This window comes from Echiichthys vipera, assembly GCF_963691815.1.
Source record: "Echiichthys vipera genome assembly, chromosome: 19".
Taxonomy (NCBI): domain Eukaryota; kingdom Metazoa; phylum Chordata; class Actinopteri; order Perciformes; family Trachinidae; genus Echiichthys; species Echiichthys vipera.
In genome coordinates, this window is record NC_139844.1 from 7293509 (window position 1) to 7416503 (window position 122995).

General features: G+C 40.9%; 5 protein-coding genes across 7 annotated transcripts in view; 1 reads left to right on the forward strand and 4 right to left on the reverse strand.

Annotated features, from left to right (window-relative positions):
• LOC310962285 (serine/threonine-protein kinase D3-like) overlaps positions 1 to 19381 on the reverse strand; it is a 42253-nt gene extending 22872 nt beyond the window's left edge. Inside the window, exons 1-4 of the mRNA XM_083934697.1 lie at positions 19211 to 19381; positions 16801 to 17447; positions 5045 to 5183; positions 1711 to 1842 (exon numbers count right to left, since the gene is read on the reverse strand). Of these exons, the coding sequence (XP_083790823.1) occupies positions 1711 to 1842; positions 5045 to 5183; positions 16801 to 17100 (571 nt within the window). The 5' untranslated portion in view covers positions 17101 to 17447; positions 19211 to 19381. The remainder of the gene's footprint in view (positions 1 to 1710; positions 1843 to 5044; positions 5184 to 16800; positions 17448 to 19210) is intronic.
• A 2832-nt stretch (positions 19382 to 22213) lies between these two features.
• ipcef1 (interaction protein for cytohesin exchange factors 1) lies at positions 22214 to 31003 on the reverse strand (the record flags this gene model as incomplete). The annotated part of the gene is made up of 9 exons (XM_083934540.1): positions 22214 to 22360; positions 23047 to 23240; positions 24563 to 24655; positions 25634 to 25784; positions 25868 to 25962; positions 26926 to 26981; positions 27186 to 27257; positions 28031 to 28104; positions 30845 to 31003. 9 exons carry the CDS (start codon positions 31001 to 31003, stop codon positions 22214 to 22216), a joined length of 1041 nt encoding a protein of 346 aa, XP_083790666.1.
• Positions 31004 to 34482: 3479 nt separating this feature from the next.
• Positions 34483 to 74134, reverse strand: cnksr3 (cnksr family member 3). Of its 2 annotated transcripts, none has more exons than XM_083934494.1 (13): positions 73959 to 74134; positions 56842 to 57005; positions 50511 to 50713; positions 48880 to 48967; positions 46153 to 46194; positions 44342 to 44461; positions 43997 to 44056; positions 43835 to 43903; positions 42769 to 42918; positions 41124 to 41254; positions 40115 to 40275; positions 39950 to 40030; positions 34483 to 38864 (listed from the first exon to the last, which is right to left on the reverse strand). In XM_083934494.1, the coding sequence occupies exons 1-13, from the start codon at positions 74008 to 74010 to the stop codon at positions 38554 to 38556; spliced, it is 1632 nt and encodes a 543-aa protein (XP_083790620.1). In that variant the 5' UTR covers positions 74011 to 74134; the 3' UTR covers positions 34483 to 38553. The 2 variants fall into 2 exon arrangements, with proteins under 2 accessions (XP_083790620.1, XP_083790621.1); XM_083934495.1 differs by lacking the exon at positions 34483 to 38864 and adding an exon at positions 39061 to 39190.
• A 3887-nt stretch (positions 74135 to 78021) lies between these two features.
• On the reverse strand, positions 78022 to 84998 carry rps7 (ribosomal protein S7). The gene is made up of 7 exons (XM_083934264.1): positions 84961 to 84998; positions 84338 to 84423; positions 83807 to 83878; positions 83160 to 83303; positions 81916 to 81980; positions 79245 to 79395; positions 78022 to 78132 (listed from the first exon to the last, which is right to left on the reverse strand). The coding sequence occupies exons 2-7, from the start codon at positions 84410 to 84412 to the stop codon at positions 78055 to 78057; spliced, it is 585 nt and encodes a 194-aa protein (XP_083790390.1). The 5' UTR covers positions 84413 to 84423; positions 84961 to 84998; the 3' UTR covers positions 78022 to 78054.
• Positions 84999 to 89007: 4009 nt separating this feature from the next.
• On the forward strand, positions 89008 to 94016 carry rnaseh1 (ribonuclease H1). 2 transcript variants are annotated; one of them, XM_083934687.1, is made up of 8 exons: positions 89008 to 89306; positions 90400 to 90524; positions 90837 to 91016; positions 91198 to 91297; positions 91404 to 91458; positions 91549 to 91633; positions 91735 to 91859; positions 93756 to 94016. In XM_083934687.1, the coding sequence occupies exons 1-8, from the start codon at positions 89170 to 89172 to the stop codon at positions 93846 to 93848; spliced, it is 900 nt and encodes a 299-aa protein (XP_083790813.1). In that variant the 5' UTR covers positions 89008 to 89169; the 3' UTR covers positions 93849 to 94016. The 2 variants fall into 2 exon arrangements, with proteins under 2 accessions (XP_083790813.1, XP_083790814.1); XM_083934688.1 differs by having other exon boundaries at positions 90840 to 91016.
• The last annotated feature ends 28979 nt before the right edge of the window (positions 94017 to 122995 follow it).

Consider the following 122995-nt stretch of genomic DNA (forward strand, 5'->3'; position numbering starts at 1 on the left):
CAGGGGGAGACTCCACTTAGAGCTGCATTCTCTCTAATGTCCAGCAGGGGGAGACGCCACTTAAAGCTGCATTTTCTCTAATGTCCAGCAGGGGGAGACTCCACTTAAAGCTGCATTTACTCTAATGTCCAGCAGGAGGAGACTCCACTTAAAGCTGCATTCTCTCTAATGTCCAGCAGGGGGAGACTCCACTTAAAGCTGCATTCTCTCTCATGTCCAGCAGGGGGAGACTCCACTTAAAGCTGCATTCTTTTTTTCATTTAGTAAATGATGGTCCCATTTAGAGTCAAATAGACCATAAAGCAGGGGATGCTTTAGGGCGGGGCTACCTTGTGAATGACAGGTCACTGTGCTAGCTGCAGGATAGAGGTTTATTGATACATATACACGGCACTGTGGACATTATAATAGCCGTGAACTTGCATCAACATACACTCAGCAGTCTCAAGAAATAGTTCCATCACGTAGCTAAAACCGCAACTATACTTATGGATTAAACAAACCTGACACAGTGTGTTAATTAGAGAGCTTCAGAGGAATGAACCTTTGGACAGAGTCAGTGGAGATGCATTTTAAAGAGCCCAGGATGCAGTAAGTTAAGTTAATTCCATTTAAAACTTTAATTTGAACCAATGACAAAAGTCTTCTTGTCCTTCACTCCCATCAGAGTCAGAGTGAGCGGGCAGTCTGAGGCCTTTTAACCCTTTCAACCTCCGAACAAGTCGCACAAGTGGGGGGCCGACATCAGCATCAAGTGTCTCTTTTCGCTCTGAGGTTTCTGAGCGCTGAGATCAGGAATTGAAAGAGGTGAGAAATAGTCGCAAGAAGTCACATTCAGTCCAGTGAAGGCACCCTGCTGTACCGCCGCTGCAGCTTCCAGGCTTGAAAACCAGTGAAGATGTGTGTGTTGGACGTGAGCCTGAGGCCTTGTGATGACTCGGTGAGTTTGGGGCGCGGCAGGAATCAAACCCTGAGAAGTTGCGCTGCTCACAGGGAAAATTGAATTAAATGTGGTAAAACAATAATGACTTAAAGCTGAATTAGTTCAGGAAGCTGAAATTTCTACAGTTCAGAACGTCAAGTTTTATACGTTTAAAGCTCAATTTTCAGTTAATCCATCTTCGACAGTCACTCAGAGGGAACGACGCTCCTTTTTCTCTGTTGTGCTCATTAGAAGTCAGATTTCTCTTCACTGTGCATCACCATAGAAACACTGGCAGCACATGCCGCTTCCTCTCGTAAAAGTTTTATTGACGGGAAGCTCGTCTGAATTTTTAAAAATATCCTGACGATCCATTCCTGATCTGCCTGACCTCACCTGTTTATTTATATATTTACGGATGTTTCTGTAGCTGCGACACAGCTCTCAGGTGATGTTGAAGTCAGGTGAAGTCCATATCCTCAGCTCCGTTTTCTCTCATTCATTTTGCCTTTGTGTGTTGTTTTGTGTTTAAATTGTTTTCATTTTACCAGTAGAAAAAAACAACGCTAATTACCAAATAACGCACGCCCAGGTTCAACCACGACAACCTGATTTGTAGCATTTGTAACAAAACTAACTTTATCTCCACATCTCTGATTTGATCTTCCTCCCACATTTCAGTCTGCTCATTCAGGATGCAGGTGTGAACCACAGCAGCACACAGTCATCAAAACATGACCTTAAATAACCCAGCAGCCAGTAAAACCTCCTTGTTACCATATTCTTACCTTCGCACTTGAGGCCCTGTCGGACAAGCCCCCAAAGCATCTCCCCACAGTCATCGCAGAAGGCCGGCGCCTTGTAGGAGTGGACGTACAGCGCGTGGGGTCGGATCTGGAAGTCCTCGGCTGTGGCGAGAGCTGAAATTGACGAATACAGAGCACAGCTGATGAATAATTATTCAATTAATCGGCAACCATTTTGATTAGCGAGTGATCGTTTTGAGGTTTTTTTCAAGAGCAAAAGTCAAATTTTCAGCGTCTAAAAATGTGAATATTTTCCTTTGTTCTTTCCTTTTCTATGACAATGAACAATGAACTGAATATATTTGATTTGTAGACAAAACAAGCCATTTGAGGACGTCACTCTTTAAGCATTTTTTGACATCTGTGAGAAATCTACTTCCTGATAATTCTTCTTCTGTCTGTAACTTGGCCAACTTGGTCACAGACAAATACATTGCAATTAGAAGGTTTTGGTGTTGCCATTTAATTAAAAAACAGGTGTCATGTTACCATACGTATCTCTCAGTAAAGCATTTTTAATTTCTTGCTTTGAAATAGGAACTTCTTAAGGGACATTTTAACACTGTTGTAGGCTGTTATATAGGCTTCATCCTCACTGAGTCAGCCTCTGTCAGATCTTAACGAGATTCTTCTTGCTGGAGATTTCAACTGGAGCTGGTTATCCTTTTAACAGCCTGGGATTCATTTAATTTTACACAACTTATCAATTAGAAAAGGTCTTTTATAAACCTATAAATCTGTCCTTGGGTTGGTTCCTTCTCATTTCTGTACATACATCTGTAAAAACCAGAAAAACAGTACGGCCTGCAGTCTCGTAAAACTATGCAGATGTTGGTCCCCGATGTTAAAAAGAGCTGTTAAATATGCAGAAATCATGTCCAGGAGGACCTGAAATCGTCAGAGCTGATTACAATTTAAGTCCATGTTTAAAGATGTAATTGCTCCTGTTTTTCCTGCTGAAATCATCTAAAAACAGGAATCTAATTCATGCATTAGAACTGTTTTATATTGCTTTTTAACTGGATAATGTGCTCACTGACTTTGATGCGCAGCTGTTGCATTTATCTGTTTCTGTACTTTGTTTATTTTTGAGAATTTTCCTTCATGAGACTTTAACATGGTTAAAAAAATGATATATATATATATTGACAAACAACTAATCGATTGATCGAGAAAATAATCAACATGAAAAAAATCGTTAATGCTGCCCTCTAATTCGATTTTTGCACCACTCATCTAGTACTTTCACTTCACCTTGTAAATTCTGTAGTTTTCTATTTTATTTCTGATTACCTCGTATTACTCATTTATTGTACTCTCTCTTTGTCTGTACAATTCCTGTCTCTGTGCTGCTGCAAACAAACTCATTTCCCTGGCTGGTGATCAATAAATCTATCTTATCTAATCTTGAACTGCCATTTTAGTGTTTAATACAACATTTGTATTTGCAGCATTCGAGAGGTTCTGATTAAAGGTTTAAGTGGTCTTAATTGTAAGTCGTGAGAAAAAACACGACTCAATGACAAAAGACTTTATCTAAAAACTGCAGCAGCAGCAGCAGCAGCAGCAGCAGCAGGAGGAGGATGAGGAGGATGAGGAGGAGGAGGAGGAAGTGGTCGTGGGTTTGAACCCGGTGCAGTTCAGGCTGCGACTTTGCTTTCTTCCTCCTGTGTAATTCAAACCTGCCGCTGCTCTGCGTCTGGGTGTTCAGCAGTTGAGGTGTCAGTTTGAGTTTTTACAACCCAACCTGTAAACACGGCTCAGGAAATGACAATAGCTCCACACAATATTATGGTTAGAGCATGCAGGGGGGTGACCCGAGGCGCCGCCGCAGTGAAGGAAACAAGATCTGAGGCGCCCTCGGCATTCGCACAGGGAGGGGGATTAACAAGAGAGCTGGAGGAGGAGAGGAAGCCGAGACAAACCCAACTCTAAAATATGAATATGAGGCGTTTTTACTGCTGGAGAGACTCACAGCGTCCAACCTGTACTGTGCAAACACATAATAACAGTACTACTAATTATACGGGCAACAACGTGTGATCTGTGTTTTAGATTCTAAATTCACACGTTTGACATGAAACCAGATAAAGATTATGTATTTTAACAGTTGATTTGTGTTTCTCATTTTTATCACAACACTCTGGTCCTGACTGAAATATTATTTAACTATTGCATGGATTAACACACATTCTGCCTCACATTGCCCGTCTGCGTGGGAAACTTCGCTGACCTTTTTCCCTCACCCAATATGCGTCGAGTTTTCTGTTTTTTGCTTCACACAGGAGCGCAGTGTGGGGAGTGCTCTCATTTTATCCCCCAACCCTCATGTGATGTACCCCCTTCATACCCTCTTTTGTAAAAGGATTTCCCCTCGGGGATGAATAAAGTATAATTGATTGATTGACATTCATGATTCCCAGAGGATGAACCCTACTGACTTTGATGACTTTTTCCTTTAGCGCCAACATGAGGTTCACATCTGTGCTTTTGAGTGAAATACCTCAACAACTTTTTGAATTTTGATTGTCGTGAAATTGGTTCCGACGTTCATGTTCATAATAACGTTGGTGAGACCATGATACGTTAACGTACCCATTTTAATCACACCTGGGTTGCAAAAAACTTTCCATGGGAATTAACAGACTTTTTTAAGGAATAAACGTGAATAAACCTGGAATTTAGAAAAATGAAGTTTGGCCCTTAACTTGGATTTTAAATATAGTTGGGGAAAATATCGTTTAGCATTATCTTGACTCAAACAAGTTCACTTGTTGTGTTTATTGTTCAATCGATTGTTTAATAAAATAATTGAAACTTGATAAAGTTCTACTTACAAGAAAATCTGTTGAAATGTTTTTAATTGTGATATTTCACATGGATGTCTGCTTATGACAAAACAAAATATTTATATTTATGTTTGCTTATGATACAGTTTGTTTAAATGACCCCATATCTCCAGTTATTCCTATAAATTCCAATAAAATTCCATAGAAAGTTTCCACTTTGGAATATTTCCAAAGTTCCCTGGCCAAATTTCCCATGTAACACAAAGTTTCTGGGAATTTGCAACCCTACACAGACCTGGAATAAAATGGGTAAAACATCTCTTTAACTTCTTTAACTAGCGCCATCATCGACTCAACTTTTCATTTTTTCACTTCTTAAAGCTTCCTAATGATATTTCCCTCAGCCTCAGCAGAGACAGCTGTTTTCAAACTCCTGACATCAGCGTCTGATTGGACTAAAGAGGATTGCAGGTTTACAAGCAAAGCTTAAACAATAGATGAATTGATAGAAAAAGTATGTTTGTTACCGGAAAGCACCACCTCGACCAGGTCGCCCTCGTGGATCTCCTCCGCTGACGTCAGACGCTGCAGGATGTTGTCCGAGTTCAGGTCGTGGCGGAAGAGCAGGATCTTGTCGTACATCCCGAAAAATCCACATTCAGGGAACTGAGGAGGTGGAGAAGAGGAGGAGGACGTCAGGGATTCATGTGGAGAAATAACGGAGAAAAACAACAACTGAGTGGGCGATATTAATAAAATCAGTGCGTGTTCATACTGCAGAATATAGACCATTTATTTTCTTAGACAGCCATTTTTCTGGTAAATCAATTGAAAGGGATCATAGATAAAACTTCCATTGATGCAAAATGATCTAGTTATTTCCATAAAACCTTTCCTACAATGGAGCAATAAACGTAGGGTTGCAACAGAGATTTTCACACTATGATAACCGCTCAGAATATATATCACAATTATAATAATAAAAACATTGTATATTATATGTAAACTATTTTGTTTTCATTTTCCTGACTTCCATCCCAAAGTGAACCATTAACTAACCCGTTTCACAAGAGGAGCACATGATGCGTGACGAAACACCGCGCTGTGAAACTACTGAATCAGTTTCCACGGCAGGAAACCGACCGACCGCCGACGTTTACAGCCTCGGATTTTCTGGGTAAAAACAAAAACACGGCGGTTTCCCAGCAGCGACAGTAGATCCTCTTCATACTGAATCTCAAACACCACGTGCTGATGGTACAGTGGGTGCAGACCTGGGTCAGATCTAATGCCCTCTTGTCTCTTTCTGTTCAAACTTTATTTTCATCCATAAAGTAAAAAAATCCTCAGTCATTCTATTTGACATTTGTGTGAAAGTGACATTTCTGACCGCACTGGAAGGCAGCTTCATGTCATGGAGAAAGGGAGAAAGAATAAAAGAAAAAAGAAAGGGAAGGGAAGGAATTAAGAAAGAAAGAAAAAGAAAGAAAGAAAAGAAACAAACAGACAAAGAGAAGAAAGAAAGAAGGAAAGAAATAAACAAAGGAAATGAATTAAGAAAGAAAAAAGAAACAAAAGAAACATCAAACAAACAAACAATAAGGTAATAAATTAAGAAACAAAGAGAAAAAGAGAAGAAAGAAAGAAATTCACAAAAAAAGAAACAAATAAAAGAGACGTGGGACATCAGCTGTTAAATGAACTCTGTGATTCGTTCCTTTCTAAAAACGTTCTGGCGTCAGTGATGAAGCGGTGATGTTCACCGTTGACCGTACGGGACTCTCAGCCCGCCTCCAAACAAGGTACGGTGACATCGGTCACATGATCACATGATTGGCCGCCGCAGTGGGATGTCGGGTCGCTGAATCTGTGTCAACATTTCACCGAGGCCCGCTGTGTATTTCTTTAGTCGTCTGACTGAATGCAACGCTGAATCTCAAATGAAACGATACTGTCACTATAAAGATTTATAGTTCATTTCATTTTCAATCTCATAAAATGTTGATTCAAACTAAATAGTTTCAGTTTTTCAGTGAATCTACACCAAAGTTACAGTCTAAAAGCTCTTAACTGTTGGACGTGTGTGCATTTATGGCGGGGTGAAGTGTGTGTGTTGTTACGGTAAAGTGTGTGTGTGTGTTCAGGGTTCAGGCGTCTGTGCAGCCTGCAGACAGGTGAAGCAGCTTCCTGCCCTGAGCCTCTCTCTGTGTTAGCAGGATGTTAGCAGCGTGCAGCGCAACAAACACAGAGAGCAGGAAACCCGACCGACAGGTGAGGAGGCAGAAGACGTCACACACACACACACACACACACACACACACACACACACACACACACACACACACACACACACACACACACACACACACACACACACACACACACACACACACACACACACACACACACACACACACACACACACACACACACACACACACACACACACACACACACACACACACACACACACACACACACACACACACACACACACACACACATCCATCATTAATTATGGCTGAGGTCCTGTCACTGACACTCCGCAGTCATTAGCCGTGTGGCCACACACCACCGCTCACACACAAAGACAGTGACAGACGGAGACGCAGGGAACTGTCTGACTGTTATTACATTTGTGTCTCTGTGAAGTTGTTTTGTGTCTCTTTGAAGTTGTTTTGTGTCTCTTCAAAGTTGTTTTGTGTCTCTTCAAAGTTGTTTTGTGTCTCTTCGAGGTTGTTTTGTGTCTCTTCAAAGTTGTTTTGTGTCACTTCGAGGTTGTTTTGTGTCTCTTCAAAGTTGTTTTGTGTCTCTTCGAGGTTGTTTTGTGTCTCTTCCAAGTTGTTTTGTGTCTCTTCGAGGTTGTTTTGTGTCTCTTCCAAGTTGTTTTGTGTCTCTTCCAAGTTGTTTTGTGTCTCTTTGAGGTTGTTCTGTCTCTTAGAAGTTGTTTTGTTTCTCTTCGAAGTTGTTTTGTGTCTCTTTGAAGTTGTTTGTGTCTCTTTGAGGTTGTTTTGTGTCTCTTTGAAGTTGTTTGTGTCTCTTTGTGGTCATTTTGCATCTTTCTGTGTTTATTCTGTGTCTTTGTAGTTATTTCCCTTAAGCCAGAACCCTAACCATTCCTACTATTTATCTTATGAATAACACTTTAAAAAAAATAGTTTCTGCATTTTACTGGTATGGATGCATTCAATTCAATTGGCTTTATTGGCATGAATGTTATATTAACAATATTGCCAAAGTATAATGCAAAAAAAAAAATTCATTGATATTACATCTATTTTGTCTCATTAAAATATAATTTACACAAGTAAAGAAAAAGCTCATTCTGCAGGGGCTATGAATCCAGAACTAAGCAGGAAGCTGAAAAAAAAATTATCCTCGACAAGGACCGGGTGAGGTCTGAACCAGAAGCATGTGCGCTCCAATCAGGTGAGAGCCGGTCGTCAGCTGAGCTGCATTCTGTGAGGTGAGCGGAGAAACAAGAGTTCTGTTAATGGACAAGAGTGTGTGTTTAATACACACTGATCCCCTCTTTATGGTTAATCCTCCATTAACCAGGCTTAACCGACACACACACACACACACACACACACACACACACACACACACACACACACACACACACACACACACACACACACACACACACACACACACACACACACACACACACACACACACACACACACACACACACACACACACACACACACACACACACACACACACACACACACACACAATCCCTTTCACATTCTCGACCTCTGTCTCTAACTGAAGCCATATTTCTGACGACCCCACAGTCTCGTTCTGGTTGTCAGGGGTCGCAGAGGTCAAAACCTCCAGGCCCTGTCGTGACCTTTAACCCCACTGCAGGAGCAGGGGGTGCCCAAGAGGTCTTCAGGCCATGTTTCTATCAAGCCTGTGTGTGTGTGTGGAGGAATTTGTCACCTCGTAATCTGTGCAGCATTCATGCCACTGGAGAGACTAAGTGTTCATGGAGAAAAATAATCCTGGTTCTAAAAAGGGAGGACAGCAACATCAGCAGACACACAGAACACAACTGCTTTAAAGAGTAAAACCGCTGCAAAATCATCCCACGGAGAAATACCTGAGAGTCGCTAACAGCCGGAAGTGGCTAACACTGACATAAAACGAAGCATCAACAACGTAGTTAGTGAACCCAGAGTTTATTAAAAGAGTGTTTTAAAGACGTACCTACTGGCCCCTGTACCAGCTCCTCTCATAGTAAAGTCCATTCAAGTGGATTACCAAAGTCAATCCCAAAGGAAGGAGCCCATTGGTGCTTTGTTTTATGCGTAGGGACGTTTTAATGCCTTCACTGTACTGCCCTGAGCTAATCACTGTTAGCCATGTCCGGCTTTTAGTGATTCTCCTGGATTTCTCCGTTTTTAGTAATTTGATGCATGTAAGTGCCAAAAAAGATCATGGGATAATTTTGCACCAGAATTACACTTTATGAAGCCTGTTCACATAAACAATTGGTGCGCATAAATGTTGTGAGAATAATAATGTAATATTTAAAAAACAAACCTGTAGCTTTAAAGTGGACCTATTGTGCTTTTTATTAGTTTCTGTCATATAGATCTTGTTATAATGGGGGATGTTGATGCTAAACATGACCAAAACTGCAAATATTAAGGGAAATGTGTTTACGGGTAACCAGTCTAACCCCCCATGAGCAGATCTGCTTAGTCTTTTCTACTATCTCAGCGGTCTGATATCATCAAGCCTTCTCGGTTTTTTAAATAAGGTCACCTGCTCCAGGAAAAGCAAGCCGGGCACGCTCTCGAAATACAGCTACGTGCGCTACGGTAGATCATGCCGATGTTTACTACATGTAGCTACATGTTTTGTGTTTGGTTTATAAAGCGTTCTTTGTGATTTCTGACCATAGACTATATAACCTCTTTCATTTTACCTCTTCCCTATCTATGAAAAGGTGTCTCACTAAAGAAAGAAGTGATCATTATTGTTCACAGGTAGTTGTTTGTTTTGTACGATTGGGGATTTTGGAGCATAGACTGTATAAAGAATTAGGCGTAGCCTCTCCGTCGGGGCCTATTCTCTCACATTGATCCAATCGTCCTATAGGAGTCTCCATCTTGTCAAACTTTGACTCCGCCTCATTTTCTCTTACCAAAAAAAGGCATGTATGTGACATTGGGGGGAGGGAGATACGCCCATCTGGCTGATGTTTACCTCTGAGGAGAAGTCAGAGCCAGCGGCTAGCTGTCACTCAAGAGGCCACGCCCCTAATTATTCATACACTTTAACCTCCAATGAAATAAAAACTAGCCTGGTACAAAAAAATTCACCCCCCTCAGTGTTGTCATGGAGATATGACCTAAACATAAAGACTAGAATGTTTTTTTGTCCCAGGCCTTAAACAGGTTTAATGATGCTGTGAAAACAGCCTGTTTAACATGGGGGTCAATGAGAAACTGCTCTATTATGAACCCTGCCCCTAGTGGACACTCAGAGAGCTGCAGTTTTTGGCACTTCCTCAGTGGATCAACCAGGAAGTCGTTGTGGTTGGTTCTTGTGTCTGATGGTAGAAATCGCTGCTTTACTACGACTGTACTGTTTACTACATGAAGCTACATGCTAACGACAGACAAAGCTGTGATATATTTGTCACTTGCGCCGTTCATTTCTTCCTTAACTGAGAGCACACGCTTGCTACAGCATGTCCGGTTGTGCTGTGTTTGGTTTATAAAGCCTTATTTGTGATTTCTAGAAGAAATCGCTGATTTATTGCCCCAAAGTCCACTATTTACTACATGTAGCTACATGCAAGCCGCAGTAATATAAGGAACAGTGGGGAGGAGACCAGGAAGTGCCTGACCAATCAGAGCAGACACGGGGGGTGAACAATGAGCAGTATGAGAGAAGTATTGTGTTTTTTGAACATTAAAGCATGTAGACACAAATCTGAGAAAGAGTATACTAGGTCCCCTTTAAAGAGTAGATATCTTACTATAATCACACATACAGCTGTCTCTCCTGCAGTATAGATGTTCATACCGTAAATATTTTAGTGTACTCTTATCAACCCTTTGCTGTTTATTCTATTGATTATACATTCAATACTTCGTTTTGCACTTGTGGTGAACTGCATTCCTTATTTCAGTTCTTAAAGTACAGTTTATTCTAATAGATTATTATTAAAAAAACATCAGTTTATCCACATTTCCTTTAACACGGACTGATAAACAGGATCTTATCATTTCATATTTCCTCACAGCGGTTTATAAATAACATGTGAACCTGCAGCGATGAGAAGAAAACAAACAGATAAAACAGCTGCCGTCTTCCGCTAAGAGCCTTTCAGCGCCAATAAAACTCTTCAACTCTTTAACGCGTGCGTACGATCGGGCTGGAGGGACGACGCTGAGAGGGACTGATGGGAAATATGAAGGTAAACAGCAGCAGCATCCGCTCCGCCACCTCCATCAGGAAACAACAGGAAGCAGCGCTGAGTGGGTCAAGGTTGTCAGCAAGAGGAGAGTTTGTGTGATTGAAATGTGAATATCTTCTGGTTTCTTTGCTCCTCTGTGACAGTAAACTAAATATCCTAGAGATATTTGAGAATGATATCTTGAGCTTTGACCAAACAACTGATTAACCGAGAAATTTAAGTCTAAGTCTGATAAAAAATGGACCCCTGGTCTTTTTCAGCATGAAAATCCACCAAATAAGCCATGGAGAGAGTTTTTTTGGTTGATCAACCATGTGTAGAGAATGCCTGGAGAGATGCTAACAGCCCCAAAGGGCTAACACTGATTAGCTCGGGGCGGTGCGCTGAACGCATCCAAAACAGACTTTTTCTAACCACTAATACTTCTCAAAATAACACAAACCTCTGCATTAGCATGATTAGAGACCTTACACAGAAAACAAAACAGCAACAACGTAGTTATTAAACCCAGAGTTTATTAAAAGAGTGTTTTACAAGTCTGTGCCTTACCAGTAGGTCCATGTTGACAGGTCGTCAATGACATTCAAATAAAACTAGTGATTTTTGGAGTTTCAGCCTGTGAGAATGTTTTTAAAAGCCTCTAGGCTCTAGTTTCATAAATAAATACATATTTTATATATTAATATCACTTTGAGGAGTGAGGGCAGATATCAGGAGGGTATTAGTGCTGATTTAAAATAAATACAAGCAACAGGAGAAAAATAACCTATTTTTTTTCTCAACCATTTCATGAAGTTGACACGTCGGAATTATTATATTAAAAAACCTGAAAACTGAAGTCTGTTAAATCAGGGCGGTTTCTTGATTTATTTAGGGCTCCAAAGTTCAATTCAAGCACATTTCAAGGTGCATCTTCAAGCTTTTCCAGCATCTTACAGCTGTGATAAATTACAAAATTATATAAATACAATATACTGATTATTGCACTTCTGCATCACATTAAAATGAAAGGGCTTTCAAGGATTTCCGGCAACCGTAACAACCCTTTATATGGGGACTCTGTGGTTGCAAAGGGCCCCTGAAGCTGAAGGGGATTTTTAGAAGTTAAATGTGTGCACCCGGACCTCCTAAGTGGGTTTAGAGTCTCTACACCAGTTTTGCGAAATATGAGGGCCCCCCCCCCCAAACAAGACTTTGAAATGCAGCCCTGTGTATAGTATAACTGTGTCCGCCCCACTTGTGAAATCACATTTGCACTCCCCACCGGCTGCAACCGTCACTTGAACCAGAGCTTGGAGGTAAAAACAGGGAACCAAAACTACAAACTCATCCGCAGCACGAAAGAGAAAAAAGAAACCACAGACGAAGAAGAGCACGACGGCGCTCTGCAAACTCAACTCCACCTCCGATCCACCCATCCCTTCATCTGAGGAGATTAATAATAAATATTCTCCCAGCAGGTGTGACTGTGACTCAGGAGGTCGGACTGAACTGTTGAATGTGACCTCAAAGGGTCCCGTGGTCGACCACAGGAAGACCGCCGCTTAAACCACACACACGCATGCACACGCACACACATATGCGCGCACATGCACACACATAAGCGCACACACGCACACACCTTTTTAAATGATGTGACCCGACCTGATTGTCTGGATGCAAAAGAGCGTTCTGATGTCCCGGTGAGATTTGGACGCCGTCAAAGTAAATATCAAACTAACTGATCTATTTCCTGTTCCACACCAGATGACATCATCAGGGAGACGGGAAACCAACCCACTGTTTTCTTATCAGATCCACAGGTACAGTAGAGTCAGAGCAGGAGCTCATTTATAGTTTGACCGTCAGCGTCTCAGTTGATTTTAATAACAATGATTGTGACAAAAATATGAATTTAGATGGATCCAAACGGGGTTAATCTGGTCGTTTCATTTCTCTTTTATGTAAGCTGTTGAATTAACCTCCATTAACGGCGTTAATGTCTGACTGTCTCTTTGAATTTCACCGGCTTAACTTTTCCATTATGAAGGAGAAATCCACAGTTAGAAAATCACTTTTCATCCTGTTGCTTTTGAGGTTTTGTCACCAAAATGTTGTGATTATTGTGTGTATTTTTAACGTGCAATTAAACAGCAACCTATGCGCTTAATAGTTATTTTAACTGGTTTGTCCTCTCAACATTCACTCTGCAGTCTCTGTAGAAGCTTTTAAATGGGCCTTTGTTTCATCTTAATATGTCTCTTTTTAAAAAGTATTTTATTTACTTTCTTGCTCTTTTTTTGTCTGTTATGACCACGTTTTTGTAAAGCACTTTGTGAATTTTATTTCTGTGAAAGGTGCTTTATTAGATAAACTTATTATTATATACACAATTCTTAACATAAAAACGACCAAGAAGAGATGCTAAATGACTGAAAAAAGACACAAAACGACCACACAGAGACAAAAAGTGACAACAAAGACACACAAAATGCCTAAAAACAGATGCAAAACCCCCAGGAAAAGATGCAAAATGCCTAAAAATAGATGCAAAACCCCTTTATACAAAACTCCTCACACAGTTTAGGGTTCTTAAGAACATTCCTTCATGTTTTAAAGCACACCGGCCTTTGTAACTATTTAGTTAATCGAGCAGAGAGAAGGATGAGAGTGGAAGAGAGAAACATGGAGAGGGAAAGCTGCGTCTTCTTTCAGATGAAAAACACATCAAAGCAACAAGTTGAGCCTGAATAATGTTTAGAATATTTCCTCTTTATGCATTTATTTACACAAGCTAATATTTCACCTTGATTTCCTGTTTACAAAAGCAATATTTGCCTCTTAAACATAAAAATGTAATCAATATTTTTAAAAAGCTGGAGTTTTTCATATACAGTAACACTGTCATCTGTCTCTCTCTGCCTCTGTCATTCACGTCTCTACCTGCACCGCCACCTGGCCTTGGTAGCCTTGGTAACCGTGGAAACCAGCAGAGCCGAGGCGACGGAGTGGGACGAGACGCTGCTGTATTTTTTATGGTTTAACTGATGTTTCAGGAGCTTTTATCTGCAGATTGATTTAGTGTTTCAGATTGTTTATCTTTGTTTTATTGATCTCAAGATGTTTTAAACTTTAAAGCATCTTTGTACATTTTTAGACCTTATTGTTCATTTATTTATCTCAAAAAGTCATTTAGATTCATATTGATTGAAATAAATGATATATTTTTTTCCTAATAATCATCATCGTGATTAAATAAACTGTATTATTTCCAGTTTGAGACAGTTTTTAGGACAATGAAATGTGACCAGAGTTAGTTGTCTCTTGTTTTCCATGACTGGAAACTGTTCTCCAGGTTTTCCAGGAGCCTGTTCATCAGTCTGTTCATCAGTCTCTCTCTTTTAGCTCGTTTTTCTGTAACGCCTGAGGGAAATACCTGTCCCTTTAGCTGCTAAATGATCCACTGTCTTCACTTTAAGTCAATACAAGAGTGGCATATGTGTGTGTGTGTGTGTGTGTGGTCAGCGGGGCGACTTACTTACAGGGGAGGGGAACTTCCCTACTTCCTCCCCCACCACCACCTTCTTACTACACAAACACAGAAACAGTAACAGCAGTAAATCAGAGCTGAAGACAAACCTCACAGCTCCGTGATGTGCACACAAAAGCAGGAAAAAGAAAATTCCAATGGTGATGTCACTCTGTAGGCTAAAACAAACTGGAAACCAGCTCAACCGTGACGTCCTACTAGAGGTTCACATGGTCAAATAACAATAGGGTATATTCTGTGTTGGACCGGAATATTCAACTGGATATGTGTTGGGTAGAAATTTGGTTTTCAGTCTTGGCATTCGGTAGGGTTGTAACGGTACACTAAAGTCAAAGGTTCTGTACGTACCTCGGTTCTGAAGTCACGGTAAGGTTCATAGTTAAGGGGGAAAATGAAACTGCTTGGTTGTCAGAACGAACATTTAATTAATAAGCAATTAAGTACAAACATCAAACAGTTTTAGCTGTCAGAAACATACTAATAAAATATACTGCGGCAGACCAAACAGGTTTCAATCATTTTTCAATATGAGAAGATTATTCAGTGTGTTGTTCTCGCCCCAGTCAACAGTACAACCTGAAGTTATTCTAAGCCTTGACGCTGAGAAGGCGTTTGATAGAATTGAATGGACCTATCGTTTCGCAACCTTGGAAAAAATTGGAATGGGGCCTACTTTTTGTAAATGGATCAAAGTTCTATACTCAACGCCTATGGCTGCAGTCAGGACAAATATCCTGAACTCGGGATGTTTCTCGCTCCACAGGGCTACGAGGCAGGGTCGCTGCCTGTCGCCCTTCCTGTTTGACATCGCAATCGAACCACTGGCAATTGCTATTAGATCAGATGGAAGGATAAAGGGTATATCCAGGCGTGAAATAAGCCATAAAACCTTGCTTTATGCTGATGACCTGCTTCTGCAAATATCCGATCCAATTGGAAGCATGCCGCACCTTCTCCACTGGTCGCAAAGGTTCAGTAGCATATCAGGGTATAAAATGTATTTGTCAAAGTCTTTATTATTTCCATTGAATGATCTGGCAAAACAGATAACCTACGAAAATATCCCTTTCAAAATTGAAAATGTTAAATTCACTTACCTGGGAATAGAAATAGCAGGATCGATTAAGGCCATTTTTCAGAACAACTACAGGTGCATTTTAGACCGTACCAAGGCTGACTTGGATAGGCGGTCCAAGCTGCCATTCTCACTGGCAGGACGTATGAATGCAGTGAAGGTGACTGTAATGCCCAGGTTTCTTTATTTGTTTCAAATGATTCCCATTTTTCTCCCCAAATCCTATTTTGCCCGGCTGGATCGCTTCATTTCTTCGGTCATATGGAATAAAAACCTGCACGTATAAAGAAGGCAAGCTTGGAGAGAGCTAAGCCGATGGTGGTTTGGGTTTTCATTATCTTTAATGGTGACTTTTAACGTTTGAAACTGCTGCTATAACGTTACTCCAGTGTGCTAACTGCATATACTGTAGCTACTGATAATCTTGGTTGATGTTGGAAATTTCTCCCCATTTTGAGATCACATTCCTGCTGGAGAATGTTAGATTGTGTACTTTTTGGATTAGAAGTCTCTATTTGTAGTTACTTGCTGTAAAAAAGTGAAAGTCATACTCCGTTATAGTCAGTCTGAAACAGTCCGCTGCATGTTGCTGAAGCCTAAGTTTTGTTAAGTTTTAACGTTAAAGGTTTAAAGTGTGTGCTTTAAAGGATTAAAGTGCGTGCATGCAGGCTGAAATTCACCACGGTGTTCTGAACAGAGTAAATCCGCTATAGGAACGCTGCAACGCTGTGACGTTCATCTCAGCCGGGAACGGAGAAATGTCCGGTCGAGTCACATTAAAACGGAGCGCTTTGAAGCTTGTAGAGGTCTGTGTGGTTACACTGGAGTTCACATGAGAGCCTCATCAGGTTTTCCTCTCTCTGTCATCACACCCTGCAAAGCTGCTGAACCCATTTGGTTTGCAGCAAAGAGTGTGTGTGTGTGTGTGTGTGTGTGTGTGTGTGTGTGTGTGTGTGTGTGTGTGTGTGTGTGTGTGTGTGTGTGTGTGTGTGCGTGCGTGCGTGCGTGTGCGTGTGCGTGTGCGTGTGCTTGTGTGTGTGTGTGTGTGTGTATGTGTGTGTATGTGTGTGTGTGTGTGTGCGTGTGTGCGTGTGTTGGTGTGCATTAAACACAGGTGGCGTATTCAGTGCAAACGGTAAAAACCAAGAGATGGCAAGAGACAGTTTTTGTGGCAATGAAGAAGAAAACCCCGTACAGTGAGAGATCAGAAGCCAGAATAAAAGTGTGAAAAACGTACCTTCTGATCCACAATGGAGCAGACCAGCTCCCGGACTGCCGTCAGCGAGTGGTCTCCGTGGTCGAGGGTGACCGTCTCCCTGGTGAGTCCGATCTGAAGCAGGAAGGAGACCCCCTGGATGGATCCCCCCTGCGAGTTGGTGGGGCTGGGGGCCGTTGTCTGGCTCCCGTTGGACAGCCGGCTGCAGAGAGTGGCAGGCGGGCTCGGGGACGGCGACGGGGTGGGCGGGGCGGCATGATGAGGCAGGGCTGGGAAAGGCCGCGGCGAGGCCAGCGGCGGCGGGCTGTTGTCGGCCGACATCGGCTCTGCTATCTGTGACGTCGTCCAGGCGGGAGAAAGGCGTCGCAGGTGAACGACATCCACAAAAAAAAAAAAGGAAAATGCGTTTGTCAGCCGAGCGTTTCCTGTTCACGTTCGCTTTCCTCGCCGCTAAAACCCTGCAGGAAAGGTTTCCTCTCACTGACGGACATCTCTGATGTAGAAACAAACTAAAACATCGATGAAGGAAGGTTCAACTTTTAAGAGTTTGATGCAGAAACAAACTAAAACATCGATGAAGGAAGGTTCAACTTTTAAGAGTTTGATGCTTTAAATCCTCCGGCGTCCTGCTGGGCGACTGTGGCGTTTGATCTGAGCAGGTTCAGCTCCTGTGGGAATAAAATAAGCACGATAAAGAATTATTCCCTCTACGAAATACTTTAAATGTCAAATACGGAGAATGAGCAGAACACCGCCATCTAGTGTCTAAAGATTGACGTCGCAACCACAGAAAATAATTCCACCACTCAGGTTGCCAGGTTGATCAGACCCTGCCCAGTAGCCTACAAGAGACCGGAGTCTGTTTGAGCCTGTTTGAACCTGTCCCCTCCAGAAAATCACACCATAAAAACAAGGATTATAGGAGTTTGACTGACAGTTAGCGTTAGCCGTTAGCGTTAGCCGTTACAGTTAAGGCTCGGCTCTACCGATCAAGGAGAAACGTAGCTATTTGGGCGTACGTTTAAACTCCTTTCTCTCAGTCCATGGAGTGAATCTTTGGCCTATATTGACTCGCTTTTTGCCCGTCTCCGCTCACTCAGCTGCTGGGACAAATAACCATTTTACCCAGTGCCAGCCTACAGTAGCTGCACCCAACAACACACAACCTGGCAACCCTCTTTTTTATGGAAAAGCAATACTTTCATTCTGTACCCCTCAAAAGCCTTGTGGTTTGTGACCTTATAATGTTGATGTTTATGAATGAATTGGAGTCAGACTGATGTATCACTTGGACAATGTTATTGGTCGACACTTTAAAAAGTCTCATATTCGAGCCAAAGTCTGTCAAGATTTAAAGGAAAATATTTTATTTTACTTTTGAAAAAACACATTAAAATCTGTTTATCATTTGGTAACAAAAAATTAAAAACTCAGGTCAAAATGCATCTATTTTATAAACATATTATCTTGTATTTTTTTCAGATAATACGGCTGGATGGACCCTTTAAGCCTCTATAGAGATTTATACATTATATACGGTATAGTCTAAGCTTACCTGGACCAAGATCGTTTAATTTGATTTAATTATGTGTACTGTAACGATTCGAATACTGTATGACGTATTTTAAGAAAATGCCGGTTCAATAACACACTTTAAATAAATTCTACTCATTGTAATGAAGATAAATGTAACTTTTTTATCCCTGTGACACTTATTCTACTGTAAACATTACACATTACAAAAACACCAGGTAACAACAAATTCAAAGCGCAGGTCAAATATATATAAATGAATAAAGATATTATATATTAAACTACAGCAAGTCTAAACTTCATTTTATTTCATTTATTTTTTACTGTAATATACATGCAGAACTTTTAAAGTACATTCCAGTTCAATAACACACATTAAAATCAATTCAACTCATTATAATGAGAATAAAAGTGACATTTTTTAAACCCTGTGACGTTTCAAACTTCTGTAAACTTTACACTGAATTTTGTTTTATTTATATTATCCAGGCAGAAACTAAAACTCTACAAGAACATTATGGATATTTTTGTATTTATGTGCCAAACTGCTCCAATCTCAGATCACAAATAAATAAATAAACATTTGTCGAATTATGTTTATTTTGATTATTATTACTTTGGGTGAACTGATCCTTTTAGCCTGTGCAGTTAAATACATGTGATAAGGAAATATTAGTACAGTAACAATAATGAGTACAAATGTGACTTTTTGACAACTATAACTAAATAAATACGCTGCTCACCTGTGGTTGCACAGGGAAACCACAGTTTTGCAACAAAACATATTCATAATAATAATAATAATAATTGAGTAAAACTGTATAAAGTGAGACAGCAGAGCAGCAGCTTTGTTTTAATGACATCCACACACGTACAGAGGAGTTAACGGCAGCTTTACCTCAGAGAACAGGGCGGTTTTTCCGCTTCCATCGGCGCACAAACGGTGCGGGGGGGAAAAGTGCGTGAACCTCCAGCGGCTCCTGTTCAAGAGGTCCGTTGGACCCGGTGCACCGGCTCCGGTAAAGAGGTTACTTTGAGACTTTTTTCTCTCCAAACTTTCCCCGGAGAACAGAGACGTCCAACCCGAGCAACAGCAGCTTCACGCGGGTCTGATCATCGCAGCACCGACACAGCAACAAGCAGGAGAGCAGGAGGACGTCTCACTCTGCGGGGTTTCCAGAGACCGGGACTCTGGAGGCTCCGCGGGTATGGAAGCTCAACTGTGATAATGTGATGGAAATAAACAACAGCATCCTGGGAGTCAATATAATAACATACTTTACCAAAATAATGACTTAGTAACTATAAATATTGACTTCGTGTCCCAAAATAATGCAAAACCTTCTCAAAAATAAAAAATAAAAAATGTATTATCTCAAAAATATTACAATATTCTCAGTTGTTATTTTGATAAAGTTTCTTATTATTTTTGAGATAATAAGTCATTACTTTTGATAAAGTTTCTTATTATTTAAAAAACAAGTCATAATTTTTTTAAACGTTTCTTATTTAAAAATAAGTCATTATTTTTGATAAAGTTTCTTATTATTTTAAAACAACTTTGAGCCAGCTATGATCAAGCCTCAGCCCACACATGAACCCCTCTTAATATATCCACTGAAACAATCCCTAATTGAGCTTTGACATATAATGATAAATCTTTATCTTCGGTTGTTGACTCTTTTATACCTCAGAGCAAATCTTCTTTCCAACTATAGACGATCTTTGTCTGTTGCCTGTCATTGGCTCAAATCAGATGATTCTGTGGCGCCATCTCCAGGTGGAAATACTTCATTACATGCTGTAACACCACAGTGCAAAGCAAAAGTCCTGCATTTACATTTTTACTTTGGGAAAGGGTTAGGGTTAGGGTTAAAAATATATGATAATATAATTATTGAATGTGTTCATCACTTTAATGTTGCAGCTGGTAAAAGTGGAGCTCATTTTAATCACTTTATATACTGCAGGGTAATTAAACACCATAATAATAATAATTATAATATTTTATTAATATAGAACGTATCCAATCAAAGTTACAAAGTGCTTCACACAAAAGAACTACGGAGGCCTCAAAGCTGTACCTGAATGCCATGATTTTATCACACATGAACTACTGTATCACCAGCTGGACACAAACAGGACGGACCACATTAAGATCAGTTGAGACACTTTATAAAGAGACCTTAAAAACGTTGGACAAAAGGTCAAAATTACATCATCATTGTAAAATCCTAACTAAATATAATTTATTAAACTGGGAAAACATGATTAAATTAGCCGATATCTTACTTGTATACTAAATCTCCTCCTGCACTCAATGAATTCATCACACAAAATCTAAACGCATCTACCAGAGCATCTGCAAGAGGGGATTGTAAAATTCCTGGTAAAAAAAAGTAGTTTTGGGCAGTCATGCTTTTTTTAGGGAGCAGCACATACTTGGAATACTATACCCAAAGAACTAAGGAACATCACATCCTTGAGATCTTTTTCTAAATCTGTAAAACAATGGCTGTTTGAAAATCAGGATTAATGTACTTTACTCTGTCCTTACTTGTAGTTTGTGCACTTATGCTCATTGTCTGTGTTTATACTGTGTATGCTCATTGTTTGCGCATGATGCCTGTCTGTGCTTAAATGCTAATTGTATTTAAATGTGCTAAAATGTTACACATTTTTGTTCTTATGTCTGGGTGCTGTCTTGTCAATTTGATCACTTGCTTCCATGTGTATGTTTTATGTTTGAACTTACACTTGTGTTGCTGTAATTTGTCATGCATATTCTTGTGTCTATGTCTTTTGTACTGCTTTCTCCTTTATGCTTTTAATATTTTCATATATGTCTTCAACCTGCCAGGGACTGCAGATGAAATGAGCCTTTATGGCTAAATCTGGCACATTTACATGTGTGACTTTGTTGCTCTTGTTAATGAACGTGCGTTGTCCCTTTTTAAAAATAAAAAAAATAAAAAATAACAAAAGATTTGATGGAAGTCACTGACTCCTTTGTATAAATAATCTAAATCTCCAGGATAACTAAATCTTTAAAATAAATATAGCACAGTAAAAAGTATTACCTCCAAATTTATTGGATAGTAAAAAGTAGAAAGAAATGGAGAAAACTAAAGTACGTCAACATTGTACTTAAATGCAGTTATTAATAATAATAATAGATTTTATTTATATAGCACTCAAAGACACTTACATTATACACAATTATACATATAAAGAAATAAAATAAAATAAAAACAACAGTAAAAAGCATAGGTTAAAATCACACATTAAAAGCAGCATGTACTGGAGGAACAGGAGAGGACCAAGTACCGAACTCTGGGGGACGCCTTGGGACAGAGAAGCAGGGGACGAGGTGCAGTTGTTGATGAACTGTTGTCTGTTTGTGAGGTATGACCTTAAGAGAGATCGATGATGTTGAGGGAGGATTGAAGTTTTCCACCACTGCCATCTGGATGGAAATCACATTAAAGTCAAATATAAACAGGGTTCATGTTCATTTATCAGGTCCCAGCTCTGCAGCGCCCCCCGCTGTCTTCATCAGGTCGGAGTTATTTGGCGCCCCCTGCTGCCTTCATGGTAATAGACTTGTACACGCTTTCACACTACTTATCACATTCACCCATTCACACTGATGGCAGTGGACATCAACATACCATCTAATCTGATCTAACCATTCACACCACATTAACACACCCATGCCTAGCATGGGGAGCAATTTGGGGTTCAGTTTCTTTCCCAAGGACACTTCGACATGTGGACCGGGAGAGATGGGGATCGAACCACCGAACTCTCAAATTGAGAACGACCCACTCTCATACCGATCCACAGCCGCCAATCAGGTCTCAGTTATTTAGCGCCCCCTGCTGTCTTCATCAGGTCTGAGTTATTTGGCGCCCCCTGCTGCTTGGTTGTGTTGAGCGATCTCCTGCAGCAGAAGGAAATTGGAGAGCCTCCACTTCCTGTATGTGGACGCCACCAGAGTCGGGTCGGTCAGGACCTGATCCACTGCCAGCAGCTCCAACTCTTTGGCCTGAAGGACAGACGGACACACGTTCAGAATCAGACTTACTTATTGATCCAATGGGTTTTATATATATTTGCTCCTTTGAACAGTAGAAAAATATAGAGACATTATAAGTAAAAAATAAAATAGAACTATGTTAATATATGTATACTCTAAAGCAATATATAGCAAATGTATTTAATGAAATATAGTAGAGTAAGTAATATGTATTTAAATAAAATATGTGAAAATATATATATTACAATATATATGGAAAAGTAGAGTGAGAAATAGGTATTTAAATATAAATATAAATAAAACATTAAAACATTATATGTTTAATTTAATTTTACTGTAATTATTTGAATATTACTTCTTATACATCTATGTTTACTTCATTCTGCTAAAGGATATTTGCGAGTAAGCAAATAAATGTGTTTTTATTTGTTCTGTGCGTTTAAAATGTCAAAACCTCAAAATTAACGTATTGAAATACACGATATGTTTACATGAAATGATGCCGTACTACAGTATAGTAACAGTGTACGAACAAAATTGTCGCCACGTGATGAACCATCACATTAAAATATTCTTGCATTCATTAGTGATAAAAACTTTTACTTTTGACACTTAAAGAACATTTAGCTGATATTAATGCAGTATTTTAAAGACTGTAGTGGTGATAATTTGACTAAAGTAAGAGCTGTACAAACGTCCTCCTCTCGTCTCCGAACCTTCAGAGTGCTTCTGAGGATCCGGAGCAGGTGAAGCTTCTCGTTGATTTTGTCGTTGTGACATCGTCGGATGAACGATGCTCTGAAGTCCCTCTGACTGGACCGACCAATCGGAGACAAGCTGGCGGCCTTCAAGTGGTTGTAGAGGTGCTCCATTTCATCAGGTGGCTTCTCTGAAGAGAGAGAAAGAGGTTGCTAACTTAAAGGACCACTCCTCAGATTTATCATTTCACACATAACACCCTTTCAAAATGCGATTTCCAGGTCCTAACCAAGCCCCCACCACAGAGACTTCCTGGTTGATCCAATCAGGAAGTGCCACTAGTCGCAGGTTTCATAAAAGAGCAGTTTCTCATTGACCCCCATGTTAAAGAGGCCGTTTTCGCAGCATAATTAAACCTGTTTAATGTCTGGGACAAAAAAAACATTCTAGTCTATATATTTAGATCATATCTCCATGAGGGGGTGAATTTTTTTTGTACCAGGCTAATTTTTATTTTATTGGAGGTTAAAGTTTATGAATAATTAGGGGCGTGGCCTCTTGAGTGACAGCTGCCTCTGGCCCTCACTTCTCCTCGGAGGTAAACGTCAGCCAGATGGACGTACTCCCTCCCCACAATGTCACATACATGCCCTTTTTTGGTAAGAGGAAATGAGGAGGAGTCAAAGTCTGACAAGATGGTGACTCCCGTAGGAGAGTACGATTGGATCAAGTTGAGAGGACGGACCTCGACAGAGAGACTACCTCCATTTTTTATACAGTCTATGTTTCAAACGCTCCATCGAACAGTAAAAACAACTACCTGTGAAGAAGAATAATCACTTCTTTCTTCAGTGAGACACCTTTTCAAAGATAGGAAAGAGGTTAAACGACAATGCAGCCATTTCCAACAATTGGGAATACACCACAACGCGACTGGCTTGGACCTGCAAAATAGTATTTTGAAAAAGTGTTGCGTCACGTCTTAAAGACCTAATAGACAATATTCCTGCAGGAATGAGTCCTAAAACCTTAAGTGAGTTGGCATTTTTTGTTCCCTCGTCTCAAAGTTAATAGGATTTTTGGTGAGATGATTGAAACGTTTTATAAAATACGTCAGTCTTTACGCCGCTTATTATTTTTGAAGCTTGTATGTGTCTTTTAAAAAAGGCGGTTTGCTAACAAGCGGCTAAATGAGACTACAAACTGTCAGGATTCCATCCTGGCAGCCCTTCTCTTTCCTTTATGTTCCTGTGTTTTGTCTCCCTCTGTCTGTGTTTCCCTGTATGTGTCGGGCAAGCAGTTCCAGGTGGAATCAATCTTCACTGATCACCTCTCTTCCAGTATATTAAGACGGACCTGAGACTCATTCGTTGCCAGATCGTTTCATCAGCAGAGCAGTAGCATGTTGTGAACCCTGGTTTCTCATGTATTCAGTTTTTTCTACACTTCTCCATGTACCTGTGTGTAATTGCTCCTGTGCTTTTTGCTTCAGTCACCCGTTATCCTGTCTACCTGCCTGCCTACCACCCGCTTGTGCTCTCCCTGTGGCGATCTTGCAATTGTTTACAACCTGGAGGACCATTACCACATGGAGAGACACCCCATCTGGAATTGAAAACATTCACAGACACTGGACACAGTCAGGAGAGCACTATACCACTCATTAGCCCCCACTCCTTTTCCCCTTGTGCACCGTGCACTTTGTATATAGTATTTCACTTATTAAAGCTCTTAAACCTGACTCTGTGTTTCCTGTCTGCATTTGGGTCCCAGTTCTCAGTGTTTCACAGTTACCGTTCGTGACAACAAACGTCATCATGCTGTAAAAGAGAAATCAGTTAGATTTGTTTATAAAGTACGTTAGATTTTCACTTCTGGACCATTTACAAAAATCATAAAAGTAAAGCAACATAATGTTTTGTTCTCCAGAGATCTTATTTCCTGCAATAATCCAAAATCCCATTAACTTTTTCTTGAGGGGACCGGGGCGATGCTAACTTCCAGGTCGGACTACAAAAATATGTCACCCCTGCAGCAGATCTATGGGGCTGTTAAGTCTGACGTTAACACCCTTTCAAAATACAATTTCCTGGTCCAAACGCTCCATCCGATCCTGTGAACCTTTCCAATCGCTTCTTTCTCTAGTGAGACACTGAACACAGCACTGCGGTGTTGTAGAAATACAACTCGCTTGGGCCCAGCAATCGTATTTTGAAAGGACGTTACGTCACGACTTGCATGTCTCACACGAATCCCTCCAAAGTCCCACCCTCTCCCCCCTGCCTGAACTCTGATGCTCCCCCGACACATGCACTGAGAGAAATGTTGTGTTCGAGTGGAATGGGAAGTCGGAAATTTTGGACCTCCAACTAGGCAATGTGTCTTTCTGGTCAAAACCTGGTTTGCAGAAGTTACCGACGTGCATCATGCACCTGAAAAGGGGGAAAAATTAGAACACCCGGATGTCATGTTTCCATCACTGCCGATGGGAGCCGATAAATACCCCTGAATAAAGTTTCCCACTGAAGACAAAAGCCAGATGTTGGTTACAGTAACCAGCTATGGTCCCAGCCAGGTGATTACCGTGGATAGCGTGCAGCAGAGCTCCTCCAGCAGCTCCATCAGGCTCTGGGACGTCCAACCGGGACAGGCGTTCACTGCCCTCTGAGGTTCTTCTTCTTCTGTTTTCAGTGGTCTGTGGTGTCGAGGTGCAGGGCGATGAATCACAGAGAGCCTGAACAGGACGGCATTGTTTTTAATATTTACAGCCTGAGAGGTGGATATGAATAAATATTTCTTCACACTTTATCAACTCACATTTTGAGATTCAGCCGTCTCCTGTTCAGAGTTCAGAGAACAGGAAGTGGAGGAACACTCGTCACTGTCCTGATCGCTGCCCTCGCTGTAGCATTCTGCACACAAACGGGGAGAAAGGAAATAAATGGAGATAAGACACAAATGAATACGAATACGAAAAAACTTTATTGTCCACAATGTGAAAATTTGCCTTCAATTTTACCACAAGAATACAGAAAATAGACATTAAAAACACAATATACACACACAAAACAACCAGTTTAGACACAAAATTTCATGCATAAAAACTTTAGTTTAGAAATTTTCCTCTTTTATTTGATTTTTTTTTTCTTTTTTCAAATTGTACACTCGATGCCCAGTCTATTGTTTTTCTCTCTGACATACTCCTGTGTCCAATCTGTTGTCTATATTTGAACAGTCGTGTCCTGCCTGTCTGTCTCTTAGGCCACGTTCACACTGCAGTTCCCTGTGACCAAAAGTAACAGTAACTATAATAATATCTATAGTAATGTGAATGTAACTTATATGTTATGGCAGTTAATACAGTAGAACAGTAGAAACCAGCACAGCTAAGGTTATAGAATATGACAATGATAATAATTATGGTGGCAAACATGATCGATGATGAGTAGTGAATGAAGTGTGCAATGTCCCTGAAATAAACCAGTAAATAAATATAGTAAATAAATGACAAAATTGTCCGAATTCCGTGATTTTAAAAGTTAGGATGGCAAAGACCCTGCCCTAAATTCAAAATAACTCGTCAAAATGGCAGCTGCACATGTTGTTTGGTCTGTAAGGCGACATGACATTGAAGATGGTGAACAACATGAACTGAAATATTATTGAAACGACGTTTTAAATATTTATAAGCATATATTGACTGCTAAGACACTTCGTTTCATTCTACTTTCTCCATGTGCAGCACAGTGAAGAGGCCAGAGGCCGTTCAGACGCACAGAGTCGACACCTCAGACATCTGGACACAGAACAAGTTTAGTGGCAGCAGATTATAAACCTTTGAACGTTGGTGTATTAATGATTATTTTCTGCCTGACCCTCAGCGTTGATGAGTTCACACGGCCCGGCTGCTTCTGACAGTTTACTGATCCACCTGCAGACGGACATTTAAAGCCTTTATTCAACATGATGATGATGATAATAATAATAACAACAGCAGTGACTCGTCATCTTCAAAACAAGAAGCAGAAGAAGTGAGAAATGATAAGAGGAACTGCTCCGTGATCAGCGAATCATATCTGTTAATCTCTGTATCTGGATGTTCTGATTACTTATGAAGATGAAATCAAACGCTCACTTGTTCATGTCCTTGAAGCTCTCTGCAGCAATGAAAACAGTCACAACCAGAGGATGACTGGCTGTCAAGGCACTGAAACACAACACTGAGCCGTTAATAATCACATAAAGAGACAGAATTCAAAAGTTTCATTTTAAACGTGTCATTTTTCATGCACGTTGGTTTATTTATCCATATTTTGTCGGTTAATTTACTTTGTTTGGTTCATTCATTCGCAAAAAAACCCCCCAAAAGTTTATTTAAAATATTTCTATTCTGTTTTATTTCTTTTCTTTTTCAACACATGTTCGAAATAAAAAAACTAAACTAAACAAAAAATGCTGTTTTCAGCCTCTCAGGTACAAAATCTGCCCGTTTTCTTTGTTTTATTTCGTATTAAACTGAACACTTTTGGACATAAAAAGACATTTTAAGAGAATCTTCTGATATTTTCAGACCAAACAATTGAATTGAGAAAATAATCCACAGGTCAGTCAGTGATGAAAATAATAGTAAGTTAGTTGTAGCCTGTCTAAGTATTTTCCCATGATGCAACACTGTGGGCCATGCGCTAAATGTAAGTTTGAATCCTTGAATTGGTCTTTAACTAAAACATTTGTTATCTCTGGTTAAATGGTTATTAGAAACACATCAGTAGAACAGCTGATTCCTAACTTTTAAACGGTAAAGTTCACGCTGATAAGAGAATTAAAAAAGCTTTGCAGTGCTCTGACTGTGTATGATAAAGCTTTCTCACGTCGACGGCTGCAGACAGTTTCACCACACACAGCTGATACGACTGTGGCTGGTTCCTGTGGTTGTTTTTTCACTAAATGCTGCTCAGAGAACAAAGAACCCCGTCGTACTGTTTCCTCCTGCACTGTTTGGCCTGTTGGATGGTGAAGCCCCACAGGTGGATGAATCCTTCTGCTTTCTCCGCCTGCAGAGGAGAGAAATAACATGTTGACACAAGTTTATTTTTTTGCTGCAACTTCAATTCCATCAAATCTGTTTTTCAACCTGAAAAACACTTTTCTTTGTTGCAAGAAGAAAGGTATTAAGACAACTTTTATATCAGTTTGAGATAATGGAGACATTTTATACAGTACATGCATCAGCTACACCTCACACCCACTTGACACCGTTTATCATTCAGCCCTGAGATCTATGACAGGCGACAGCTACATCACTAATCACTGTGACTTGTACTCAAAAGGTGAATGGACTTTCTAATCGCTTTCTGACAGGCATGATACTGTTGTGGAAATGGATTTCTTCAATAAAGATCAACAAACAGGATCAGCTTTTTCTCCATGGTTTATTTTGACAAAGTATTTTCTTCTACAGACAAAAATACGTTCACCCCTGCTTCCTCACAAAGCTCAGAGTTTAGCAGGAATGACCCCCTGCCCACTGGTGCTCAGCCTTTTAGAGGAGGAGACCCCCCCATCCAGACAGACGGGGTCACAAGGTAATAGATACAACGAGCTACGCCTTGGTTGGGTGACATCTTTAGACCAAACAAAACATGCCTTAGACATTACAATCCCCCTCTGAACTTCTCTCATCACAAGGTCTCTAAAACAGGGTCCACATAGGCCATGGTCTCTAAAACAGGGTCCACACAGGCCAAGGTCTCTAAAACAGGGTCCACATAGGCCAAGGTCTCTAAAACAGGGTCCACACAGGCCAAGGTCTCTAAAACAGGGTCCACACAGGCCAAGGTCTCTAAAACAGGATCCACATAGGCCAAGGTCTCTAAAACAGGGTCCACACAGGCCAAGGTCTCTAAAACAGGGTCCACACAGGCCAAGGTCTCTAAAACAGGGTCCACATAGGCCAAGGTCTCTAAAACAGGGTCCACACAGGCCAAGGTCTCTAACACAGGGTCCACATAGGCCAAGGTCACAAAAACAGGGTCCACATAGGCCAAGGTCTCTAAAACAGGGTCCTGACAGGCCAAGGTCACTAAAACAGGGTCCACACAGGCCAAGGTCTCTAACACAGGGTCCTGACAGGCCAAGGTCTCTAAAACAGGGTCCACATAGGCCAAGGTCTCTAAAACAGGGTCCACATAGGCCAAGGTCACAAAAACAGGGTCCACACAGGCCAAGGTCTCTAACACAGGGTCCTGACAGGCCAAGGTCTCTAAAACAGGGTCCACATAGGCCAAGGTCTCTAAAACAGGGTCCACACAGGCCAAGGTCTCTAAAACAGGGTCCACACAGGCCAAGGTCTCTAAAACAGGGTCCACATAGACCAAGGTCTCTAAAACAGGGTCCACATAGGCCAAGGTCTCTAAAACAGGGTCCACATAGGCCAAGGTCACTAAAACAGGGTCCACACAGGCCAAGGTCTCTAAAACAGGGTCCACACAGGCCAAGGTCTCTAAAACAGGGTCCACATAGGCCAAGGTCTCTAAAACAGGGTCCTGACAGGCCAAGGTCTCTAAAACAGGATCCACATAGGCCAAGGTCACTAAAACAGGGTCCACACAGGCCAAGGTCTCTAAAACAGGGTCCACATAGGCCAAGGTCACTAAAACAGGGTCCACACAGGCCAAGGTCTCTAAAACAGGGTCCACACAGGCCAAGGTCTCTAAAACAGGGTCCACACAGGCCAAGGTCTCTAAAACAGCGACCTCGAACACTCTGCAAAACCACCTGAAACTTACCACACACTTCTCATTAGGACTATTAAAATCCATAACTGCATCTTATTTGACGTCTAACTGCTCCTGTCTTTAACTTGATTTCTCTGTTTTTATTATTCTGTCACTTTACTTTTCTGATATCTCAGTTTTGCTCATGTGTTTTTCAAATGTTTTCTGTTTTGTCCTGTCCAAAAATGTGTTGCAAATGAGGTTGCTCCTCAATATATTCCCCGGTTTAAATATATATATATGTGTGATCTGTGCTATATATGCTTTCACCTATTGTTAAGCATTTATCAAGCATTTTTAAGCAGCATAATAATAAATAAAGTTTATAATTATTATATAGTGTAATGTACAGTATATGAAACATCTAGAGACCAGTATGTGGACACCTGGACATTAAATGTTACTCCTGCATTCAAAATTAAACTTAAGTGAAAGTAGAAAAGTATTAAACTTTACTTAAAATACCAAAAGTAAATGTTAAAAAAGTATGTACATATATGGAATTTGCATATATAACATATATCAACATATATGTAAAAAAAAACACATCATTTTATATTGTTGGCATATGTGATCTGGGTAATACCCCAAAACTTAATTGTAAAGATATTTTCATGTAACATATTCTTATATTGTAGACACACTGTATATGTTATCATATCCATCCCAAAGCCCACCAATATATGTTTTTATTATATAAATGTAAATAATAATATTTACATAATAAATAATAACAACATATGAGAATATAATAATAATGAGAATAATCATAATAAGTAAACATATATAGCAATCATAATAATTGTGATATTATTTTTAATATAAAGTATATAAATTTGAATGTATGTCATACATCTATATAACCCAGAGGATATCTGTGTGGGATAACGATATATCAGCTTATATGTAACATAGAAATAATGATATATATTTATAATTATTGATACATTTATGTTTCAATCATAAAGTTGTGCTTGAGGAATCGTTTCCGTTTGGACAGTGTCCTGCTGTGACTCACCATCTTGCTGGTGTACCAGTACAGGAAACTCCTCTTCAGGACAAACCAGTATCTCTTCCATTTGCTTCCCAGGAAGCTACGGCCCTCCTTCCTGCGGAGAAGCCAGCCCTGACAGTCCACCACCCCCAGGTCTTTGACCGAGACCTGCCGCCGACTCATGGCTGCAGCCGAGCCGAGAGGGGACGAGAGAAGGAGGCGGGTTACAAGTCATAACAGAGGCGAGTGAGGTACTTTAAAACCCTTCTGTCAAAAATCCCACTCTTTCTTCTTAGAGTCATAACTCTGTTAGATTTAAGCACACACACACGATACGATCATATTCGATGTCCATTGCTAATAAACATGAATAAATCCCCTTTGAAATCACAGAAAAAAGACGTTCCTTAGAACTCCAGAACGTGCCTGAGAATCCTCTCGTTTTTTAGTTTACTTCAATTTTGAATATGTAGAGTCTTCAATAAAAAAATAAAAAATAAAAATACACCCACGGGGCGTTTTAAGGGGTACAGAAGGAAAGTATTGCTTTTCCATAAAAAATATATATTTAGTCTGTATTAATATTTAAAACATTTTTATGGGTTTGACAATGACTTTCTGTCTCGTTGTGTTTCCATGGTAGCAGCCAATAGCGTTGGGCGTTGCTGGTTGCCAGGGTTGTCTGTTGTTGGGTGCAGCTACTGTAGGCTGGCACTGGGTGAAATGGAGTTTGCCAATCCTGCAGGGGGGGGGGGGGGGGGGGGGGGCTGTGAATTGACTTAAATGTTTGTGTCTTAAATGTGTTAAGTGGAGGATTTTGAGGCTTTATTGGGAGCCGGTGGAGCTGTTGTAGGACAGGGGTGCTGTGGTGGAAGGATGGGGTCCTGTTACGCTAACTGTCACTCAAACTCCTCTGTAAAACTTGTTTTTATGGTGTGATTTTCTGGAGGGGACAGGTTCAAACAGACTCTGGTCTCCTGTAGGCTACTGGGCCGGGTCTGACCAACCTGGCAACCTGAGTGGTGGAATGATGTTTTGTTGTTGCGACGGCGATCTCGAGACACTAGATGGCTCTCCATATTCAACCTTTAAGTATTAAAGTACAGTAAATTAGCGATTCTTGTCCGTACATTACATACAGGAGCTTCTACTAATTAATTCAACATAGTTTTAATGGAGCCGATCGCTGATAAATATCTATTAATCCGCTTAGAAGTCACAGAAATAAGACACTGTTCACAGTATCATTGCAGACCCTGCCTGCGAATCATCACATTTTCACGTTTTCTTCAACATCAAAGTAATGCAGTGACAGTTGTCTGTACAGTTATGGGAACAGGAACTGCTTATAGACAATTTGACATGCTTTTCACGGTGTCACCAAAATGCAAACAAATATAGGCTAGAAAAATAGGCATTCAAGTTGTAGTCAACAACATATCTATCTGAGTCCATGGCAACATTCTACCTCCTGTTAACATCCCCCAAAGCATCAAGGGAACTGTAGTTTTGAAATCTAAAGCATGATTATCCCGCAACTAATTTAATTTGAGTTGGACTCAAAGTTAATACTACTACTACTAATAATAATAATAATAGATCAATTTTATAGAGAGCTTTTCTCAGTACTCGAAAACCCTTAAAGTTAAAGATGATCAAAAGTCCTTAAAATACTTGATCAATAACTTGATCAACCAAAAAAACTCCACGGCATCTGAGGAAACTCCACCTGCCAGTGAAGATCATAGAGATATGTTTTGATAATTTACCTTCACTGAAATTACAAAAACACTTTTTCTTACCTCTCTAGCAGTATCTGACCCTGCGTTTAGTTTAGTTTAGCTTCACCTGTCCATGTTTTTAAATATACTGTATAAAGGAGGGGAATAATAGACTTTTCTTTGCGGTGATCAGAATATCCAGAAATACATTTTAAAATTCAACATTTCTTTCTTAAAACAATGCCCCTGTTACTCTGCCAGATCCTCGCTGTGCTACCTATATTAAAGTGACATTTGATATTTGTTTTTAGAGAATAATCACCACAGGAAACCTTGAAAAGGATGCCTTACCTGCTGCAGTCTGGACGTCCGGCACTTTGGCGTCTTTGCAGCAGACTGATGCTCAGCAGAGGAGGAAGCTGCCTGTGAGAGTTTATACACTGACCCAGAAACAGACCACAAAGTCATAATCACACGCACACATACATGCGTTTTATACCCACACCATCCTTCCTGTTTCACATGCTCTTCGTGACCCTTCTGCGCACAGAAACTTCCTCTTTGTTGTCTGGAATATAAAATGTTTCTTTACTTTTGGTTTCAGCATCTTTGACACATCGGCTGCTTTGTTCGCAGGCAACAACTTCGCACACCTGTGGTTCTGTGACACTGAAATTGAAGATCCTCCTATGCAAAAACTAAAGAAACTTTTCTGTATCTACCATGCAGTCCTTGCACGGCTTCATTTTGCAACCGATTACATTTCAAATCTGTTAGTTTCAGGTCTTTTTTAAAAGACACTGCAGAAAGAGAGGACGGACTGAAAACAGATGTCCCTGTTTTATTGTATTATTCTTTTTTCCGTCCTTTTTTCTCATCAGCAGGATTTTATTATTGTGTCGTGTTCACTTTTTGCGTTTTGATACCCGTGTTATTGATTTGTAAAGCACTTTGAGCTGCATTTAGTTATGAAAAGGTGCTATAAATGCATTATAATCATAGTTATTACAGCCTAGGGGAATTTTTACTATGATTTCAATGATTCATTGGTTGCTGTTAAGTTCCAATGTTTATCAGGTTATTGATTTGACAAAACATACAGTATGACAGAATTGACTGTCCACTCGGTGGCGCCATAACTCTTATTATTCTAAAATGCATCAGACTTGAATGTGTTTCATTAAAAAAAGTTCCACATCAGCGACTTTAAAGTCATCAGCTGTAGCAAATAAAAACAGTTTCTGCGCTTTTGTTCGAAAATAAAAGAGTCAAAATTTGTTTAGTTAATATGCGTAATACATAAATTCCAGTTAAACATTATTTTTCTCATCTGAATTGAGGATGTAACAGTCAAAGTTGTTTAATATGCAGATTTCAAAGACCTCTGAATGTAGCAAATAAAAACAGTTTCTGCTCTTTTGTTAGAAGATGAAAGAGTCAAAATTTGTTTAGTTAATATGCGTAAGATATAAATTCAAGTTAAACATTAGTTTTCTCATCTGAATTGAGGATGTAATGTATCCTCAAGTCTGAATGTAGAGTTGGGGTTTTCTAGCTTAAATAAAATTTTGATGACATCTTTTTTAATGTAATTTTTTATAAACTGTGAATCCAGACTCATTTAATGTTACGGCAGAGCCCGAAATCTGATCAAAACACTGAAATTTGACATAAAGAAACAAAAAGTATGTTCAAAAAGTAAGATTTTTGGGTGAGTTTGAATCAGATAAAGTGCACAAAGTGACTGACTGATATGAATCATGTGTCCGCAGCGTGAACAGAACAATTAACAGAAATAATATGTTACTGTTTAAGAAAAAGCTGAATCATTCAACCAAACGTAATCTGTAAACTCTGGATTCCTCTTATCCACATTATCGTACTTGATGGAAATCTTTCAAAATAAATTGCACTTTATTGTTTTTTTATATTTCACAAGTTACAAAGCATCACAGAGGCGTCATACTGCGGAGCTCTTCAGATTTACACATGAAGAATGAAACAGGTTAAACAAAGTGACTCTTATAAAACAGTAACCAGGACAAAACTGATTCAGAATCATAACATGTGTGTAGTTTGGTACAAATCCTGACACAAACAGGTAGAAATCATGAAAAAAAATAACCATTAAGTGATGATCTTTCACCTTAAAGTGAGACTATGTTACTTTTGCTGAACATTTTCCTATTTCCCAGGATTCTCTTCTGCTATCAGTAGACGCAGAAATTGAAATCGTGAAACTGACTCAGTAGTGTCAGTTCAGCAACAATATTTCTCTAAAGTTTACTAATACAGGTCATACCCGACCGAGTAGCAGTTTAGCGTAGTGTAAAGAACTCAGTAACAGTGTTTTATTGCTAATTAATTCAACTTTTTATTTGTAAATTTAAGATAAAAGCTATATAGTCTCACTTTAAATACATATATGTCCAGAAACCAAAAATCTACACTTCAAATGTTTGAGAAATGCCTTTTCCTGCTTTTTTTGCACATTTCTATCCATCAAAGAACAGGTCGCCTCTGGAATATACAGTTTCTCTACAAGCTTTGTTAGCTCTCGCATAATGTTTTGTTAGTATAAAGGCACCCAACATGAAATATAAACACTCTTTACAAAAGAAAAACTATCTTTAAGGAAACTTAAGGAGCTCCCTTGATTGAAAAGATTAGAGGATCCAAAGCGCTTCCCTGAGAAACTCCTTCAGAAAGTTTTTCATAATGAGACATGAAGAAACCTGAAACACACAGGAGTTCTTTAGAGAAACTTGAGAGGAAACACTGGTGTTCGTTTTAGAGTACAGAAGGCCGCACCTGAAATACTCAACACCAGTTAGTTTTACCTGAAATGTAAGCAGCACTGCATCAAAGTAACAAAGCAGCAGTTTTGTAGGTTTGAGATCTAAACTGATACTTTTACAGAGAACGTGAATGATGTGTTGAAAAAAAAACAACAATTCAATTTCACTCTAAAACCAAAAAATAAGCAGAGAAAATACTGTAAGGGTCAGTTTGAGTCCATTAAAACAATTTAGCTTTAACGAGTTGTCACAGAAATACATCTTTTAAAAAAAAAAAAGTACAATCACTTTAAGACAGATTTTTTATAAATGTATGTAAGATACTTAAAATCATGTTGATCGCATTTTGTATTGATTAACGATTAAAGGTTGAATATGTAGAATCTTTATTAAAAGCTACATTTAAAAAAAAATACACCCACGGGGCGTTTTGAGGGGTACAGAATTAAAGGATTGCTTTTCCATAAAAAATAAATTTAGTCTGAATTAATATTCTCAATTTTTTTTAACAGGTTTGACAATGACTTTCTGTCACGTTCCGTTTACATCGTGCCAGCCAATAGCAGCCGGCATTGCGGGTTGCCAGGGTTGCCTTGTTCGGCGCAGCTAGGTGGTTCAACTCTGTATTTGTCAGTTTACCCATCTCTGTATTCATTCTCACCACACCTGATACCTATCTTTGTGCTAACCTCAGTCTCTGCATCTGCCTTCAGCCTCACCGTCACTGCTGAGGAAGCTGCTGAAACAAGGACTCTTTTAGAGTTGAGAGCTAGCTGATGGATCACACAGCACTCAAAGAAAGACTTCCAGTTGAAGACTGGCTAACGTTAAATACTGTTGTAAAATGAATTGATTAGTCCAAATTAGCGGTTCCCCTGTTTGATTCATCACTGACATGGAGCAGGCTGATCGCTTGACACACTCAGCAACGAACCTGGCAACCAAACTGCTATTTTTTGTTGTTGCAACTACGATCTTGTTACACTAGATGGCGGTGTTCTGCTCCTTCCATTCCATATTCAACCTTAATGTTATTTACCATGCTTTATGTGACTGTTGCAGCATTTTGTTATGGCTGAGTATTTCTCCTAAAAACAAGTTTATATTAATAAAGTAACGAGAGTTTTGTGAAGCTTTGGAAATATTAAGTAACAATGTTGAGCTCTTTTGTATTGTGTTCTGTATTGTCTTTTTTTTTATTTTTTACCTTCTCATAGACTAAAAGCATATCTTTGCAGTGATCTATAAAACATATTTACAGATAAAGATACAAGGCACTAGTGACAACCATGAGATTGAGAGAATATTTGCTCTTTAAGTCCAAAGGTGTTTCTGCTTATCGCTTCTTGTCGTAGAAACTTGAGCAACAAACAAAAAACAAAAACCTTTTGAAAACAAAAACCAGCTTCATTTTCAGCAGATTCAGGCTCTCCATTTTTTCTTCCTTGAGTTTGACGTCCCGTACGGAAGTTCAGCAGGTCCAAACTTTGTCACTGAAAGGGTTGTTTTCAGCGGTCAAAGAACAGCAATGAAAACTGTGTTTGTTAAATGGTTCCCAGTTGAAATCCTAACTGGTTTACTTCTTCAACTTCTGTTGAGTTGTCTACATACTTTTATCAACTGTATTGAAAAAGAAAATGTCCAGATATTCTAGATGTACAAGATGTTGAGGTTTCAGGAGCTGAATTCACTTCTTAAGTGTCTGTAAGGCTTAAAGGAAGGTTTGTTTCAGATGTGTCTGTTTTGATGAGAGTCTCCATGTTTTACACTGAACTATTGTGGTGGATTTTACAGCTCTAATAAACTGACACTGATGAAGGCAGGCTTCCAAACCAGTGACATCACAGCCCAGGTTTTCACCGAGTCTGTAGACGGTACAACCAAATGAGCTGAAGCAGTCCAACTGAAACATCCCTGACGTCCTGAACTGGATCCCAGTTCACCTCAACTGGTTCACAAACTTCAAAGAGTAAGATCCTCCATCTAAAGATGATCAGTTTCATCTTCATTTACTTTTTAAAGCTTAACATCAGTAGTGTTCATCCTGAGGGGACCATGAATGTGCAACACATCAAAAGAAAATGTTTGGATTCTTTTTACTTTTGTAAAATGAAACATGTCCTAAACCATCATCACTGATGGATGAGGTTGGGTGTTGAATTTGGAGGCAGCGCGAAAGATTTAAGTGGCAGAAGCTCTGGGTTCCATTTAGCGTTGACCAATCACGTTTGAGCAGGCGTTGGTTGCATTCAGGTAAACAGTCGGTGTGGAGAGCAAACGAGGATGAACACATCGACCCGAAAAGACATTTCAAAACACACTGGTCACCTGACGACGATTTAGCATTTGTATTTATTTATCTGTTTATAGGGACGTCGTCAACTCCGTTGTGGCTCAAGTTGCTAAACAACGACCAGCACTCAAAAGAGGAAGTCGTGGTCCAGATATCTGCTGGCTGCACCGGAAAGGTGGCTGTTGCCCCCCCAGACGGGCTGCCTTTTGTTAAAGAGTCATATAATTCACCGGTTGGCCTAGAATTGACACATGCAAGTCCGTTCTGCTCTGCAGATTGACTGACGTGGGAGCCGAAATAAAAATCTGGTAAACCTGTCACAACGTAGGCAATCTGAGCAAGAGGCTTAAATACTATTACAACTTCCAGGCCAACAGAGTCTGTACATTTCCAGGTTTTCCAAGATGCGTGGGAACCCTGACAGAGGTCAAGATGTTGTCAGACGATATGGTTCTGAGATTGCCTTTGTTCTCCTTGTATTTTCAAAAGGGACTTACCCGGTTAAATGCCGGTTTTAAAAATAATAAAAGGGTCATTAAAAACAACATTTTCAAAGTCATTCTTTAAAGTAAACAGGGGTCAGAGTGGGATCGGCCCAACAGAACTTAAATTGAATTTGATTTTCCAATCTTTTGTTGTAAATTGTTTTAATAGGAAATTAAAACGGACAAGCGTCAACACACGGAGTCTCTCGTATGAAGTTCCAACCCTGATGAGGAGCTCTGATAAAACTGTCCTCGTAGAAAAACAAGTAACTGTTGCTGTGTGATGTGATTTTCTTCTTTCTTTCAGTAGGTTTTCCATCAACTGTTGTGTTTCACTGTTAAAAGTACTTGCAGACATTTAAAAAACCTTCTTCCTGTAGACATCCAGAGGACACAGGACCTCTGAGCCTAATCTAAATGATACGTCGAGACTCCGTCAGTGGCTGAGCAGCCGGAGGCGAGCCAGCCAGCCTCCCAGCAGCGACGTCGACTGTTTGGTAACAGCCAGAGGAGGAGAGACGGCAGCAGAGGGGGAGGCAGCGGCGGAGGACTTCTTGGACGCTGCTTCCTGGTAAGGGATGGTGGCGCTGTTGTGCAGGTTGGCGTTGATGAAGCACTGGCTGCCTCTGATGTGGTCGACGCCGCGGGCGGACGGGTGTCCTCGGTACGGCAGAGGGTAGCACGGCTCCTCCTCCATGATGGTGCTGATGCCCTCGTTACTCAGGTATCTGTGCAGGACGTCCTGACCTGTTCAGACGGGAACAAAGACACAGCCAGTCTTTAAAGTCTCCCTCCAGACACGTTTAAAAAGTATTTAAAAACTACTACAACTTTACATTTGGTTTAACATGGTTTGCTGCATAAAACGTAAAAAAACCTTCAATGAGACTTTATTACTCTCTGTACTGACAGTCCAGTCTGAGCTGGAGGTTTCACGTTTCTCTGCCGGTGTTGTGTCCAAGTCGTTCCCCCGTCCAATAGTGTTTCACATATCAGACAGCTGATTGGTTTATGGACTAGTGACGTACCAACTAAAACTGTCTGGGATACGTTTGAATGTCAGATTTCAGGTTCTGACATTTTAGAGGACAGAAACAGTAGAAAAACACTTTTTTTGAGACTTTAAACAACAACTCCAAATCCCCAAACTCTCACACGATGCTTTTGGGCACTTTATCTTTAACTTTATCCTTTTCTATGTTATAACACACAACTGTAATGAATCGTTGCACAAAATAATGTAATAATTTCCTAAAATGTAGTATGATTTAATTGTTTGAGTTATGGAGAAGAGGTAGGACCAGAAAAAGTGAAAACTCTCTGGACATTTAATATTAATTTATGTTGTTTATGAGGATTTATATATAGAGTGGCAAAACATCCTGCAACAAGGCTGCCTTTAGTGGGTAAACAAACCCTTATGTGCTTAAAATAAAGGCGGTTGGACAGACTGACACAGAGAATATTTGTCTTAAAGATGAAGTCCCCTGTAAATGAGTCAACATGACTCAGCTGCCAGCCATCGACTTTACACTTTTGTCTTAGTCTCTTTGTCCGCGTCAGTGGAAAAGCATCCAGCTCTTAATGCGTCTTTGTTTAACTGCTCTGACTTCCATTAACAGCCTGCTATCTTGGACCAACATACATTGACATCCACATAATTGTCCCTCAAGGTGAAGTGCGGCTGAACTGTGTCGATGCAGCTGCAGCTCTCAGGGTTAATAATCAACGAGGTAAAAAAAATTCAAAAGCACGCAGCCTTGTCCTGTCTCACGAGGCAGACAGGCGGCCGTTACTGATAACGGTTAAGATTACAGTCTAGTGGCGCTCACCTTTCCTTCCCTTAGCCCCGGGTCTGGAGGACGGGTCACCTGAGAGCGACTCCACCGGCATGGAGACGGGTCGAGGTTTACCTGCGAACCACCCGGACAACACAAGTTCAAACGTGCACAAAGAGAAAAACTTCTGCTCACATTAATCTGATCATGCGGACTCACAGCGTGTAGACGAGCGCTGTCTGAGGCACACAGGGATTGGCTGGTTGGGTTCAGGCGTGCGGTTGTCTTCGGTCACGGTGAAGCGGCGCCGCCCGTCTGCGTCCAGACACGAGTTCGGAGACTTCGGCCTCGTCTTCACAGACACGTTTATGTTCCCGTCTCTTCAGAGAGGAACAGGACCGGAGGGAGAAGGATTAAATCTCACTTACATCTTTTTCCAAAGCCAAATCCAAGCGCTTTACAAGCATTTCAAGGTGTATTTTTAAGCTTTTCCAGCCTAAGAACTGTGGTAAATTACATATTTCTATACAGAATACTGTATAATTTGCTTTCGAAAAAGTTTTATGTTTCAAAATGTGTCTTACGTACTGTAAGTCCAGCACTTATTCAAAATCCTTTCCCAAACACTTGAATTTGAATGCGTTGTTTTAAAGCAATTCTTCCATTTAAGCATTTTGACACTTTTCTTTTGTAATCTTAAAATGCTCCTTATAAACGTATGGCACACTAAAATGTTAAAGAAATCCACCAGGTGTTCAAACTCATCAGTATTCAATTCTCATACATTCTGATAAAAGTCGGACAAATCATTTTATTCGGTCTGAATAAACGATTTGCCGAGCTTCCTGCCTTTCATCGTTGCTCTGTTTCACTTGCGTTGCTCATGCTGAGTTCAAGTGCCATGGGAGGTCCGAAGCGAATTTGGGGTAGGTCGATCTCCCTCAAATTCGACAGTAGGAGGTTAAGCTTTGACAGGCATTCCAGTGCACTTTTCCGAGTTGGAGGTCTGAAACTTCGGACTTTCCATGGCGCTGGAACGCAGCAATTGTCTCTCAACGCAGGGGTAGGAGGGAGTGTCAGAGGTCAGGGAGGGGGAAGAGGGCGGGACTTTGGAGGGGAGCGCTGAGTGCTCTCACTGACAGATGCAAGAAAGGTAAGAATTGCTTTAAAGGATTTCCAGCAGCCGTCAGAAGCCTGGACACTGATCAGTGACCTGCTGAATACTCACAGCGGTGCGTAAGGTGCTGCAGGGGGAGGAGGGACGTATAGATCCAGTATGGTGGTCTTCCCTCTCTTCCCAGGAGCGTCTGAGGTTTCTGGCTGTTGAGATCTGTAGAGAGCCGAAGCTCCCTGAGAGGTCTGAGCACAAGAACAAGATGGAGTTTAGTGTGAGGATTCCTTTAATGGCGTTTATCATAAAACAACATTAAGATGTTCCAGCTGGAGTCGAGAAACAGCCGACATAGCTCTTCAGGTTTCCTTCCTCGCCTCTTGAGCTTCTGTACTTTTACAATCACAGGAAGTTCCCTATTTTTCTGCCTCATCTGAAAGAAGAAACGCGTTCTCCTGCTGATTAAAGATCGATTTTAACGGCCATGAACGAACACGCACGCTGTGGTTTATTTTGACCGTCCTGCTGACCGCAACACCAAATGTGGATTAATCCGTCGCTGAAAAAAGTCCCAGACAAATGCACTATTTCCTCCTGTTTGTTTGATGAAAACAAAAGCAAACAGCTGTTTTAGGAAGTTGCTTACTTCATTTTATATATTGTTGAATAATTGTAGAGAACCCAACATGCCGAACCTCTTGTGGGTTTTCGGAGTTTCCTTCCTTTTTTACTTAATGTCTCTTAAATGTTTTATTTTTGTTGTTTTTTAACATGTTCTAAAAAATAAATAAATAAAACTGTTTTCAATTTGAAAAATGTAATTCTAATCTTAAAATGATTAATCATTTGACTGATGTTGTTTATTTTGTTAAACGATTAATCAATATAAATATAATGTAATGTATTTTTTCCGGTAGTTGCTATTTTTTGACATTTTGTAGACTATAGACTATAAACAGCTGACTGATAAATGAATGAATGAATTAAAATAAATTGTAATAATTTGTGTAAAAGGGCTAAGAACATTCTGACTTAAGTTTATGATGTCCATTCTCATGCTCACTAATGTCTCATAAGTTGCTGCAGCAGTTTTTGTGTTGACCCCATAATGTACTTCACATTAGAAGGTCGGAGTAGAGGTAGTGATGACGTAAGCGTCGATTCAAAACAACCTTTGACCTGGATGGTAGGAGTGACGGCGAGGTAAAGATCTGTTTTGATAACGGAGATTAGAGGCTGAACCGGGCTGTCGAGGGGCGTTTAAGACGCCTATCTTTCCTAAACACACACATCCTGGATGTCTGTCAACATGAAATCCCCTGAAGGCTGTTTGGTGAACTGAGAATCGCCACATTGTGGAGTAATGGGTGAGTCACCTTCCAAAGATATCTGACATTAACGTGTTTCCTCTCTAGGAAGAAGGGAAGAAGGGATCCATTGTTCCCATACACCTCTGCGCAGCAGCAAACTGGGTGGCTGCGGGGTTTACTGGTCGCTCACAAACAGAAACTAACAGGTACGATGACAGAAGGAGAATGAACCAGAGGGGAGCTTTATTTACCCGGGGAAGGTTCACTGATACAGTCTGCTTCATTTTCATCAGTGCCTGGCTCAATGAAACCTGACCTCTCCACCAAACAACTTTTTTTTTCCATCCGTTCTCCTGCCCCCTTCTGCTACTACACTGATCAGGACTTTGATTAAAGGATGATAAATAAAAAGCTAAAGAAACTACATCTCCCCCTGCAGCGTCTCGTCTCACCTGCACGAGCGGCGGCCTCCAACGCAGGTTTTTCAGTGGAGCCGGTGCGAAGCCGCCGCAAGTTCCGGACGGCCTCTTCTTCACCACCAGGACGACTCCTCCAGACTCTGCCCTCAGTGTCTCCACCAGGTGCTTCAACTGCCAGCCCACCTGGACCAATCACAGACCAGAATGCTTGAACGGTACTGAACAAGGCCTCCTGCAGAGGGCGCTACAGCAGGAATTTAGACTTTTAACTTTATTTCTTTGCTGATAAATAAAGCTTCTCTGTGTCACCACTCGGATACATCCGGCCTGACGCAGCTTCTAGTCTTTTCGTGGTGCTTTTTCTAAGAATCTATGAGTGTAGCGGCCCTTGTTTTGAATGACTTTAGCACATCTGCGCCCACAGAACATCGCTAGTTTCTCACACTGCTCTGGTTTGATCTTGGTCGATTCTCCTGGCAGCCTCTTCCACAGTTAAGTAACTGTAGTGGGTTTAACAATTGCCTCCCAATCAGCTGCAATTTTCATGCAAAACAATGTCCCCTGTCACACTGCAAAACAGGTGAAGTAGTTCCTTAAAGCTAAGAATATTGAAACAATGAAATGAGCAGCCCAGAGTCCAGATCTAAACCCCATAGAGAATCTCTGGAAAATCCTTGGCAACCAAGTAATGTCTAAGAAACCCACACTGAACATGTTAGTACAGCATTGTTATAGCCACAGTAGACATTCTATCAATTTAAGAATAATAAAAAAAAATATGTCAGAATAACCCAAGTATTTATAATTTGTTCTCTAATTTTGATCTCCAGTGTAGACTTGAGTAATAAATATCGCTGCAAGTTCATTCTGCTCCGTAGACTGACTGAGAGCGTTCTGCTTTAAAGTGTCACTGTGCAGCTAACAAGTCAAGTTTAAACTACTGTAAATATGTGAATATTTGAAGTAATGTAAATATGCACCTTGGTTTACGTAGCAGGGGCTGGAATTAAAAATGTCCAGGTCATTTTAATCAGTTTCCAGGTGTTTCCATGACTGGGAAACATGTCTCTAAATGTCCAGTAGATGACTTTTGACTCACCACTGTCTGTTTGTTGACCTGAACGACTTCATCTCCAGCATGAATCCTCTGAGTTTTATCTGCAGGAGACTGAAGGGCAGGAATCACAGAGTTTTTCTTAGAAGATAAACTGAACAGAGTTTTTTTTCTCAGCAGTTGTGAAACAGAAGCAGAAACACTTACGTTCTCTGTCGTGCCTGTGATGATGTGAAGGCCGTCGTAGGTGGATTTGATGTAAATGCCCTAAAAGATTAAACGCATTTAAAGAACTCTCCTATATATGAATCTTCTATATAAATAACTTCAAGTGGTTTCTCTGTAAGTCCTGTCCGCAGCGGTGGTTTTTCTTTTTGGACCTACATCTGTTTCTGTTTTGGACTCGATGCTGATTGTGGTTCATGGTGCAGCGCTAAAATACCTGTTAGTGTTTCTGGGGGAAATCTTTTTACAGCGCTCGCCACTTATCTTGCCAGTGATCCTGCTGATACGGTCTGAATGTAAATGATTATGTCGGTGATGTATTCTCACCAGGCCCTCCCCAGGCTTGATGTTGGTGATGTGCACCTCCTCTAGACATGACATCTCACTCTTTGAGGGGTCAGACGCCGCCTGGACGGTCTTCTCGCAGACGACAGTCAGAGCACGGGACTGAAACACACAAGAAACATTTAAATGGTAAATGGACTTGTACTTATATAGCGCCTTTCTAGTATTCTGACTACTCAAGGCGCTTTTACACTACTGCCACATTCACCCATTCACACAGACATTCACATTGATGGCAGTGGACCATTTTGTAATAATATAAATAACAATATATATTATACATTATTTACAAAAATGTCCATGCTATGATTATATTACCAGCACTTATTGACTTAAAATAAATCATTGATAAGTGGTGTTGTTGATCAGCATACCTGAGAACACCAATGTTCTGGTAAAGTTAATATCTCCAGTATGAACTGTTTGCATACAGAGATGTGTGAACCACATCGTACAGTTAAACATTCAGCTTTACCCCCGACTGCCTTGTGCAACTCTGATGATGAAAAAAGTTCACTTGTCACCAAATAAACACTTGCTCGACTTCACTTTACATCCGGGGATATTCATGTTATCTATCTCTAACCTGCAGGTCTCTGAACTCCTTGAACAGGTCCGCATGTCTGTGAGCTCCATGTTTCTCCAAGTTGGTCTGTATCGATTTAAAGCATTGTTTACTGGCTGGCTGTGTGGCGCCCGTTGGCTTTATACGGTTGGCTACGTAATACTTCGCTACGTGCATCTGCTTATAAACAAGCCTAGGATGGTCAGAAGGCGCACTCATGCCACTTTCAGCCATGTCTGTCTCGCTCTGTCACCATTAAACTACGCCCAGAGAGAAGCTGCACACTGACACGCTGCCCCGCTGTTGCACAAAGTTCATAAAGTACCTATAGTTATAAAACCTGAAATAGTATTGTTTTTAACGGTTGGGTACCTTTCTAGTATCTGTTTAACGTGCAACATTAGTGTAAACACGATGTAAACACATTTTATTTACATGATTGTTTCAGTACACAACTGCACGGCTCTCAAAGCTCTAAACCACACTGTGTGGGAGTGTGTTTTGGTCTCAGGCTCTTTATCTGTCTTTTTTCCTCTTTTGTCACCTGTACAAACACACGCAACCAACGCCTTCACTTTCACCGATCAAACCGAGGCGTCTCAAAAAGTGTCGCTGCTCAAAGTGAAGTACCATGCTGTTAGTTAGGAGTTAGAAAGAGAATAAAAAAACTACAGGCAAACAAATAAAAACACCAAATGCACACCAAAAATATTGGAAAATATAAGAAAGTTTGATTGAAAGAACTGACTAAAAACATCTCACAACATATTAAAACACCTGTCACCGTTCACACAACCAAATGCAGCAAAGTACAATGACTTTTCCCGCACAAAAATATACCTTTAAATGGGTTTACTGTCATGTAAAATGTAGGAATGCATGTTGATTTATGCAACTACTGTGGCCATGAGGTCACATTAGAAACTGATCGGAGGGAAAGTGATTCAGTATTCTGGGAACAACAGTACACGACCAACAGGAAGTGTTATCTAAGACAGGAAGTGGATGGTCCTGAGCTGAATAAACAAACCTGCAGATTCATACACACAGTGAACACCATGGGACACTCGGTACAAGACAGGAAAAGGAAATGTGTGTTCACTGTGTGTGTGTGTGTGTGTGTGTGTGTGTGTGTGTGTGTTTATGTGTGTGTATGTGTGTGTTTCCGATCAGCATCTCCAAACATCCAAACCAGAGCAAAAAAAAAAAAAGGAGAAGCAGTACTCACCACTTCCAGAATCTTCTCCTCAATCTCATAAACAGTGCAGTCCTGCGAGTAAAGAGACAGACAGACTGACTGATGGACATTACACTGCAGAAAACTCACTTAAATCCTAATAAAACAGTCAAAACATCTGCATTTATATGATCACGAGTTAGCAATTCTGCATATGACATAAGGTGACTTCTACTTTCAACCACTAGTTAGTTACTAGAGATATTTAAAGGGGAATTTGAACGTAATAATGGGGACATTACAGTCAGGAAATATTGTTGGTTTAGTGTTTAAATGGGATTTGTTAAATTATAAAATGATGCCAGTGGTATCTTTGCTTTGTTGTAGTGCAGATATGTACTACGTAATTTTCAATATACAGACACAGACCAGAAACAAACTGTATGAAAATAAATGTGTAGCTTGAGATTAAAAAAGAAAGACTTTTGAGTCCCTCATATCAAGTGAGACAGCTTTCTTTTTTCAGAAGACTGTCTGTGTGAAGAACTGCAAGTGTGGGTAAACAGAGGAGAGAAAAAAAAAGAGGAATCCTCTGGAAAACAAATATTTGAGAAATGACAGCCTGCAAGAGAGTGAAACCGGAGGGAGGGACCGCAAACGCCTCCCAGAGACACAGAGAGGATTCCTCCTGCGGTCGGTGAAATAACAGCTCCCTGCAAACGGGCTGACAGGATGATTGCATGACAGCGCGGCGGGGTGACGCCTCACGCTGCACTAAACTCACATGTAGAGAAACGACACGCTGCAAAAAATATCCAGCCTCAACTGTGAATCCTACAAAACCGACCCTCTAAATTTCACCTGTGTGCTTTAAAAAAGAAAAAAGAAATCACACCTCTCCACTAAATGACTTGTAAAGTCAAACACAAAGAACGTCTGTTGTGTTTACTGTCGCGTTCAGACAATGAAAACCACAAGATAGTAGTTGAGGGTGTTTTTGTGTGACCAGTGTTTGCAGTGGGTCCAAATGCACCGATGAAAGGCTGAGGAAAAAGCGTCTTCCATTATTAAATAGACCAAGTGATTTAGTGAAATTTATCTTTTGTTTGAAAAATTCTTAGTGCTTGATTCCTGGTGCCCACTTCGGAGCAAGTTAAATGGTTTAGGGTTAGAGGGTTACAAGTTTATCGAGTAACTGTTCCTGACACATTGGGGTTTTTTTCCGCAGCTGAGGATGGACGTAGCTAAGGGGTGAACCACCCCCATTTTCTACTGCTAATAAACACTGTGTACTTGGATAGGTAAAAATAAAATAAAAAACATTTTTTTAACATAGATTTTTTTTTAAACTGTAATTGATTTTATTTAACTTTTATTTGACCAGGGGTAAAAGAGTGATTGATATTTAAAATATATTTTTTAACATATTTAAATGGAGACAAAGAACAAAAGACAGTCTTATAAGACATCAAAACATTATTCATCATTCCAAACATCTACAACCAAATTTGTCATTTAGAAAGTTTGAAATGTGTCCTTGAATAGGGCTGAAACAACAATAGATCACAAAAAATCCTTGAGGCAAAAATTCTGCCTCGGCACATCCCGGAAAAGGCAGAGAATGCCCAAAGTTTGGAATCATTTAACACTGGTGTTAACGCCACTTCACCGAGCACCGCTGCTTCGGTTTAACGAGTAACCCTTTTAACCTACCACTTTCAGCTGAGTGCGTCTGCGGTTGGCATAGTGACTGCAGAGGTTAAAAACAGGAAAAGAATGCGTAGCTGTCCTTGTAAATGCCTCTATGTTTAGTTTTTCCTTGACAATGTTAAAATAACGTTAACTACCTTTTGTTTGAGGAAATGTTTCAGTGGCGTTTTGTACGTTGCTTGTTGTTACGGTAAACAGGAGAAGATAATATCTATCTCTTATTCATTTTATAAATGAATCTATATGTCTCTGACAAGGAGAATTTTATGGACCACTCTGAATTGTTTAAATAGTAAACTTATTCATGATGAAGAGAGTATTGACACGCACGCACGCACGCACGCACGCACACAAGCACATGCGCACACACGCGCGTTAGCTTAACAACCCAAATGGGCCAAATAGCAAACTTGAACGCCTCTTTTCTACCCTCAGTGCTGACTGTAAGCAGCCTGCAAATGCAACCTTATATCTGATGTGCGGTGGGTTTAAGACGATGACTGTCCAGTCTGCAGGTCCATCTAGTGATGTTTCTCAGATGTTTCTCACAAAACTATTTAAGATTGACTCGATATTCTGTTACTGCATTTATCGTTTCTTTCGTAAGGTGTTTTCAGAAACGCAGTTTCGTTTCTAGATGTAATTTGAGAAAGTTTGTGACTGAGCAAGCATCGCTGTTTCGTTGCTGTGATCAGCTGTAGGTCTATCCAGTCGCTTCCTGAAAGCATTTTGGTTAACGATTAAATGATGATCAGCAAAAGATTAAAATGTAAAAACTGCCTCTTGTTCCTGCTAGTTCCGGTATCACTTCCATCTAAAAAACAGTCATCATCAAACGGACTTTGGGAGTGTAAACAGGAGTTATCTGGTTCATCATCATCGCATCATCAAAGCGTGGAAATAAACAGCCCCAGGGGTCACAACATTAGAGCTCACAACTTTCTCTCTGTCTCTGTTGTCGCAATCGCACAGAAAACATCTGAGACTTCTCAGACTCAGCGTCTGAGATGATGTTGATGAAAAAGTTTAGTGTGAGCACCAGCGGAGGGATGTTTGAGCCTAACTGACCTTCTGGACGGTGGAGGTGAGCTCCAGGCACAGCTGGATGATTCTGCTTTTGGTGGAGGTGAAGTCGTTGGCGCTCGTCAGAGGAGTCCTGGAGACGGAGAGAAGTAGTTTTGTTACATGAATGTCTTTTCTTATATTTAAACCACTTTACTTCTGTTTTTGAAAATGGCCGCAATGACAAGAAATGCCTGAAAAGATATGGATTGAATCTACTGGTACACATGAAACATATTGGCATTCATGGTACATTTAAGTTTGCCAAAGTGAAGATTCCTGCAGAGAAACAGTGGGTTCTATCCAAGGCCCAACCACAGCGACTTCCTGGTTGATCCAATCAGAAAGTTCCAAAAGCTGCAGTTGCAGTGTCCACTAGGGGTTTCATAATAGAGCAGTTTCAGACTGACCAGACAGGCTGTTTTCACAGCATCATTAAACTTATTTAAGGTCTGGTACAAAAAACATTCTAGTCAGTATCTCTTTTGTAACAGGCTAGTTTTTATTTTATTGGAGGTTAAAGTTTATGAATAATTAGTGCCGTGGCCTCTTGAGTGACAGCTAGCCTCTGGCCCTCACTTCTCCTCAGAGGAAAACATCAGCCAGATGGACGTATCTCCCTCCCCCCAACGTCACATACATGCCCTCTTTTGGTTAGAGGACATGAGGCAGAGAAAGTCTGACAAGGTGGTGACTCCCATAGGAGAGGACGACTGGATCAAGTTGAGAGAACGGACCTCGCTACGTCCATTTTTATATGGTCTATTGCTTTGAACAGTCAATCTTTCCTCAATTTTTTTTTAATAAAAGATATTTTTTATGTGCCAAATATTGTATGCATACATCATCCAGTTATCTTTGTCAAGAATGTCTCATTTTAAGATTTGTTACCTTACATTCATTTCAATATCTTGTGCTGTTCATCTCATTTTCAGGTTGCAGCGAGGGATTTCACAGTATGAGACTTCGATATATTTTGACAGCACAGTTTTGATGATGGTGAATAAAAGGCTGGAATTACATTTTTACAGCTCTTCTTCTTGGCGCTACAGGTGAATGGCACTAAGACTCTTTCACCCCAAAAAAACCTGTGTTACGTGATTCGTGTGATTTGATTTTAGGGGCCCACAATGCAGGAATCAGGATTTTAGATATCCAGCTTCTACTGTTCTTATAATTAGGAAACTGTGATGTTATGTAACCACAGTTATGGCAAAACAGGTTAATCCCGACATCCCTAGTTGCAGTTTGTGAACATTAATTAGACTTCACCGTTTAAATGAATCTTAAAGTTTTTGTTCGATATTTCCAAAAATAAAAATCTGAACCAAATTAGATTCAAATGATCTGAATTGTGTGAGTGATTTGACACATGACAGATGTCAGGTGTGTTTTTTGGCATCAGTGCAGAAACTTGTCAGCGTTTGTGTGTAACAGCTGCAGTAGGCAGGAATGTTCTTCAAGCTGATACAAGCTGAGAGAAACCTGCAGACAGAGAGACGCACACACAGCTGACAAACAACACACAAGTAAAGGAGGACCAGCACTGGGACAGAAACCATGTGTGAGAGAGTTTATGGGATGGCCGTCCAGACGACACAAGTTCTGAAAAAAACTCTAAGACGAGCTGCGTCTACCTGTCCAGCCAGGCCAGCAGAGTCTTGGCGGCTCCGATCAGCTCCACCACTGCGGTCAGGAACTCGTTGGAGGGCTGATGGGAGATTTTGTTGTGGTAGGCGGGGTTCTTCCTGCGCTGCGACACCGAGCTGTTCAGGTTTTGGTGCGCCGCTCTCATCTTCCCCACCAGAGTCTTCAGGTTGTCCTTCTCCACACCGTAGTTCTGTCCAAAATAAAAAACATAAATATTAGATTTTTTAAACACAACCAATACATTATCAACTTACCAATTGACTGACTGACTGACCACACATGTAACATCGTCTGTGCATCAGGACACACACAGAGACACAGAGTTTTTCTAAATGTATCAATGTCTGCAGCTGATCAGGGGCCGTATTCAAGAAAAAAACTTAAGGCTAAGAGTAGGATCCAACTTGCTAATTAAGGAGTAACTCAAAAATAAGGGGCATTTCACTCTTTTTTAGGACTCCTAATTTAAGATAAGTGTAATTCACATGGCATTGTAGCGCTAAAGTAGCTCCTTAATCTATAAAAGCATCACTCAGAGTAAATGAGGAAGGGCCTAACATGGCTGCTACGGTCAACAAACGCAGATGGTCTTGGCGTCTCTCAGCTGTCAGTCAGGAGGATTTTGCACCAGACGATAAATGTCCTATCCAGACCCCACAGAGTGCAGAAGTTCATCTCTTCCGCATTAAAGTGTTTCTATTATAAATTCACTCTTTAAGGACTCCTTCCCTCTCATCCAATCACTGTGGGCATAGAAGGGATGAACATGATGTCATCCATAGCAACAAGGTCAACCCCGCCCTCTAGTCTTATGTTAGGAGTCCCTCCACTCCTTAGGAAAAGTTTGTCTCAGAGGATTTGGGAATAGGTTTGAAGAAATGACTCTGAACTAAGATCTTTTAGTGCTCCTTAGGAGAACTCTTAGAGCTGAGATCAAATGTTTGCGAATACGGCCCCTGATCATCTTCACAGATCTCCAACTGATTCTCTCAGTCATCTGGGTGTGAACAGGCTGGCTCGCCCCTAGGCGCTCAGAGCCAATAACAACATCTGCAGCCAAACTGACAATCCACCTGTCGCCTGACTGCACTGTAAAGAAACATATCAACCTGAACTAAACATGACACATGACAAAGTTCAAATCATGTTTCAGGTCAATTTCTTTAAATAATGCAAGAATTGAAATGATCAAATGTGTCAATCAGAAAAGAGCTCTGAAATAAAGTTAGTCGAATGAGGAAGAGATGCACATACTTACTGTACAATATATTCTGCCTAAGTTACCAGTTTAACTTAAATTCACATAACAGAATCCTGTATTTTAAGTGCAACTCTGATTGCTGGATATTTAGTGAATATTTGTGTTAAGTTTCACCATCAGAAAATGTATTTTAAATAATCGTCCAAAAGGTCCAAAGAATGTTCTCCAACAGAAACAGTCCAAAGTTAAATAAAAAAATCACTTCATGGTTTCAAGCACAACAGAATAAAGACAGAATTTCGGATTGTTTCATTCTGTTTTAGTTGTTTTTGTACGAGTGAATTATCTTCTCAAACTAAATAATAAAGGATCTCTGATAAGTTTCAGTTTCGTTTTCCCCCCGTTAGGAGTGGAGCCTCTTCCCAAACAATTCAACAGACGATCTTTGAACAAGTGAATCTCCGACGAGAATTGTGAACACCATGTAGAGACAGAATTAACATGCTGTTGTGTAAATAAGATAAATAAGAGAAGGCTGTTTAATTCGTTTACTAAAAGGACAAGGTATAGAGCTGTTCTATAGGAAAGGGATCCTTAAATAACTCCTGTTGTGATCTGACGCTATTCAGAAAATACAATTAGATGATATAAACTTAACGTTCAAGGGGAGCGGGGGTGCCATTGGGGGGCCGCAGCGCCCCCTTAATATTATGGGAGGGGAAACACTGATATGGTTACGAAGATTTGAAGTTAGACTTTAGTTTTACACCATTAAAATAACTCAAATAATGACACCATCATTTATATTTGTAGGTTAAACAGAAAGTTTGAGAGAATTTAGCCAAAAACTGTCTGACTGGTGACCGTTAACATTTATTTATTTCCTGATAGCGATTCTGATTTCACTTTTTAATCAGCTCTATACTACTACTACTACTATGTGATATGATTGTTATTATGTATGGCCTTGCTTAGGTTACACCCTTTGTCAAATTAGATAACAAAACAAAGTTCTGTGGTATTAATGCTCTGTATGTATTTGTTCATGTTTTACAATCAGTCATAATTAAAAAAATAACAAATAAACCTCTTTAGAGTAGCTTTTCAGGGCTAAATTACATGGTATTAGATCAGTGCATTGACTTGTGTACTCACCGATATCGATAGCAGCATTTTACACATTTCTGGCCCTGGTATCGATACCAGAACAACTCTAGAAACCAGTTCACCAACAGCCCACATGTCCAACCCTAGTTGAGATGAGGGGCATGAAGGAGTCTTGGTTTATGCTCCACAATAAAGTTAATTTGCCCATCTGAGACAAAATATTCTATAAAGGTTCACTTGCTAGCTTTTTTTTTCCCCAGAGCTTTTGGACTCCCCTCCCTTCCCGCACATGTAATCATTATGAGATGCAGGTACAGAAGTTGGACATGACATCAGACCGAACAGAGTCATGAATAGATCGTTCATCAGCGGCGGCTCGGGAGCTTTAGGGAGAGTTTTCCTGTCGGACTTGAATTGAAGGTCAAGTGACGATTTTTTAAGCAGCACAGGGGCTGATTTTACTGTTCTCTGGTGTGGAGCAGGAAACAGATGTGACCCCTCCCACCTGACAAAAAGACCACACACACACACACACACACACACTCTCTAGAGGAAGAGCTATTGCAGTTGTGTTCCAGCAGCAGTTTCCGTTGGCGGTCAGATGATCAGTTTTCCACCTGAGACACTTTGAAACACCACAGCTTTATTATCAGAGCTGAGAGAACATGGTCACTCTCTTTAGAGGGCTCAACAGTTAACCATGCAGCCCTGAATGCAGCACATTTATCTGAGGGCCCTTGTGTTGTATTAAGTGCTACAGAAAATAATAAATCACTTTGTTACAAGCTCAGCTAAATGAGCTTAGAACCAGAGGACTCCAAACCACCTCAGCAAAGTAAAGCCCCGTTCACACATAAGCTGCAAACCTGAAATTATCTAGACCAGCGGTGTGAAGTACAAGTATCTGGGAGTATCTATACTTGAGTTTTTAGATTTATTTCAACTTTTACTTTTAGTTAAGTACATTATAAAAAAAAATGACATACTGTTACTTTGTTACATAATCATTAGACACCACTATGTTACTCACTACAAAATAATATTGGTTAATAACCAAGTTGTTCCAATGTTATTGTATCTGGACTGAATGCATTTACGTGCAAACAACGTCTAGCAGCAGACCTCTGTCTTTACTTATAATCCTCAGGAGTAAAGAAACAACGTGATTGGTTGAGCCTCGAAAAATCGACCTTGATCCAGAAAAAAAATATATATATATTTTTAGTCGCTGTTACATTTATATCATGCGTTGGCGAAAAACAAACCTCTGACGGTGCAGAAGGTGGGTGATTTACACAAAGACGACAACGAAAATGTCAAACTGGAGAACAAAGGGGGTTTAGGAACTTCTGTCAGTAAAGACAGACGCCAGACTCATCAGAGAAATTCAAAGAGCAGCAAGAGACGGCAAGATGTTGTTTGTGACCAAATTAAGAACCGGCTCCGGTAGGCCGCATCATGTCCTCTCCTCTGCACGCTCTACGCAGGCACCGCCACTAAACCAAACGGAGAGTTTTAATCTGATGAAAAGAACCAGAAATAATCTGAAAATATTGGTAATTAAAACTAGAGGCTAAAGCTCACAGATCATCTGTCCTGTGGTTCTGCTCAAATGCAAAATGGATTTGACGATTTCAGCTTCCCAAAAATGAGGACTTGATGGTCCTGAACAGGATAAGCAGATGAGAGAAGAGCCTAAAGACCGGAAGTACAGAACTGCCTCCACATACAGTTAGTAACCAGAGAACTGTTTGACTTGGTCTGCTTCACTTCAAGATAATGTCACCATTTTATTTCCAACAAGCAGAGTCATACCAGACTCAAACCTATCTCACCAATTTTTTCACTCACTGATTAAATGACTGACAACCTTTGGACACATCACTTCAAAAAATGTCTCTCTCGACCATCTCAAGCTCATTCTTCACACCTGAGAATAAAGATTTGTCCTCCAAACGTTGAAGTCCCTGTTTGTGGTGCATTTTAAATCAAAGATACAGGCATGACAGGACAATGTTTCCTACCTCAGAAACTTACACAAGATACGGCAGCATTTAGGATATTTTTCTGTACTCCTAATGTCCAGATTCCTTTTGAAAGACTCAACTTTTTAAGCCATTTCCCCGTGTCTGCGTGGGTTTTCTCTGGGTTCTCCGGTTTCCTCCCACAGTCCAAAGACATGCATGTGTTAGGTTACTTGATGACTCTAAATTGTCCCTAGGTGTGAATGGTTGTCTGTCTCTGTTCGTCTCTATGTGCCCTGTGATAGACTGGCGTCCTGTCCAGGGTGGACCCCGCCTCACGCCTGATGTCAACTGGGATCGGCTCCACCCCCCCACCCCCCCGCGATCCCGACAGGGACAAGCGGTTGAAGATGAATGAATGAATAAACAAAGAAATAAATATTATTGGTCAGATAATCAGACTTGAACCACGGGAGTAAAGTTGATATAGATGGATACAAGATTTGATTTACCAAGCTTCACTAGCACAACTTAAAACAGCGGTGGTGCCTCTGTGGTCCTTTTATTTCACTGTTTGTCAGCGGTGAAAGCACCATTTAAAAAGGCTGCTGGATCCTATTCAGTTCAGTTACACCATTAAACCTCAGCACCTGACTGTAAATCCTCCTTTTCACTGTGACAGAAAGTCAGAGCTCATAAACAGCTGACCGAGGGGCTCTGAGCGCAGTTTGTACACACTTTTACTGGTTAAAACAACACATTTGAAATGTTTGGTTTCTGCTGAATCCTCGCATAAACATTTTTAAAAAAACCTGAAGGCATTTTGTGAAACTCCTCATTTGCCTTTTAATATGCAACCGTTTTGGAGAACAATGTCCAATAACTTTCTTTTTTTTTTTTTTTTTTAGCTTAAACAACAAAACAAAACATTTTAAATGCATGCTTCTGAAGCGCAAGTCAAATTTCTATTAAACTTTTGTTCTAACAAAGAAACAAATCCGTTGTCTGCAGGGACCTTTGCATTGTTTCTTTTTTACAGTGTGGAAATATTAAAGCCAGCAGTGCAGGCGGGTTGCCAGATCTGATAAAGATTTAACAGAATGCATTTTATTTATATCAGCACATTCTCTGGCATGAGAGCCAGGACCAGGATCAACCGCTGCTATCAGACCATGTGATGGACGCGGAGCTATAAATTCACAGGCCGGATGCTCTGATTTAACACATTCAATGCGTTTAGAAAAGATGTTGTTGCTCTGCAGCTGCTGTCAGCAGGAGAGCTTCATTACACGTGGACAGACAAGGAGCTTCTCCTGAGAAACACACTGGGAATGTTTGCAGCGGTGGAAACAACTGCTCAGCCCTCAAACTCTGAGAATTCCAATGAAACCGCTGTTGTGTTGATTGGGATTTATATGCTTGTTCTCTGCTCTGTCCTTTCCTCTGGGTAGAATGTGACCATGCAGACTGCAGGTTACTGATGTCATGTAAAAAAAAAAAAAAAAGAAAGAATCAGGTCTCCAGTATGTGAAGCTGCTTTGTGCTGCCTCACATATTTATTTGGGGTGTAACAGAACACAGATGTTTGGGTTTGGTACAGGACTTAATATAACTTCTGCCTGCATCTCGGCACGTGGTGAACAGAGCTGTTGAAGCTGAATCGTGTGACAGTGTTTGTCTGTAAACAAACACATCAAACATGTTAACTCATAAGTGACAGATGTAAAGACGTTGATTCACTTTGTGTCTCTATTCTCTTATAGAGTTATTTTGTTCTAGTCATAGAAAAAATACGCACTTCGGAACTTTAAATCTGACCTCATAATCCTCATGTTTGGGTTTTTTCTTCAGTATCAAAAGTAATCCAGTAACAGTTGTCTGTTTCTGTGATTGTCCATTTATCTGGTGACACGAAACTGGTTTCCCGATTGACAAAACTATAAATATCGACAATTATAGTCATATACTGTATATACCCCATTAATAATCATCCTGGGGAATAACTGTTACAACAAAGTGTGTGTGAAGCTGTGTTGAGTCACTGACCAGCGCGCAGAGCAGATCCACGGCCTCAAGCACCAGCTCCTGGTGTCCGACCCTTGACACGCCCAGAGACAGCAGCTCTTGGTGGGTCGTCCTGAGCAGCTTCTCCCCGTCCACCTGCTGCCGCCGGAAGGAAGGGATGTACTGCTGCAGGCTGTCGTCCAGACCTGAGGGGACGGACGGAGACATGACACACTGAGAGGGGACAACAAGGAAACCGTAAAAAGGGATACTTTCTTTTTGGTTTTAGGTTTTGGTTTTATTGACAGCAATATAAAAGGTAAGGAAGAAGATGACTGTACATGTAAGAGAGAGAGTAATCGATACCAGTGAGTTTCAGTGAGAGTCGGCTCTGTTATGATCCATTCAAGTTTGACAGCAAACAGAGCTGCTGAGTCAACACGGACTTATTGACACTTTCTGCTGATACATAACAGCCGACATCTTCCTGCCACCTCACCACACCTCTCCTCAGGATCACTCTGTGTTTCACACAGACAGTCCTGCACACTGAAGGTCCCCAGTTTGATCTCTCATATTCATCACCATCAACTGTTCCACACTACATTAGTTTAGTTTCGGCCCAATAATCTCAAATCTCAAAACCCTCTTTCATACGCAGCAATCTTGAAGTTATCTATACATTACATGGCAGAGCTGTATATGAGAACGCAAACTTACGCTGCTAGCTCCCTCGTTACAAAGTCTGTATAATGTCCAATCGAGTCCATGTGTGAACAGAGCAGCTCATTGTCCAGTCACAGCGAGCAAGTGGACGTGTTGGTAATGTTTCTACCGCAAGCCTCGCACAAGAAACGGAAGAAAACAAAACATCCAAGGGTGAAGAAGAAGGTAATTTACACAAAGACACCAATGAAAATGTCTAACTGGAGAGACGACAGTTCATAGCTTCTCTCTCCAAAGGGTCGACGCTGAAATCATCAAGACAAATTCAAGGAACAGAAAGAGACTCGGGTGTTTATGACTAGAGATGAAATTTCATATCACAATTATAGAGACCAAAATTACCACAGATATCAGTACTGTTGAAATTAAAGGTTAAGGTTAAGGGTCATCATCATCGGCACTCTTAGAAATATGCCCAAACTTCAGGCTTAAGACTCTGTTGGCCATGTTTTCATTTCTGCAAAAGAAATCCACGTTGCAGGGCCTGCATTTAGACTGTTGGCTGATGCTGGGGAGAATTTACTGAGTTTTTTAAAGTGCAGTAATCAAACACGGTTTTAACGATAATTAAAACTTATGACGGGAATACAAACTGTCTGGACTGTTCATCATCAAACCAGTAACCGTTTCATCCCCTATTTATGACCAAATTACAAAGTGGCTATGTGACCACGTTGTAATCTGCGTAATGTCCTGCCTCATGCACGCTCTTCCCACATCCAGACGCCAACCCTCAGCTAAACCAAGCAGAGGATTTCCAGTGAGTGAGAACGCATCTGGCACGGACAACCTCCTGTTTAGTGCTGCATGTGTGAAAGGGAAACTTTAACTTTTTAACGTCTTAAGTTTTTAAATTGGTCGGCTTTCAGTAAGTTTTGTTAGACGGTCCAGAAACTGTCATTTAAAACACTTCATGAAGTTTACAATATATAATAAGGAATCACCAAAAGAGATGCCATTTGAGCATTTGAGTTCTAATAACACTTTGAAAAGTATTGTATTGAACTGCGAGCCTGCAGGACTAGAGGATGAGACCTGGACTGTTCTGGACGGGCAGGATCCCCGTGACCTCATGTGATTTTGTGCGAGACACCACCAGCTCCAAGAGGCGCCACTTTGTTCTGCCCGACCCTGAACTTCGACCCCTGACCCCTCTGTGAAAGGCAGCCGCGGGAGATGAGATAAAAGAGGTCTCACCACCGGATCAATGGAGGAGCATCAACCCACATGATTCTGCACATCGGTATGACAGACGCCGTTCACCCCCGGGAGTGAAAGTTTAGGTAAAATGCCTGAAAACAGAATTTCAGCTATAGAATAACGGAATTAATCATCAAGAATTGACTCAATAACAAGCTGACATCTGTCAACTTTAAACTATTCTGTCAAAGAATTGATTGAAGAAAATACTTGGTTTACAAAGCGCTGAATGGTTTAGGACCAAAATACATTTCTGATCTTCTGCTCCGCTATGAACCGTCCAGAACATCCAGGTCTGCTCTGTGTCCCCAGGGTCACAACTAAACATGGAGAGGCAGCGTTCAGTTTTTATGCTCCACATACGGGATCTTGAACAAACACCCAGAAAACTGCAGGTCTGCTGCAACTTTCAGCTCTTGTAAATCAAGACTGAAGACTTTTCTGGTTTCCGGTGCCTTTCAGTAAACAAAACAATTTTTTTGCTGCTTGTACTGGACTGTAACTTCTATAACCGGCCTTGAAAATTATACTAAATTGATAATTGACAACTGAAAATTCCTTTTCAGAAATTTCTTCTCTTGCTTTTGATGATCTTTTAATTACTTTACTTGAATGTCATTTCGTGTATGTTTTATCTTTATTTAAATGTAATTTTGTGTTGCTTTCCAATGCTTTTAATGTTTTATGTAAAGCAATTTGAATTAGCTCGTTGGTGAACTGTGCTGTAGAAATAACCTTGCCTTGGCTTTGTGTTTGACTCCCACTGTTATCCTAAACTAAAAATACATTTTACTTTGAGAAAGATTTTGCACTGAATCGTCCACCAAATGGCAGAGGACGTTGTGAAGCCCCATCAGCTGGCCACCAGAATGCCTGAGTTGGTGTGAACAGTGGAGAAGAAAACAACTGCCCCTGCATGTGGTCATTAAAGCGTCCAGAAGAAACTCCATGACTCCTGTTTGTCTTCAGATGGACACGCAGGACGACAGATGGTCGACACTCTCGCCGACAGCAGGGAGGAAACATTCCTCTTTAACGAGGTTAACTGCTGATGTGACACCTCTGGGTTGTCAGCGGCTCACACCTCGAAACACCAGGAACAAGACACAAGACACGCATCTCAATAAAGAGCAAAATCACTTCTTTGTTACTCAGTTACAACCGACAAGCACTTTTCGCTCCTTACTGCAAAGTAAAAGATCTGCATTAGTCCATTAATTGATTCATTAAGAGAAAAAATACAATTCACAAACATGGATATATTAAGTCATTTATAAAGCAAAAAGTCCAAACATTATCTCGTTCTGACTGCTTAAAATTAATCTTGTAGCTTTTCTGTGTCTTATATGACACTTAAAAAAATTTCTGAGTTTTGGACTGTTGGCCAGATAAAAGAAGACGTTACCTCGGGCACTGGGAATTCCTGATTAAGGGATTTACTCCAATTAAGATTCAACCATTTATAATGATAAGAAACTAAGAAGTGAAGCAAATCATCACATTTGACAAACTGTAATCGGCTGGATCTAAGATCTCGTTTCAACTTCAGCAGCAATGATGCATTTTTAAATACTGTTTTTTTAAAAATGTTAAATGGAAAAGTCATATTAGCAGGTCTGCAATTCTGCACTTCTCTGGTTTCTGCTCCAGTTGAGCTGCTCAACAAACTTGCGACACGATTCAGAAAACATGTTCTGCTCCTACATGTTTCTGGAAAGACGCCCAGATGCAAACTTCCATGATATTCCCAAATATTCAAGCTCCGTGCCTGGAACACAACCCACAAAACTCCATGATGGAAGGTCTGATAGTGAAAATATTAACATCATTCAATATATTAAAAAAAAAACCTCCTCCCACTGTGGCTTTGTCTGACGGCGGCTGGCGAGCGTTTGTGGTCACCAGGAATGTGTTGGCGACAGCCTGGATCACATTACTGACAGCCGAGGAGGCCGATAATCTCTCGGCGGCACGGCAGGGTCGGCTAAGTGTCACGCGACATCCAAATCACCTGCTAATGAAAGCATGACAATGCTGAGCCTCCCTGCAGAGAACAGAGGCCTGAACAAGCAAATCTCAGCTTCTGTTGGCCTTTTACATGTCACTATTCCTTCAACACAAGCAGAAAGGTCCGGTTATAAGATTATAATGATGGTTTTGAGTAATGTGAGTTCATCTTAATTCTTAGAACAAATGAAACTCCACTGATAAATCTGTGGAATAACCTAGAATATAGACTAAAAACGCCTCCGTGGGACGGCACAGTGCCATCCTGCAGAGCTGGATCCAATGTTCTCGTGAGAAATAAAATGTCATTAATTTATGTGACAGTGGAGACATTATTTTTTTCATTGCACATTTTGAACATTGCAGTCGGTTTGGCGCTCGGCCCACGACTGTTGGGAATCGTCTTCAATCGTCTGGCAGACGGTGGAGGAGCGAGCAGGATCGCGGTTTGTGTTTTTGGCGTCAGAGAAGCTTCTTAAGCAGCAGGATTAACTGTGGCTGTTTGCATGAACACTGCAGTTTAGATAACCTTTACACTTGATATATTGTGAAAGCATTTAAATGTCTTTGTGCCCGGCCATACCCAGAATCACTTTCTTTAATATTGTAGATCACTGCTAATACTATAAGAAAACGTTAGATGCTTCAAACATCCCATCACTTGCACATTTTATTTACAGAATATAGACTGAATGAGAAGTTAAGTGTTTGTTTTTTACAGTGTATACTGAAATCAGATTCAGACCCGATGATGAAATTCACAAATTCCCAGCTTGATCATGTTGTTTCTATAACAACAGATGAGAGGAAGGTAAAACAGACCTCACTCAGATAAAGACACTAACTGTCCATCCTGAAGTCAAATAAAGTTTTATTGAACCAAACCTTCAGCCTATGATCTAGATCAATACATCAATTCAATGATCAACGGTCAAAGTATCACTGATGCAAACTAGAAATATCAATACATATTGTCATAGGGTTGCTACACATTTTCCATTTCTAAATTCAGACTCAAATTTCCAGACTTCTCAGAGTTTTCAGTCAATATTTAACATCCGAACACCAACTGTTTGATGCTTATTATGTAAATAAATGCTTTTCAAATCAAATTTGAACACGTTTGACTGTGTATGCCATTATGTTGCCAAGTAATTACAAGACATTTTTACCTACGTATTGTAGCTCATATAAGTGAATGAACTCCAAACCAAAACATGTTCAACTTACAGCATTTTATTATAAGTGTGAACCTGTAACACTACAGACAGAAACAGTGGAGATGGACAATTAACCAGGAACTACAGAAGAAAACACAAGTCTGTGCTTCACTGGCACTTTTGGAAAAAACTCAATAAATGAGAATTGTAGTTGCACGGTAACCATGGTAACCCGACACCATTCTACACCCAGCTTGAATGGTTTTATATCATCTACAGGTCGGCTGTGTTGCGTTAGTAAACTTGTTGTGATTTGTAGATATTAATATATTATTTGATAAAGTGAGATAATGGTCTGAAACAACACAAACATTTTTCCATACTCTTTTCCCTTTTTCCAAACTTATCCAGATCTGGAAATGACTCAAATCAAATTTCATACTTTTGCATACTGCGTAGGAAACCTGTGGTCATCTTTAGGATGTGCCTTTATTTTGAAACTCACATAGATGTATTCTTATTTTATTTAAAAGAATAGTTTTTCATTTACATTCCTGGAAGAGCTCAGTGATAAAATAGTGATTGTGGTCATTTGACTAGTTCAAAAGAAAATGTGTATTGACTGCTTTCATGGTCTTTTTGATGTCAACTGTACATAAAAGCGATCCTGCTCTGTTGATCTGAATGGGAACGTGGGTTCTACTTATTCTATTTCTATGGTTCCACCCACAAATCTTAATCTAATCAGCCGTGAGGTCACAGCACAGTTCACATGAGAAAAACAGACCCTTTTAATCTTTGCTCTTTGTAAAGCACTTTGAAACCAACCTGTTTGTTGACAGAATAAATATGACTCCAACATAAAAGCGGAGCGGAGAGGGACGAAAGTGCACCCAGACTCTTTAACATCGACAACTTAGTCAGTAAACAATGAGTCTCCAAACTACGCTTGCTGTTGCCTTGACAACATCTTGAGAAACAGCTGATCACAGAGTATTGAAACCTCATATTTTAAGAAATGTCTTGTGATTTTAGGGAAACATGTAAGAAGATTTCCAGACTCTAAATGAACTTTAAATTCTTGCGGTGCATTTGCAGCAGTACCAGTTTCCACAGTTTACTTTAAGTCACAGATGTAACGGGTTAATTTCTCCGTCTTTGGCCGCGTCTTTTATTTGCAGACGACTCTGGGCCTTTGCCCTCCTGTCAGTCAGCTGCTGGTGGGAAACTGTGCGCATACGGACAGACAGCAGCAGCAGCAGTTCAGGGTGGGAAAGTTTTACTTCTTACTGCAACGACAAAACCGCCGGTTCACCTCGAAAACCACCAGACACGGTCACTGCTTCAGCCACTTACCTGCTAAAGGTCTGCTATTAGAAGAAAAAATAAAACTTAATCGACAACACAGTCAGCCAGTCTTGGTGTCACTTGTGTCTCATCTATTATGTGCAATATTCCTTTATTACTTCTTTAAAACCCCTGCAAATATGTTCAATATCATAATGCACAATATCTCGCTTTTACTTATCTTACTTTTCACTGGGGTTAAAATTACTCCTTATACACTTTACAATGACTACATTTTATATGTTTATTCTATAAGAACATTTTTCAATTTCATAAAAGCAACTGTACACATAAAAATGGCCGTAGCTCTGACCATCTTGCTATGCTGATTTGAATGGGAAGGTCTGCTTTCCTCTCATTTTATTCCTTTGGCCTTATACTATCTTCCATCTTTTTTTTTACAGTGCGTCTGCTTTAAGGTGAAAAAAAAGACATCTATCTTCTATCTTTTTTTTTCAAATGTTTTATGGAATTATGCAGACAAGTACACAAGAAAAAAGTACAATAGCTGTACAGTGTGTCTGCTTTAAGGTGAAAAAAGACATCTATCTTCTATCTTATTTGTTAAAAAATTGATATTGGCTGATGATTGGTTTACCAATGATCACCAACATCAGAAAACCTTACAACCACTTCAAAGTCTTATTAAAGTTTATTTTTAGACATCAGATGCACGGCCTTTGTTGACACAGTTACTGTTATGACCCATCTCTTAAATTCCTGGCCTGACAGTAACTCAAAGTATGTCGGAGGCGTGCTGATGATGATAAAGTGGGTTAGTCCGGCTGCAGCCAAACACGTGAGGAAGTCAGTTAAAAAAAAAGAAAAGAAATGAGCCGCAGGTGAAACTCCAGCTGCTTATAAACGTCCAGTTAATCATTTGTCAGAAAGATCAAAACAAACAAGATGTTCAGCCTCATTTTACACAAGACGTTCGTACACACAAATCCTTCTCACTGAAAGGGAACATTTGAAAGATGTTCATCAGATGAATTCATGCAGAAATATGAAAAAAAAAGTGACAGAGCTAGGAGTGCAACTAACTACTTTTAGTAGTTTGTCAGTAAAATGTCATTAGAATTTCCCACTGAACAGGGTCACAGTCTAAAGATATTCGATTTAGCATCACATAAGACCACAAAAGCATCAAATCTGCCCATTTAAGAAGCCGGAAACAGTTCATTGCTGTAAGTTTTGCTAAAGAAATTATTAAAATGACCAATTAATGAAATAATCGTTGCAGCAGTCTTCAAATAGTTAATAGGATTGTTAGTGGCCTGCAATTTTTAGTGTTGGAATAGTACTATAAGTATACTTCTCAGATCATTTAACTTAATGTTTAGAACTTTGCTTTAATCAACTTTTGTCAATTAATAAATCCGTCATTCGGATTCATTTGATCTAAATTTTAAATTCAAAAAGTTGATTAAGGGAAAATATTTAAGTGACTAGCATGGACATTTCTCTGCTTTGTGAAACTGTCCCGGTTGAACCCTAAATCGCTCTGTTCATTACAACAAATGGCACGTGTTGTGTCGTCGAAGCACAATGACGGAGTTCGGACCCGACACTCCCCAGCTGGGGGGCAACTAAAAGGAATATTTACCCCCACCTCCATCACAACAGGACGAGGGTGGAGAGGAAAAGTGGCAAAGAGCACGGAGGCTATTCATAGTTTGACTGGGCCCCTGTGTCACACACGCACACACACACACACACACACACACACACACACACACTTCATCTCATTGGTACAAGGCAGTGTTGGGAACACACACATTGCTTGAACAAACACTGTTCAAGAGGAAAAAGGATTTCCTTGAGCTCTGTGCTGATTTGTGCTCAGAAGTCTTACCAAATCAAACAGGAATTCTTGGAGTTCACTGAGCTCTGATCCCACTTTAACCAGTAACAGATCTACTGGGATGGATTCATTCATTCCACGCTGACAAAATGGAGTCAAGGTGTGGGTAGAGCTGAACAGTTCATTGTCAAAATCACATATTGAGCATGGTAGCGGTGCACATTCCTGAAATTGGTTTGAGGCCGTTTCACTGGTGGACGTTTACGACGTTCACACCAAAGACTGTATATAAAGATGGACGACGCTTCTCCATTTCCTCCCACTTTACAAAGCCAAAATATCCCATTTAGGGGTGCTGCCATGATGTAATTCTGCAACCAGAGTCTGGAAGTCCCGCTCGACCAATCATGAGTCAATCCCAGCTGTCATGACATTTTACACACTTTTTATTAACCCGACTCAGCCAGATGGATTGATTCTCATTTGCTTAGCAAATCCATCTGGAAACTCTCGTTTGGAGATCTTTTGGGAAAGGGCGAAAAGAAGGTTGCTGATTGGATAAAACATCTGTCTATTGGGCAAAATCAACCAATCAGATCAACAAAGGGTATGATGTAGTTTCCTCACTGCCTGCAGCCAGAGCGGCCGTGGTTTCATGGTGACATGTCACATGTACTAACAGTGCGTCATGGCAAAGCTCATAAAGTAAACAACATGTCAGTAAAGGATATTTGCCGTTTGTATAACGCAAATTTATGGACAAAAGGCACAATTTCAGGTGCCCGGTCCATATTCAACAGAAGGATCCAAGAGAAAAATCAGTTAGTGAGCCGCTTGCTCTATAGCTGCGCTCATCTCATCCGCCCTGTTGTTTACACTGAACAGTCGCTTCTCGTTTCATCACACTTCAATACGCCTCAAAATCAACGCTGATTGGTCCGTTCTCTTGGCAAACTGCTCCAAATTTTCTCCATCACAATGAACACTTGAACAAACATCAGTGTGATAATAAAAAATAAATAAATTACCGAAGCCGTCTTAGGGAAAAAACATTTGACGTGTAGTTCTTTAGTGAAGTTAGCATTGGATCGGATGCATTGCAATTATTGTAGAAAACAAACTCTGTGGCGGACAAAAGTTTATATAAGTTTTGTTCAGCAGTCTAGATGCAATCTAATCCCAGAAGTTAAAACGCTAACGTTAACATTTCTGAAGAAACTAAACCTCCCACTAGCTTCCAACTGATTCGTTTCTAGTCTCATTTGGCCACTTTTTAAAGACATGTACAAGCATCAAAATCAGAGAGAGACATTAACATAGCTAGTGACAGTCAAAGGCATTCACCCTCTGAGGATCATGAATGTCTGAACCAACCTTTGTGGGAATCTGTCCAAAAGCAATAAAATGAAGGCACTTTCTTCGTGGGAACACATCCTTTTGTCCTACAGTTACATAATTATATTCTGTTACATCACGGAGGCCAGTCCTGCAGGTTTTAATCGTTCACTTTTGGATGGCGTTCAGGTTGCTGGAGCCGTCTGCTCTGCCGCAGGTTGAACAAATCTCCCAATCTGCTTTACGGTTACATGGATCGTGGTGATATTACTGAGTAACACAGCTCACTTCCCACAGAGTCTGACCCAACTGAAACTAATGAGCTTATTACCTAATGTCTATTTTTCTGGCATTTTTCGTTCAATCAATAAATGACATTATGATTTACTGAACCATTGACAACTGTTACAGCCATAGTCCAGCATATTTCTTATCATAGTTCATTTGAATGGGATTACTGTTATCAGTGTAGTAACAGCTGATAGGTTGCTGAATGACTATATGGCCCATAAGTATTATTATTCATCTGTCAATTAAACCAAACTGCCTTTAGGCTTACACACTCTTATTGTTTTTACATATCTGCTACTTTTGTATTTTATTTATGTACTGTTTTGTGTTGTTGATTAATGTGCAGATAGAATGTTCTATAAAATGTCAAAAAATGACAAAAATAAATGGCCATCACAACAGAAAAAGCCCAAAGTTACTACGTCTTCAGATGACTTGTTTTGTCCAGAACTCAAGGAGGTGGTCAGTCTATTTTCACATATAACAAAGAAAAAAAACAAATCCTCAAAATTAAGATGCTGGAACTAGATACTTAGCATTTTGTAGTTGACCAATTAATTTTAAACGTTGAAATCGTCCTGTGTTGACGTGGCTCTGGACTCTCTCACTACCAACCAGCGTCAATGTTGCTCACACATGGAGAAAAGACAGGAAGAGGCGCTCGGTGGAGAGAATCTGGATACTTCCTCTGATTCACCCTCAGTGAACTCAGTCTCACTGATAACAAAAACAGAGCACGAGACCAGCAGCAAGAAAAGATAAAAACTCATCTGCCAATCAGGGGAAACAGTCCATTTACGTGCACACAATATACAGTAAGTACTATAAACTACCAGTAGTGGAAGATGTATTCAGATCCTTTACTTTGCTAAATGTATTAAATATCACACTGTCAAAATGCACAGTTTCAAGCAGAAGCCCTGCATTGAAAATGTTACTTCAGTAAAAGTATGTAGGTATTATTGGTAAAATGCAGTATAAGAGTAGAAAAATGTCCCCTGTGACATGTCATTAGATGATTATTACTCTCGCATTCATTTAAAAGCTGAATTTTACTGGTTAAGTTGGTTGAGGTGGAGCTTGTTTAGAAATAATTAAAAAAATTGAAAGGAAAAACAAATCTTCACATTTGTGAAGCTGGAAGCATTAAACATTTTTGCATGAAAGTTGACATAACATTTTCAATTTCAACTTAATTGATTAATCGACCCGTTGTTTCAGCTCAACTTTTAAAAGCTGTTTGGTATTTTAATTCATAACAAAACATCATATATTTTGTAGGAAAAATAATCTGTAAGTACCTAAAGCTGTCAAGTACCCTCACATGTGTACTTATGTACCTGAGTAAATGTGTTTAATATTCCACCGCTGAATTTGTGTGTTCCTGAACATCTCTGCTGTTCCTTTTAGACTGATTTCCATCTCTCCGGGCAGTCATCGGTTTCAGTCAGTTTCTATAGAAATGAACCCCTGGAGACCTGAAACTGTGTGCTGATGATGACGCTCTCAGGTGAGAGAGGTTCTCCGCCCACAGAACAAACAATCCACCTTCATGATCCAATGGGATCCTCAGAGAGAGTGTGTTTGTCTTACTGAGGGACATGAGCGGATGGCTTTCAACAGCTAACAGGTGCATACAGGAGGAGGTTTTGCTTTCTATTTTTTTTTTTTTTGCTGATCACAACACCAGCAGCCTCAAAACACAAAGGACTATGGGTAAAAGAATGTGATTGTGTTGATTTCCCCACTTCCCATTCATTATCTATGTGAGCCACTGTGCAGTGCATTGTGGTCCCGTGGCAGTGACTTTTGCGCAAATGAGGCATCGAGTTGTTCATTTGCATAAAAGCTGAGGTCCAGGCTACTTTAAGCAAATCACGGGCGCCCAGCTCAATTCGCCAACTCTCGAAACCCGGACACTTGGAAAGCTACGGCAGCTGCACTGAGCTCAGAAAGCGCAGCGAGATATATGAGGTGAAACTGGAACTGTTTATGATGGGAAGGTGCAGAGATAACACCCGATTATAGATATTATAGATATTTTCACCTCTTCTTTACAGCTAAATGGACGCAAATTTTTTAAAACGGTAGTTAAAATATGTATCCGAGTCTCCCGGACCTGTGACCTTCCTTCCTTCAAAGGCTGGGCAGGAAGGTCTTTGTTAGATCAAATCCTTCAAACTAAAAGCACAGCGATGGAGAGTTTGGGGCTGCTCTCATTGTTGACCGTTTCAGCGATAAAACAAGTTTATTTTGGCAAAACATCAAGAAGGAGGAACAGGAGGGTCAAAGAGTCAAAGTACAAGATAATAATCTGATTTTCAAAACTGTCAACTTCTCATGAAGTAGACGTTAAGACCCTGTTGGCAGTGACGAGGGTTTTACACCATCTAATTAAACAGCTTAACGCCACATTAACTTTGTTATATGTTTTCAGTTATTTGGTAGCAAAATACCATAAAGATAAAAATAATCTAATTTGGTCGAAATCCAGGCCATGGATGCAGGAATAAGAGATTTGTTTTTGGTATTAAAAATATTAAAGAGTATCACAATTAACTACACTTGTTCCAAATGACTTTAAACATATTTTGCATTTCTATTGACCAATAATAATGTCTCTTTCTGGTTCAGGGTTCTGCATCTGATCTGTACTTCAATACACAGGTATTGTTTTTATTTCTACACACCCGATCATAAAGAGAAATGGATGTGTCATCTTTATTTATTCAGCCTCTCACTCTCAGACCAGCCCGTCGTCATGTGCGTTGTGATGTGTGACTGCACCTGTCAGACGAACAGACGAGAAGTATGCGGATTTGTCTGAACACGCGTTTACCTCGGGGCTGCAGCTGTCTGATCCGTGTTGAACCTGTCCCCTAGAGACTCTCGCTGATCTGAGAGCTACATTATGGACTGCTTCTTTTTTATGAGTACGTGTCCCAGATTTTATTACCACATCAAAACCAGGAAATTAGTTAATTTACTCAAGCTTAATATAAAATGTGAGACATTTAATGTATCACAATTGGAAAATTAAATAAGATTACAGCACTGGTTTGGTCATCAGATGAACACCACACGAGAAACAAAATGTGTTTATAAATGTTCCATAATCAGGGATATTATTAATCTATTAAACTTGTATTTCGGTCTAAATAAGTCCACCAGATGAGAAATGATGAACTTGACCCATATTCTCTGACTTCCCCCAGAGAGTTCCCTGACTATCTTCCTGAAATATACCAATTGCTCTGATATTCCTGGACTTTTGGTTAATGGTGTTTTGTGGTCAGCTGGAGCGGCTCTGTGGGAACCAACTCCAAATCAAACAGGAGGATTTTAACGAGACAGACTGCACCTCCCGTGAAAGGAACCTGTTGCTTGAATCGTACGAGGAGAGTAAACACACACATACAGACAGATACACACCACACACACACCCTCACAGCCAACAGCCCTGTAGTTACACTGTAAATACAGCAGGATTCAGGTCATTGACAAAGACATTCAAAGCTGCAGCCTGAAGTCTGCTCATCACTTTCCTGATCATATTCAATTATTTCATCAAATTTCTTTTCCTCCTAGAATGCAGAAAACCATTTTTTAACAAAGCAGAATCTAAAATGAATGAGACTGTGCTGAGAAAATTCCCCGTTTATTCTGTATTTGTCATGTTTTTGAGAGTGCCACAGGAAGCATATGGAGAGAACAAGCTTAAGTGAGCTATCAGGTCCTGTGACTGACCCCTGTGTGTTTGTTATTTTCATGCAGAACACAAAAGTCTGCCATTCAGATCTGGTTAAATGGCGGCGCTGTCACAGCGACCTTTTGACCCTCCACACGACAGGAGGCCGACCGCTATGGAGAGCTGGTTTTGTCTGGGTCTTTATTGGCCACCAGCAACACTCAGCTCTGCATTGTCTGCACTGCCTAATGACGTGTGTGTGTGTGTGTGTGTGTGTGTGTGTGTGTGTGTTAGTGTGTGTGTGTGTGTGTGTGTGTGTGTGTGTGTGTGACAAGGGCTGAAATGACACTCACTTTCTCACAACAGTCAATTCAACCGGTACAAAAATGGTGTGAATCCACAAAGATGAGAAACTTAGATTGAAGAATTTGAGAACAAAAGCAAATTTTGAATAAGTAGAAATGTAAGGAATTAAGTATTATGAATGTTGTCGTCACGGGCATGCTTTCTGTATGTTTACGTCAACAATGGATTTAGGGCACAAAAAACACATCATGTATAGGCCGTTAGCTAGGGGTGCAAAACTCACAGTACGGATAATTTCTCAGATCAGAGTCATGGATTGGATAATTTTTTGGATCAGCAAAAAAAAAAAAGACAAGACAAATAAACACAAGTTTGTCTTTCGTTAATTATTATTATTCCATTCCTCCACTGCTTGTGTCAGTACCTGCGCAAGATGAGTACCTGTGTGACTTCTCGTCTCCCAGTCTGCCGTGATGAAGTGAGCGGTTACGCTTGGCCATGGTAGACGTGTTTCCACTGTCACATGGCTTTCTTGTGCCACAGTGCCTACACACAGTCACGGTTTTATACACTAACCTCATTCCTTCATCATTATACTTGACAGGGAAGCCAAATGCTCCCATACAGGGGATTTAAATGACACGGGACGTTCCGTTGCACCACTGCCGTTAGCCTACTAAAGTGCAAGGTTCATATGGAACTTCAGGTGCAATTGATGTGTCGGAAAGACAAGTGACCAAAGCATTTTATCCAAGCCCCCACTACAGCGATTTCCTGGTTGATCCAATCAGGAAGTGCCAAAAACTGCAGTTGTGTCCACTAGGGGTTTCATAATAGAGCCGTTTCTAATTGACCCCCATGTTAAACAGGCTGTTTTCACAGCATCATTTAACCTGTTTAAACATTCTAGTCTGTGTGTTTAGGGCATGTCTCCATGACAACACTGAGGGGGGTGATTGTTTTTGTACCAGGCTAGTTTTTATTTTATTGGAGGTTAAAGTTTATGAATAATTAGGGGCGTGGCCACTTGAGTGACAGCTAGCCTCTGGCCCTCACTTCTCCTCAGAGGTAAATGTCAGCCAGATGGACGTATCTCCCTCCCCCCAACGTCACATACATGCCATTTTTTTGGTAAGAGGAAATGAGGCAGAGTCAAAGTCTGACAAGATGGCGAGTCCTGTACTCCTGAACGGACCTCGGCGTAGAGGCTACGTCTAGGGTAATATCTGGCAGCCACCTTTGTGAGCATCAAGAAACGGCAGCACATCACGCAAAAATGTCCCCAATATCTAAATAATTAGTTTTCCAGAATGACTACACTTTAAGTTTAAAAAATAAAGTACTGTTTTCTTTTAACAGGCTGCACAAAGTGGCTCAGGGAGCTTTCAAGAGCAACCGTCATCCCAGGTGTTCGAAAGGTTGCAAAACAACTAAAATAATGCAATATACTGTATCTTCAACTTCACATGTTCCTCAACACACAATAGTCAGGAGTGCTTTTTGCACATATATCTTTTTTAAATTTTTTATTCCCAATATTAATCTTGAATATTAGAATGTTAACCCAAGGATTATCAAATAGGAGACACAAACTGGCTTCACACTGCAACAGAAACAATCCTCCTCCTGCTGCTGCTTGTTCAAACCTTCCTGGTAATTAAAAACAGGTCTTTATCAAACCAGAATCATGGCCCTGATTGACATTTTATAGCTGATCTGTTAACTGGTCAGGCCTGTTTATTGCTTAATGGCACACTGGAATGGAAATGAATACTTGGCTCAGTGCTGTGTGCAAATCCAATCCAGCTGCCACTTAACAACCAAGTTCAACAACCGAGCAGAAATTTGTCAGTAAAAAAGGTAAACAAAGACACACACACACACACACACACACACACACACACACACACACACACACACACACACACACACACACACACACACACACACACACACACACACACACACACACACACATATATATATAATTGTGTATAACCTTATTCTTTGTCTTCCTGATTTAAATTTTAATTTCAAATAAGTTTTATTCAAGCAAAGTTCATGTGTTTCAACAACATGAAAAGTGTGGCATCTTTTGTTACCTTTAATATGTTTATAGTTCTCCAAGTTAAAGATAACAGCACCAAAACTCGGGTAGTATCTTCACTTTAAAAAGGGACACACAACCCTAAATCTGACATAAAGGCACAATCAGTAATCCTCATGCAAAAACAACAACTTTTAAACTGTGTGAACTCTTCAGTAATGTATAAACCACCAGGTAACCATGAACAGTGACCGCATCTTCCATGAGACTATAACTTTATACCAGAAATGTTCATTTGTACCGTCCAAATGACTGATTAGTGCTTTAATTTGAGCCTACAAGTGTTCCAAACAGAAAACGCCATGTAAACTATTACAGTGGTGGAAAGTTAGTAAGTACATTTACTCAAGTAGTGTACTTAAGTACATTTTTAAGATACATGTACTTTACTTGCCACTTCCTGCAACTTAATATATCTACTCCACTACATTTCAATAAGACTTTATTCACAGGGATACATTCACAAGGTAGTAGCTACCCAGTAGTATATAAAGTAAGATAGGCTTTATAGAAGTACTTTTAAAATAGCCCCACTTTTACCAGCTGAAATATTAAAGTGGTGTTTACACATGAATTCATCAATAATCATTATTTAATAATATAATAGACATTATTTTGTAATTGGCCATTCTGTACAATGAGTTCATTACTATCGGTACTTTAGGCCAATACTGTTGTACTTTGGCTTTGGGTGCAGGCATGACTTATACTTGTTACAAAGTATTTCTACATTGTGCTAAAAACCTTAGCATACTTCTTCCTCCACTGTAAGTTAGACATAACTATTAGTTACTTGTGTTATTTCTACGGTCAAAATGACTAATTAATGCTTTAATTAAATGTCTTTTTTTATTTAGTCAATTTATTGACCATGTTTAAATAATACAAATACAAATAGAACGAATCAACTATAGCCTAGCAAGTGCTACGAACAGAAAATAATAATATAATAATAATAATAATAACATAATATACTGTTACATTGAATTATGTGATTTGTTGGATCAAGTTGCAGCTGCGAAAACAACTTTAAAACGTGAAACTTTAAAGCAGACAGCAGCGAAAGGGTTGAATTCGCCTTATTGACTCCACTAACGGCTGACTAACGGTCAGCAACACAACCGTTAGTTCCCCCCAAACAGTGCTCCATCAGATAACGTTAGTAGGTCTCACTATTTGGCATCTTACCTCTCATCCAGTCCACCACTTGTTGCGGGCTCCACTTACTCACAGCCTCCATTTCTCCAACCGGCTTTTAATTTATCTCTCGCTTCTCCAAAATACCGATTCAAACCGTTAACCGGACATGATTAAACGGAGGAGTTTCCCGGTACAACAGACACACAGCCGCGGCGTAAATGATCCAACGGTCCACCGTCCACTGACTGAGCCTGTGGAGAAAGTTTACAGTGAGAGCAGTTCACACGCGCGAGAGGTGGGTGTTAGGTTACCGAAGGGTCTAACCACGCCCCTCTCTCCCTTCTCATCCAATCCCATAAGAGTATGTTAATGCTGCCTTCAGATGCAGTGGGAACGATGGAACATTAGGGCTTCATGGGGTTAGAAGTCACTTAACGTACGGTTTGGGGTTTAACCAAGAGGTTTTAACTTGTTTTAACTCTCTATAGATGTTATATATGATATTATTGTATTTGTCTAGTATGTACTATGGAACAATATTGTACTTGCCTGATTTTAGACAGAATTGTCAACTTAAGGCAAACATTTGTACACCATATCGTATTATATTTGATATTCTATTGTTATATTGCTATAGCCTAATATACTATATATTATGTTAAACTGCATCTCATATCCCACACTGTATCATCATTTACCACATTGTGTTAATATATTATACAGATCTTTGCATCGCTTATCACCCCACTGTCCCTTGATATTCATTTATTTGACTTTATTTATGTTTATAACTGAATTTCCCTGCCAGGGATCAATAAAGGTTTATCTAATCTTATCCTCATTAAATTTGTGTAAATTATGTTTTCATCATGTGTTTTATTTACGTCTCTATTCCGTGAATAAGTCCAAGCACTACTGTTTAACAAACCTGATTTATTATCTTGGCTAACCCCAACTTGAAATGTATTATATATGTTGGACTATTGTTGAATTGAAAACATATATATTTTGGCAAGAATTCACATTCATTATCATAATCATAATCACAATGGAGTTTATTGCCAAGTAGATTTACACATACAAGGGATTTGCCTTGGTGTTTACGGCGCATAATTAATTAAAAGGAAATAAACAATAAAGCAAAGTACGGCAGTCAGGAGCATAAATATTGAAAAAGATACTATAACAATATTATAACAAATTATGTACAATACAGTACATTTACAAAATATTTAAAACATGGATCCAACTCAAAAGCAGTAAAACTTGCAAATGTGCACTTGACTTTCTAGCTCCGACCACAAGACTTCTCTAAATTAAGCTAAGTACTTTGTAACTAGGCCTTTCTGCTCAACAACCCGTTCTCATCGACAGATACAGTACCCGTCCATCCCAACATCCCATCCCTCTCTCCTTCCTCTTCAGCCTCATCTGTTCTTTCAGCCCTCCCTTCTTCTGACTCCTTCTCACTCATGCATCCCTCCTCTCTACTCTGTCCTCCCTCCACTCTCTCTGTCCCCTTACTTCATGGCGGGTTCAAGTCCTCCCCAGCCCTGTGGTTGTCTGACTCAGTGCGTGCTGACTGCTGAGAGAGCCGCTATACGGGCAGCAGACAGGAAATGGCGGAACTCGAAGCACCCTGATGACCTGCATACCTATCACTCTCTCCTCCTTCACTGCCTCCATCTCTGCTGCCAAAAAGTCTTTCTATCAGACTAAAATCCAATCCTCCCTCTCAAACCCCAGAAAACTCTCCTCCATCTTCTCTAACCTCCTTGACCCCCCTAGTCCTCCTCCTCCATCCTCCATCCTCCCTTCTACCAAGCCACTTGTCAACTACTTCATAAAAAAGGTAGATGGCATACGCTCTTCATTCTCCACCCCACCTCCTGACCTCACCCCTCCACCGACCACATCTTCATCACCTTTGCTGTCTTCTTTCACCCCCCCCCCCCCCCCCTCTATCTCCGGATCAGGTTCTTACCCTCATAACCTCTGCCCACCCAACCACCTGCCCCCTTGACCCCATCCCCTCTCACCTTCTCCAATCTATGGCACCTGACCTTCTTCCTTACCTCACCCATCTTATTAACACATCTTTATCCACTGGCTGCTCCCCTGAGTGAACCCCTCCTCAATAAAGCTTACCCTTGACCCGTCTGAAGTAAATTATAAACTACAGACCTGTCTCTCTTCTTCCATTTCTCTCCAAAACACTGGAGCGTGCTGTCTTTAACCAACTCTCTTTCTACCGTCACCTGAACACCCTCCTCCATCCTCACCAGCCTGCTCTTAAGGCCGGCCACTCAATCCAAACAGCCCTTCTTGCTGTCACTGAGCGCCTTCACATGGCTAGGGCAGCCTCTCTCTCCTCTGCGCTCATCCTTTTGGACCTTTCTGCAGCGTTGACAGTTAACCACCAGATGTTTCCACCCTACAGCAATAAGGTCTCTCAGGCTCTGCACTCCCCCTGCTCACATCCTACCTAAAAAAGCACATACCGGGTAACTCGGAGAGGCTCTGTGTCGGAACTGTTTCATCTTACTACTGGGGTGTGAAGGTTCAATCCTGGGGCCTCTCTCCTCTCTGTACACCGACTCCCTTAGTTCTGTTGTTCTTACTCTCTCTTTTCCTCAGTCCGACACACTCGCAGCAGAACAGATCTCTGTCTGACTGACATTTCTCAATGGATGTCTGCACACCACCCTGAAACTCAACCTAGACGACGCAGCTGCTTTTGCTTCCTGGAAAAGGCTCTCCCACCAGTGATCTGACTACCACCCTCGATAACTCTGTGGTGGCTCCCACCCAGACTGTCAGGAACCTGGGTGTGACACCTGACGACCAACTCTCCCTTACATTGCTGCAACAACCCAATGGTGCAGATATATGTTGCACATCAGGAGGCTACGTCCTCTTCTGACCCAGAAGGCAGCACAGGTTCTGGTCCAGGCTCTTGTCATCTCACACATTGACGACTGTAACTCCCTTCTAGCTGGTCTCCCAGCCTGTGCCATCCGACCTCTGCAGCTCATCCAGGATGCAGCGGCTCGACTGGTCTTCAACCTACCCAAGTTCTCTCACACTGAACCGCTCCTCGGCTCCCTTCACTTCCTGTTGCCGTCCGTATTAAGACACTAGCACTTGCTTATGGTGCTACTAACAGATCAGGCCCAGCTTACATCCAGGACGTGATTAAACCCTACACCCCGGCCCACCCACTCCGCATCGGGAAATCGACTTGTTGCTCCCTCACTGAGGGGAACTCAGTTACTCGACTAAGTCTCGACTGTTTGCCGTCCTGGCTACCAAATGGTGGGACCGGCTCCCCATCAACATTCAGAAGGCAGAAAAAAATAAAAAGACATCTTCCACTGCAGGCTAAAACATCTCTTTCGACTGCAACTTGGCTTAGAAGATGATTTAAAAAACAAAGCAAAAGAGCACTTATACGTAGCAACCTGTGGATCAGCTTATTTGAAGCTACTGCACTAACTGTTGAATGCACTTATTGGAAGTCACTTTGGATGAAAGCGTCTGCTAAATGAAATGTAATGCAAGATGCATGTTGTACCTTTGCTGTGCCGTTTACATTTATTCATTTTGACCATATTGGAAAAATAGAAGATAACACACCATCTCAGCCCACCATAAATCACAATAGTAAGAGTTTTTAAATACAAAGATGGAAATTAAAGGTGATTTAGGAGCTCCATCTGCCATGGTGGAAACTAAATATTTCCCCAAATAGGGAATATCTTTTTAATTTCAAGTTTGAAAAAGGTCTCAAAGACAAAACAAAAAACTCTTCTGCTGTGATAATTATAAAATCAATCTAAAGTGGAGTTTTTGTTGAGGGGTGAGAAAGCCTTAACTGTCCTGAGGGTGGTGCCAGAGGAAGGAACATCTGACTTTGGTCCTTTTTAAAAACAGGCCAAATACAACCTTTGACCAACTGTTAACAGGCTGTGCAGCTTTTTAAAAAGGAAAACTCAAGCACCTTCAAGGTACACACTTTGATTTCAAATCTTAAAAATGTTGGTTTACATGAGCAACAAGTAGATGAACACCAGATTAAAAAAAGAAAGAAGACAAACACCAAGAACAAAAGTGACAGTAAACAAATTTATTTTGTCATCTGCATTTAGAGCTGGAATTCTGGGAATTCGAACACGACGTCTTTGCCTGTGAGTTTCTTATAGACACCAGAGAAAGTCTCCACCTGAAAGACAACAAAACACATTAACTTCATCACAGCAGCACGATTCACTCTTGGTGTAATAGACACGGAATATCCTCTCAATTTAATGTGGGGTAGAATTTTAAAAAAGTATGACTTATAGAAACTGCTTTCAAAAACAGTTATTCAATTTATAATTTAAAAATATCAAATACTTTTTACATTTAAGACGCTAAAATCAGCAAATGTGCCATAACATTTAGATCATTACATTCTGTCAACAAACTTCTGCACCAATTCAGACGATTAAGTAGCGCTGCTCAACTCATTGCATTTTATCTTTAATTATGAAAATACAGAAAATTAGTCAGGGCTCTTGCACCTTTCCAAAAATCAAATTCAAGCACTTTTCAAGCATTTGACATTTGTAATATACTGATTACACTTCTTCACATTTGTTGTTTGGTATCTCTCAGAGGCAAAGGTTTGTGCACTGCATGGTTTAGCTCCCCAGTAACGGCCCCAAAGGACTCTGGGAAGTTGTAGGAATATGCAGAACGCCCGTCCTCACCGACCAGCGGCCGGGGACAGAGCTTTCTCTCCGACATTGTGGAACGGGACTGTACGTCTCAGCCCGAAGGCTACGCTCCCATACGCCACCAGGACAGAGCCAGGAGAGCAACCTCGCTGGATATCCACGTCGGGTTAAAACTGCACCAGCCAATGACTTCACAGGTGCGGGGAACAGACGCCTCTGATTGGACAGTGCCGTCTTTCAAAAACCAGGTTTGTTGTGGTGGTTCCAATATTACCAAAAAGTCAAATTGACACTTTGTATTATTGCACATCACTACCAAACCCTGATGATCATGTTGAGAGATGCAACAATTAATCGATTTATTGATTAAATCTAGCGGGAAATAATCATTTTGATAATTTCATAACATGATAGTTAACTGAATTATTTTTTTTTGGGGGGGGGGGGTTGGTATGTTCTGACGAAACACAACATTTTATAACATCACATTTTGCTTTTCCCACAATTTTTTGATGTTTTTTCGACCAAATGATTAATCTAGAAAATGAAACTAATTGTTGCAGCTCTAATCAGGTCATTCAAAGCTTCTACTTTAGCCATTTTCACATCAACTCACTTTGTGTTCGACGTTGTTCTGCTGAGCCTTGTCCAGATGGACCTTGATGAGCCTGCTGCAGTCCTGTTTCACTCTGATCCTCTTACCAACGATCTCGCTGGGGAACACCAGGTCCTCCAAGATGGCGTCGTGGACCGCGGTTAGAGTACGGCTGAAGGACGGAGGAATCAAGAAAAAAAGTCACATTAATACCAAACATTTACGCAGGATGAACACCGACAAGATTCAGGTTAAACAAGTCATTTATCAAGTCAAAAGGCAAATATTCACCGGTTCCATCCTCTACAATGTTATTCACTGCATCATATCATTGTAAATTAACTCTTTAAAAACATGCATTTGGGCTAACAAGTTCCGAGAAATCAAAGTTTGTGCACTGCATGGTTTAGCTCCCCAGTAACGGCCCCAAAGGACTCTGGGAAGTTGTAGGAATATGCAGAACGCCCGTCCTCACCGACCAGCGGCCGGGGACAAAGCTTTCTCTCCGACATTGTGGAACGGGACTGTACGTCTCAGCCCGAAGGCTACGCTCCCATACGCCACCAGGACAGAGCCAGGAGAGCAACCTCGCTGGATATCCACGTCGGGTTAAAACTGAGTTCACACTTTACATGATAATAACTGATAAATGGTGTCAATTGATTATCGGTCGCAGCACTATAAAATAAAAGTGTTTCAAAAGGTGGAATTTGATTTTCAGAGGTTTTAGAAACATTGAAAATAAGCCGTTACAGTTTTTTGACAGGTCAACATTGAATGATACAAAAAATATGTAACAGAGTACACAGTGATCTTTTTTAATTTCAGCCCTGAACAACACTGACTACTTTAAGGACTACTTTAGACAGCTTTAAGCTTTCATTTTTCTTGCTCAAATAATATTCTGATTCCAGATTCTAAACTGAGGATTTACTGATTTCTTTTTCTGTCACAATAAATTACCTGTATTTAAAGTTCATGTTTACTGTCATTTCTCTCCTGGCAGGTTATGTAAAAAGCACGAATGAAAAGAAATTGTTCAACTGAGGCGTTTGGGTGTTGAACAAAATCTACTGACGGTCTATTTTCTACCACATTAGTATTGAGAGAACAAACAATTAACCGGAACATAATTGGAGAAAGTAGATAATGACAATAATAATCAGCTGCAGTCTAAACTGAGCTTTGTGCTTTAAGATTTTACACAATTTGTTTTTTATTGATCAGTTAACATGGAGATTTGGTTGCTCTTTGTTGCTGTGGCCCTGTGAACAACATCTATGATAATTTTATTTCATGACAGCAATCAACAAATGTGTAAATTCAAATGAAAGCAAATTAAACTGACAAAGGTTAAAAACAGTAAATTCATATTAATCCAGCTAAAATACTTTTTTTTTTAATCTGCTGGCTATTTTCATTTTCTGATCAGTCTGTCTGGTCTATAAAATAGAGAAAAATGTTCTTTATCATTTCCCAGAGCCGAAGTAGACATTTCAAGTCGATACAATTTAATTTATACATCCTAAAAATCCTTTTAATCATTTTAATAACTTGTTTTAGTCGTACAGGACGTTGAAAACACAAATGTGCAGTTTACCATCACAGACTTCTAATAACAAGCATTCACATTTGAGAAGATGGAAGATGAAGACATTTCTCAGGTTAGTTATTTTGCAACAAAATCATTTCTCATATAAGCCGTTTTGCTAATTGATTAGCTAATGGCCTAATAGTGGAAGATGTTTATCATATCGCACAACCTCAGCAGGGCTCCAGACTAACTTTTCTCACTAGGAGCACTGCGGCCCCCAACTGAGAACTTTAGGAGAGAAACCAGAGATTTTAGGGGCACACAGTAAACCAATAATAGATGCAGAAATTACAATGTGCCGTTTCAAATTCAGTGTTACATTTTTATTGTGCACTTTTGAAGATGCAACATAGAAGGTAAACCGGCAGCACCATTACTGTCATGACAGTACAATATTAAACATATATACCATACATTCAGAATAAGGGGTGTGACGAGACACGATATTGAGTCCACGAGAACGAGACAACTTGATTTTAACACCATTTAAATTTTTTAGGGTTTTTGTTTGCAGGGGGGTTGATTTTAGCAGAGAGCTGTGGTGGTGCTGCAGGTGTCTTTGCATAGTACTTGTGTTAGCCGCGGTTTAGCCTTCGGTACTCAGGGCAGTAGAGTATATAGTATACACCGTATCTACACTGATTGATCAGAGCAGTCTGTGCGTCTCCTGCTGCCTTACTCGCTGCACGGAGAAACAACGGCTTGATAAATTTCTGCTGTCGCGGCTCGTCAAATACTGAGCCTTTGGGTCCATCCAGTTTTGACACTGACTAGCTGCGGGAGCTCACGTTATGCATTTGTGTTATGGTGCTGACGGCACTATCCTCTTACAGTGCTTACATATCGTTCCCGCCTTATCCATCACTCTGTTGCTGTTTAGCCACGTACATATTGATATGCAGAGACATCTGGTCACGCATGTGCAACTAGATGTAAAATTCAGTCGCACACTAAAATGTTGGTCGCAGTCTGGAACCCTGTTGATTTGTATCACTGAATGATACCACAGCAGTAGGGAACATAAGAGAATATAAAAATATAGTTCTGACTCAAACAAAACTCAGGATTATTCTCATGCTCCAATCTTATTTTACCTACCTCCTGGGACGCTTCTGCTTATTCTTTGTGCGGCTTTTCCTGGTGGGTTTGGGTAGAATTCTCCTCTGAAAAAAACAACATCTTATTCATCTCCAATCAGGACAGTTTAAAATTCATATAATTCAATTAAATAAATATAATTGATCAACCAAATGGATCAGAGTCAGACTGATGTTCTGGGTCAATACTAGAAATAACCTGCCATATTTATGTTCCTGCTGGTTAAGCCTCGGCAGTTTTAATGTTGAATACTTATGTCTTTTTGCATTAACAGAAACATTACAACATAAAATGTTTTTTACAGCTTTGTCCACTTTCATCATTGTAGACTCCCCTAACAGTGATCACTAGTTCATAAACTATTATCCAAACAGTCAATATCTGAACTCTGATGTGAAAATAGTGTGCACTGCATGGTTTAGCTCCCCAGTAACGGCCCCAAAGGACTCTGGGAAGTTGTAGGAATATGCAGGACGCCTGTCCTCACCGACCAGCGGCCGGGGACAAAGCTTTCTCTCCGACATTGTGGAACGGGACTGTACGTCTCAGCCCGAAGGCTACGCTCCCATACGCCACCAGGACAGAGCCAGGAGAGCAACCTCGCTGGATATCCACGTCAGGTAAAAAAATGCTCAAGGAACTTGTTTCAAAATTGCCACCATTTATCTTTCTTGTTGCAGGTTGTGAAGAGGCCTGCTTTTATTCGTGCCAAATAACCATCTTGCAAGCTGTTAGTTCAGTTTAACAAATGCAAAATTTGAAAATGCAGCATTTTGTCAGTAACGAAATGCAAGATTTTTAAAGTAAAATAGTGTACCAATAGCCAATAGTGAACCTGTAGTAAGGTAGTCAAATACATGTGTCCTTTGATACAGTTCAATAGATGTTTTAAATTGATACAATATCCACATTTTATTGTATTGAAAAGTAGCAGTGCTATTAGAAAATCAACTGTTGGTGTGTGTTCAGTGACTTCAGCTGTTAAGAAAAAAGTAAACATTTATCCTATATGGTGTGCAGAAGACTTTTCCTTTTGCATCGGTATTATTGAGTATCTTTTTTATACTATTGTTGTATCAATGTTTGAAATTCTGGTACTGTGACAACCTGTAGTAAATACTGGAGAAAGCTCCAGTCCAGACAACATTCACTCCAGTCACACAAGGAGAAACAGCCCCTGAATCCCTTCAGCACACCCTCAGGGAGCTCCATAGAACACATGACCCAGACAACATCATTCTCACCTGTGCAATGAAGACCACGTGCTTTCCGCTGAACTTCTTCTCCAGCTCCCTGACCAGGCGCACCTGAATCTTCTGGAAGGACTTCAACTGAGGAACGGGAACGAAGATGATGATGGCTTTCCTGCTGCCACCAACCTCGATTTCCTAGAAACAAAAAAGACAAACAAAACACTGTCTTAAGATCACAGGTCTGTTAGTCTTTGAGAAACCAACCATTGTTTAAAAGTCCTAACAGTAAAGGTGGAAGATAACAGTGAAAGTAGGGTGGATTTTTTACTGTATAATGTGCACTGCATGGTTTAGCTCCCCAGTAACGGCCCCAAAGGACTCTGGGAAGTTGTAGGAATATGCAGAACGCCCGTCCTCACCGACCAGCGGCCGGGGACAGAGCTTTCTCTCCGACATTGTGGAACGGGACTGTACGTCTCAGCCCAAAGGCTACGCTCCCATACGCCACCAGGACAGAGCCAGGAGAGCAACCTCGCTGGATATCCACGTCGGGTTAAACTTCCATCTCAAACATTTTCATTTAAGACACATGCAGGTTTAACAATATGAATGTCAGCAAAACAGCACCACATTGGTCAAGACTGTTAGCTCTTTAAAAACTAGTAATGCAGAAAAAGAAAGTGGAAATGTCTGCCAACCTTTGCTGCAGTGATGTTCAGCTCTCTCAGCTGAGCCTTCAGATCGGAGTTCATCTCCAGCTCGAGCAGAGCCTGCAGGGAGACAAGTCAAATACTTTTAGTCATACACCGTAATGGAATCATACATGTCCGCTGAGCAGAACCTGGTTCCTACTAAAAATACTGACAATCAGTCAAGGAGCCCAGTGGATTCTGTTCATTAATGTTGTGAATCTAACTATCCAGAAGATAAATTTACACTTTCCCTGCTGCAATAAACTTCAAAACCCATCTACTGACACAAAACTCACATCCTGTCTCTGTAACATACTCCAGTCGTCATATTTTAAAATTACATACTGAGTTTAGAAGCAGAACTAGCAGTTGCATGAAGTTTAGCATTTCTGGCATTTAAACTTCGCTATTAAGTGAACTATTTCAAAATCTGTGGTACCATTAACAATGTCCAATTTAGCATCATTCGTCACACACTACATAGTGCTTATCAAACAACACTACAGTAAACATTTATGTGCAACCTGCTCTTCTTACCTGGGAAATCCCAGACTCAAACTCGTCTGGCTTTTCGCCATTAGGCTTCACTATTTTGGCGCTGGTACTGAACATGGCCTTTGTCTCTGAAAAGGAAATAAAAGACGTGTAGTTACATATATAGATTACCTTGTATATTGTGACATGACTTTTCAGGAGCTCCTTCAAAGCCAGCATGTACTTTACAGCTAGGCTAGGCTAAAAAGGCATCTCAATGCTAGCCGGGAGCAGTGGGCAGAGGAAAGCTGATTTTGGAAGCATTTTTGGACAAATTGAATAATATAATGATAGACACTGCCGCCAGTAAAGACATAAAACTACACACAGAGTACAATGGGCTTTATATATTGAGTAGAACTACCTCCTCTTACATAAATGTAGCTGTTATCTGAACACATGCACGGCCTGCTCATGTTGCTCCCCGACACAAGAGCACCATTCACTGGTGCTCCTCTACTACGCTTCATTTAGTCATATACATCAGCCATCCGCCGCCGTAAACCACATAATCTAACGTATCAGAGCCTTAATGTTATTTACGGTGTGTTTTCATAGGAATTAAACAACATTAAAGCTCATTTTAAGATTGAAAAGCAAGTTCTGTGAAAAGTAGCACGACTAACCTCTGTCAACGACGGCCAAGGAAGAGGCCGGAACATCGCGAGAGTTGCATTAATCCAATCCGGACGTTCCATTTCGATATCGCGAGAGCTGCCGAAGGACGCGCTTGACAGTGAGTGATAAGAGAAACATCGCGAGAGTTTATCAACTGGCGGAAAAAACATGACTAAAGTCTCAATAAATAAATACATCAATAAATGTATAAATAAATACAGGAATAAATTAATAAATGCAGAAATACATGTACAAATAAATAAAAGAATACATAAAAATGCGCTACATTTATTTCTACATTGTTCTTCACCTACATTCATGTATTTCTGTATTTCTTTGTCAAGATATAAATGAGGCAGAAGGTCCTTTTTATTCATTTAATTATGAATTTCATTTTCACTTATAATTAATTTATTTCTGTATTTTTATATTGATTTATGCATGTATTTATTTGTTTATTACTGTATTTATTTATACAGTTATTACTGTATTTATTTATACATTTATTACTGTATTTTAAGTCATGTTTATTCCTCCAGGGTTATTGTCATGTTTTCTATGCCATGATATTGTCAATAATTCATTTTCAATGAAAAAGGGAGAGGCCTGGAACCATAGACATAAAGAGTAGACGCCTCATCGAACGTTGGGCCTCATAGACATATAAAGAGTAGATGCCGCATCGAACGTTGGGCCGCGAGAAATGCGGCCGCCATCTTGGACCGGTCCTTCTCCCAGATCAGTTCTATGAGTGACTCGTTGAGCCTATGAGTTGAGCAGCAGAAGGAACAAGATGCCAGAGCACTGTGCAGCGTATTCCTGCTCTAATCTAATATTACAATATTACAATTCATAATCAGTACGGTACAGTACAATTTTAAACAATTATACATAAATCCATGCATTTCTGAATGTTATAGTGAGTCCCTCAGGCTGTGGCAGGTAGATAAATATTTAGCTGCCAGAGGAGCTGCTGTCCCTTATTTTATTATTATTATCTTGTCACAGTAGAGGCATGGAGATTAGCCTCTGTGGGAATGTTAGTTAATTCACCCCCCCGGCATGAGGTGTGTGTGCAAGCCTGTGTAGATATTAAAGGAGAAGCAGGGAGGAGAGGGGTTGTCGTACATGTGGTCTAGTGTAAATGGTTGCACATTTCCAGCAGTAGGTCAGCGGAGGATGTGCTGGGGTTTCATGAGAGGAAGACACTTCAGAGACAGTTAATCTCAGGTCACCTCAGATATTCTCAGTTTTGTTTTTTTAAATATTGAACATGACATTGAGATGAATTATGAGATAATTTTTCATGTCATGTCACTTTTTTTTTAAAGTTTAGACTATCAAAGGAGAAGTGGCAGAATCTGACCAATATCCTTTGCTGTTAAACTGTTTCATCAAACAGGAGCAACATGATGTGGGGTTTATTATAAAGAATGAATTAGAGATTTACGAGGCAAGCGTGAACATGTATTTCCACTCTGTGCCCGATATTCTCACAGCTGAACTAAATGCTCCACACATTTTTACTTGGTTCTCCACATCTCCACTTGAAAGCAGGACGAACGTCACATGTTTGTAAACCAGAACTGATGAGTCCAGGCTTTTTTAGTTCAGTTGTACCACAGAAGTTGAAACAGTCTGAAAAGAAAAAATCATACATTTATTTAACTAAGGAAAAATCTTAAATGGTTTGTATAATTTAAAATGGATATTACTGAACTATGCCCCGTGTTTTTGTTTGCACATTAAATACAATTACTACATAATTAAAATATGTAATAAAGAAGACATTCACATAGACACAGTCATTTTAGATACTATACAAAGTACTCCTCCAACATCACTGTCTTTTAGAATGAGAGCTACACTCTACACTTGGTAACTGTGCAAGAACAAAACAGTGTGAAAATGATCGATTTAACAAAATGTTATATATATTTGTATACCACACACACTCGCTCAAATGTGGACCCTCCCTCTCCTCTCCACTACCACGACTATTCGACTGGCAGAGCATGGATCATTTCTGAATATTTATTAACATATAGGGTTCGGCTCTTGTTTTTGTTTTTTAGTGCTTTAAATGAAAGTGTGTCTGTTTGACTTGTATTTAGATGTGTCCAAAATGTCATCTCTCTCTCTGACCTAATTATATTGATACTCTTGATTTATATGTATTTTTTTTTTCTGTGGGTGTGACAGTGTGTGTGTGCATGCGTGTGTTTGTGTGTTTGTGTGTGTGTGTGTGTGTGTGTGTGTGTGAGAGAGAGAGAGAGAGAGAGTGAGTGAGAGAGAGATTTATGTATTCATGTATGAAATATAGCCTATTAATACTCTATAAATGATTTCTATTGTTGTGTTTATATTTATAGTGTTTGCAAAACATCTATCATACATCACATATATCATATATCAGAATATTCTATTACTGTTAATCCCACTGTGAATATTAAAATACGCTGAACCGTGTCCTGTCCTTACACTGAGTGGAGCGGGCGACCGGGCCAAGATGGCGGCCCCACCGCTCGTCAGCGCCAATAGGCCCAACGTTCGATGAGGCGTCTACTCTTTATGTCTATGTTGGGCCTATTGGCGCTGACGAGCGGTGGGGCCGCCATCTTGGCCCGGTCGCCCGCTCCACTCAGTGTAAGGACAGGACACGGTTCGGCGCATTTTAATATTCATAGTGGGATTAACAGTAATAGAATATTCTGATATATGATATATGTGATGTATGATAGGTATTTTACAAACACTATAAATATAAACACAACAATAGAAATCATTTATAGAGTATTAATAGGCTGTATTTCATATATGAATACATAAATCTCTCTCTCACTCACTCTCTTTCTCTCTCTCTCACACACACACATACACACACACACACACGCACACACACACACTCAGAGAAAATTAAAATACATATAAATCAAGAGTATCAATACAATTAGGTCAGAGAGAGAGATGACATTTTGGACACAACTAAATACAAGTCAAACAGACTCACTTCCATCTAAAGCACTAAAAAAAAACAAGAGCCGAACCCTATATGTTAATGGATATTCAGAAATGATCCATGCTCTGCCAGTCGCATAGTCGTGGTAGTGGAGAGGAGAGGGAGGGTCCACATTTGAGCGAGTGTGTGTGGTATAAAAATATATATAACATTTTGTTAAATCGATCATTTTCACACTGTTTTGTTCTTGCACAGTTACCAACGAGAGTGTAGCTCTAATTGGTAAAGACAGTGATGTTGTAGGAGAACTTTGTATAGTATCTAAAATGACTGTGTCCTTTGTTTTTAGGCAAGGTCTAATTATGTGAATGTCTTCTTTATTACATATTTTAATTATGTAGTAATTGTATTTAATGTGCAAACAAAAACACGGGGCATAGTTCAGTAATATCCATTTTAAATTATACAAACGATTTCAGATTTTTCCTTAGTTAAATAAATGTATGATTTTTTCTTTTCAGACTGTTTCAACTTCTGTGGTACAACTGAACTAAAAAAGCCTGGACTCACACACATCTGACACACAGAGGCTAATCTCCATGCCTCTACTGTGACAAGATAATAATAATATAATAAGGGACAGCAGCTCCTCTGGCAGCTAAATATGTATCTACCTGCCACAGCCTGAGGGACTCACTATAACATTTAAAAATGCATGGATTTATGTATAATTGTTTAAAATTGTACTGTACCGGACTGATTATGAATTGTAATATTGTAATATTAGATTAGAGCAGGAATACGCTGCACAGTGCTCTGGCATCTTGTTCCTTCTGCTGCTCAACTCATAGGCTCAACGAGTCACTCATAGAACTAATCTGGTAGGATGACCGGTCCAAGATGGCGGCCGCATTTCTCGCGGCCCAACGTTCGATGCGGCGTCTACTCTTTATATGTCTATGCCTGGAACATCGCGAGAGTTGTATTTATCCAATCCGGGCCGTCCCATTTGGCTATCACGAGAGTTGTGGGAGTCCACCCCTGAAATGGGATAAAAGAAACATCGCGAGAGTTTTGTAAGAACATACCACTGTCAACAGTACTTTTTTCAACATTTACTAGTCTTTGTTTTTCCAGGTTTCAGGCTTGAGACAAACGCGTAACTCCGGACTTTGAGGACTACAGCGTAGGTTGTACTGGTGTCATACATCACGATGTTTGCCGCCTCTGTTTCACTGCAGTTTGTTGGTAGAAAGTGATGTTTAGACTCACCGGTGCTTTCAGGGCAGTGACGTTAAGCAGGAGAGTCTGCAGCGCCGCCAACGACATCATGGCGAAGGGCAAGTTTTTCTACGCTGTGAAGAAAGGATTCAAACCCGGAGTCTACGGTTCGTGGTGAGACTGACTTTGTACTTAGTGTCAGAACATTTACACATCTGTCAGAGCATTTATGTGTAAGAAAACCAAAGTGGTTGCTCCTTCAAGTGCACGTTTCTTCAGCGAGGAGGAGCTACACACCGACATCCATTCAGATATCAGGTGTTTTAATGGCTTCCTGGCCTTTGGGTAAACGGTACACCAGCTAAAGGACACATTTTAAGTGTTGTGTAATCACACACACCCACTCTTTAATTCGTCTCAGATGCAACAGATAATTGACCACTTGATATTTCATGTTGTCCATCGAAAGGTCCACCCAGTGGTGGTGGGCGTTGCTGTGCAGCATTAACCACATCTAAGGGATATTTGAGGCTATGCCAAGTTTATAAAACAAAGTTGCTTTTGTTGATTTGTGAAGGGTAATGAGATGTGTTCTGCTATGCTGCAGTAAAACAAACAAATTGTCTTTTTTCCCCCATAAATTTGGGATTATTTGGATATTGTTTATGGAGGACTCAACATGACTTAAGTCTCAATGAATAAATAAATACATTTATAGGCAAATCCATAAATGCATAAATAATTACATGTATATGTATGAATAAATAAAATAATTCACATACATTTATTTATGTCTGTATTTCTGTGTCCATATATAAATGAGGTAGGAGGTCCCTTTATTTCATGCACTTATTTATTATATATTCACTTATTTCAGCAATTATGTATTTATTCCTGTGTGTATTTATACATTTATTCATTTATGTATTTAATTATTACTATATTTATTGATAGATTTATTCATGCATTTATTTATTGAGAGTTAAGTCGTGCTTCTTCTCTGTTCTCTGTAGCTGTTGGCCCTTTTTCACTGGAAGATAAACATTAGAAAAAAAGAGCTGTGGAAGTGCACACTGATCACATCACAACACCTGTGATAATCAAGAGTAATGTTCAGCTCAGAATGCATGTGACAGAGAAAGTAATTACCAAGTAGTTAATATAATGTCTGGGAAGATTTGCAGGATTCTTGTTCAGATTTCTGGAATTGTTGATCATAAGTTCCCGTCTTGTTCTACTTTTATTTTTTCTTAAAACTGTGATTTAGGGATGAATGTAAGAGCCAGGTGGACAAATTTCCAGCTGCCTCTTTCAAGAAGTTTGCATCAGAGAAAGATGCGTGGGCGTTCATCAGAGGGGTCGATCCTTCGCCCGTTCCAGTCGTGGAGAAAGGTAAACTGCTCCAGAGAAACATGAAGCCTTTCTTCTATGCTACATCCCCCAAAAACACCTTTTTCTAGGTTATAGGTTGCCTAGAAGATTTCCCACCATCTGACGTGTTTGTACTCTCAACAATCTTCCGGCAACACATTTTTATGAGCACGTCTGTGACTGAAATGTCAAGTTCTGGTAGAGGTTTCCTCGCTCTGTAGTATACTGTTCTGGATCAGGGTCAAATACCTCCATGTAATCGCTTAAAAATGCACTTTGCAAAGCATTTCTTTAAGTTTCAAAGAATAAAAATTAGTGTCTTCTGTCTTTCAGTAGCTCAGTGTGTGGAGTCGGCCGCCGCACTGCTTCCTAAAAGAGGCCCGGAGCCTCTGGAGTACATCCCCCTTGGCAGGAAGAGATGCCACTCAGAGGAGGACGGCGAGTCCAATCCCAAACGAGTCAAACAGACAGAAAGCGCGTCTACAGAAAGCCCAGACGGATTCACATACATGGGTAAGGTGGTCAAACGACGGTGGCAATTAGAGCTTTTACACGGTTCTTTGTCTGACTTGCATGTCAAATAAATGATTGATTTTGTTAAGCTTCTAGTTAACACATACTGTGCTCTGTAAAGGTTCAGCTGGACACTTGAACTCACCTCGGTGTCACTCAGATTGTCTCCTTCTCTGCTCAGGTGACGCTGTTGTCGTTTACACCGACGGTTGCTGCTCCTCCAATGGAAAGGTGGGCGCCAAAGCTGGTATCGGAGTCTACTGGGGTCGCAACCACCCACTGTGAGAAAAGACTTAGAAGTAGAGCGGTTCTCTATGAAAAAAAAAATCATAAAAATGAGAGAAATAAATACATTCATTTTTCACATTTATCGCTTCTTTCCTGTAGAAATGTTGCAAAGCGGCTGCACGGGAGACAAACCAACCAGCGTGCCGAAATACAGGTACAGCATTTTTGGAAACATGTAGTCGTCACACACTGATGGTGTGTTTACAGTTGTAACCATGTGCGTGCGTGCGTGTGTGTGTGCCAGGCAGCCTGCAAAGCGCTGGAACAAGCCAAAGAGAACGACATAAAGAAGTTGGTCCTCTACACCGACAGCAAGTTCACAATCAACGGTGAGTCACGATTAAAAAAAAAAAGATCACAAAACCTTCTGGGTTTTTAACGCCGTCTGGGATTTTCAAACTTGTCACTGTTGTGCGTTCGCTCGCTGCAGGTGTGACCAGCTGGGTGAAGAACTGGAAGCTGAACGGCTGGCGGCTGAAATCCGGAGGCCAGATCACAAACAAAGACGATTTTGTGAAGCTGGACAAACTGAACGCAGAGGTGGAGGTGGTTTGGGTAAATATCAGTCACCGAAGAGTCAAGTCAGTTACGGGGTTGTCACTTTAAAATCAAATCAAAAGTCACCACATTACTTCCTTTTACTTTCTTAACCACCAGTGTTGTAGAAGATGAATTTCTCCTCAGGAAAAGCAGCGAGGTACACGACGAAACGCTCCCTAACTTTTGTGTGGGTAGATTTTTATTTACAGGCAAAATACATATTTCAACAGTGAGCCTTTAAATTTGTACTTTGTTAGATTATTCTGGCGTTTTCTGCTCCTCTTTCTTATGTTTTCAGCATAACTTGAAGGCAGCCAGACATAAGGATTTTTTTAAATCAATTTTTCACAGAAACAGATTTAAGAGCCAAAGAAAGACAACGGTTAGATCAGCACTTTAAGACACTTAGTTTGTGCTCTTTTGGGCAGGTGATCCGGTGCTACTTGTTCTATATCAAAAGTGTCAAACTCATTTTTAGCTCAGTAAAACTATTAATATAATAAGAGTTGTTTACCTTATCTTAGTGTAAACAAGAACATTCTGAAAACGTCCACAATAAACAAACTATTGAACGAACAAAACGATTTACAAAATGAACCAAACTGAGATTTAAAAAATGTTCAGTTTTAACACTTTGTGTCAGTTTTCAGCTGTTTTCTGATCAAGGTGGAAAAGGAAATAAAGTATAAATACGTGGCTAAATAAACATCATGATCAGTATTAAAAATAAATCAGCCAAGCATTGGTATCATGCTCTGCAAGTTTTTTTATATTGACGAATATTTAAAAAAGAAAACGGAGATACAGTCTGTGATGGGCAAGATTATTTATATTTCAACAAGGTTATTCAAAGTGCTTCTTACAAAACATTAAAAAATACAGTCATTAAAGAGAATAAGTAATAAAAACAAGCTAAAATAGAAAAGGACTTAAGTTTCAATAAATAAATGCATGAATAATGTATAAATAAATACATTAATACATAAATATATAAGTAAATACATGAATAAATACATAAATGCAGAAATAAATACAGAAATTAATGAATAACTATAAAGAAATACAGAAATACAGAAAAAAATAAATGCTTTACATTTATTTCTACATTTGTTCCCATACATTTATTTGTCTGTTTTTTTCTGTGTCCGTATGTTAAGGAGGTAGGAGGTCCCATTTATTCGAGCACTACTGAGTCCAAGAATAGAAGTAAGAAATGAATAACTGATTAAACAAAAGCACAGATCAGTATCGCCTGGCTCCACTTCACACTGGATGATGATGGACGTCATTCCTTAATTACGAAACGGTGAAATTGAACTTAAGTTAGATGTACAGATGGAAAAGATTCCTGTGTTTACGACCGGCTGACATTCACATCACTGGGCACTTCAAGGCTGTTGTCTGACTGCAGAGAGCTGAAATATTAACTTCATCCATCACATTTGGGTTTGATTACCTTCAACAGTCGACTCAAGGCAATCTATTTGTTTGGTTTGATTCAGGGTTTTTCCGCCTTCTAGACGTCCTTGATAAATACTTTAATTTTGATTTGGTGTTAAAGGATTCAAATGTTCTTGGAATGCTTGAAACTTACAAGCAGTTTGAAACCCCAAACTTTGTCGGCCTTTTGTAGAAAGCTGTAAAAAAGCCTCATTTCATGTGTTCATAGCACAATAACGTCTGTAGTTGGTATACTGTATATAAATATGTAAATTACCACAGCCGTAAGGGTCTGGAAGGCTTGAAAAGTGCTTTTAGGAAAATCAGAGTTTTGACATCAATGTCATTTACAATCAACCATGAAGCCAAGAGGTCAAAGGGCGCCAGTGATTGGCGTTAACCCTCTAAGGATGAAAAGACAAATGACTTTAAAGGCCAGTAAAAATGTATTGCCTTCTCATCTTCCTGCAGTTGCACATCCCCGGTCACGCGGGCTACAGAGGCAACGAGGAGGCGGACAGACTGTCGAGAGAGGGAGCGTTGAAGCCTTTACAGCAGCAGTAGCACCGAGAAAGAGACGATCACGGTTAAAGAGACCTGCTGCGGGACAGTTCATGTGCTCTCTGGTTCGTCTTCTCTGGTTTTTGTGACTAAACTGAATCTCTGAGAGGGAAGTTTTTACGTTTCTTATAATATGTCTTAGTTTTAAATAAAGTTTCTGCTTCCGCTGACCGTTTTGTGTTTTTGTGACGCAGCATGAAATCAAAGTAGATCAGTATGAGGTTTCTTCTCAGGGTTGTTGTTTTGTTTTTGAGGGAAAGAGATGAAGACGATGAAGAAAGTGAAGGAGAGTAGGGATGAAAGAGAGCGAAGGCTGAAAAACACAACGAGCAAAGCAGCATTAAGGTGAGGAAGAGAAGGGAGTGAAACCGTGTTCAAGGAGGCTCAGTCTGCAAGTCCGGAGGTGGACATATACCCATACTACTTAGTATTCCAGAAAAAGTTTTAGTATTTCCAAATGCATATTATGTCAAGTGCAGTCTGAAAATATTGCAGCCTTAAGTCACACAAGCCACAGTGATATGACCTGTTTTTAGTGCCCTCTAGAGTCTGTATGACACACCGAGCGCCAAACTACAACAATCAACTGGACTTTAACCCGGGAGAATGCAGGTCATGTCCCGCCCCGTCACAGTGAGACCTAATGACATAACAGATGTTTTTATTTTAACCCAAACCACAATCTGTTGAATCTGAATCTACCATGTGGTTTTGAAGCCCAAACTTAAAAAAAACATTTTTGTTTTAAATCACAATGTAAACCATAAATGGGTGAGACAAAACGTGCCAGTATGTGACGAGTAGGGAATGAGAGTCAGCATTTGTATGCAAGTGTGTGTGGTTTGCAGAAGAGTACAATGCCAGCATTTTATTAATTTATTTAACACAATGTGCAACTGCATCCGGTCGCATACTGTAGTATACAAGCCAGCATGCTTTTCTAGCTATTCTGACCCAAGTGATGTGACGTTTGCGTCACACAAAACGGCCCTTTTGGTACTAACAAAGGGAACCAAGTCTTACTAACTTGAGAGCTGCCTGCCTTGGATCTGCAGCACCGGGTTTATTCTCGCACAGGTGCTTCACAACACTTCCACCTCCTCCATTGGATGTTTTATCGATGGGCTGCAGGATGCACAGACCGCTGTTACGCTGAAAAACACAATTTTATTGGCACTTTTTTATCCAACATGCATGACAGGCAGGCAAGCGTGCACAAACTGTTTTTGATTGATTGTCAGAGATAAATGGAAACCTCCACCCCCTAAAAAAAGAACGATGAGTGTCTCTGGGAAAGAAACAGAGCTATGAGATCCGGCTCCCGTCAAAGAGCCGTAATTCCCATCTGATCCAAAGTGACAGTGAGAGCTTTTTAAGGGCAGCTGCAGTAAAACAGTAAAAGAGTTGAAAAAGAAAGTTTGTGATTTATAACTCAGCGTTGAATTCAGCCAAAGATAGAAAAGGAGAAAGGACGGGGACAGTGTGGTGTTGGTGGAGAAATAAAGTATAAGCTGGTTTTAGTTTGGAGCCAAAAATGATTGCGTGTCCCTGTAATACAGCGAAGTGTCCAGCAGGAGGAGCTCCAGCTCGTTGTCAGAGTCCAGACAAAGAAGATTTAGGGTTGATTTAAGGATCTGTTTGAACACTTTTGAAGCACACTGTTTCATACACATCGCTGCATTACGCTAAACTACATTTAAAGAATACACACAGGTATTTAATTCAGTTCTTCGAGAGGAAACTCATTCTAAAATGATTTATCATAAAAAATCCAGTTGAATTTGACAGACTGGCTCAGTTCAAAGTTCCCATCATCTCATACTGGGTAACATTTAATTAAATTTATTAGGATACCCCTATACAAAGGCCGTTCTTTCTTTAACGGACAGCATAAACTCATATTCCAGACAAACCATCAAAAATAAGAATAATGAATAAACAACACAAGAATAAAACACTTTGCAGGTGAGTAATTTGCAGAACATTTGCAACTAAAGAATTATTAGTTATTATAGTTGTTCAACAGTTGTTTAATGGGATAAATAGGATACCTGAGAGCTTACTTCAACTCATTAAATATATTGAATTATGGGAGGGAGACTGAGCAAGAAGCTGCAGCTGTTTGAGCACAGAGTTCCTTTTCTTTCTGAATTGCATTATGAGGCCAAGAGCTCCATGAATCTCTCTTATTCGTCATTGAACTTCAGTTCAGGCTGTTTTCATTCACTGTTTTTACTCACACCAACAAGATGTAATGCACTCTTTAATTCATCCTTTAAGGGCTAAAATGAACATCACATTATTTCATTTAAAGGGTGGGCGGTATATTACAATATCTACATGTATTTGTTTTTCTTAAATTTCAATAGAAATGCTTCTGAAGGAGTCCAACACCGAACTGTACGGAGTTGTGCAGAGTTGAGGTTTTTAAAAATATATATATATATATAAAAACAGAATGGGACTGATTTGAAATCCTCATATGTAATTGAAAATAGCAAAAAGACAATATTTCAAAAGTCGAAAGAGAAACAAGTGAATTGTTTTTGAAAATTGTAATTAAAGTGCAATGCAGGCGCAAAATCATCCCATGGTCTTTTTCGGCACTTATATACATCAGATAAGCCATCGAGACAGTTTCTTTCGTGTAACAACTATTAACGGAGAAATCCAGGAGAGTCGCTAACAGACGGACGCGGCTAACAGTGATTAGCTCGGGGCAGTACGGTGAAGGCATTAAAACGTCTTTTTTAACCACTAATACTGCTGAAAATAACACCAAACTTCTGCAGCAGCATGAGAAGAGTCCCTACACAGAAAACAAAGCAGCAATGGGCTCCTTCCTTTTGGATTGACTTTGGTAATCCACTTTAATAAACTTTACTATGAGAGGAGCTGGTACAGGGGCCAGTAGGTAAGTCCTTCAAAACACTTTTTTAATAAACTCCGGGTTCTCTAACCACGTTGTTGGTGCTTTGTTTTCTGTGTAGGGACTCTTCTCATGCTGCTGCAGAGGTTTGATGTTATTTTGAGCAAAATTAGTGGTTAAAAAAGACGTTTTAATGCTTTCATCGTGCTGCCCCGAGCTAATCAGTGCTAGTCTTGATGGCTTATTTGATGTATGTAAGTGCCAAAAAAGACCAGGGGAACTACGCCGAAATTACACTTTAACTAGGAACCGTGGCCCACATGGGCAAGTTATGTAACAACATACGAGTTGGAAACAAGTTGGCCCTTTTTTAAAAACTTTTTTTGTTTAGTATTTTGTCATAATTTTATTTCACATGAGTACTTTTAATATTTTTTTCATAAAGTAGTTTGAACTACTTGCTGTCGTTCAACTTCCTCAAGTCAAGCTTTCAAAGTAACTTTGCCAACATAAGCACGTCAACCTGCTTTTTACATAAAAACTCTCTTTTTACAACCTTTAAGTAACATTTTGAGTATTTTTTGTGTATTCTTACATTGTTGTATTGTTTCTTAAGTATGAGTACTTCTTCCACCACTGCTTCTCGTCGCCTTCCCTCCAACAGACCGTACAGAGACTTACAGAGACTCTACGTGTCTGTAAAACATAATTAGCTTTGTTTTTGCTGATGGAAACAGAAAGAGAAATCACAGACTCACACCTCCTCCCTCTCTCCCTTCCTCTTCCTCTCCGTCCTCCTCCTCCTCCGTCCTCCTGCGGCCGGTCGATTGGTCGTGTCGATGTTGGAGAACGGCAGGACGGAGGCTTGGAGGTTCCTCGCTCTGACCTCGACCGCTGCCTCGCAGCGAGCGTGGGGCGGCGCGACCCCGCCAGAGGCAGCCAAGTCTGAGGGAGACAGAGCCTCTCGGAGGTCAAAGGTCGCCCTGCAGCAGCTTCACCTCCTCGCTGGCTGGGCCTCGTTAGCACTCCTCCTCAGCGCACACACATTTCTCCTCAGCAGAATGAGCTCTGGCATCAGTCCACCGCTGCCCTGCTGGAGGGGAAGAAGACCAAGCAAACTGTAAAGAAACTTAACAAACCAGACATTAGAAACATCCTGCTCGCACTTCAGTGAGAGGTTTTGTCAATTTTTAGACCAACAGTGTTCTAAAATAAACCAGAGTGTTCTGCCGGGGTTGAAGAACTCTCTGACACCACAAACCATCTGACACCGAGCGGAGGATGTTCGCTAAAGTGCTCGCAGGGCTAATGGGGAAGAAAGAAAACTTCATGCAGACATTCAGATGGAAAATAAGCCCAGACTGCGGCTGGCGTAGACGCTTCAATCCGAGTCCCACAAAGTTAGAGAATGCATCCGAGTCACGGTCATGTTTTTGGTCTGTGAGGTCGTGCCTTGGCCGTTGTGGTCCTGCCAAGGTTGTGTCCAGATTGATCAGCTTATATCCGAGACGCCAAGGTCACGTCAGAGTCAGCGATTTCTACTGTCGTTGTCAGTTGCCAAGGGCCGCATACGAGGTGACTGAAAGTCCCACTCAGACACGTTTTAAAGTATATATTCCCACAAAGAAAAGAAAATAAACTAAAAAGGGGCTGGAAGCACATCTACTGTTTCTCCCTCATTGAGAAATTCTGGATCTGGCCCCGCCCACTGCTGCTCAGTTGAGACTCTTTGGTGATTAGCTTCTCCCCGAGCACAAGATCAAGATAACTAAACACATCGGAGAGAATAGGCCTTTGTGTTGAGCGGAGTATGTTTGGAGTAACTTGTGGTGGTGGATGGACAGACGAAGCCCATGGAGCTAACAATAGCGATTTCTGCAACTACAGTTTGTGCGCCGGGAAGCTGGCATCAGTCAGACCCAGACCCAGATTATGAGTCTGTTGTCACTGAAACGTTGGACTAGCAGTCGTTTCCCCTGTCCAATAGTGTTTCACATATCAGACAGCTGATTGGTTTATGGATTAGTGGCGTACCAACTAAAGCTTCTTGGGATAAGTTTGTATGTCAGACTGAAGGAGAGGAATGTGAAAATACCCCTCTAGTGACAAACTTTGATGGATACAAGTCTGACTCAAAAGTTGTAGGTTCCAGATTTCATATTACAAGTGACCACTGAATAACCGTCAGTGACGAGCTCCAGCTGCAGACCAACTTCTGTCAGCAGCGTCACTAACATGGCGGCTTATTTCCATTTAGAGAGGGAATGTCTCCACAGACACACTGATGTAAAGACTCAGCAAGTGGTTTCATTAGTGGGTCACATGATCAATCACCGTTGTTTTAACTCACTCTGTGATAGATAACTGTCTGAACATCTGACAGATTATATGGATGATATATATATATATATATATATATATATATATATATATATATATATATATATATATATATATATATATACACGAAGTGTTTCATATGTAATCATACGCGTATCCCTGATGGACCAAAACACATACACAGACTGAATTTCACTGTTTCTGGCGGATGAAGCTACTGGTCAGTCTGGTCAGTGAACACACCACCGGTGTCAGTCAGACATCTCTCCTGTGATGGAGCCCGATCAATGTTTACATTATGCGAACCGATCAGTGTATCAGTGTTTAGCAGCTTGGCAGGTTCCTGTCATCTGGGGCTTCATTATCTCGTCTCCCTGCTGATTTGCATCGTGGACAGAAAACATGTGAATCGATTTGTGCCCTTGTGCAGAGTTCGGTTTGCTCCCTGCAGCACAAACTTTCACCTCAAAATGAGATTTTACAGCATTTGGAAATTATGACGCCTACTCTGATTAAGGATGAAGAGAAATACTGTCAGAAAATGCTGGCATGAAAATAAAACTCATTATGGTAATACATTGAACTTATTGACTATGCATGGGATTTGCCTGCAAACAAGGAGACAGTTTCTGGGATGGTGTCCGTGTTTTTGAAATACAGAAAGTTTTTATCCTCCCTTAACGTGTTTAAATCAATCCGTCAGGTAATTCAATAGATAAATAAATAGTCTATATGTGAATTAAATACTTGACAAATGAAAAGTATTGTGTACACCATGCCGTTTATCGATGCCAGAAGACACAGGCGCGTTCACAGGAACCTAGTGCACTGACAAGCACTCGATGGGAGGGAGCTGAGGAGCTCGTTGGTAATGGGGGAGGGGCGTGAGAGTTGTAAACATTCAAACTTTGACTGATTCATCTCGATCTGCCAGACTTGCCGACTGCAGCTTTAATGAAAGGTACGATACTTATGTGAGTTCTACCGGAGCTCACAGAAGTTTGCTGCAGGAGAAACCAACAGAAACTAGTTTCGGTCGTTGGCAGTGTTCTTCTGTGCGGCAGACTAGACGCAGCAAATGTGCATTGCTGCCCTCCTCAGGTCATCGTTAGAGCTCCACTGATCAAGTTAAATCCAGCACTAATGTTTCACTCCTCCACGCTGTAACATTATTTATTGAAATTAATGTTGTAGGTTAGAAGTTTAGTTATAGTGGAGCTCTTTCGTAGCAAAGTCTGGGATTGATGTCAAAGAAGGTGATATTCTGGGCCTGATCTGACGAGTCATGATATGATCTGACCTCTATTGGGCTGTCACTGGTTTGTCCGGGTCCATCCATGCTTGCTGGGCATGTTTTAGTGGTTTTAGGGAATTTACTGCAGCAAAATCATTTTCATTCATTCACTCATTTAAAGCTTAAAACTGTTGTTTAAACGCTCTGAGCAAAACAATAAAAAATCGTCTTCACAGCACCTATGAACACACTGTAGTTGGGAGAAGAACGACAACTGGGGCCGTCTGAGGAGCATGTGAACGCATCACAACATGAATAATGGCTGTGTTACTTTCAGGTGTGCAGGTCCCACTATGCTTAATGTCATCTGGTTTTCCTGCTGCGACAAGTCAAAATGTCTGCTTTAAAAAAATACAAAGAGCAAATGGTTAATGTTGGCATCTTATTTTTGGTCTGTGGTACTGCGGTCCCCTTTCCGGTTGGGTACATTTTGGGAGACCTCCGCCCCAGCACCGAGGTGAGGCCAAGGTCGGCGGGGTGGAGGTGCCGCTGCAGTGCCATCCATCAGCTGCCACAGCTCTAATTATGCAGCAGAGTCCTAACCAAGCGTGAGATGTCATTACACAGATGGAGCTCCAGAGGAGAGAGAGTCTGTTTGTCTGTGTGTCTGTCTGCATCAGTATTCGTGTGTGTGTGTGTGTGTGTGTGTGTGTGTGTGTGTGTGTGTGTGTGTGTGTGTGTGTGTGTGTGTGTGTGTGTGTGTGTGTGTGTGTGTGTGTGTGTGTGTGTGTGTGTGTGTGCGTGTGCGTGCGTGTGTGCGTGTGCGTGTGCGTGTGCTTGTGCGTGTGTGTGTGTGTGTGTGTACATTCATTATCTGAGGCAGTGTAGCTGGAAGCATCAAATTGTTTTGGGGCAAAGTGGAAATGTTCTCTCACTCTGCCGAGGTGTACAGTTTGGATAAGTTTTAAAAGAGGAACAACTTACGTTCCTGTCACGATACGTTGTGGCATTACAACTCAGCGATTCTGCGATAAAAAAATGGCCAAAAAACACAGGAATTATTTATGTCTTCACTGCATTGTGGCGTCAGTTTCACAGACTTTGACAACTGGGATAAAACAATGTAGGGGAGATCGGGTATGGTTGAAACATTGTTTCAGTTGTAACACTTTCAATTTCTCCCATCAGGAACAAATCACCTGATTCACTCTGCAGATGCTCAGTGTAGTCCTTATAACACCTTGTTGCAGATGCTGAGTTTGGGAGGGGAAAAAAAAAGAATTTAGAGGTAAGAAAATATATTTTTTTACGTAAAAGATGTTTGTGTTTGCTTTGCCTGCTCTGTAGTTTGACTGACCAAATTTAAATCATGTTGATTAGGTGTCTGTGTAGTTATCTTTCATGCTAGTTGTCTTTTAGAGTTAACCCAAACAACCAAACTACACTCTCAACTATGTTTCCAGGGAAATATATTTTCTCCTGGATCCCACAAGAACCTCCTCCAGATCGGCCATTTCATTTGCGCTCGCCATAGTGGGACCGGCTAGCTCAATAACCTGTCGTGCTATAGCTAACCGGCAGCACATGTTGCTAAAGGTTTACGGCTAGAAGTTTCTAACAGCCAAAACTAAACATTAGCTTAAAACAAAACATACATATTGACTTACCCTGCTGTACAAGAACATTGTTGTTTCTTGACGTGAATTGTTGAGATGTGCGCCGCAGGGTCCTGATGTAAGCCTATGTCTTTGCTGATTTAATCCAGCATTTTGTTAGTGTCAAAGGTTATGGTTCGGGGGTAGGGTCAGGGTCTACATAGGCCTATTTGCTGTGAATTTCAGTACTGATTGTGGAAAAAAATAACTGGCCGCATACATACATACATACATACATACATACATACCAAGCGGAAACATAGGACCCTGGGAACATGGGTTCTCTCCCTGCGGCGCCTGACTCTTGCATTGCAGATTTTAACGTTGACAAATTAACGTTCATATTGTGAACGTACTTCTCAGATTCATATTGTTGTCCTGTCTGCCTGCCTCTCTCTGATATTTCACAACTCTTATTCCACAAATGTGCTGAAATTTACCGATGGATTCCTTAGATCAGGTTTATACGATGCCAACATCTTCACTTAAAATTAGGACAAAATTGCAACATGAAGACATAAATCATCAATAATAAACCTAATTTTACACATGCGTTGATGATGAAGATACAAGAAAATAGAGGTGCATGGTAACAATTAGAATATTGTTAATATTTTAGAGACCCCATTCCCTGAAATGTCACAAATCATCCTTTTCAGAGGTACATTCCTGTATTGATAGTTCGTCCCACCTCTACTTTTAAGCTATAAATGGTTTGAAGCATCTCACTTTGTGTGGAAAAGAAGAACTACTGCACAGTTTTCTGTACATTAGATACATGTTGATGTCTGTTTGTATTTTGATCACAGTTCAGGATGTGTGCTCCAACAGATCTGACCAGACGCTGCAGCAGAAGCAGAATAAAAAGTCTTTTGTGTGAGAATTATCATAAAAAGATTTTATTAAAAAAGCTTTACATGAGAGGAAAAACACTTGTCTGACTGCAGCCTCAAACACCACAGTCCCACTTTCACCTCCTCGCTAAAACTGACTCATAAACTTCTTTTAATTGCGGCTTTCAGTGTTTGAACTCTACACTGCGAGCGCCCGTCGTCCTCATTATGAGGAGAGGTGAATTGTGGGTAGAATCTGCGGGTGGTTCGACGGCCCGCTGTGAGCAATGATGTTTCGGAAGGCAGGAAACAGGGGAGACGAAAGAAAAGGACAGACGTGATGGAAGTGAAAAAATGAAAGAAAAGATGATAGACGCGAGGGAGGGGAGCGCGGAGAAAAAGAGGAGACGGTGAGGGAACCTGAGCATATTTGAAGAAACAGAAGAAGGAGGGAAAGAGACAAAAGCGAGGAGACAAATGGGGGAAAATAAAGGTTGAGGGAATGGAAGCGAGATGAATGATGGAGACAAACCAGCAGGGAGTGAAATGAGGAACATCTGTAAGGAAAGATGATGAAAAATAAAAAATAGAGTTGAAATGAAACAATAAAAGCATCAATCTGAAGTCTCTCTAATGTCCAGCAGGGGGGGGCTCCACTTAAAGCTGCATTCTCTTTAATGTCCAGCAGGAGGAGACTCCACTTAAAGCTGCATTCTCTCTAATGTCCAACAGGGGGAGACTCCACTTAAAGCTGCAGTCTCTCTAATGTCCAGCAGGGGGAGACTCCACTTAAAGCTGCATTCTCTCTAATGTCCAACAGGGGGAGACTCCACTTAAAGCTGCAGTCTCTCTAATGTCCAGCAGGAGGAGACTCCACTTAAAGCTGCATTCTCTCTAATGTCCAGCAGGGGGAGACTCCACTTAAAGCTGCATTCTCTCTAATGTCCAGCAGAGGGACACCCCACTGGCTCAATAGAGAAGTGTGATTGTATAGAAGTCAATGAGAAAATTAGCCGAAACTTCTCACTTGATTTATTACCTCAGTAAACATTTTCCTAATGAGTTTCTGTCTCAGTCTCTAGTTTCAAGTCTTCTTCAATAAAACATGTGTTTAGTTTATTAAATGATGGTCCCATTTAGAGTCAAACAGACCATGAAGCAGGGGATGCTTTAGGGCGGGGCTACACGGTGTATCCATGGCAAATGTTGACATTAAAATAAAACAAGTGAACTTGTTTTTGGGTGTTGTCTGTGTGAAAGGACTTTGAGCCTAACAGTGTGTTTTCACTTCATCAGAATGGATTGTAATGTTTTGGTCACCTAAATGTCTCAACAACGTTAGCTAGGTAGCGCTGGCATTGGCTGGTAACTTTCTTTAGCTTTTTATGCCTTTATTTGACAGCTGAAGGTTGATAGTAAATGGGGGAAAGAGAGAGTTGCCGATATGCAGCAAAGGGCTGCAGGTTAGAGTCAAACTTGGGCCTCTGCGGCGAGGATTTAGCCTCTAGATACGCCCATCCTACCGGGTGAGCGATTGGACGCCTGATACCAGCGCCTTAGGCATGGCATCGGTATCGGAAAAACAACTCTATTCAAACTGTTCTTAGTCTGCAAAGAAAACAACTATACCTGTCAGATAAATGGAACCGTGCAGATTAAAAAGTACAATAATCATCACTGTATGTAGAGGAGAAAGGTGCTGCGACACGTTGAGTGCAGTAAATGTATCTGATCTGCTCTCGGTGCGACAGTATGTGGTAGAAATGGGACACTGTGGTGCTGCGAGCTTCCTGCTGGCTGTTTAAAAATGCAGTTCAGGTCTGCAGCAGCGATCCAGCAGCTGAGATCCAGTGAGGCGGTCTGAATCCCAAACACACACATGCTGCCTCGACTGAATACATCTTCATCCACAAACGTCGCACATGTTGTGTCTTTGCATCAATAAAGACAGAGAAAAGATAGGGAAAATCTGCTGTTTTGGCCTCATCGGTGAGGAAAAGAAGGGGGCTGATGGGAAATGTGGTCTCGATTTGACGAAAAATACAAACAATGACGTTCTTACGTATCGTGTGCTCCTGCTGTATCTCTTGATTACAGGGAGTCAAAGTGAAGCCCTCTGAGATCTGCCACAGGCCGTTGCTCATCTGCATATTTTTACATAAATTATTATTATTTTTTGTCTTATTTCTTCACTCAGCATCAAGTGTTTCACATCGTTTGCTTCGGGGGAACCGGAGCTTCCTGTGTGATTCAGTCCGCTGCTAACAGTAGGGATTATTATTACGTGGGCGTGCGTAATTGACTAAAAATATATGCACGGTAATCTCTTTTTGGTGCCAAAAAAGGTCAGTCTTTCCACACAAAAAGGGCTTTTTTGGGTGACTTTTGCACAACTATTGATTTTTCAATCATGGCTATTTTCTGTGGGACTCTGTTTTTTTTGTCAAATGAGTCAAAACAACCTAAATTCATGCTTCAGAAACTCGCTGCCAGCAACGATGCACGTCTTGATGAGCAGCATCTAAAAAAATACACTTATCCAAACTGATTTTTATAGATTCTCTCAGCGCTATGGTTCAGTAATTGTTTCTGTTTCGATCCTTTTTTTGTGGTGTGCTGCTTTTGTGTCTGAAGCTTTGTTGGAAAACTCAATATGTAAAAAAAAGAAAGAAAAAAAGATCAATAAGAAAGGGTGTGGGTTTGGCTTGAGCAACCCAAATGTGTAAATGAATTTGGTTGGATCGGGTGTGCTCAGGGTGGTATGTGGCTGAAGGAATGCATACATACTGTGTATAAAGGGGTAGCCTGAGAGGCAAAACTCAGGGGCAAGAAAAGATTAGGAAAATTACTCATTGCCAGAGAGGAGCAGTGAGGAATTGTCCACGGTAACAACTGAAGGCAGATCTCAACACTTTGAGACTTTTCTTACCAGCTGCTCTCGTCTAGATTTTGGCAGCAGCACAATCAGACAGCACAGTTTAAAACGTGTCCTGATTTTTTAAATGACGACTCATTTGTTTCTGTCTTTATCTGTATTTAAATATGTCTGTCTGCTCCTCTGTCTCCATGCTCTCCCCCTGAAAACCTTTTTCTTCGGGTCTTGTGACACCTGAATGTCTGAAACAAGGTTTGCATTTTTTATCCATTGTTTACATTTCGTCCGATTCATTTTGGTGTCACATTATAACTATAAAGTGTCTTTCACACATGCACTGCAAACCTGAAATTATCTAAACATTACCTGGCAGAGCACTTTGTGTAAACGCAAATTTTTTCGATTCGGTCGGCATCGACTTTACCCTGCAAGCTCCCGACTAAGAAATAACCAAGTCCAACTGAAGAGACGACGACATTCAGGAACTTCTGCTGGATGACGGCAAAATTGTCTGCCAGATTTCTTTATGACCAAATTAAGAACTGGCTCCGTCAGTGCGATGTAATCCACGTTGTGTCCTCCCTCCTGCACGCTCTACCCGGCCCTAAACCTCGCCTCATTTATTCCAACAGCGAGGAAAGGCTATACCTACCAACTGATGTCAGATGCACGCCCGTCTACAAACCAATCATTGTCAAGTATCGGGCTTTGACCCTCTCACTGTGTGTTTTCACTTCATCAGAGGTGGTTGTAATGTTTTCGTCAAACTCTGGGTTCTCTAACTATGTTGTTGGTGCTTTGTTTTATGTGTAGGGACCCTTCTCATGCTACTGCAGAGGTTTGGTGTTATTTTGAGCAAAATTAGTAGTTAAAATGCCATTTTGGATTCACTCAGCGCTCTGCCTCAAGCTAATGAGTGTTAGCTATGTCTGGCTGTTAACGTCTGTCTGAGATTTAGTTGATCAATGAATAAAAACTGTCTTGATGGCTTATTTGATGTATATTCATGCCGAAAAAGGCCATGGAACGTCAGAATTACTCTTAAAAAATGTCTAATTCAGCGTTCGGTGGTTGCAGCTTGCTAACAAAGCTAGGTAGCAAGCGCTAGCCTTCGCTGGTTGTAACTTTAAGGGAAACTATGATTTTCGGTGTCACTGCAGCAATACGTTCACCCGCCAAAAACCCACCAGGGGATTCACATCAACCAAAATACTCGAGGCGAGTGGGGTCTCATGGTCTCTCGTGTTGGATATTTTCGTTCCTGTCTCTGTGTAAATGACCCTTCTTCTTCCCCGTAACTGAGTTTGTTTTCTTCTGTTTGCTGCAGTTTGATATAAACATCACAACCAGCTCCAACACAAGCTCCTTTCATTCACCAGACAACGAGTGCTGTTACACATCTTTGTACTCTGGAGCCGGGATGAGAAACACTGCTTGATGTCCGGTCCGGCTAAATTGGACATTTGCGTTCTCACAAGCAGCTCCTCCGTTAGAAGAGTTCAGGTTTGCAGCGCATAAGCGAAAGGGCGAGTTACTTCTCCTGACGAGCAAATTGAATTTCAGGTGTAAAAACGGTGAATGATCATTTAATTATAAAGCAATAACTTTCTCCAATGAATTTTTATAAGACAAGACAGGATACTTAGGAGGGAATCATAACGAGATGTTTGATTGTTGTGATATTGTTTCTCTTCATTAATAGCAGCTCAGATTCCCTTCAGTAACCATCCGCCTGTCTGTCTGTCTGTCAGTCTGTCTGTCAGCTGTATTAAATGTTAATCAGCCTCCTGCAGACTCAGCTGCTCTCTTCGGCTTCCTGTTTCTTAATTCAGCTCCAAATCTTCTCCTCATTCTTTATGCAGAAATCAGCCTTAAAAAAAAAAACAACCCAAACCCTGCGGAGAAACACACCACGCTCCCTAAATGAAAGGTAAATAGACAGTTACAGTTATTTCTAGAGTCTGCACCAGAGCAAAGGTCACAGGGTCATCCTCTGGAGACCTTAAACACTCTTCATACACTTTATGCTGATTCGCCAGCTGTTATGTTACTTGGATACTGGCGTTACCCCACACATGTATCCTGGGATAAGGACATAGAAAACATGCTCTGGCTTGTTCAGATTTCTTTATACATTCACAATCGTCACATGCTCCGGCAGTGCCTCTGAAAAACCTGTGAAACTGCTCAGTGAATATTAGATCTAGTTATAATGTCAGCTGTTGATGCTAAACGTGACCAAAGTCTCAAATAATAAGGAAACGTGTTTATGGGTAACCAGTCTAACCCCCATGAGCAGATCTGCTCAGGATACAGCGCCTCCTCGTTTCCCTCTTATTCCATATCACAGTCCTGAGATGAAGAATGGAGCAGCGGAGACCAGGAAGTGCTGACCAATCAGAGCAGACTGGGCTCCTTAAAGAGACAGACGCTGCAGCAGAGTGTCTCAGACCCAGGGTGCTGCAGCCTTGAGCAGTATGAGGAAAATAAATAGTTTTTTGAACATTAAAGCAAGTTAACATGTTCTAGTAGAAACACAAATATATGAACCTGAAAAAGAGTACAAGAGTTCCTTTTTAAGTACAGAATGGCTACCTTAGTAAATGTACTTTCCACTGAAAGTGTGTGTAGCCAAGTGAATGTGAGTACACTGTATTTCCCCTCCCTGGATCAATGATCTGTGCGTTAATGCTCATGATGACTTTCTGAGTCTCTACCTGTAAATCCATGGTATTAGAGGTGTGTGTGTGTGTGTGTGTGTGTGTGTGTGTGTGTGTGTGTGTGTGTGTGTGTGTGTGTGTGTGTGTGTGTGTGTGTGTGTGTGTGTGTGTGTGTGTGTGTGTGTGTGTGTGCGTGCGTGCGTGCGTGCGTGCGTGCGTGCATGCGTGTGTGTGTGTGTATGTGTATGTGTGTGTGCCTCTGTCTGCAGCTTGGATCAAGATCAGATGCCACCGTCACCGCGGGGAACCACAGTTTGATTGATGGCAGCAGCATTTACACCATCAGCTTCCCTATGAGAATCCAAAATGGCTGCCTGTTTCCACGGAGACAACAGACGTGCCCCCCCCCCCCCCCCCCAGCCCCCGCTGCAGAGGAGATGAATGAAAATCCTTCCTCGAGTTGCCTTCATGTTCTGTGTGTAAAACACAGTTTCAGGAAATGTTGAGGCTTCATTTGTAGCTGAGAAATCCTGAACTGAATCATTTGGAAATTTAGAGATTGGAGTTTAGAGTTTTAGGTAAACTGCGATCACAAGATCATAAAGTCCTGAAGACACCGACTACAAAACTTTCACACCAAACACAGAGTTTCGTCTGACAAATGTGCGTGAGAATGTATAAAAACTGATTTAGTGGGTTCTTATGAATGTTTTCACACCGCTGCAGAACATTCACATTACTCATGTCATTAACATAAACAATGTGATGTGATGTGATGTGATATAACTTCATTGTCAGAGTAAGTCTAAAATTTGAAGAAGAAGAAGCATGGTTGGATGACTGAAAGGACCGACCGGGTACAGGCCCAGGGGTCCATACGGTCAGGGGCCGTGACTCTTACTGAAAAATGATCCCAAAGAGATGCTTAATGACCAAAAACGACCACAAAGAGATGCAAAATGACAAAAAATAGATGCAAAACCAACACAAAAAGTGCAAAATTACACAAATGGAGGCAAAACCACCACAAAAAGATGCAAAATGACTAAAAATAGAGGCAAAACAATTACAAAGACATACAAAGCAACTAAAAATGGAAGCAAAATGATCACAAAGAGAAACAAAATGACTGAGTGGGGGCCTCATTTCTGTGCCCAGGGGCTCGTTAAGTCAGAATACGTCCATGGAGAGAAGACGAGCACTCATACATCAAGATTCAACAGAACATTACAATATCAGAAAACAATATCAGGGTTTTACAGACGATTCATACAATTCTGAAGTGGCTGAACGGCAATCGTTGAGCAGATATTTAATAGTTGGAGCGGTTTGAGTGTTACAGTTCTTTAAAAAATAGTAAAAGGATTTTATTCTTAATATTTTTATACAGCGTTGAAAGTCAGCGGAGAAACCAGAGTCTTTGTTTTGTCCTGTTGCAAAATCTTAGGGCGCGCTCACACTATCCTCCCGGACCGAGACCCGGACTTTAGGGTACTTGTCCCCCCTCCCTCTCCCCCCCGCGCCCCAGCCCCGTTTGTACTCACACTACCAGGGCCTCGGCCAATGCTTCTTGCTGTCCATACGCCATCACGCCGTAACACGTCACACGCATTGATCGCGTGTGTGTGGCTTTGTTTACAAATCTTTCCATAGACCTCGGAGTTTTTGTGCGTCTTGTCGACTGTTTTTGAATATTTTCATCCGACCAAATCTGCAGTAAACACTCCACCTCCGCACCACACCAACGTGAACCTTACCCCACCATTGTTGTTGTTGTTAAATGTCCGCGCATGGTCCGTCCTTCTATGTCCGAACAGGCGGACATAACGCTACTGCCGTAGGGCTCGTGCTCGTGCGCGTACACGTGCGCACGCTCGTGCTCGTACATGTGCCAACGGCTCCGCTAAAGCCCACCTCTTTCAAGCGGGCCGTGGCGGCCCAGCTGGCCCCAGTTGAGCGCGGAGCGGGTGCGCTCACACTACTTAAAGGTACTAGACTTTAGCTGAAAAACCGGTTTTGGCCGCGGCCAAAAGGACAGTGTGATCACGACCTTAGAGCGTGATCACACTATCCTTTTGGCCGCGGCCAAAACCGGTTTTTCAGCTAAAGTCTAGTACCTTTAAGTAGTGTGAGCGCACCCGCTCCGCGCTCAACTGGGGCCAGCTGGGCCGCCACGGCCCGCTTGAAAGAGGTGGGCTTTAGCGGAGCCGTTTGCACATGTACGAGCACGAGCGTGCGCACGTGCACGCGCACGCGCACGAGCCCTACGGCAGTAGCGTTATGTCCGCCTGTTCGGACATGTAAATAGAAGGACGGACCATGCGCGGACATTTAACAACAACAACAATGGTGGGGAAAGGTTCACGTTGGTGTGGTGCGGAGGTGGAGTGTTTACTGCAGATTTGGTCGGATGAAAATATTCAAAAACAGTCGACAAGACGCACAAAAACTCCGAGGTCTATGGAAAGATTTGTAAACAAAGCCACACACACGCGATCAATGCGTGTGACGTGTTACGGCTTGAAGGCGTATGGACAGCAAGAAGTATTGGCCGAGGCCCAGGTAGTGTGAGTACAAACGGGGCTGGGGCGCGGGGGGGAGAGGGAGGGGGGACAAGTACCCTAAAGTCCGGGTCTCGGTCCGGGAGGATAGTGTGAGCGCGCCCTTAGAGCGTGATCACACTATCCTTTTGGCCGCGGCCAAAACCGGTTTTTCAGCTAAAGTCTAGTACCTTTAAGTAGTGTGAGCGCACCCGCTCCGCGCTCAACTGGGGCCAGCTGGCCCTCCACGGCCCGCTTGAAATAGGTGGGCTTTAGCGGAGCCGTTTGCACATGTACGAGCACGAGCGTGCGCACGTGTACGCGCACGAGCACGAGCCCTACGGCAGTAGCGTTATGTCCGCCTGTTCGGACATGTAAATAGAAGGACGGACCATGCGCGGACATTTAACAACAACAACCATTGCGGTGAAAGGTTCATGTTGGTGTGATGCGGAGGTGGAGTGTTTACTGCAGATTTGTTCGGATGAAAATATTCAAAAACAGTCGACAAGACGCACAAAAACTCCGAGGTCTATGGAAAGATTTGTAAACAAAGCCACACACACGCGATCAATGCGTGTGACGTGTTGCGGCGTGATGGCGTATGGACAGCAAGAAGTATTGGCCGAGGCCCTGGTAGTGTGAGTACAAACGGGGCTGGGGCGCGGGGGGAGAGGGAGGGGGGACAAGTACCCTAAAGTCCGGGTCTCGGTCCGGGAGGATAGTGTGAGCGCGCCCTTAGAGCGTGATCACACTGTCCTTTTGGCCGCGGCCAAAACCGGTTTTTCAGCTAAAGTCTAGTACCTTTAAGTAGTGTGAGCGCACCCGCTCCGCGCTCAACTGGGGCCAGCTGGCCCTCCACGGCCCGCTTGAAATAGGTGGGCTTTAGCGGAGCCGTTTGCACATGTACGAGCACGAGCGTGCGCACGTGTACGCGCACGAGCACGAGCCCTACGGCAGTAGCGTTATGTCCGCCTGTTCGGACATGTAAATAGAAGGACGGACCATGCGCGGACATTTAACAACAACAACAATGGCGGTGAAAGGTTCATGTTGGTGTGATGCGGAGGTGGAGTGTTTACTGCAGATTTGGTCGGATGAAAATATTCAAAAACAGTCGACAAGACGCACAAAAACTCCGAGGTCTACGGAAAGATTTGTAAACAAAGCCACACACACGCGATCAATGCGTGTGACGTGTTACGGCTTGAAGGCGTATGGACAGCAAGAAGTATTGGCCGAGGCCCAGGTAGTGTGAGTACAAACGGGGCTGGGGCGCGGGGGGAGAGGGAGGGGGGACAAGTACCCTAAAGTCCGGGTCTCGGTCCGGGAGGATAGTGTGAGCGCGCCCTCAGTGTGGTTTTCCTGCTCAGTGCTTTCATGAGGGATAACTTTAAGAGACAGAGCGTGAATGGGCAGCAATAAATAAATGAATAAATCAGTATTCAAACAGGTTGTAAACTGGTACAATAATACGGACTCTCCTCACTCCAGGTGGAGACATTTTTATTTAGTTTATTAGACAATACCTTTGCACGTGGTCCAAATACTTAGTGCCATTATAACAAATAACAAATGGAGAACTTCCACTTTAACTTAAGTATAAGTGACTTCAGGGAAACGTTGGTCCCTTTGCCTTCACCATCACCTCCTCCTCCTGTCGAAGGTGATGGCGTGCTTCTCTGATCGGCGATTCTTCACTCTCTCTCTCTCTCTCTCTCCCTCTCTCTCTCTCTCTCTCTCTCCCTCTCTCTCTCTCCCTCTCTCTCTCCTGCTGCACCGGGGCCGTGCGAAGATAGGAAGTGACCTACATAACGTGGCGGCTCCCTCGCCTCGGCTGTCTTTTGCATTTCAAGGGGAGATGAATAATTTATGCACACATGACTCCCAAATCTCTCCATCCGAGCATCGAACACACAGCCCACCGCAACACGACAGGCCTCAATAATGTCAGATAACTGAATTCAAATATGGATTTGTGTGTGTGTGTGTTTGAGAGAGAGAGAGAGAGAGAGAGAGAGAGAGTGTGTGTGTGAGAAAGTGTGTGTGAGAGAGAGAGGAGGAGATCTTCACACCTGAAGCGTCAGTGCCGAGAAACCACAGGTGAAATGTTCCGTCTGGAGGAAGTGGAGGAGGAGATAAGGAGGTAAAAAGAGGAAGAGAGAGAAGGTAGTTTTGAAGGAGGAGACGAGGGAGGACGAAACAAGATGAGGAGGAGAGGAAATGGGGTGAGAGGAGAAAAGGAGGAAACAAAACAGAATATAAACTGTAAGATAAGGAGGAGAGGAAAGAAAAGAGGATGAGGAAGGAGAGGATACTTTAGAAGTAAGAGACAGGAGAAGAGGGAGAAGGAAGACGAGGAAGAAAACAAAAGAGAATAAGAGAGGAGGAAATAAAAAAATGTAGGAGAATAGAGACGGGAAGGAGGAAAGGAAACGAGAGACAATAGGAGAGGAAATGAGGTGAGGGATTTGGGTGAGGAGAGGAGGAAATGAAACAAAAGGAGGATAGGAGAGGATAGGATGAGACAGGAGAAGAGGGAGGACGGAGAGGAAAGGAGGAGAGGAAATCAGCCGAGGAGAGGAAACAAGAGACAAGAGGAAGGGAGGGGTGGAAAGAAGAGGAGAGAAGGAAACGAGAGATGAGGAAAGAAGAAGATGAAGAAGGAGAGGATAGTTTAGAAAGAGACCAAAGAGGGAGGAGTATGGTAATGAGAGTAGGAGAGGAAATGAGGCGAAGAGGAGCGGAGGGAACAAGAGACAAGAGGGGAGGAGAGAAAAAAGAAGGGGATGATAGTTTAGGAGAAAACAGAAGAAGAGGGAGGAGGAAGATGATAGAGAGGAAAAAAGATGAGGAGGAAACTAGACATCAGGAAAGAAAGAGTTAAGGAAATTGTCAGAGGAGAGGAGGAAACAAGAAACAAGAGGAGGAGAGGAAACAAAATGAGAGGAGGGAGGAAGACAAATTATAAGCTATAAGATAAGGATACAAAAGATGTGAGGACAGGAGGATGAAACAAGACAGAAGAGGATAAGAGAGGAGGAAAGAAGAGGAGAGAAAGGGAGAAAGACAAGGAGACAAGAGGAGGAAAGAAGAAATAAAAACGGAGGAAAGGAGAAGGAAACTAAACATGAGACAAGGAAACAATCAGAGAGGAGGAGACAAGAAATAAAAGCAGAAGAGGAAACAATAGGAGAGGAGGAGACAAGAGGAGGAAACAAGAAATAAAAATGGAAGAAAAGGAGGAGGAAACAAGACGAGAGGAGGAGACAAAAAATGAGACAAGGAAACAATAGGAGAGGAGGAAACAAGAGGAGTAAACAGCAAATAAAAGCAGAGGAGGAAAGGAGAAGGAAACAAGATGAGGAGATGAGGAAACAAGAGGAGAGGAGGAAACAAGACAAGAGAGGGAGAGGAGGAAACAAGAAATACAAGCAGAGGAGGAAATGAAGAGGAAACAAGATGAGGAGAGGAAACAATATGAGGCGAAGAGGAGGAAGGAAAACAAAATATGATCTATAAGATAAGGATACAGAGGTGTGAGGAAAGGAGGATGAAACAAGACAGACGAGGATAAGAGAGGAGGAAAGAAGAGGAGAGAAAAGGAAAAAGACAAGGAGACAAGAGGAGGAAACAAGAAATAAAAACAGAATAGGAAAAGAGGAGGAAACTAGATGAGGAGACGAGGAAACAAGAGGAGAGGAGGAAATAAGACGAGAGATAGATAGATAGATAGAGAGAGAGATAGAGAGAGAGAGAGAGAGAAAGGAGGAAAGATGAAAAGTAGAAAGACAAGGAGACAAGAGGATACAGAGGTGTGAGGAAAGGAGGATGAAACAAGACAGTCGAGGATAAGAGAGGAGGAAAGAAGAGGAGAGAAAAGGAGAAAGACAAGGAGACAAGAGGAGGAAACAGGAAATGAAAGCAGAGGAGGAAAGGAGGGATAACAAGATGAGGAGACGAGGAAACAAGAGGATAGGAGGAAAGAAGACAAGAGATAGATAGATAGATAGATAGAGAGAGAGAGAGAGAGAAAGGAGGAAAGATGAAAAGTAGAAAGAGGAGGAGGAAACAAGATGAGGAGACAAGGAAACAAGAGGAGAGGAGGAAAAAAGACGAGAGAGAGAGAGAGAGAGAAAGGAGGAAAGATGAGGAAAGAGAAAGCAGGAAAAAAAGCAACTACACTGTCGCACCTGTAGGAGACGATGAAGGTGAGAAGGGAGAGAAAAACAATGAAAGTAAGGAAAGGAGAAAGAATGGAGGAGGAGGAGGAGGAGAAGAATCAAGATGAGAGAAGCAACAGAAGGTGACAGATGAGTTCAGCTTTCTTCTAACTCTAAATGGAAAAGTGATCCAGTTGTTAAAAAAGTCACGTCTGTAAAAATTCATCTCAAGTAAACAACGAGAAGGTTAACGATGAAAATAACATTCATTTAAATGTTGATTGGAGGCGTTGCCATGTCAACAGGAGATGTGTCGCTGGTTGTCATGCTTTAATCAGCTCCATGTATTTTTAGCACACGCACACAAAAACACACACACACACACACACACACACACACACACACACACACACGCAAACGCACACGCACGCACATACACACACACACACACGCACACACACACACGCACACACACACACGCACACACACACACACGCACACACACACACACACACACACACACACGCACACACACACTCACACACACACTGCGGGGTGAAAGCCAGTCTGTCAACAAACACTTTTACAGCGCCTTGAATTTTTAAGGTGGAATGTTTTCTTTCATGTTACTTGTACATAAGTTGATGTTGTGAATCATACTGGCCTCCTTAAATCCAACTACAACTATTCTGTATTTCTCACTTGGAGAAAGAGCAGCATGCTTGATCAGCTGATCACCAGCGATCTAAACCCATTCAGAGTGATACGTCAACTCCAGAGTCTCCTAAATCCGTCTGGCAGTCTAGAACGGAAACACGGCGAGTGAGCGGCCATTTTAGAGCCCGTGGCCACATTTTACCTCAACGCGCCTTTAACCACAACTAAATACCTAATCCTTACCCTAAGTTAAAGCAATTCTTACCTTTCTGGCATTTTGACACTTTTCTTTTTTAATCTTAAAATGCTCCTAATAAACGTATGGCACACTAAAATGTAAAGAAATCCACTCATCAATATTCAATTCTTATATATTTCTGATAAAAGTCTTTTCAGAGCTTCCTGCCTGTCATCCATCGCTCCGTTTCACTTGCGCTGCTCATGCTGGACCTCCGACTAGGAAAAGTGCACTGGAATACCTGTCAAAGTGGAACCTCTTCCTAGGAATTAGGGGTAGGTCGATGTCCCTCGATCAGACGTCCCATGGCACTTGAACGCAGCATTTCTCTCTCACCCCACGTGTCTGGGGAGGAGGGAGCGTCAGAGGTCAGACAGGGGGGGACTTCGGAGGGGAGCGCTGTGAGACCTGCAAGAAAGTGAAGAATCACTTTAAACCTTACCCAGACATGTACCTTAAACCTAACCTAACCTCAACACAGGCGATGCACAGATGTGCATAAAGCCAGCAGGCCGACATGCTTGCAGCTGTGAGTGTTGATTTGCAACAACAGTCACAGGCAGTCTTCTCTTTGAGGAAGTAGAAACAAATCAAAAAGCCAGCTCCCCTGAAAGCCACGCCATAGTTCCGCATACATCCATCGACTCATCTTAAGTAGTAAAAAGTATGGAAGTGTATGTGGGAATATATGTAAGGAGGCATGCAGGTGTACTTTAAGTTGCAAAAATAACCTTCATTAGATGAAGCATGTGGTAATAGTGCGCTGGGGTATAAGTTCAGGTATGGAGGTACGGTATATTGTGGTTTGTTGGGGAGTTATTGGTGTATTGGGGGTATATGAGGTATAACGCTGTAATCAGCTCACTGCAGGAGGGAAACCAGTGGAGCTTATTAGCTTCTGCAGAGAGAGAGAGGGAGAACCTGACAGTCACTGTGTGTTTGAAACGGGAGACTGCTAATCCTCTGCAGCCACGAGCTTTAGGCTTCCACAAACACATTGTCGTACTTGTATTTTTGTGAGGACCCTCCGCTGACACTAACGCATCCTCTAGACCCAAACGATGTCAAATAAAACCGGACTTTGACCTTTTAAAGTGCCCTTTGAAGAAGTGAGGACCAGACAAAATGTCCTCACTTATAACGCACAGATCATTTTAAGTTTATGTAACACTATGTCCAGGCACTCGCGGTTTGACTGATGAATTAACATTTAAAAAAAGACGAAGATGTTGCTTCATCAGATTCACTCTGTGCTTCATTACCATCTTTCCCAAATACAAAGGGGAAAAAAAAAGCAAAAAGCAAAATCAACTACAATTCTACTGTATAAAATAATATATACATTTCCATTAGATAACATCTTTTTAACCTAGCCTTTTTAAACATCTAATCTCACCATTTTAAAGACATTTTTATTCATTTTAAGGCCTTTTTTCATAATTCTATTCCCTTATTCTATTATATGATTTAGTTTTAGCTACTACTACTGGTTACTTGTCACTTTAGTTCCTTTTATTTATAACAATTTAATTGTTTGTTAATTATTTTGTTTTTCTTGTGTGCTACCTATTAATTTACGCATGTTTCATGTTTCAAATGTGCTCTACAAGTTTATTATCATTATTATTATTATTATAATTATTCAGTTTGCATAATGTCAGAGTTCAGAGATATCAGAGATCCAAAATACATTTATATTATTATAGATAATAGAGAAGAATAATATAATATATATAAAGAAGAAAGATGGGGCATGATACTGAGAAATGCATCACAAAAATATATTAAAACAATACAAAATATAATCATATCATATTATAAATAAAAAATATATATAATAAGATAATGGAGGGAGGGACAGAGGGTTTGATGAAGTTGTAAATTACTGCCTTTAAGTACATTTGAGGTACTTGTACTCTCCACAGTCCCATTCAAGACAGCAAACTTTACTCCTTTCATGGCGTGACAAAGACAGAGAACACCTGATCCACTCATTCGGTTCTTACCCGTCACCACGTGGAGAAACAGGCAGCAGGACCCAAACGCAAGTGAAGACAGGCTGTTGCAGTTCAATTCTTTAATAAACAAAATCTAACAGATACAGAGTAATAAAAAAAACCAACAGGAAACCAGAACCAACATCAACAAAGAAGAAGGAGGGAAGGACGAGGAAGTGATGAACACAGGTGTGGTGGAAAAAAGGCGGGAAAAGACAGGAAGTAAGATATGACACATGAGGAGGGAAACTTTAAAAAGAGAACAGGGAAACAAACCCAACCCAAACCATGACATTACCTGTCACAATAAGAGACCTGGCCTGTGTAAATGTTGAGCCGATCTGGCAGGCGGAGCACGTCACCGAGAAGTTTGCATTTACGCGCCCTTTATCCGTCACGCCCTCCGTGTGTAAAGGCCTTTAACTCAAATCCCACAAACATGAAACGAGACGTTAGTATGCAGGTAAATGAACGGACTGGGAGAGAACAATGACAAGAATCAGGCAGACAGACTTCGTTGTATATCGATGTCGCCATGTTTCCAGATTTCTGCATTGAACGCGATTAATAAGGTTGTCAAAAATATGGGTACCTAGACCTACCTTTTTTTTGGGATTATTATTTTGGCAGTTTTCCAAGCCTTTATTAGATAGGACAGACAGGAAATGGGGTGAGAGAGAGAGGGGAGACATGCATCAAAGGGCCGCAGATCGGAGTCAAACCTGCAGCCGCTGCCTCGAGGACCTTCAGCCTCTTTACATGGGGCGACGGCTCTAACCACTCAGCCACCAGCCGCCCTTTGGATACTTTTTTTGATACAGCGTTTAAAGCGTTACAATCTTCATTAATTTTATGTTCTTAAGTATCGAAAATAGTTAAAGAAGAACAACAACGGCGACACAGACGACGCACACACACAGCGTAGATTAGCGGCAGTAGCCTGCAGCTTTAGGGCAACCAGAAGCACCCGTATTCTGAAGACCGACCTCTTTTTTTGTGGCACGTCCCCCGAAATGTTATCACCTTTGTGTAAAAAAAACTGACCGCAAAGAAAAATAATATTTGATGGAGCAAGACAGACAGGCCAGCAGAGTGAGGCTGAGGTCTCAATCCCGTTGGAGATAATAGCCTTGGCTATTGTGAGGATGTATTGAGCACCAAACTGGAGATGTCGGATTTCATGTCGAAGAAACCACAGCACTGTTGACTCCTTCCATGTGAGTTATGGAAACAAACAAGTGCTGTAAAGTGTCTGGGCTCCTATGGGACTTCATGGTGCATTCAGGTGCACCTCGGAGAAAGTTATACTGTTGTTGTAAAGTAGCCTTCTGCCATTTGGAAGTGACTTTTTCTGTACCTGTTGTTAATATTTTTTGTATGTGCCTTTTTTACTTTTGGCTTTAGTATTGAAAGATATATCAACTATCATTTTATTAATACTAGTAGCATCTAAGTTTTTTTTTAATCCCTGTTACTTTCTTTTCTTATTTAAAATGTATACATACTTATTTTTATTACTTGTTTTAATCTAACTGTGGTATTATTATTTGAACCAATATTGTAAATAGATATTATTATTATTTTTGTATATATATTTTTTTATATTATGCATTTTTAATTCCTCTTTTTTTTAATGATTTCTACGTATCCCCTAAACGGTCATGGTCATCGTGATGGGTATAAATAACGTCCAGAATGAGCTCATGAAAAGAGGGAAAAAGTTAACAGATTGAGCCTCGATAATAGATAAATAAATAAATAAATAAATAAAGCACAGTCACATCCTCTCCTGTGTTTCAGTGTCTCTTCTGCAGCTCTCTTGGCTCTGCGTCTGGAAGGATGCAGGAGGGCAAAGTGCAGCTCTCACCCGCCCATGCATGCAGCCGGGGGAGCGCTTGACGGCAGCCATCTTTACGTTCTTATCTCTCTCCCATACGCCCCCCCGCAGGCCAGGCTCAGCCTGGCTGTAATTGACTTTCTCCCACTGAGCCCGGTGGAGGCTTCAGGCTGCAGAGCTGCACTGAAAAACCTATTACACACTGCTGCACACCTACACACTGCAGACCTATAGAGAGGGAGGAGGGAGGAGGGAGTGTGTCTGAATTCATCCAAAGAAGTTGACAGCGTGCGTCTGTTGGTTCACATCCAAACAGGTACGGAAATCTGCCTAACCAGCTTAGATCAGTGTGAGGATGACGGATCTGTGTGTGCGTGTGCGTGTGTGTGTGTGCATGTGTGTGTGTGCGTGTGTGTATGTGTGTGTGTGTACAGGTGTGAATGTGATCAGACAACAACAACCTGCAGAGGCTTGAAACTCGCTCAAGTATCTGTAATCTATCACTGCAAAACATCACGCTGGGTTTATTGTCAGAGTTGTTGAAGAGAGCCGACAGGAGGAGGGCCACACCGAGGATGAACACAAGGTCACCTTCAGTTAAAGAAATATTTGGGGGGGCAACTTTGGCCCCCCTACTGTCTGAAAAAAAAAAAAAGATCGGTGCATGGACGAAGTGTTTGGGAGCACCTTTAATGTTGAGTTGGGATGTTCAGGGGGAGACAGCAGATCAACAGTAGAAGCCACACAGAAATAGTTTTCACCACCTGAAAGCTGGAAACCTGAAGATTCATTTGAGATGTAGTTCAGCACTGTGTGTCAAGGTTTTCTAGTCATGAATCAGAAAATACTGAATCCCATTCTCATGCTCACTAATGTCGGTGCAGCAGTTTTTGAGTTGATACCATTTGTTACACAGATTTGGTGCTGAATTAAAAATATTTTATAGCACTTCAGAATTGATAAAAATGGTCAACATTCCCTCCTTTATCCCACATTAAGACACCCAGACCTTGAGGAACTCCAGAGAAAAATTCACTCTATCGAAAACTTTCTGACATTTGGAGATTTCTGCAAGAATTGCATTTTTTGGCGATAGGGTGGCGAGCATATATAATATCCCAAACCATTCGTCCTCTAAATGCTCCAGGTCTCTAGTTTGGGGTTTCATGAGGCTGCGATTATTCTAGAGGTCACAACAGCTCAGGGGAGGGGTCCCTCTCCCTGCACAGACAGACATGTGAGACACGTGTGTACAGAATCATCAATGTAATGACAGACTACACAAACATCCATAAATAATAAACTACCGTCAGCAAAAAACACATTTATTCCACAGTAAAGTGAAATATCGGCGTAAAATCATCCAGTAGAGTCCCTAACAGCCGAATGTGCCAAACATTGATAGCTCAGGGCAACATGGTGAAGGCATTAAAATGTCTTTTTTAACCATTAATACTGCTCAAAATAACACCAAACCCCTGCAGCAGCATGGGAAGAGTCCCTGTCGCAAGGAACAGTCTGGTTTCCCCCTAAGGACTGCAACAATGGTGGCTTCAGTGAGCATTGGCATCTCAACGCTGATTGGCTGTCGTGGCACAGCTTCACAGATGTCACTTGAAAAATTCAAAAGTTTCAACTTTAAGTGAAACAAGCGATGAGGTGCTGGACGCGCTGGACGCCTCGCCCAAAGTGGCATCGCGTCATTTACAGTGATTTTGAACGTCAGCTTGACCCCTTCATAGCCTCCACTGCCTTTGGTGTGAATGCGCGGTAAGACTGATGAAAGCTTGCACACGGCTGCAGAAAAAAAATGTGGATTGATCTCGATTTCAGATTAATATTTAACCAATGAATGAAGCGATCAACCAACAAATAAATAAATAGCCGCACATGCCCTCACTAATCCCACAGTTGCCTCACTTTATTATTTTTGTGTGTGACAAAAATGAAACACGTGAACCCCGATAACTTGCACTGTGCATCCCATGTGCATAAGTGACATTTGAGGGAACAATTTTCATGTTGTTTCATGTTTTCATGTCCGTATTTCCCGCACAACATTTTGGAGAAATGGCTTTTAAACTGGGTGCTTTCATCATGATGCAGTAGCACTAACTGATCTAAAACGTGTTGACGTGAAAAGCTGAAAATGCGTAGACATGACGATGAATTTATCAAGACTAAAGGTAACATGGATGACATGTTGAGTTTGCATTGACTGGGTCTCTTTGTCACTATTTGAGAATTTATGGTAAGTCTAATGATATATCAGGTCATGTGTCTGTCAAATCTTTAATTGGGTTCAATATTTTTTTATTCTCCTGTTGAATTTGTCTTTTTCTTCCAGTTTCTATTTTATTTCACTCTGAAATTCTTGTGTATTTTTGTATTGTTTGGCTTTTATATCTCATCTTAATAGCTTTTATTTCTTGTGTGAAGCAATGAATTGCCCTTCTGAAAGGTGCCGTAGAGATAAAGTTGCCATTCGCAAACAAAAGTACCACTTGAGCACTTCTCAGATCAAGGCCATCATTTCCACAGCAGACAGAAGCCGGAGTTCAGTTAAATTGAAACTTGGCCTCCAGAATATGATTCTGGCAGCAATGAGAGTCAGAAATATGTCAGTTACAATTTTTCTGTTCAAAAATAATGATTGAAAAGTTGTTTTTTTTGTGCATCTCTGAATTCTTGTAACTTTTTGTAGCTCAAAGTGTGTGACAATGAGGGGAGAAGAGTCAAGTTAAAGTGCAATGAAATCAACATTATTTCCAAAAGGAAAAAATGTCAAACCAAAGCAGAACATAGGAGCGAAACAGAAGCTGAGAGCAGGGCGGGCTTTATAAAGTCAGTGGTCCCAGACTGCCGCCTCCTTCAGAACATGATGGTTCAACTGAGCCCACACTGCAGAATTGTATTCATATTTTACGCTGCAGTGCACACTTCAGTCAGCCTTGACTCATACAGTACTCTAATATACTGTACTGATAAAGATAGAAGAATATAAAGAGTGTGGTGCAAGGATGACATTCACTTACGCTTAAAATTCACTTGACAGTTAAATAGAAACGCAGCTGTAGTTTCTGTTTGTGTCCGCTTTGTCAGGCTGTTTGCATGCGTTTTTCGTCCATATGACAATGAAAAGTAATGCACACTCATTTGTGAATATTCCACGTTTTTATTGCGTGTGTATTCCACATATTAGACTATATATATATATATATATATAGACTATAATTCAAACTTATCAAACTT

Coding starts and splice junctions, on each gene's coding strand:
- rnaseh1 (XM_083934687.1), top strand. CDS start 89,170: ATGTTTAGACTCACCGGTGCTTTCAGGGCAGTGACGTTAAGCAGGAGA. Junction 89,307..90,399: donor CCCGGAGTCTACGGTTCGTG/GTGAGACTGACT, acceptor ACTGTGATTTAG/GGATGAATGTAAGAGCCAGG. Junction 91,634..91,734: donor CAGCAAGTTCACAATCAACG/GTGAGTCACGAT, acceptor CGCTCGCTGCAG/GTGTGACCAGCTGGGTGAAG.
- cnksr3 (XM_083934494.1), bottom strand. CDS start 74,010: ATGGAGGCTGTGAGTAAGTGGAGCCCGCAACAAGTGGTGGACTGGATG. Junction 43,904..43,996: donor TCACAGGCACGACAGAGAAC/GTAAGTGTTTCT, acceptor CCTGCCCTTCAG/TCTCCTGCAGATAAAACTCA. Junction 42,919..43,834: donor AGGTCAACAAACAGACAGTG/GTGAGTCAAAAG, acceptor TGATTGGTCCAG/GTGGGCTGGCAGTTGAAGCA.
- rps7 (XM_083934264.1), bottom strand. CDS start 84,412: ATGTTCAGTACCAGCGCCAAAATAGTGAAGCCTAATGGCGAAAAGCCA. Junction 83,304..83,806: donor TGAACATCACTGCAGCAAAG/GTTGGCAGACAT, acceptor TTTTGTTTCTAG/GAAATCGAGGTTGGTGGCAG. Junction 78,133..79,244: donor AGAACAACGTCGAACACAAA/GTGAGTTGATGT, acceptor GTTGTCTTTCAG/GTGGAGACTTTCTCTGGTGT.